The 132,331-nt window shown below is 39.6% G+C and overlaps 6 protein-coding genes across 9 annotated transcripts in view; 1 reads left to right on the forward strand and 5 right to left on the reverse strand.

Moving 5' to 3' along the window:
- Positions 1–8,279: 8,279 nt before the first annotated feature.
- Positions 8,280–16,696, reverse strand: LOC127444654 (zinc finger protein 70-like). The gene is made up of 3 exons (XM_051704163.1): positions 16,237–16,696; positions 15,585–16,167; positions 8,280–11,013 (listed from the first exon to the last, which is right to left on the reverse strand). The coding sequence occupies exons 1-3, from the start codon at positions 16,627–16,629 to the stop codon at positions 10,148–10,150; spliced, it is 1,842 nt and encodes a 613-aa protein (XP_051560123.1). The 5' UTR covers positions 16,630–16,696; the 3' UTR covers positions 8,280–10,147.
- Positions 16,697–23,660: 6,964 nt separating this feature from the next.
- On the reverse strand, positions 23,661–63,771 carry LOC127444820 (gastrula zinc finger protein xFG20-1-like). Its single transcript, XM_051704361.1, has 7 exons — positions 63,721–63,771; positions 61,173–61,604; positions 48,518–48,914; positions 36,607–37,445; positions 31,798–32,220; positions 27,520–27,937; positions 23,661–25,760 (listed from the first exon to the last, which is right to left on the reverse strand). The coding sequence occupies exons 1-7, from the start codon at positions 63,769–63,771 to the stop codon at positions 24,748–24,750; spliced, it is 3,573 nt and encodes a 1,190-aa protein (XP_051560321.1). The 3' UTR covers positions 23,661–24,747.
- On the reverse strand, positions 49,615–60,666 carry LOC127444660 (zinc finger protein 239-like). The gene has a single exon (XM_051704171.1). The coding sequence runs from the start codon at positions 56,085–56,087 to the stop codon at positions 55,029–55,031; it is 1,059 nt and encodes a 352-aa protein (XP_051560131.1). The 5' UTR covers positions 56,088–60,666; the 3' UTR covers positions 49,615–55,028.
- An 11,033-nt stretch (positions 63,772–74,804) lies between the features above and the next one.
- Positions 74,805–85,477, reverse strand: LOC127444661 (neoverrucotoxin subunit alpha-like). Its single transcript, XM_051704172.1, has 5 exons — positions 85,420–85,477; positions 78,429–78,486; positions 75,776–75,947; positions 75,586–75,623; positions 74,805–75,479 (listed from the first exon to the last, which is right to left on the reverse strand). The coding sequence occupies exons 3-5, from the start codon at positions 75,919–75,921 to the stop codon at positions 74,908–74,910; spliced, it is 756 nt and encodes a 251-aa protein (XP_051560132.1). The 5' UTR covers positions 75,922–75,947; positions 78,429–78,486; positions 85,420–85,477; the 3' UTR covers positions 74,805–74,907.
- A 2,477-nt stretch (positions 85,478–87,954) lies between these two features.
- Positions 87,955–121,122, reverse strand: LOC127444642 (breast cancer anti-estrogen resistance protein 3 homolog). 2 transcript variants are annotated; one of them, XM_051704134.1, is made up of 22 exons: positions 120,978–121,122; positions 119,653–119,751; positions 119,435–119,552; positions 118,542–118,749; positions 109,325–109,358; positions 107,947–108,063; positions 107,714–107,857; positions 107,362–107,636; positions 107,178–107,260; positions 106,128–106,402; positions 105,415–105,768; positions 105,226–105,341; positions 104,979–105,150; positions 104,791–104,902; positions 102,625–102,813; positions 100,857–102,531; positions 100,254–100,315; positions 100,037–100,098; positions 96,557–99,723; positions 96,139–96,232; positions 91,954–92,127; positions 87,955–91,034 (listed from the first exon to the last, which is right to left on the reverse strand). In XM_051704134.1, the coding sequence occupies exons 2-16, from the start codon at positions 119,740–119,742 to the stop codon at positions 102,362–102,364; spliced, it is 2,457 nt and encodes an 818-aa protein (XP_051560094.1). In that variant the 5' UTR covers positions 119,743–119,751; positions 120,978–121,122; the 3' UTR covers positions 87,955–91,034; positions 91,954–92,127; positions 96,139–96,232; positions 96,557–99,723; positions 100,037–100,098; positions 100,254–100,315; positions 100,857–102,361. The 2 variants fall into 2 exon arrangements, with proteins under 2 accessions (XP_051560094.1, XP_051560095.1); XM_051704135.1 differs by lacking the exons at positions 118,542–118,749; positions 119,435–119,552; positions 119,653–119,751; positions 120,978–121,122 and adding an exon at positions 111,513–112,005.
- Positions 121,123–127,636: 6,514 nt separating this feature from the next.
- The window catches only part of LOC127444860 (proto-oncogene vav-like), a 25,269-nt gene continuing 20,574 nt past the window's right edge, over positions 127,637–132,331 (forward strand). The window contains exons 1-8 of one of the 3 annotated variants that reach the window (XM_051704445.1): positions 127,637–127,748; positions 128,089–128,215; positions 128,298–128,414; positions 128,888–129,004; positions 129,626–129,684; positions 129,769–129,834; positions 129,922–130,027; positions 130,105–130,200. In XM_051704445.1, the coding sequence (XP_051560405.1) occupies positions 128,129–128,215; positions 128,298–128,414; positions 128,888–129,004; positions 129,626–129,684; positions 129,769–129,834; positions 129,922–130,027; positions 130,105–130,200 (648 nt within the window). In that variant the 5' untranslated portion in view covers positions 127,637–127,748; positions 128,089–128,128. Of the gene's footprint in view, positions 128,216–128,297; positions 128,415–128,887; positions 129,005–129,625; positions 129,685–129,768; positions 129,835–129,921; positions 130,028–130,104; positions 130,201–132,331 lie in introns of all 3 variants that reach the window. The other 2 variants (XM_051704444.1, XM_051704446.1) reach the window with 2 other exon arrangements.

Here is a 132,331-nt window from a genome sequence, read left to right on the forward strand (position 1 = left end):
AGGCTTCGCTCTGTGGCACCCCCTTGAGGGCATGTAAGGGGCACTCTGTAGCACCCCCTTTTTCACCTACAATCACCAAAATTGGTACATATATTGTTCTCTTCAAGCCAGACAGCTTTCATAATTGCAGTCATTAGGTCTGCCCAACAGAAAGTCAGCCATTTTGGATTTTTTGAAAATGTATTATTATTCTTTTCAAGGTTTTGGGTGCTTATGGGATATTTAACATGCTTAAAAACGTAAAAGTTTTGCTCACACATCAGAGTTGTCGGCCATTAGGCTTGGACAGAAGTTATAGGGAGGGCGTGTAGGGGGGCTCTGTAGCATCCCCTTGAACATGGGTGTGTAAGGGGGCTCTGTAGCACCCTCTTTTTCACCTAAAGTCACCAAAATTGGTACATATATAGTTCTCATCAAGCCAGACAACTTTCATAATTACAGTCATTTGCTCCACTCAACAGGAAGTTGGCCATTTTGGATTTTTTGAAAATTGCAGGATCTGAACTTTTAAATACTCCTAGGGGATTCATGTGACAGTCAACAAATTTAGGCAACAAAGACATTGAAGATGCTAAATTGCAAATTAGTTTTTGATATATTGAACAGCGTTGCCATGGCGAGGCAATACACTAATGGGAAACAGGTAATGTCTTATATCTTCTGCTTGCATTGTGTGATTTAGATCAAAAATAAGCTGTATGTTTGGTTATGGGGGCTGATCAGATGGATGTGGCTATTGTGGTTCACGGTCATAGCACCACCACCTGGCAGCAGGAAGTGTGGCAATTACAACATGCTTTTAAATATTCATCTTACATTTGCCCAAATAACTTCAGAATTGTTTAGAATAACGTCAAGATACAGCTGATGTAAAATTGTGAATGGTTACTTGATATCTTAAATCGTGTTGCCATGGCAATGCATTAAATGGTATTATTCTTTTATTTGTATGGTCTAGTGTTTTTGAGGCACTTGTCTTGCTTTCCTTTACTAAATGTATTGTTTTCCGAAAGCCATTGGGTGGAAATGGACCCATGGTGCTTGGGCCCGTCATTGCTGCTTGCAGCTATATTTTGTTTTCCCGTTTTTGTCTTCAAAACGGAATAACCAATAAATCATTCATTTAACTTTCTAGTCTTATTCATTTCAATAGTGGGGTGCAAATGTACACATCCTATGAAGGCCATTTTAGATGGTACGCATCAGTCACAAGTGTCAAGTTCGTTGTCGGGGCACCGAGCCGCACGCTGCTCACCACTTACTGCCTATCCGAGCCCGCTCACTGTTCCAGTGAATTCAAGAAATGATTTACATTTGCTGACATGCAGTGGCATTTTCTTGGTTAATTAAAAAAAATCATTAGATCTACCTGGATTTGAACCTGAAACCTGCCCCTCGCACTCAAAGCATGAATCATCGCAAGTGTAATTAATTTTATTGATCATGTAATATTACACCAAAAGGGTTTCATCCAACCTCTCAGAGAATCACATTTCTGGTTTCAACATATCAAGCCAAAAATCCAAGGCACTCATGTGGGGTAGAAATATTTAAGAGCCCGGATATGAGTCACATAACGCTATATGAGGGTTGATCGCTTGAAGGTGAGCTCCGCTTAAATTTTGCTACAATTATCCTTTTAAGCAATATTAACTGGTGAGAACTGTAATAGTTTTGTTTGCTAAACTGTGCTGGGAGTGCAGAATGTTGAAAAAATCTAAATTGTCAGCCTTTGGGGATATTAAAAACCACTTCTCACACATCGGACACCTTGCAGAATCAAGATGGCAGAGGTCCAGTCAATAATGGCAGAGAGCTTCATCATGCAGGTCGGGATATCTTGAACATTTATTCAGCGCTCGAAAATCTCGACCGACATGGAGGGCTTCACAGAAATACGTTGAGCAATCACATCTATGGAGGCGAAACTCTCCAACCTTATCACAAGTATGGACGATGTTGAAAAACAGGTCAAGTTTCTGGTGTTGTCTGAAAGAGAGCTACAGGATAGCCCGTCTGCTACCAAGGCAGATGTGGTACCAGTGTGGGAAAAACTAGAGGATATGGAAAACCGGAGCAGATGTAATAATGTTCATTTCATTGGAATCCCCAAGGGAAAGGAAGGTCAGGATATGGTGAAGTTTTTGGAAGGACTTATTCCAAATTTGATCAACACAGCAGGCCGCCGGCTCGAGATAGAGCATGCACAGAGCACTTGGTCAGCTTCCTGGGGTGGGTGACAGACTCCGATCCATCCTGGAAAAATTCTTGCGGTCGGCTGACAGAGACTTTGTTCTATGCGTGGAGAGGAATAAAGGCAAGTTATGCTGGGAGGACCACAGTATGTTTTTTCCGGACTTTGCAAAAGCGACTCAAGCGAAGCGAAATGGATTCAAAGACTGTAAAAAAAATTGCTGCACCAACAGAAGGTAAGCGTCGCATTGCTTTATCCGGCTCAGCTGAGAATCAACAGCAAGGATGGGTGCAAGACTTTTACATGCCCATGACAAGCTATGGCCTTCATTAAATCCTTCATTAAATCAATGGTGTGAGTGGGTAATTTTGCCTGCACTCTGTAACAATACAGACTATACATCGTGCATTTTACTGATGCAGCCTGAGAGGGTTTGTTATTCTGTTGGCTGCCACTGACTTTTGCTCTACTCTTTTTTCATTTTTCTCTTTCTCCCTTTATTACCTTATTCCTGACATTTAATCATAGAAATCACAGTATACATTCCCTGTCTTAGGTCAATTAGGATCACTATTTTAAGAATGTGAAATGTCAGAATAATTGTAGAGATTGATTTCAGCTTTTATTTCTTTCATCACATTCCCAGTGGGTCAGAAGTTTACATATTTGGTATTTGTAGCATTGCCTTTTAAATTGTTTAACTTGGGTCAAACATTTTGGGTAGCCTTCCACAAGCTTCTCATAATAAGTTGCTGGAATTTTGGCCCATTCCTCCAGACAGAACTGGTGTAACTCTGTTAGGTTTGTAGGCCTCCTTGCTCACACATGCTTTTTCAGTTCTGCCCACAAATTTTCTATCGGATTGAGGTCAGGGCTTTGTGATGGCCACCTTGTCTTTGTTGTCCTTAAGCCATTTTGCCACAACTTTGTAGGTATGCTTGGGGTCATTGTCCGTTTGGAAGACCCATTTGCGACCGAGCTTTAACTTCCTGGCTGATGTCTTGAGATGTTGCTTCAGTATATCCACATCATTTTCCTTTCTCATGATGCCATCTATTTTGTGAAGTGCACCAGTCCCTCCTGCAGCAAAGCAGCCCACAACATGATGTTGCCACCCCCATGCTTCACGGTCGGGATGGTGTTCTTTGGCTTCACCCTTTTTCCTCCAAACATAACGATGGTCATTATGGCCAAAAAGTTAAATTTTTATTTCAGTAGACCAGAGGACATTTCTCCAAAAAGTAAGATCTTTGTCCCCATGTGTACTTGCAAACTGTAGTCTGGCTTTTGTATGGTGGTTTTGGAGCAGTGGCTTCTTCCTTGCTGAGCAGCCTTTCAGGTTATGTCGATATAGGATTCGTTTTACTGTGGATATAGATACTTGATTCCTCCAGCATCTTCACAAGGTCCTTTGCTGTTGTTCTGGGATTGATTTGCACTTTTGTACCAAACTATGTTCATCTCTAGAAAACAGAATGCATCTCATTCCTGAGCTGTATTATGGCTGCGTGGTCCGATGGTGTTTATACTTGCGTACTATTGTTTGTACAGATGAACGTGGTACCTTCAGGCATTTGGAAGTTGTTCCTAAGGATGAACCAGACTTGTGGAGGTCCACAGTTTTTTCTGAGGTCTTGGCTGATTTCTTTTGATTTTCCCATTATGCCAAGCAAAGAGGCACTGAGTTTGAAGGAAGGCTTTAAAATACATCCACAGGTACACCTCCACTTCAGTACACCTCCTATCAGAAGCTAATTGGCTAATTGTTTAAAGGCTTGACATCATTTTCTGGAATTTTCCAAGCTGCTTAAAGGCACAGTTAACTTAGTGTATGTAAACTTCTGACCCACTGGAACTGTGATATAGTCAATTAAAAGTGAAACAATCTGTCTGTAAACAGTTGTTGGAAAAATTACGTGTGTCATGCACAAAGCAGATATCCTAAAGGACTTGCCAAAACTATAGTTTGCTAATATTAAATCTGTGGTGTGGTTAAAAAATTAGTTTTAATGACTTCAACCTAAGTGTATGTAAACTTCTGACTTCAACTGTATGTAAAAAAAAAAAAAAAATGGGGGAACACTGAACTTGAGCAATCTGGCAGCAATAGTGTTGCAGACAGTCTCGTGAGCATGCATGGACCGCCGGATTTCCAGGGGATGGATGCCAGTTGAGACTGTTGTGCGCGGATTTGAAGCACATTTGTTTTCTGTTCTGTGGATTGTTCAGGATTTGATGGTTACATCAATGTTCGAATTGGTCTATATAATTTGGCCTTGGGTACACAATTTATATTTACATGTCAATATGTCACATTTTAATATAGGTCAAATGTTTCTCTCCACATGGAATGCTAATGGGCTGGGGCACCCAATAAAGAGGAGGACATTTTTATCTTTCCTTAAGCGTAAAATATATGATATAGTGTTCCTTCAAGAAACGCACCTTTCTTCACAAGAAGCTGAAAAACTTGGTAAGGTATGGGGTGTGTATGCATTCTGCAGTGCTGGTTCAAGTAAGAGCAGGGAAGTCATCACATTGATAAGTAAGCATTTACAATTTAAATGTCTAAAATAGATCAAAGATCACTTAGGAAGAGTCATTATTGTTTGGCTCAAATACAGGGGCAAAATCTTATTTTGGCTAATATTTATGCACCCATTGCTGATGATCAGAAATTTTTTATAGATCTTGAGGTAAAGTTACATGCACCTGGGATCCTTCATGAAATGGGTTTGGGTGGAGACTTCAGTCTGTTAATGGATCCTTTAGAGCAACATTGACAGTTCAGAGGATGTGTAAATATCTTGGTCTTACAGACATTTTGAGACTTCTGAATCCATCTGGGAGGGACTACACCTTTTTTCATCAGTACATAAAATTTACTCTAGAATAGACTTTTTTTTTGTATATCTACATCACTCATCCCTTCTGCCACTGATTGCTCAATTGGGAATATTTTAGTTTCAGATCATGCTTTGGTGTGTTTAGAGATGTTGCCGCATATAGAGAAAAGAAAATCATATAGATGGTGCTTTAATACATCCCTTCTACAAGACCCTGAATTTCAACAAATGTTAAAGACAGAAGTCAGTGTTTATGTAGAAACCAACTGGTTCTCAGTGTCCTCTGTGGGCATGGCATGGGAGGCACTTAAGGCGGTCCTTTGGTGGCAGATCGTTCAATATGCCTCACTCATTAAGATCAAAGCACAGGAATTCATAGAATTGAAAAAGAGTATAAAAAGTGCTGAAACAGAGCTATACTGTCACAGAAGGTAGAGTTTTGGTTAATCAGGGCAAGACAGATATACTTTGAGTCGGGGTAAAAGGCAGGGAAACTACTTGCTAGATATATAAAACAGAGAGAGTTTTCTTCTACCATTTCTTCAGTGAAGTCTTCTGGGGGCAAGATATTTACGTCTGCCACAGATATTAATAAGGCATTTAAAGATTTCTTTTTCGATCTTTATTGTTCAACGTCATCATCTACCGATAAGGATATAAGCAATTTCTTAGAGCCATTAGAACTTCCTAAATTGACGATTGATCAAAAAAACTCTCTTGACTCAGATATTACTTTGGATGAGCTTGTTGATTATTGTTACAGAACTGGCTCCACTTATGTTAGAAGTTTACACAGAGTCATTAAAGAAAGGTGAACTACCGCCAACCATGACGCAAGACCTGATCATTCTCATTCTTAAAAAAGATAAATGAATGTAAGTCATCGTCCAATTTCGCTGATCCAGTTAGATGTTAAAATATTGTCTCAAATTTTAGCTAATCATTTAAACAGAGTAATTACATCTCTCCATAGAATTTAATATAATTTATATAATAATAATATAATTTAGTTCTCCAAATATTTATGACAGCATATTGCCCTACCATAGCTTTCCAACCTGGCACCTTTCAATGGCCCAAGGCATTAGGTATTTAGGCATTTTATATCCAGCTATTTTTTTTCTCCCCAATTTGAAATACCCAATTCCCAATGCGCTCTAAGTCCTCGTGGTGGCATAGTGACTCACCTCAATCCAGGTGGTGGAGGATAAATCTCAGTTGCCTCCACATCTGAGACCGTCAATCCGTGCATCTTATCACATGGCTTGTTGTGCGCGTTACTGCAGAGACCTAGCGCACGTGTGGAGGCTTCGTGCTATTGTCCGCGCTCCACCGAGAGCGAGAACCACATTATAGTGACCACGAGGAGGTTAACCCAATGTGACTCTACCCTCCCTAGCAACCGGGCCAATTTGGTTGCTTAGGAGACCAGGCTGGAGTCACTCAGCACACTCTGGATTCGAACTCATGACTCTAGGGGTAGTAGTCAGCATCTTTACTCACTGAGCTACCCAGGCCCCTATTTCCAGCAATTTTGAGAGATTTAGTTAGAGTTAATTTTGACCCCTTATTGAAAAGGTTCTTGTGCGATGTTGATAGGTGGGCTTCACTACATTTGTCTATGGCTGGGATGGTCAATATTATAAAAATTAATTGTATGCCCAAATTCAATTATCTACTGCAGTCTCTCCCGCTAGAAGTTCCTCTTTCTTATTTTAAACAATTTGATAGAATGTCTAAGTCTTTTATTTTGAATGGTAAACAACCCTGGTTGGGTTTCAGTAAGTTACATAGACCAATTGACAAAGGAGGTTTAGGCCTACCCAAAATGTTGTTTTATTACTATGCTTTTAATCTTAGACACTTGGCCCATTGGTCTCTTCCACCCGAGAGAGCCCCTCCCTGGTACAACATTGAACAAGCGGTCCTTGCCCCAATCTCACCACTGCAAAGTCTTTCTATTAAATTGCCTAGAGAAGCAAAAAAATGCATATTATTTCACATTTACATTCAGTATGGACAAAGGTTTCTCTCATGTTCAGTGCTGATACTTACCTAAATGTTTCCTCATGCATATGGCTGAACCCCAAATTATGTATTAACAAGTCCCCTTTTTGCTGGAAAGAATGGATCGAGAGGGGTGTTGCTACACTTGGTGACCTTTATGAAAATATAACGTAGCAATTTGGGATTTCTAGGTCTCAATTTTTCAGGTATTTACAGCTGCGCTATTTACTTTGTACTATTTTTGATGGTAGTACACAGCTCCCTAAGGCTGCTGACACTCTTTGTATGGTGCTCACAGCCTTTTGAGAGGGGCATGATGCGTCAGTGTATTATTACTCCTTGTTGATTCAGATTCTGGGTGATGGAGCCTTAACAGCTCTTAAGAGGTTATGGGAAAGATAGCTGAACTTGGTATTGGAGGATGGTGAGTGGGAAAGAATTAAAAAAAATTTTTTTAGAACTATGTCTAGGGATGCAAGGGTACGCCTTTTGCATAGTTTCTACTGGACTTCCTCTAGATTGTTTAGGCTTGGTTTGAAAGACACACCTACCTGCTGGCAATGTTAGCTGGAGGATGGAGACATAGCCCATGCTCTGTGGTTCTGTGCTAAGATTCAAGAATTCTGGGTAAGAGTCCAGAATTTTATCTGTGAGGCATTAGATACTCAAATTTCATTCAGCCCTAAACTCTGTATATTGGGTGATGGGTCGGTTCTTATAGTAGATGACAAATATATACAAAACTGGGTCCAAACTAGTGTAATGATTGGCAGACAGATTATTATTATTAGAGGATGGAAGTCAAAAGGCGCTCCCTCATTTAAAAAATGTTTCACCGAATTGGGCACGGTTGCTGCATTTTAAAAGATGTCTTATAAGCAGCTTGGCAGACTTGACATGTATGGGAAGATATGGAACAAATACTTGACCCTTCTGGAGGGCTCTCGGTGAGGACCATGTGGAGAGAAAAATGTTTGTGGTTGAAATTGTAAATCTTATCCTTGGAATTTTTCCTTTCTCCTTTTCTCTATTTGTTGATTTTTTTTCCCAATTATTTTTTATTTTGACTACGAGATGTTGTTGAGAATTGGGAGGGGGATATTGAGGTTAAAAGGGGACAATTGTTTGTTCTGTTCATGTATATTGTAATTTATTTTATGTAATATATTAAGAATCAATAAAAACTGTTAATTGCAAAAGAGCCCAGACATTAAAATGGACCTATTGTGGGGTTAGAAAAGCCTTTATTAGGTTGTACTGTCTTTCCTATAGGGAAACAAGTGAGCAAAGAGCACCACACAACAATACTATTTTACTTCATTTCCATTACATTTTAAACACATTTTGCTGTCCATAAAATCCTATTTTATTGTGTATTGGCTGTACGTTGTTACCTAAAGGCTTGGTTGACACATTTATTCCCCCATATTTCACTTTTTTTTTTAAATTATACAGTTAGATCAGTGGCAGTTCTAGGGTCAGTGGATTTTCACCACTTAGCCCAGACCTCTGTGGATACATATGGGGCAATCCTGGTAAAATATAGGACTATAATACACTTTATAATAAAGTCTACTATGTACATGTAGTGATCTAAAAAAAGATCAGATTTACAAACATTCTAAATCATCAATGTCTCAAAGCATGATTCAGATTGTTTGTATGATTTTTATCAGATGTTCATTAAAATGCGATGTGATAATTAGACAATTAGATAATTAGTATGTAGATTTTCATACATACCCAAATCTCTGTTGTACATTTATGTCTACCACGTTTATATCACTGGTTACATTTAGGTTAAACTTCTCTATTCTAATACATGTATATGATCTTTTATTCTACATTTACATTTATTCATTTGGCAGACACTTTTATCCAAAGCGACTTACAAAGAGGAAAACATAAGCGAATCATCTTAAGGAGACAGTGGTATGAAAAGTGCCATATTACAAAGTTTCACTAGCATCAGAATAGTGGTATTTAAAACAGATTAAAGTGCAACAATAATTTTTTATTTTGTTTTGTGACTGGTTAAGTGCTCATGGAAAAGATGTGTTTTTAGCTGTTTTTTAAAGAAAGAAAGTGAGTCAACTTCACGGATGGAGTTGGGAAGGTCATTCCACCAATGTGGTACGATGAAGCATAAAGTCCGGGAAAGTGTTTTGGTGCCTCTTTGTGTTGGTGCAACAACGCAACATTCCTTAGCCGACCGCAGGCTTCTCTACAGGTAGCTCTACAGAAATTATTTTAGATATGCTGGAGCAGACCCAGTGACTGTTCTGTATGCCAGCATCAGAGCCTTGAATCTGATACGTGCATCAACCGGCATCCAGTGAAGAGAGAAAAGGAGTGGTGTAACATGCGCTCTCTTTGGTTCATTAAAGATCAGACGTGCTGCTGCATTCTGGATCATTTGGAGGGGTCTGCAAACAGCTGCATGTTGAAGCCTTATCAAACGTACAGTAGTTATTTCTATTTCAAGGTTACATGACTACAAGTTCAGCATTGTTCTCAAAATGTATACATTGCCGCCATCTTATGGACATTCAAAGGAACTACATCATAAGTATTTTAAACAAGGGTCACTTAAGCCCAAAGCATACTTACGTCGGATGTGAACAATACACTTCTGCGTACAGGATGCGTGACACAAATTTCGTCATCATCAGAGTGCTCGAGCACTGAACACGGGCAGCCCGATTTTTCTAACTGCGCGTACTCTGAACGCGCAGTATGTGCCAACCTCCTGTGTATGTGCGCACAGATAAATAGAATAATTTGAAATGCTGAACGTTCGACTGTACACAGACACTAGATTTAAAAGTACACTTTGGGCTTTTTAAGGCATAAATGATCAAATATCATGGGGTAAAATATAATCAACTTATAAGGTAACATATGAGTAAAACAAACATAGTATGCAAGTATTATGCATGATTATTATTAATTATAATTAAGATTGATTATTATAATGAATCATTCATGGTAAATATGTAGCATACTTATAAAAGCAAATAAATAATAAAACAGAGTTCTTGCTTTTATCTGATTAGCCAATCAATATGAAAATGTAGTTCAAAATTTACATGTAAAGATGCTACGATGATTTCAGGGCAGCCTGTTCTTTAGCATGTATCTTCTGATGAATATTAAAACTTTTTAAATGAGAAAATTCCTTCCTGCAGATAGAGCAGCTGTAAGGTTTCTCTCCTGTATGCACTCTCTGATGGGTTTTCAGGACATCTGATCGAGCAAACGTTCTGTCACACTGAGTGCATTTGTAAGGTCTTTCTCCAGTATGTGTCCTCTGGTGCTTTGATAAGTGAGCATATTGACTGAAGCTCTTCCCACAAACTCTACAGTTATAAGGCTTTACTCCCGTGTGAACTCTCACGTGAACTCTGAATTGACGTCGATCAGAAAATCTCTTTCCACAGTAAGAACAGAGGTAAGGTTTCTCTCCAGAGTGTGTTCTCTCATGGACTACCAGGTAAGAATTTTTAGGAAATTGTTTATCGCAGTGTGAGCATTGATAGGTTTTTTTCTCAGAGTGTATTTTCTGATGTGACTTCAGAGAATCTAGTTGTACAAAGGTTTTCCCACATTCGGTGCACTGATACAGTCTCTCTTTTTTGTGCAAACGGACACAGTGTTCCTTCAGATGGGATCCGTGTCTGAATCTCTTCTCACAGTGAGGACACTTGAACGGTTTCTCTCCTGTGTGTATTCTCCCATGAATAACAAGATTTCTTTTCGTTCTGAAACACTTGTTACATTCACTGCATTGAAAAGGCTTTTCATCATTGTGTCTCTTTATGTGAGTCTTTAGAAGAGAAGGTACAAAGAAAACCTTCCCGCACTGATCACAGTGAAACTCCTCCTTTCCTGTGTGCACTCTTCTCTCATGTCTTGCTTTTGAGGTAGAAGCCGCTTCTCCATCAGAAGATGAAACACTGTTCGCATCTACATAGAATTAAATAACATCATTGGCTAAGTTCACACCACAGCAGAATACAGTTATCAGTCCTGTTTGGATGTTTGGTTTATCAAGTTTGGTTTAAAAAACAAAACAATAAAACTCTTCTCAAAGTAACTACCTGCAGTTTTCAGTGAGTTTGGTTGATCTGTGTTGTATGGACTTAACCACAGTCAACAATAAGGCTGAGAAATATAAAAATGGAATATTTATGGAATTTAAGATAAAAATGCACTTTCAAGTGCAAAAACGTTTCAAAGTCTCTGATTAGTGTCCTAATAAACACCCTAAAAAATCTGGTGATCAATGATCTCTTGTAGCTTTTGTCCCTAACAGAAAGTCTTTAAAATAAGGATTTAATATACACGCATTCTGAAAGTATTCAAACCCCTTCATTTAATTCACATTTTGTTATGTTGCAGCCTGATGCTAAAATGCATTAAATTATTTTATTTTCCAAATCAATATGCACTCCATACCCCATAATGACAAAGCAAAAACCAGATTTTTTAAAACTTTGCAAATGTATTAAAAAGTAAAAACTGAAAATTCACACTGACATAAGTATTCAGACCCGTTGCTGTGACACTTGAGATTTATCTCAGGTGCATCCCATTTCTCTTGATCATCTTTGAGATGTTTCTACACTTTGATTGGAGTCCACTTGTGGCCAATTCAATTGATTGGACATGATTTGGAAAGGCACACACCTGTCTATATAAGGTCTCAGAGCCGAAAATGCATATCAGAGCAAAAACCAAGCCATGAGGTCAAAGGAACTGCCTGCAGAGCTCAGAGACAGGATTGTGTTGAGGCACAGATCTGGGGAAGACTACAAAAAGTTTTCAGCTGCATTGAAGGTTTCCAAGAGCACAGTACACATAATTCTTAAATGGAAGAAGTTTGGAACAATCAGGACTCTTCCTAGAGCTGGCCGCCCTGCCAAACTGAGCAATCAGGGAGCCTTGGTAAAAGTGGTGATCAAACACCCAATGGTCACTCTGGTTGAGCTCCAGAGATCATGTGTGGAGATGGGAGAAACTTGCAGAAGGACAACCATCACTGCAACACTCCACCGATCTGGGCTTTATGGCAGAGTGGCCAGACGGAAGCCTCTCCTCCAGTGCAAGAAACATGAAAGCCCGCTTGGAATTTGCACAAAAAAAACAAAAAGCACCCAAAGGACTCTCAAACTGTGGGAAACAAGATTCTCTGGAAACCAGTCACCGCTCATCACTTGCGCAATACCATCCCAACGGTGAAGCATGGTGAAGACAGCATCATGCTCTGGGGGTGTTTTTCAGCGGCAGGGACTGGGGGACTAGTCAGGGTTGAAGGAAAGCTAAATGAGCAAAATACAGAGATATCCTTAATGAAAACCTGGTCCAGAGCGCTCAGGACCTCAGACTGGGCTGAGGTTTCACCTTCCAACAGGACAATGACCCTAAGCACACAGCCAAGACAACGCAAGAGTGGCTTAGGGACAACTCTGAATGACTGTGAATGTCCTTGAGTGGCCCAGCCAGAGCCCGGACTTGAACACAATCGAACATCTCTGGAGAGACCTGAAAATGGCTCTCCACTCGTCCCATCCAACCTGACAGAGCTTGAGACGATCTGCAGAGAAGAATGGCAGAAAATCCCCAAATCCAGGTGTGCAAAGCTTGTCTCATCATACCCAAAAATACTTAAGGCTGTAATCACTGCCAAAGCTGCTTTAAGTACTGAGTTAAGGGTCTGAATACTTATTTCAATGTGATATTTCAGTTTTTCTTTTTAATAAATTTTCAGTTATCAAAAATCTGTTTTTTGCTTTGTCATTATGGGGTTTGGAGTGTAGATTGATGTGAAAAATAAATAATTTTAACATTTTAGCATAAGGCTGCAACATAACAAAATGTGAAAAAATGAAGGGGTCTGAATAACTTGAGAGCACTCTAATTAAAATTTTGGTAATATTAAAGTGAAAAATTAAAATATACTTTCTCAGCCCTGTTGACAGCCCCAGAGAACAACATGCAAATAAGACACATGAAGAACTCCTGTCAGATAGTAATGTAAATATTATGTAACTTTTAAAACATGGCAGAAATGGTGTGAATAGTGGCATTGAGCCTCATTCATGAAACTCAGGCTGCTGGCTTTCTCTCAGATTTCCACCACGAGATACTTCGGTCTTGGAAGCAGCTGTATATGGCCAGCAATACAAGACTACCCTTCGGTCCCACCCAAGAGCAATGGTGACCCAACTCTCCCCATCTATGGTGGCCACGTGGAAGTCGAGGCCTGTGCTCCCCTCAAAGCCCTGCAGTGACATCAGCTATGCTCAAAGCATACATGGCTTTGTGCCAAGTTATGTCACTGCTACACATTCTAGCAGTCTTGCAAGCCTACCAGGTGGATTTTATGACGGAGTTGGCTGGACATAGAGGCTGTAAATGAATTATGTCAAGCCTCAATTTGTTGCTGAGTGAGACCAAACACACAGCTCAGTCTGTAGGTTGTAACATGGTGGTCATCGTGGCAGCAGAGCGCCATTTGTGGCTCAACCTCACAGACATCCATGACAGCGACAGTGCTTTCAAACTGAATGCTCCTGTGTCGCAGGCAGGACTTTTTGGTGATGCTGTACAGTCAATGGTGGTTCCAAGTAAGTTCCAAGGTACTAAAAAGCAATCAGCCACACTACAGTAGATTCTTCCATGATGGGCTAGGGAGTCCATTACAGTATCTGTGCGATCTCGCTCTACATCCTCATAGTGCTCAAACAGCCTCAATATAGAGTAATGTATACAAACTCTGCACCCAGTCGTTAAGACTGGGGTCCGCAAACCCTCAATACTTCCACCGTTCAGAGGACCATGCTGGATGCACTAGCCGAAACGCACCTGATGTACCCAACAGGGTGAGCCCCCATTCAGTGGAAACTGCCGAACCGTAAAAATGCATCCATCTTTCCCGTTTCCCATTTGTCCTGTCGAGACAACTTTGCTGCTTATTGTGCCTCAAATGATCAACTATTGCCCCCAAACTCCAGCTCAGTTTCCTCTTGAGATTACACAGGGGAGCGAGCAATGACACGTCAACACACAGTCTGCCTCTGCTTCCTCGCCAAGGTGCCAAAAGCAGGCGAGAAAATGAGCAATGTTCACAAGTACATTGTCACAAGCACTACACATAACATATAGGGACAGTTGGGCAGAACCAAAGTATTTTAAAATCCCCAGTTACCAAATAAAGTCTCTCCCTGTTTAAACCAGAGATAAACATGCTACCCGCTACAAAAATATTTTTAAAACATCTTCAATTAGCCGCAGTGGCGAGAGCACAGATATCTCTTACCTTCGTCCCAGTGCGTGTAGTGCAGCTGCCAAAAATAAGCCAACAGTGCCATCATTTGGTTATTTCTTGTCATTGCAGGGAAAATCAAATTTTCTCTTCAATACAGCCAATGTCAGCCCATTGTCTGCTTGGCAGCATTTGCCAATGGTTTCGATCTGTGCTTTGTACGATAAAGCACGGATATGTCATTCAATTCAGGTGCAGACCCTGTATTCAGTGGAGTTCTTTCTTATTGCTTATTTTCACATTCAGATCACGCTTTCTGAGATTCACTTTTTTTCGGAAGGGGCATTCCCAATGCGTCAGCTCCTGATGCAGAGTCTCATTCCCTACTTAGGGAACCAGGGTTACATGCCTAAACCATTTTACCAATGATGCTGGTGATGTGCTCAACAGAACCAGGGAAGGTTAATGGTGGTGGACATCTACTGTACCTACCAGTGTAAACTGATTTTTTTTACACTAAAGCTTCATGTCAAACCATTTTTATTGACCTCAACCTGATGACAGCAAGTTCCTCACTTTCTTTGAAAAGCTATTGTGTTTGCTAAATCTAAATTTTACGATGTAAATGCACTTCATTCATAGAAACGATTTCATTACTGTTTCGCATAAAAGTTAAAAGCATTTACTAGAGTCTGGTGCCTTCCTGATATAGCGTTTTCATGGGTGTGGATTATGATAAATGTTGAATGATCGTGCACATGCCCCCTATTTACAAATGTTTGGATTTCACAAGGGGTGTACACAGTGTTTGTGAATCCGGAGGACAGTATTTGGGAAGGTCCATTTTACATCTAAATTACTCCCAAATTATTCATATATTTACAAAGGTTTGATGAATGAGGCCCGTTGTGTGTTCTGAGAGGAAGATAAAACTCATGTCAAGTCTTTGGGTGCAGGAGGAGACAATTATGATGGAAAATTGAACTGATCAAAAATGGAAGAAGAGTTTCTGACAACAAATCTGGATGAAATCAGCAAGACACAAATTAATGCTACAGTCCATTTTAATGAGCAAAAATAGAGAAAATAATGAATTTATTGCTGCATTCATGTTGCTTACCAAGGCACATTTAAGAGCCATTCTTGTAAATTCTACCTAATGGTGAAGATATCACAACAACCAGTGAATAATTAGTTTGCAATGGCAACCACTGTTGGTCATATTTAGAGTTAGAGGTTTTTAAAAACAGCATTAAAGAAAGAAACATACCTGAAGAGATAAAATCGTCGTCATCATCGTAACTGTCATGTTGAATAACATCATCATCATCTTCATCATGATCATGTTGAATAAGATCATCATCGTTATCATCATGTTGAATAACATCATCATCTTCATCATCTTCATCGTGATCATCGTGTTGAATAACATCATCATCATCATCATCATCATCTTCATCGTGATCATCATGTTGAATATCATCATCATCATCTTCATCATGATCATCATGTTGTTCCTCTGCTGTGGTTTCTCCTCTCATCTCCATCAGGTTCCTGCAGTCCAGCAGCTTCACTGAACACATCTTCAATGGTATCTGCAGCATCTGTTGTTCTCCAGCGTTACAGACAGAAGCCAGAGACTCTGTGGAGGTTTGATCACCCTGATTACTGTCACACACACTCTCCTGAGTGTCAGTATAACAGAGTAAAGTGAGGCTGAGCTCTGAGTCCTGTGTGTCTCTGGATCTCTGTTCAGATCTCTGATCTCTGACGCTCCACACTGAATCCTGACATTCTGTGGAGGTCCCATCAGTCACACACACTGAAGATTGACAGGAAACCTTCTCCAGCTCCTGACAAACACAACACAATCACTGTACTGACTCATCTGGACTCTTGATATATTTAACAGCTGTACAAACCTCTCCGTTCAGTGGATCTCCTCTTTCCCTCAGCTTTGCCTCCAGTAACGCCACCTCTTTCTTCAGCTGAGAGATTTCTGTCATCAAATCATCAATATCCAGCATGGACAGATCAGTTCCTACTGATTTACAGCACATCAAATCCACCTGCAAACTCATCTTCAACATCTCAACACAAAAACTCAATAAGACTCCTGAAACAGGATATTTAAAGCTCTTGTCAAAACAAAGAGAAAACGTTTGGTTTGCTGTCATGAAAGAGAGGAAATCATCAAGAATAGAAACAGATAAGTGACATAAATGTATGAAAGACGCAGCAGCTGAACATCTAAACAAACTGTGAGTTCTTCTTTCTTTGTTTAGTGAGTTTACCGGCGGACTAAAGAGCTTCATACCGACTCCTGCTGGACTGGAGACACAACACAATCAACACTAGATTCAGCAGGAGGATCTCAGAAACATCTTGTAAAGATCATTGTTGAATCTTGTGAATATTAACATTAGCCTACCTTTATTATTTGACCTGCTCTTTCTCTGAGATTGAAGATGCTGGACATTTTTTGGTAACACTATAAAAAAAGGTTGCATTTATGATTTATTAATTTCAATTCAATTATTTTATTGGCATAATTGTGATTACATACAATATTGCCAAAGCCTTAATACAAGAGTAATAACAAGAAAAAAGGGAGGATAATAACAATCAAGCAAAAACAAATAACAATAAAAACAGAATTAAAATAACATTAAATAACTACATTAGTTACCATGGACTAACAATGAACAATACTTTTACAGCAACTATCCTTTTAAAATGCTTTACAATCATGAATATGTATAAAATCATGACCACTCACATGAGATGAGGACTCTAGTCATATCAGCAACCTTATAAAAGCTGTTTTATACTACATGGGGCAGGGGTGCTCTCATGGGGGCTGCCATTTTAGAATCACATGACCAGCTGAATACTACTCGCTTAATCTCAGTAACCATCTTGTTACTGGACACTTTCACTCTTGGATTAAATGAATCATGGCTGACTGTGAATAGTCATAGTCAATTTCTTCAATGGCATCTCTAACTATTGATTTTGAATGATGCTGCATCCAACATGACAAACAAAATGTTACTAAGTGCACCTTTAATTCATAGAGAACTAACATGCATTAACACATTCTTAAACTATTAAAGATTAATAAATGCTGTAACATAATATAGTTTGTTGTTAGCTCATGATCCCGAATTTTCCAGTGTTAACAAATGCAGTCTTATTGTAAAGTGTTACCTACGTTTAATTGAGAATTATGCTGATAAAATAATTGAGAATAATAAAACCGGGCATTGTACTGGGTAATGAGAATGCAGTAGTTGACCTTTACTGTAATTCTCAAGACAAAGACAGTTTCAGTCCTGTCAAATATATACACTTGTCATCTAACTAAATGAGAGACTTCAGAAGACATGACGTCAAGGGAACACAGTGAACGATGCTTTGTGATTTTTACGGTGCATTCTGCACCGCTATGCATCACTTTACACATTATTAAAACCTGACTTGTATTACACATAGCTTACTGATATTGCCATTACCGTTTGTTCATGCTGAAGAGCCAGAGAACAATGGCTCCCCCAGCTTAGCCTGGTTTCTCCCAAGGTTATTTTTTCCTTCACTAATTAACATCTTATAAAGTTTAGGGTTCCTTGCTACAGTTACTTTTGGCTTGGTCTCTGGGCTTAAAGGCAAAGACATTAAAGCATGACTTTCTATACAGCTGTTCACTGGACTTAACTTCTGGGAATTGTTTTGAAGTGAATGTTTCAGTGCACTGGAATGATTTTGCGATTGGGACACCCCTAGAAATGGCTGACTCCCTGGTAAGTGCCCTGACTACTAAACTAGGGAGCTAATTGAGACACACCCAATGTCTTCACACTGGTTCAATTGATGTAAAATAGCAAACACATTTTTAGCAAGTTTAACAAATGTAATCAAAGTTATTACCTTAACACAAAATAAATTTTACTTCGGTTACAAGTTGTAGATAAGTAAGGAATAATTGAGAATGGACCATTGAATTATTGAAAAATAATGCACACCAGAGGGTGTATTGCGGTCACAACTCGGGTGTGCATTATTTTTCAATAATTCAATGGGATGGAGTCAATTATCCCACTTATACCATGGTTACCACACCTTCAGGGTTCAGGGTTTTATCTCAAGACATTTTCTGGTTTTCGTCCCTAAAATGCACTTGTGAGTGGAACTTTCTTCCGCCACGGATTCAGCGTCTTGCTCTGATACAGCTCAAGCCTTCGTTGCTAGTTCAAAAAAATCACTTTAGAACTAGCAACTGAGGATAGAGAGGCTTGCGCTGCTTTACTGGAGTACTTACTGGAGTAACAGGTTAGTATGTTGGTATCGAAAGTGAGAAGCTCAGAAACAGAGAGATCACCTGTGGGATTACCTTTATTTGTTGCAGCTCTCGTCAGATGTAACATCGCTTCAAAATTGGCAAGATGCAAGTTTAAGCTCTTCTCAACAGCAGCGAGTGTCACCATATTTCTGTTGTAAACCTTAACAACTGTTTTCAATCCTACTGAATGAGATGAAGGTGTGCGCTGACATGACGGCTCTATTTTTCACTCTCTCGAGTAAGTGTGTGCGTAATGTATAAATGTATGTGTGTCAACGTGTGTAGGAGTGTGTGTGTGAGAGGGGGAATACGAGGGTGGTTCCCACAGATATTTCAGATAATATAGAAACTGTTGTAATGATCAAGTTTATCTAGATTTGATACAGCTTAATCCTTTGTTGTTAGTTCGAAAACGTCACTTTAGAACTAGCAACAGAGGATGCGCCACTTTCCGGCATTGGAGTAACAAGGTAGTGCGTGTGTGTGTGTGTGTGTGTGTGAGTGAGAGAGGGGGAGGGGTAGTGCGGTGCTTTCCATTATAGCTGTGTGAGGCTGATTAATGCAAAATACATTGAAACATAAAAAGTTTCACACATTAAATGTAATTTCAGATAATAGAAACTTGTATTGATCAAGTCGCAAGGGTACAGCTCTATTTGTTGGTCATGGCACGAGTCTCAGTGTGTGTGTGTGTGTGTATGCACGTGCATATGTACGTGTGTGAGCGTGTGTAAGTGCGGGGAGACGAGGGAGCTTTTCAAACAAAATTGAAATAAATTTAGGATATTATAGACATTGTTTGTCATTCTTATCCAATGTACTTAACCAATGTCTTTGTTTTAATTGGTTATTTTGTTGTGGTCGCCTGTAGGGCTCTTTGAAATAACTGAAATAATTTGGTAAAGTGATATGGGACCGTTATGCGGTCAAGACGTGGAACTACTTCATGGCTGTGCATTTACTTGAAAAATAATTGCACACCTTAGAACGTCTGTCAACCAAGAATCAAGCATTCAACAGACCCATAGTATAAGTTGTTTTAATTTCAATGCATTTAACATTTATAACTTAAATAAGGTAAATTCTATACTCTTACAATATTCAGCTTTTTACAACACTGAGTAATATTTGCATACACCTAATTCAATTCAACATATTCTAGTAGACATCCATCATCATAATGGCAGAGAGAAGTCTGATGATGTGTAGGTGGGACTGGGACTAGACTTCGGTCCAGGTTGGTACAGGTTAAAGGCCAACATCTCTTATGTATTCTATGTCCTTACAAAATGGGGCTCACAGTAGTCCTGCAATAAAGCCAATGCAATACAAACATCAGTAACAATTCATATACAGTAAATATAATGTGAAGCTTTAAAATTTGCAATGCTGATTTTGGTCGCTGTGTTGAACAATTGTGCCAACAAATGCTAAGGAGTTGCATCCTTGTGAGTATCATGGATCATGTGCAATTGGCATTTACCATTTTAAACATTACTAGTTGATCATGTTGAAGAAGCCAATTTAAAATAAAAAAAATAAACTATATTAATGAACCTTAGAATTTACCTCAGGCCCCCTCATGGTAAACTGGTTGTGTGCAAATTAACCAAACTAGGCATTTAAATGCAAAGTTATGAAGGGGAAAGTGTTGAAAACAAAGCATTTAACGTTAGTTGGGCAAGCCACTATATAAAACAACAAATAAATATAGATTTATAGTGCTTACATTTTGCATGCTTCCACTGGAAGTCAGCTGTTACAGATACAAGTGAGTGTTAGAGATGACTCTATAGCTGACCCTAGATTTCCATAAGGAACAAGGACAGTAGGGTTTCAGAGTAGCTTAAGAGGATGGAAAAGATGGTTTAGACTTGGGAGGTGTAACTCAAAAGACACTGGAGATAGGGTAGTATCTATTTACAGAGGATTTATTGGAAAGAGCAGACACAAATACACAGTCAAAGGCAGACTAAGGTCAAAAACACAGAAGGCAGGGCATAAATAACAAGCAACAGATTGTGCACAAGTATAGTGAATCATGATTTATTTTGGGAAGATAAGGACCTCTGGTGGTGAGATGGTGTGGAGGTGACAGGAGGTGCATTCTCAGCCCAGAAGAATTGTGGTGCTCTTATTGGATGGTTTACAGTCTCTGATTCTCTCTCCTGTTTGTGCTGCAGGCCCCCTGCCATGGCTGACTGTAAACCTTGAAGAGTCCTGCAACTGGATTTTATACTCCAGCCGTTCTGAGAGATCCAGAAAAGTGGGGATGGGCACCCTGTGAGGATGTGCAAACTGCCAAAAACCTGATTTCAGGTTGTGTGGCAGCTCCCAAGCAGTCCAGAGACAAGAGAACCACACTGCAACTCAAAAGTGCCCTCCCTGCTTAATTGCTCCAGCATGTCAACCAGGGAACAGAACCTCTGTATCTCAGTTCTCGTTCAAGAGGAGCAGATGGACTTTGCCACTGATGTGGCATTTGGTGGCACCTCACAGAGTTATAAGAGTCCCAAAATTGAGAGTTGGTGCAACGCACCTATGGTGTATGGTGATAGGAGGAGCTCGGTCTTGTTCTGGGGATCGCTACAGGAGCTGGGCAGTGCTGAGGACTTGGAATTATTTAATGAATTTCACACTTATATAGCACTTTTCTGACACTACACTCAAAGTGCTTTACACAGGGAACAGGGGACCACCATCTATAAATATGCTTCTCCTCTAGGCGGAGGTTTATAAAGTGATCCACAGAAATGAACCCCTGCCATACAAATAGTCTCATTGCATGTGAGAGGGCATGCTATCAGTGGGAACAGATATGTTGATGAATGAGGCATTCTAGCAGACATAGCAATCTTTTCCAGGCGACTGTCATTTTGCAGTGAAATTTGCGTATTACCAAAACAAATTATGTTCATAATTGTGTTTCAGTAGGTAAGTAGGCACCTCCCTCTTGATCGTACTGCTGTTACCTAAATAAATTACTCCTGAGAGGAGCAGTAGGAATGCAAAACTCTTCATTTGACCTTTAATTAGGCACAGAGTTATTGAGAATGTCAGCTAGAAACCAAATCTTAGCAAATGTTTTGTGTCTCTTATATCTAGTAGTTTGTTTATCCTGAATCAGCCAGATGTCTCCTGATTCTGTGTCAAAGCAAGGTCGGACAGTTACATCAAAACAACACAATTCTATCTTAGTGTAGTGAAGGACTTTTGGGCCAATCTGGAACACAACAGGTCTAAAAACCCCTTCAGCAACAATTGCGAAACCAGTGTTGAAACCCCTTCAGCAACAACTGCAAACCAGTGTTGAATATCAGGATGGACGGGACGGACCAAAATCCATTAGACATGTCAATTACTGAAAATATTTCCGCATTCTGTGGGACCGCTAAGAATATAGTACTGGGGTCAGCAACTAATGGGGTCATTTTGTATACACATTTATTTAGCTCCCGGTAATCTAATGTGAGGTGCCAGGAACCGTCCGGTTTTCTGACTGGCCAGACAGGGGAATTACAGGGAGAGGTGGTTTCTTTTAGATTACCTTGTTTAGTAAGGTCATTTACCACCTGAATAATCTGATCTTCTGTCTGTTTGTCAATTGGATATTGTCGCGTGCAGGGCGGTTATATGCCTGTGAATGTAACAGGTGGCATGCTGAGATGACCACAGTAATTTTTTTCTGCCAAAATAGGGTGATCTTTCATCTCAGTAGCTAATTCGCCCAGACTCCCCGTCGAGCTCAGCCTCAATGGCCATTGCCACCACATGTGATCACCTGACAGCAATAGTTCTCCATGCAATTCACATAACACATCTATACCTAACAGCGGTTGTAATACATCCCCTACCCACACATTGGTATGTATTTCATGCGGACCCAGCACCATATTTTCAAGCCCTGTAATGTTATACTTCCATCTGTAGCTCCACCTGCATTCAACACCTAACTAGTTAGTGGCAAATCTGGTACTAATTTTCGAGGTATTGCTGTCAATTGTGCTCTTGTGTCTACCAAAAATTCAATATCATATGCATCATTCACCCTTGCTTTTATGTAAAAGTCATCAGCTCTACGTTCAGTCTCTCCAGGGTATGGAGGACCAGCAGCTCTAATTTGACTCTGTGAGTGACAGCAGCTAACACCATCCTCTTTTGTTCTTCTGATAGCTCAGATTCTTCTGATGCAAATTGTTGGTTATAGTCATCACTGTGTCTAGCTGCATTGCGCATAATATTTGGATTGTCTACTACTTTACTGGGGTTCCCTTTACCTTGATCTATCACAGTAATCTTTGACCAATCAACTTTCCTCTTTCTCAAATCCCTAAAATACTTACTCAGAGCATTCCATCCGTCCTTCTCATTTTCTGAGGTGGTATGATCTGCTAAAAGTTTGGCCATAGCCGTTTTTAGTTTACATCGTTATACATTTATTATCATTATACCCTATGCTCATCATTTGTTTTAGCTCGGACACAGGATATAAAGGCTTACGTGGTTGCTTAAACTGAGTTTTCTTATTAAAAACCCCTTTTGGACTCTTCTTGTATGTTTGTTTAATTTCTGGACCTTTTGCCTACATTTTTATAAGATGTTATATCAACCAACATTTTTTGCTCAACTTTTAAACTCATGGCTTTTTGTATTGGCTCTACACAATGTTTGTATCTCCTCTAAGGAGAGATTAGGTCCCTTCATCCCCGGGTCTGATGCCTCTGGCGTCTCTGTCCCCTTTTTACTCATTTCGATAGAGATGAAACTAGGTAATACTGTCATCAACTCACACACGTTATGCGTCGTAGGCCGTAGACCATTCAGCGAATCCAGCTCCTCAGCACCCTAAGGATTTAGGGCTTCCAGAAAATTACGCAGTCTTTCAGTGAGAGTTCTGCCCAGATTCTCTCAGTTCACCATCTTCTATCCTGTTTGTGACGCCAAAAATGTTAGATCAGAGTGATGTTTCTCTCTTAAGCCAAAAGGAAGACAACAGGAGGCAGAGGATGAAGGGCTTAAAAAGAGTTGCTTTTATTAAAGTTCAAGCAGGCCCCAAATCTTCATACAAAAATGAAGATGAGAAGAGAACTGATCTGCAAAACAACAGCTGTGTCTTCTACTTCCCTAACTAGGGCATGACCAAGGACACACAAAACTTGTGAGATGTGCCTGCTAATCTTCAAGCACACACACACACACACATACAGAAACAGTCAAGACAAGGTCAGTACATGAAAATCACATGAAGAAGCTAAAATCTCTCATACAATTAATAATGATTGAATTAAAATGGACTGAATTAAAACAGAATCAAATGGTTATAGAATAGTTGATTAATGATGTAATAAATATAACAGAAATAAATGCAGTACAATATAAATGAATATTCTCTTGGAGCCAGGCCAAATGAATGGTCACTGCAAATTGCATTATAAATCAGACCCTCGGATTACACACGTTACTTGCACCTTATAGTAAAAAGAAAAATAGAAAATTGATTAATAAGATCTATCCCAGTCTAGAGCTACAGGGTGATATGGCTGCTGGCCTATGGAAGGTTGTCCTCATGCTGAGGCTCCCCATAATACCTGAAGCATGGAGCTGGTACAGGCCTGGATCTTCTTTTTTTCAGACCGTGTATGTGGCTGGCTGTGCTGTGCAGGAATAGACTTGTTGGTACATTGGTACTGTCTTGGATGGATGACAGGTGGAGGGGACTGAGATTAGGGATATTGTTGCTCCAGCTGAAACTGCAGCTGTTCAATTTGCTGTTTGAGCTGTGAAAGCTATTGGTAGCCCTTTACCACCTAGCAAAGGTGTTGATTTAGGGTGGTTTAGAAAGACAGAAAAAAATTCCAGTTACAATCCATTTGCCCAGTAGCTTTATTAGGAACTGCTGCATAATACATGGTTTAATTCACATTATACGAATGGTAGTTTGATGCTTGCATTTTCTTGAATGTATCAAATGACATCCAAATGGTCTACTTACTGTTACATTTACTGTTCATATAAAAAGGTGTTGTTCAAAACCATCCATCTGCAACAGACTTTTTTGAAATAAATTTTATTTCAATTTTATACAAAAATGACACTATGATGATTCCAGGACAGTTTGTTCTTTAGCATGTTTCTTTTGATGAGTATTAAAACTTCCTAAATAAGCGAATCTCTCCCCGCAGATAGAGCAGCTGTAAGGTTTCTCTCCTGTATGCACTCTCTGATGGGTTTTTAGGACATCTGGTCGAGCAAACGTTTTGTCACACTGAGTGCATTTGTATGGTCTTTCTCCAGTATGTGTCCTCTGGTGCTTTACAAAGTTATAGTGTTGGCAGAAATTCATCCCACAAACGGTGCAATGATAAGGCTTTTCTCCTGTGTGTACTCTCTGATGAATGCTCAAATGACCCTGAGCATAAAAGCTCTTTCCACAGTGAGAGCAGAGGTAAGGTTTCTCTCCAGAGTGCATTCTCTCATGGACTATCAGATTAGCTTTCTCATGGAAACGTTTATCACAGTGTGAGCATTGATAGAGTTTCTGATCAGAGTGTATTTTTTGGTGTGACTTAAGAGTACCTGACTCTGCAAAGGTTTTCCCACATTCACTGCACTGATACGGCCTCTCTTTGGTGTGCACACGGATATGTTTTTTCAGATGGGGCTTGTGGTTGAATCTCTTCTCACAGTGAGGACACTTGTACGGTTTTTCTCCAGTGTGTATTCTCTCATGAGCAATAAGATTTCCTTTCGTTCTGAAACACTTGTCACACTCGCTGCATTGAAAAGGCTTTTCAGCACTGTGTGTCTTCATGTGAGCATTCATATTAGAAAGGGTAAAGAAAACCTTCCCACACTGCTCACAGTGTAACTGCTTCTTTCCTCTGTGCATTTTTACATGAAGGTTCTTCTCTTTGAAGGTAGAAAAGCTGCTTCCACATGTCCTGCATTTGAAGAATTTCTGCTGTGTGTGTTTTCTCTCATGTCTTGTTAAGCGTCCCTTTGAGCTGAATTTCTTCTCACAGGTGATGCATGAAAGACTCTGTGCTTTCAGACACTCTTTTGATGTAGAAGCCATTTCTCCATCTGAACATGAACCACTGTTTGCATCTGAAAGGAACGTGAAAGTAATCATACCAACTGTTACCATAAAAACTTTTTATTGGCTAATGTGGTAGAAATCAGAGTGTTGGGGTGTGGTTGGAGAGGAAGACAAAACTCTTGGGAAAGAAGAGGGAATCTAAGAAAGATTGAACAGAGCTTTTGACCACAAAAAAGTATTTGGACACTTAAATGTCTGAATGTTGTTGCATTAAATACAAATAGCAAACTAAGTCACATCAGCAAACAAATGATGCTAGAGCTTTTCTCAGAACTGACATGACATTTATTCAATGACTTTTAATCAACTGGTGTCTTAGTGATTTTTAGTGGAAGTATGAAGTCAATTCCCCTCAAGTTCACAAATAGACCTTTTCCAATGACATGGTTCGGGGCAGGTTCCTGAGCCAGTGCGAATTCTCGAACTGTTCTGCATGTGTCCACCACAGAAAAGGCCATTCTGGGCCGAAAAATCTGGTTTTGTGCCACCACCAAAAGCTTACTTGTCTTTACGCAGGAACAGATTACTTTGAGGCAGAAGGCGGGATAAAGTTTCTTCACCAGGTAAAGATTTCCAAACAACAGTAGCTACCATCTGCAGCAAGGAGTACTACTTCACTTTACAACAACAAAACCCCACAAAATAGTCAAACATCAAAAGTGTTCAGGAAACACGGACGAATTGAGCACTACTTGCAATATGGTCTTTACAGAGAACAGAGTTGAACTACAGAGATTGCAAAGGAACAACCCGTCTACGAGAAGATACAGCACAAAATGATGCACGCCGGCTTCAATTGGACAACTGACCAAATTGGAAACAAACTGAAAAACACTTAAGGGAGTACAAGGACCGTAAGAAGGACCCAAACAAAAAGGGCAGTGGATGGAGCAACAATGTCTTGGAGTTGGACACCAAACAGCAAGCTAACTAACCGGGTCATTGAATTAAGCCAGTGACGCTTGAGATAAACACAGAATTGCCAGTGTCCTCTGTGGCTGACTTGGTAAGTTATTACATTTGCCAACTTTGTTAGCTTTCCTGACACTGTTGACATCTTATTTTGTGCATAGTTTTAAGTGGATTTTGACCAGCTACTCACTAAGTTAAGAAGATCACTGCTATCTGTTAAGTAAACTGGTGGGATTCTCAATCAAGACATAAACATACTAATATATGCTCATATATGTATACACTATGGCATTATATGGCAAAAATCCAAATATACTACTACACAAATGTTAATAATGATTCTACTGTTACAGTTTACAGAACTTAGCAAGTTAAACCATTGCAAAATAATGTAATTACCTGTTGTCTTTAGCGCAGATGTCATCTCTGGCAATCTTGTTGAGCAATGTAATAATGTTAGATTGCATTACTCCATATGTTTTAATATGTCCTCAAAAACAAGAGTAAAAGCTGTAAACAAACACCCTGACGCACCATGTTTGTGTGTGGAAAGGTGAGGTAGTCAAATGAAACTACCATGTAGCCCGTAACATCATGGTTCGGTTCTCATGTCAGTGGAAAAGCATGGCCGGTTTACGATTTGCTCCAGATTGCCCCGGCCATGAACCAGTTGAGCACAGGCTCGGCACGAGAACCATCACCATTTCAGTGGAAAAGGGCTAACAGGTGTCCCAGCAGAGGAACCAAAGGTGGAGTTCAGCACATTCACTATCAACATGTTCCACTAACATTTGACAACGAGAAAGTGCCAAAATACTTATTGAGGGATGTAAAATTAAACTGACATAAACATACCTGAAGGAATGAAATCCTCATCATCATGACTGTCATGTTGAATAACATCATCATCATCTTCATCGTGATCATCATGTTGTTCCTCTGCTGTGGTTTCTCCTCTCATCTCCATCAGGTTCCTGCAGTCCAGCAGCTTCACTGAACACATCTTCAATGGTATCTGCAGCATCTGCTGCTCTCCAGCGTTACAGACAGAAGCCAGAGACTCTGTGGAGGTTTGATCACCCTGATTACTGTCACACACACTCTCCTGAGTGTCAGTATAACAGAGTAAAGTGAAACTGAGCGCTGAGTCCTGTGTGTCTCTGGATCTCTGTTCAGATCTCTGATCTCTGACGCTCCACACTGAATCCTGACATTCTGTGGAGGTCCCATCAGTCACACACACTGAAGATTGACAGGAAACCTTCTCCAGCTCCTGACAAACACAACACAATAATGTGAGTGCTTCTTTTCTGTGGAAACTGTTCTAAGTTACACTGACGTCCACAGTACGGGGGCAGCAGGGGCGCAAGTCTAAAGGTGCCCATGAAATACCATGGTTTCACTATGACACATGTCATAAACATGGGGTTATCACAGGCCATGTCTGAAAATAAATAAATAAACGAGTCTAATACCATGGTGCGTTTTGTGAGAAATATAACAGAATAGGCTTCTATTGTGATAGTTGTGATAAAGGAAGAATTATGTACAGTATATACAGGGCCTTGCAAATGTATTCAGACCCCTGACTAATTATGCCATATAACTAAATTACAAATGGTGCAATGAAATTTCATTGTTTGATATTTTAAAACACTGGAACTCAAAATCAGTTATTGTAAGGTGACATTGTTTTTTTGTTGGGAAATATTTGTATTAAAAAAAAAACTGAAATATCTTGCTCGCAAGTTAAGTATTCAACCCCCACACATTAATATTTGGTCACGCCACCTTTTGCAGCAATAACTGCTTTAAGTCTTTTGGGGTACATATGTACCAGCTTTGCACACTGTGACGAAGTGATTTTGGCCCATTCTTCTCTGCAGGTTTGCTCCAGGTTGTTCAGGTTGGTTGGGTGATGCTTGTGGACTGCAATTTTCAAATAGTGCCACAGATTCTCAATAGTATTGATCAGGACTTTGACTGGGCCACTGTAGGACCATCCATTCTTCCTTCAATTCTAACAAGATGCCCAGTCCCTGCTGATGAGAAGCATCCCCACATCATGATGCCACCACCATACTTCACTGTAGGGATGTCTTGAGGCATAGTGTTAGGTTTGCACCACACATAGCGCTTTGAGTTTTGGCCAAAAAGCTCTATCTCGGTCTCATCTGACCACAAAACCTTCTCCCACATCGCAGCTGGGTCACTCACATGCTTTCTGGCAAACTCCAGACATGCTTTCAGATGGTACTTTTTGAGTAACAGCTTCTTTCTTGCCACCCTCCCATACAGGCCAGGTCTTGATATGGTTGACTGGTCCATCATTATTCCACTCCCAGCCACTGAACTCTGTAGCTCCTTCAAAGGTGATTGTTGGCCTCTCTGTGGCTTCTCTCACAAGTCTCCTTTTGTTAGAGAGCTGAGTTTTGAGGGATGGCCTTTTCTTGGCAGTGCCTGGGTGGTGTGGTTCAGCTTCCACTTTCTGATTATTGATCCAACTATGCTCACTGGGAAATCCAAACATTTGGATATTATTGTGTACCCTTTCCCTAATCTATGCATTTTTATTACTTCATCTCTAACTTCTGTGGAATGCTCTTTGGTCTTCATTTTCCTTCAGATTCACAACCTGACCAATGATCCTTCAACAATGGGTTTTTATCCAGAAAATGTGATTGCAACTTTAATGATTCAAAGGTGGCTTCCAATGGTAAAGTAATTGTGTCTTCGTAAGGGCAATTTCTTTAATCGGTGTAACCTGGCAGCTTCCACGGCACAGGGGTTGAATACTTATGCAAGCAGGTTTTTCAGTTTTTTATTTTTAAATATTTCCCAACATAAAACCAATGTCACCTAACAATATTTGATTTTGAGTTCCAGTGTTTTAAAATAAAATATCAATCAGATTGAAACTTCAGTGTACCATTTGTAATTCAGTAATATGAGATATTTGGTCAGGGGTCTGAATATTTTGCAAGGCACTGTATATACAAGAAAATGGTTATATACTCAAAAAGCAAAGAAATTAGTTAAGTATTTATAATTACTACTCATTCAAAAATAATAATAAAAAAAAAATCAGTGCCCATTTTCATCCTTCCGCCCCTGTCCCTGCTAAGGTCTGTGCACGTCACTGCTGAGTCACATGCTTTATAATATAATTTTGGTTCATACTAGCTTCATTTTTCAATAGTTGTTCAGAGAGGACAGGGATCTGATGCACGAGCTACACTATATTGCCAAAAGTATTCGCTCATCTGCCTTTAGACGCATATGAACTTAAGTGACATCCCATTCTTAATCCATAGGGTTTAATATGACGTCGGCCCACCCTTTGCAGCTATAACAGCTTCAACTCTTCTGGGAAGGCTTTCCACAAGGTTTAGGAGTGTGTTTATGGGAATTTTTGACCATTCTTCCAGAAGCGCATTTGTGAGGTCAGACACTGATGTTGGACGAGAAGGCCTGGCTCGCAGTCTTCGCTCTAATTCATCCCAAAGGTGCTCTATCGGGTTGAGGTCAGGACTCTGTGCAGGCCAGTCAAGTTCTTCCACACCAAACTCACTCATCCATGTCTTTATGGACCTTGCTTTGTGCACTGGTGCGCAGTCATGTTGGAACAGGAAGGGGCCATCCCCAAACTGTTCCCACAAAGTTGGGAGCATGGAATTGTCCAAAATCTCTTGGTATGCTGAAGCATTCAGAGTTCCTTTCACTGGAACTAAGGGGCCAAGCCCAGCTCCTGAAAAACAGCCCCACACCATAATCCCCCCTCCACCAAACTTCACAGTTGGCACAATGCAGTCAGACAAGTACCATTCTCCTGGCAACCGCCAAACCCAGACTCGTCCATCAGATTGCCAGATGGAGAAGCGTGATTCGTCACTCCAGAGAACGCGTCTCCTCTGCTCTAGAGTCCAGTGGCGGCGTGCTTTACACCACTGCATCCGACGCTTTGCATTGCACTTGGTGATGTATGGCTTGGATGCAGCTGCTCGGCCATGGAAACTCATTCCATGAAGCTCTCTACACACTGTTCTTGAGCTAATCTGAAGGCCACATGAACTTTGGAGGTCTGTAGCCATTGACTCTGCAGAAAGTTGGCGACCTCTGTGCACTATGCGCCTCAGCATCCGCTGACCCCGCTCTGTCATTTTACGTGGCCTACCACTTCGTGGCTGAGTTGCTGTCATTCCCAATCACTTCCACTTTGTTATAATACCACTGACAGTTGACTGTGGAATATTTAGTAGCGAGGAAATTTCACGACTGGACTTGTTGCACAGGTGGCATCCTATCACAGTACCACGCTGGAATTCACTGAGCTCCTGAGAGCGGCCCATTCTTTCACAAATGTTTGTAGAAGCAGTCTGCATGCCTAGGTGCTTCATTTTATACACCTGTGGCCATGGAAGTGATTGGAACACCTGAATTCAATTATTTGGATGGGTGAGCGAATACTTTTGGCAATATAGTGCATCTAGTGGCAAGAATCCACATACGATCAGAAGATGAACATTTCACTTTATGGTAAGCTTAAATACTTTTTCTAGCTTTTACTCTAAATTAGAATTTTTGTATTGTTTTCCTGTCAAAATTTCTAACCTAATAAATCCTTAATTTATTTATTTGAGAAGCTACACTACATGAGATATTTAGGCTTTTTCAGAAAATGATTTAATATGAAAAACAAAAATCATATTGTGTTTTTTGCTTTGTTACCGTACTAGCAGATTTTGTTTTGTACACATATTTCACTTCTTTATAATATTAATATTAATAATGAAAAAAAAGTGCAAAACCTGCCAGTGCTGAAGAAGTAATCCAAAGTATTTAGATTACATGACTGCAAGTAAACTATCAGAATATGTTACAAATTACATTTTGCAGCATGTAATCTGTAGTGGAATACACACACACATTTCCCTAAAACCTTTGAGCATCAAAAATCATTTGTTGACGTCACTGGTTATTTATATCTGCATTTAAATGTCTAGTACTGAAGTACAGTGCGCAAGTCTTATAAGTATTAATATAGTCCTCTATTAAGTGTGAATGTTCCGGGAATGTTTAGGAAATTAAAAATGTTTAATTTGACAGAGATTTAGGTAAAGAACCTGTACAAACCTCTCCGTTCAGTGGATCTCCTCTTTCCCTCAGCTTTGCCTCCAGTAACGCCACCTCTTTCTTCAGCTGAGAGATTTCTGTCATCAAATCATCAATATCCAGCATGGACAGATCAGTTCCTACTGATTTACAGCACATCAAATCCACCTGCAAACTCATCTTCAACATCTCAACACAAAAACTCAATAAGACTCCTGAAACAGGATATTTAAAGCTCTTGTCAAAACAAAGAGAAAACCTTTGGTTTGCTGTCATGAAAGAGAGGAAATCATCAAGAATAGAAACAGATAAGTGACATAAATGTATGAAAGACGCAGCAGCTGAACATCTAAACAAACTGTGAGTTCTTCTTTCTTTGTTTAGTGAGTTTACCGGCGGACTAAAGAGCTTCATACCGACTCCTGCTGGACTGGAGACACAACACAATCAACACTAGATTCAGCAGGAGGATCTCAGAAACATCTTGTGATTAAGAATAATTCATATATTTCGAGGTTGCAGCATGGTTGTAGAAGGGATATGGAAATTAAGAGGTAAAGGAAACGTTAGGGGAACCATCATGCACAACCTAACAAACATTCTGTTTCCATAAAGAACACCTTAATGCTCTTTCCTGTGAAACAAAACCTAACACTTCCAGAACATTAAGGGAACCAACTTTTTTTGTTTGTTTTGTTTTTGCTGGGAAGGTGGTTTTTAAAACATTCAACTACACTTATAAAATGTAATGATTTATATACTAATGATGTGCGCATATTAAAATGTATTTTGGTCATTGGAACCTGTTCGCCACATCGCCGTGACAAATATAGGACTCTCAAAGTCACTTCTATTGTCCAGTCGGGTTACATCGCTGTGATGAAAGCGTGTATAATGCATAACATCATCAAAATAAAACATCCGCTGGCTATGAAAAAAATACATTAAAAAATATTGTAAATGTTGTCCAATTCTCAAACAAATAACTAAGAAATAGGAGCCGTTTCTTTTCGCTCCAAATGACTCTCCATCTCACAGTTTATATCAGTTGGAGCAGTGTTACGGGACAGTCTACAACAATCACCTGTGTTTCCCTTTTCCCTCAGAAGACCACCTCCCAGATAGCACACATACATCTCCAAGATGTCTGTTTTACATCTTTTCATCTGGAAACCATTACAATCTGCTAAACATCTTAAAACGATCAGATTAACACACATTCATAAACGTCTCAAAGACATCTGCTGAATGTCTTATTAACATCCGAGAGGAAACGTCTTATAGATGTATCACAGATGAACAAACAACGTTCCAGATGTAAACACACATCAAATAGACGTTTAGGTCAGGGGCGTAGCAGTCATTTTAAAAGTGGGGGGGACACAGCTCGCACAGACTCGGCACTTACAGTGCAGTATTTATATACTACAGTATATATTACTATACAAGTATTATATATTTTTAAAGTATTTTAAAGATTCAAGTATTGCAAATTAAGTTAAAGGGCATCTTGTGGAGCACTTGCATCTGTTTCACACATGACAATAAAAGACTGAGCACAAGCTGGTCCTGAATAAATTATTTAATCAATTACAATAATGACATTATTTTTTACTCCGTGCTTGTGCATTGTGGGATTTAAATGTATCCAAGAGGCTCGAGTGTTTTGACTAATTTCACCAAAGTTCATTCAGATCCATTTAATGATTCAGTGACCATTTGGTGGCAAATAAGTGTCATGTGTGAAATGAGTCAAAAGAAAATGTTATTCCTTTAAAATGTGTATGTCTACAGTCCTAAAAAGAGATTTTAGTAGCGGTTTCAAGCATTATAAGAACAAAGCAAATCTATAATTTCCCTACAGTTTGTGAGCTGCTGAACATTACTTTCATCAAAAGATAACAATAATAGTCTTATAATAATTATGAGTTTCAATAATGTCCATACATTTTCATGTATAAAAAAAGCATCTACATATCTGTTCACTTCAGTAAAATGCATGTGTTCTAGGAACACAGCAGATCTATCTTTTTTCCTACAATCTGTCAACTACACACCAACATAGTAAAAACAGGAGCTATTAAAATATGCTTTACATATTTAACACTATACAAACTAAATCTGAAATATATAAACTCCACTTACAATGTGTGCTTAAAAGGATTGTCCTTTTTTCCTGCAGTGCATTTCACGTAATGCTGCCAATCATGAACGATGTGCCGATAAATAACTCTTGTTTGTGTGTTCCTCATCTCTAGATTATTAATTTAGATCAACATCAATGCTGATAAAAAAACATGGATAAATGAGCATTGTTGAAAGCAACTTTGTAGAAATGAACAGAGCCGCACTGATTAGACTGTCTGACTGACGGCCTATTACGTAAGGGTTGTTTTGGCTCATGAAACTCACCTGCGATTTGGCCAAAGTAACAAAACACAAAGAATACTGCATACAAATCCACCATTTGGACTCGGTATGGGTTTAGCTTGGAAAAGTGAGGGGGCCCGAATAACCTTTTTCAAAGAGTGCACGGGACGTGTTCCCCACGTCCCCCCTGGCTACTACGCCCTTGGTCTAGGTGATGTACGTGTGCTATCAGGGCTGTGTCCCGGACTCTGGGCAGGCGGTGGGGTGGACAGGAACTGATAGGAGCTTCTGGAACAAAAACTGTGTGCTGAAGCCCCACAGCTGTCTTCGAATGAATAATGTTCTTGTTCTTCTGTCTGTTTCCCTCAATATACAAAGTCTACTGTTATTCTAAGCACACACACTGATGAGCCAAAATATTATGACCACTCACAGTTGAAGCGAATAACGTTGATCATCTCCTAACAATGCCACATGTCAAGGTCTGGGTAGATTAGATGGTAAGCGAACAATCAGTTCTCATAGTCAACGTGTTGAATGCAGGAGAAATGGGCAGGAATAAAGACCTGAGTGACTTTGACAAGAACCAAATTGTTATGGTCAGATGACTGGGTCAGAGCATCTCTGAAACGTGCTCCCAGTCAGCAGTGGTGAGTACCTACCGACAGTGGTCCAAGGAGGGACAAACCGGAACAGGGTGTTGGGCACCCAAGGCTCATCGATGCGTGAGGGCAACGAAGGCTATCCCGTCTGGTCCTAACCGACAGAAGGTCTACTGTGGCACAAGTTACAGAAAATTGTAATGATGGTTACGGGAGGAATGTGTCACAACACACAGTACATCGCACCCTGCTGCATATGGGGCTGCGTAGCCGTGTAACCCTGGCCTGGATTTCTTTTACATTATGTGGACGGCCGTGTACGTCATTTACCTGGGGAAGTGGTGGGCACCAGGATGCACTGTGGGAAGACGACAAGCCGGTGGAGGAAGTGTGATGCTCTGGGCAATGTTCTGCTGGGAAAACCTGGGTCCAGACATTCATGTGGACGTCAATTTGACACGTGCCACCGACCTAAACATGGTTGCAGACCAGGTACACCCCTTCATGGCAATGGTATTCCCTGATGGCAGTGGCCTCTTTCAGCAGGATAATGCGCTCTACCACACTGCACACATTGTTCAGGAATGGTTTGAGGAACATGATGAAGAGTTCAAGGTGTTGCCCTGGCCTCCAAATTCCCCAGATCTCAATCCAATTGAGCATCCGTGGGATGTGCTGGACCAACAAGTCCGATCCACGGCGGCTCCACCTCACAACTTACAGGACTTAAAGGATCTGCAGCTAATGTCTTGGTGCCAGATACCACAGGACACCTTCAGGGGTCTTGTAGAGTCCATGCCTTGGCAGGTCAGTGCTGTTTTGGTGGCACGTGGAGGACCCACATCATATTAGGCAGTTAGTCAATGTTTTGGCTCATCGGTGTATGTGGGATGTCTGTGTATAAGGAGTCTCATGGAATGTTCTGCGATTAGATTGTTGTAAAATGAAACTAATCTCTAAGGGATTTGCTTCTCTTCTTCAGGTGTCTCATGGGTCTATAGCTTGCGTCCACAGTTATTGGAGTTGTCTCTTGATTAGACCCGGCTATGCTGTATGCATTTCCGTGAACCTCAGTAAAAGCTCACACTATAGAGCTCAAAAAATAATGTATTTGCTCTGAAATGGCATGAAAGTGTTTTGAAAATTTTCTTATCAGAGAAGCCATCATTTCAACAAAGTAGATTAAGTAAGGGATAATGTACAGTACAGTTAGCAGGTTGTTATCGCAAAATAAACCCGACAGGGTGATCAGGACCCCGACGAAGACTTTACTCGGACATTATTTGGCTTAACAGTAACATTTATCTTAAATTTAGCCTATTTTAACTAAAACGTTTCTGTGAATGAACAGGGTGTCCAAAAACTACTTTTTTGGAACCCCATTGAATATTATTATAATACAAAAATTATGATTGTGAGATCCAGTCAATTTTATTATTAAATTCAGTTTAATGCTCGTTTTTTTTTCTAATTGTACAGCCCTGAAGGATCGTGAAATTAGTCTAATGACACACTCTTTAAGAAAAGGACCCACAGTGGGAAAATAAAAAGCGCATTAAAATCATTGCGGTATTCAGGATATTGCGGTTTTTTTTTTGGTTTTTTTTATGAAAATGTAATGAATATTCAATTTATTGTCCAGCACTAGTCTGAACAAAGCTTTTTCACACTTTGAGCCATGAAATGATGCTACGATGATTGCAGGGCAGTTTGATCTGTAGAATGTTTCTTCTTGTGAGTCTGAAAACTTCCTAAAGCAAATCTCTCCCCGCAGATGGAGCAGCTGCAAGGTTTCTCTCCTGTATGCACTCCCTCGTGGGTTTTCAGGACATCTGGTTGGGCAAACGATTTGTCACACTGTGCATTTGTAAGGTCTTTCTCCAGTATGTGTTCTCTGGTGCATCAGTAAGTTACCTTGTTGATTAAAACTCTTTCCACAATCGCTACAGTTATAAGGCTTTTCTCCCGTGTGCACTCTCTGATGAATGCTCAACTTACCTGAAGTATAAAACCTCATTCCACAGTGAGAGCAGAGGTAAGGTTTCTCTCCAGTGTGCATTCTCTCATGGATTATTAGCTGAGATTTATGATGGAAACTTTTATCACAGTGCGAGCATTGATAGTGTTTCTCCTCAGAGTGTATTTTCTGATGTGACTTTAGATGATCTAGTCGTGTAAATGTTTTCCCACATTCACTGCACTGATACGGTCTCTCATTGGTGTGCACACGGACATGCTTTGTCAGATGGGGCTTGTGGTTGAATCTCTTCTCACAGTGAGGACACTTGTACGGTTTCTCCCCCGTGTGTGTCCTCTCATGAATAACAAGATTTCCTTTAATTCTGAAACACTTGTCACACTCGCTGCATTGAAAAGGCTTTTCATCACTGTGTGTCTTCCTGTGAGCATTTCGTATATAACCAGCTGAGAAAACCTTCCCGCACTGCTCACAGTGGTACTCCTTCTTTGGTCTGTGCATTTCTGAGTGACGTTTCCTTTCTTTTATGGTAGAAAAGCTGCTCCCACATGTCTTACATTTGTAGATTTTCTGTTCTGTGTGTTTTCTCTCATGTCTCGCTAAATGTCCCTTTGAGCTGAATGTCTTCTCACAGGTGATGCAGGAAAGACTCTGTGCTGACAGACACTCTTTTGATGTAGAAGTCGTTTCTCCATCTGAACATGAACCAATGTTTGCATCTACAAAGAATATGACAGTAAGTAATAAGTTAGTCATCATAATACAACCCAGTCCCATAAAAATTGGGACAGAATGGCAATTAAAAAAGGAGTGATTTGTAAATGTACTTTAACTTGTATTCAAACAAAACAGTATACAATGTAACATGGAACTTCATGATTTTCCTAATCAACAGTATTGCTTTTTGAATACAAAAAGCATACATTTTTTTTTCTCTGAAACTGATGCCTGCAATACACTATATTGCCAAAAGTATTCGCTCACCCATCCAAATAATTGAATTCAGGTGTTCCAATCACTTCCATGGCCACAGGTGTATAAAATGAAGCACCTAGGCATGCAGACTGCTTCTACAAACATTTGTGAAAGAATGGGCCGCTCTCAGGAGCTCAGTGAATTCCAGCGTGGTACTGTGATAGGATGCCACCTGTGCAACAAGTCCAGTCGTGAAATTTCCTCGCTACTAAATATTCCACAGTCAACTGTCAGTGGTATTATAACAAAGTGGAAGCGATTGGGAATGACAGCAACTCAGCCACGAAGTGGTAGGCCACGTAAAATGACAGAGCGGGGTCAGCGGATGCTGAGGCGCATAGTGCGTAGAGGTCGCCAACTTTCTGCAGAGTCAATCGCTACAGACCTCCAAAATTCATGTGGCCTTCAGATTAGCTCAAGAACAGTGCGTAGAGAGCTTCATGGAATGGGTTTCCATGGCCGAGCAGCTGCATCCAAGCCATACATCACCAAGTGCAATGCAACACGTCGGATGCAGTGGTGTAAAGCACGCCGCCACTGGACTCTAGAGCAGTGGAGACGCGTTCTCTGGAGTGACGAATCACGCTTCTCCATCTGGCAATCTGATGGACGAGTCTGGGTTTGGCGGTTGCCAGGAGAACGGTACTTGTCTGACTGTATTGTGCCAACTGTGAAGTTTGGTGGAGGGGGATTATGGTGTGGGGTTGTTTTTCAGGAGCTGGGCTTGGCCCCTTAGTTCCAGTGAAAGGAACTCTGAATGCTTCAGCATACCAAGAGATTTTGGACAATTCCATGCTCCCAACTTTGTGGGAACAGTTTGGGGATGGCCCCTTCCTGTTCCAACATGACTGCACACCAGTGCACAAAGCAAGGTCCATAAAGACATGGATGAGCGAGTTTGGTGTGGAAGAACTTGACTGGCCTGCACAGAGTCCTGACCTCAACCCGATAGAGCACCTTTGGGATGAATTAGAGCGAAGACTTCTACAAAGACAAATTGGAAAGACTGTGTGCATTTCACACTCTACAGTGCACAATATAGTTAAAAGATTCAAGGAATCTGGTCAAATCTCAGTGTATAAAGGGTAAGACAAAAACCACTTCTGAATGCACGTGATCTCTGATCCCTCAGATGTCGCTGTCTTAAAAACATCATTCATCTGTAATGGATATCATGACATGCACTTGGGATTACTTTAGTAAACCTTTGTTAGTCAACATCACTCACCGCTACTTCCACAGATGTAAGTTAAGACTTTACTATGTAAAGGAAAAGCCATACATCAACACTGTCCAGAAGCGCTGCCAACTTCTCTGGGCTCGGTCTCGTCTGAGATTAAAGTATAACAGTGGAATCATGTTTTGTGGTCCGACGAGTCAATATTTCAAGTAGTAAAAAAAAAATAAAAAAAAATAAAAAAAAGTCGTCGTGTTCTCTGTTCCAAAGAGTAAAAGGACCATCCAAGCTGTTATTGGTGTCAGGTCCAAAAGCCAGTGTCTGTCATGGTATGGGGGTGTGACAGTGCCCATGGCATGGGTAACTTGCACATCTGCGAGGGCACCATGAATGCAGACAGATATGTAAAAATTTTGGAGCAACGCATACTGTCATCCAGCACCGTCTTTTCCAGGGATGTCCCTGCATTTTCCAGCAGGACAACTTCAAACATCATACTGCCCGGATTACAAGTGCATGGCTGTGTAAGCAAAGAGTGCGGGTACTAGACTGGCCTGCCAGCAGTCCTGACCATCTCCAATTGAGAATGTGTGGCGCATTATGAAGCGCAAAATATGGCAATGAAGACCCAGCTGAAAACCTGCATAATGGATGAATGGGGGGAAATTTTGCTTGCTAAATTTAACAAACTTGTGTCTTCAGTGCCCAAATGCTTAAGTTTCTTCTTAGAAGAAATGGTGATGTTTCACAGTGATAAACACTCGACTGTCCCAACTTTTTTGGAGTGTGTTGCAATCATCTGATTTGAAATGAGTGTATATTTAAAAAAACAATTAAATTAACAAGATAAAACAAACAATGTGTAGTTGTAGGGTTTTCAATATAGCACAGGGAGAATAGAATTTACAAATCACTCTTTTTGTTTTCATTATTATTTTCCATATTGTCCAGACTTTTTTGGAATAAGGGCCTGAATTTCGGTGCGGGACTGTGGGTATTGCACACAACTTTAATAATTCCTGAATGATTAAATTAAATTCCTGCACTATTTTATTCACTTTACAGTGCAGCTGCCAATAAGCAAACCAATAGATACAGATGAACAAATCAAATCAATAATCTTGTTTTTGTATCAAACCGTAATTCCAGAAGCTGTGCGAGTAAATCCGCTCCATATCTCTCTCACGTGCAGCTGTCAGCAGCGTGTTGAGCGCTTGTTGAGTTTACTGTAAGCACGTGCAATGAGGGAGCACTTTGTCGCTTAGTTACTGAACTTAAAATGTTACAAATGTATAAACCTTTCTATACCTGTTCTTTTGACATGCAAATGTGTTATACTGCGTCTCCGTTAGAATGCCACACGATAAAACAAAATCGTTCCCGTTAACATTGCAAGCGCGAGACGTTGGCGCGATTTACAGTTTTGCCGCCTTTTAATATCTTGGCACTCCCTCATTAGTCATAATACAGCATATTTGTAAGAAAGGCAGAAATATCAAAAATGCTTTGAGTGCCAGCTGCATGAACACTTAAACACCTGTTACATCTCTCATCTCTCTAGTGTGCCATCCAGGGTCGGAAATGAACGGAGGCTCTGGGCGACAAAAATTCCCGTGCAATCTGATATAATTCCAAATACATACATTGCGATCTTTATTTGAATTTTCACTGAACATTATTTGTTTCATGCCGTCCGTTGTCAGTGGCGGATTCTCGAGGCATAAACACGTACAGATGGGCACTCCGCTCCTCACACTCCGCATGAGTTCAGTGTTGTGTTCCAGCTCTAAAATGGCCAAATGCTACAATGTAGTTAATAATAATATTAACAAAAATAATGTCTGGATGTGTTGAATAGCCTTGATGTAAAATAAAACATTATTAATGACACAATAGTTATTTTACAGAACATTAATGACTAATTTAGTGTATGAATCATATCTCTGACTAATTGTTAAATGTTTATTTTTGCATTGTATTATTCAGTTGGCACGAAGGAACTGCTAAGTTTTTTTTTAAGCTCCTCATTCCAAATCAGGAGATATGCTGTCATCTCCTCTTTAGTTTTGTACGCAATGTTAATTTAATAGCCAAAATAAATGGAAATATGTGAATGAAAAATAGATGCAATTTTGTAATTATTGAAACATGCCATTTTAAAATCGAACTGTTTAAAATATTTGACATAAAAGGATGACAGAGTCATTTTATAAGGCTAGAAAGAAACATTCCCTTTGTAAAAGGTAAAAATGGGAATTCTACCCCCATATTCAGAAATGAATTTCAGGCCCTGTAGGGGTTGTACAAACTATAATGTGGCTAAAAATAGGGGTGTGGGGGTGTGGTCAGTGAGCAAGACAAAATTAATTGAACAAGAACAGAACCAGAGAGCTTCTGACGACATACAGTGGCCCCAAAAATTATCTGGACACTTAAAAATGAATGTTGTTGCATTAGATACAAAATATCAAACCAAGTCGCATCAGCACACAAATGATGCTAGAGCTTCTTGAAGAACTAATGTAACATTTATTTCAGTGGTTTATATAAACTGGTGATTTTAGTGAATGTATGAAGACTCCACTGGTGAAGTTCAACACATTCACTATCAACATGTTCCACTAACGTTTGACAAAGTGTCCAAATACTTTTTGAGGAATGTAAAATTAAACTGACGTGAGCAAACATACCTGAAAGAATGAAATCCTCCTCATCATCATCATCATCTTCATCGTGATCATCATGTTGTTCCTCTGCTGTGGTTTCTCCTCTCATCTCCATCAGGTTCCTGCAGTCCAGCAGCTTCACTGAACACATCTTCAATGGTATCTGCAGCATCTGCTGTTCTCCAGCGTTACAGACAGAAGCCAGAGACTCTGTGGAGGTTTGATCACCCTGATTACTGTCACACACACTCTCCTGAGTGTCAGTATAACAGAGTAAAGTGAGGCTGAGCTCTGAGTCCTGTGTGTCTCTGGATCTCTGATCTCTGACGCTCATCTTCAGCAGCTCAACACAAACTCAATAAGACTCCTGAAACAGGATATTTAAAGCTCTTGTCAAAACAAAGAGAAAACGTTTGGTTTGCTGTCATGAAAGAGAGGAAATCATCAAGAATAGAAACAGATAAGTGACATAAATGTATGAAAGACGCAGCAGCTGAACATCTAAACAAACTGTGAGTTCTTCTTTCTTTGTTTAGTGAGTTTACCGGCGGACTAAAGAGCTTCATACCGACTCCTGCTGGACTGGAGACACAACACAATCAACACTAGATTCAGCAGGAGGATCTCATTAAATAAATGCATATGCTGCATCCTTCAGAGTGAAATTGTGGCACTGTTGTATTTTCTCCCAGCACATGGGGGCTTGTGAGTGTTTCCAGCTGGTGCACTTCACAATCATTAGGCCATATCAGAAATTGATGACAAGCGATTACTAATGATCATCTGTTGATGATGATGAAATATGACAATGTTTATTATTAATTGTTCATTTTGTTATACGTTGTAGATTATTGTAAGTGTGTACATAATATTTCAATCAGGCCAAAAACACACTGACAAAGGAGATTAGAGTGGCTAAGATAAACTACCCTGAGAAGCTGAAAAACACGTTTTCAGCTAACGACCCTGCATCAGTGAGTGCGTTAACATGGACACCAGAAAGAATCGTATTGCGAGAACACGGCTTATTGAGAGAAAACTGCGTTACTGTTTACATGTACTGTATAAGTGCTGTACTCTTAACTCGTGTATACATGCGGCTTGGTGAGAAAGTAGCGTTCTCCATAGCAACATAATATCCCTGCAACGCTTGTGTAAATAACAAACACGGCATCTGAGACTTTGCTATTTTACTCTGTTTGCTTCACTTTATTTACATATATTCCACAGTTTATTTACATATATTCCTATTGCTGTGTTTGTTTCCTTAACTTTCCGTGGCGACCTGCAGCAGAATTGCGCTGCAATAGTGGGGTTTTCTCTTTTACGTAAAACACCAGAATAACCCCAATGTACAAGCACATATACGCAGAGGAAAGGGACAGTCGATAATATACACTGCCATTTATAAATGGGCATAGTTTACTGTGTATGTGCTTTCCCTACTGTACTCCCGGAAATGATGGTCTTTCTTCTTTGTTTACTTCATGTTCAGCTCCATCCGATGACGTGTGTCACCCATGTCTGCTCACACACGACTTACACCCCACATCCGCTCTGACCTTCACTTCACACAAACATTTACACCTCCTACAACCACCCTCCTCCCCTCTCCTGCTACTCAACCTGCACTTAGGATCTTTGAAGAGGATGTGTGCCAGGTCTTCCGGAAACAGAAGACAAAGAAAGCGTAAGGCCCCGATGGCATTTCACCCATCTGTTTAAAAGCCTGTGCTGACCAACTGGCCCCCATCTTCACATAGATCTTCAACAGATCAGTGGAGCAGTGTGAAGTTCCCTGCTGCTTCAAACGCTCCATCATCCCCGTCCCAAAGAAACCCAAGATCAAAGGACTTAATGATTACAGACCCGTCGCTTTGATGTTTGTAGTCATGAAGTCATTTGAGAGACTGGTGTTGGCCCATCTGAAGGACATCACTGGACCCTTTCTTGATCCCCTTCAATTTGCTTATCAAGCAAACAGGTCTGTGGATGATGCAGTCAACATTGGATTGTATCATATCCTGCAACATCTGGACAGACCAGAGACATATGCAAGGATCTTTTTTGTGGACTTCAGTTTGGCTTTCAACACCATTATCCCAGCTATTCTCCGGACAAAATTACACCAACTCTGTTCCCACGTCTGTCTGTCAGAGGATCACCAGCTTTCTGACGGATGGGCAGCAGTTAGTGAGAATGGGGAAACTCACTTCCAGCACCTGTACGATCCGCACTGGTGCCCCCCAGGGATGTGTGCTCTCCCCACTACTCTTTTCCCTCTACACCAATGACTGCATCGCCAAGGACCCCTCTGTCAAGCTCCTGAAGTTTGCAGACGACACCACTGTCATCGGCCTCATCCAAGATGCTGATGAGTTTGCATACCAAAGGGAGGTTGAACAGCTGCCTGGTGCAGTCATAACAACCTTGAGCTCAACATACTCAAAACGGTGGAGATGATTGTGGACTTTAGGAGGAACACCCCAACGCTGACCCCCCTCACCATTCTAAACAGCACTGTGGCAGCAGTGGAGTCATTCAGGTTCCTGGGCACTACCATCTCACAGGACCTGAAATGGGACACCCACATTGACTCCATTGTGAAAAAGGCCCATCAGAGGTTGTACTTCCTTCGCCAGCTCAGGAAATTCAACCTGCCACAGGCGCTGCTGATACAGTTCTACTCAGCAGTCATTGAGTCTGTCCTCTGCACGTCAATATCTGTCTGGTTTGGTTCAGCTATGAAATCAGACATCAGAAGACTACAAAGGGCAGTTCAGACTGCCAAGCGGATTATTGGTTCTCCCCTTCCCCACCTTCAAGAACTATACACTTCCAGAGTGAGGAAAAGGGCTGGAAAAATCACTCTGGACCCCACTCACCCTGCCCATTACCTTTTTGATATGTTGCCTTCTGGCTGGCGCTACAGAGCAGTAAGCACCAGAACCGTCAGGCACAGGAACAGGTTTTTCCCTCAGGCTATCCATCTCATGGGGCAGTGGTGGTTAAGTGGTTAAGGCTCTGGGTTATTGATCAGAAGGTCAGGGGTTCAAGCCCCAGCACCACCAAGATGCCACTGTTGGGCCCTTGACCCTATCTGCTCCAGGGGTGCCATATCATGGCTGACCCTGCACTCTGACCCCAGCTTGGCTGGGATATGTGAAAAAAAAAGAATTTCACTGTATATGTGTAAATGTATAACATGTGATAAATAAATATAATTATAATTAATTAAATTATCATGAACAGTTAAATCTGCCCCATTGAGCAATAATGAATGTGCAATATACAGCTTAGTCTATTTATATATACTTAACATATCCTACCTCTTCTACACATTACCTTGCACTCTGTATAAGTATATTTTTGTCTTATTGTGTATTTTTATTTAAACTTTATATTCTATTCACTTAATTTGTATTCTTTATTCTATTTTTTATGATTTCTGTATTGTTGTTGTATTGTTTGTGCACTGGAAGCTTCTGTCACCAAGTCAAATTCTCTGTATGTTTAAGCATACTTGGCAATAAAGCTCATTCTGATTCTGATCCGTTTAAATAGCTTGCGCAAACATTTCAAAATAAGAGTCCCTGGTGTATTTCAGCCTTTAAAGTTAAAAGTTCCACGCTGTGAATATTTCCCCCTGGTTAAAAACTGCATCTGGAATTTAATTCAATTTGGACTCTTGTAGCCTCTGTCTGACCCTCCCCTTCACAGGAAGACTAAGAACACTTAATATAGGCTACCAATTTTAAAAGCTATTGGCAGATTAATTTCCTTTCAACACATTATCATATCACCAAAATCCAATATTGGTCGACCTCTAATTTGTATTTATTTATATAATGGTGATATGTAATGTTTAGGCCATGCTGAATGTGTGCCCCTGCCTGTTTAAGTAAGAGTCTGTGATACAGGATTTATTTTCAGATTGTGTGGGTTTGTTTTGGTATGGGGATACAGTAATAATTTTATTTGTTCAGGTCTTGAAAAAGGTCATAAAAAGTCTTAAATTATATTGTAAAAACTCTGCAGCAACCCTGGATTAATTTAACAGATAAGGTCCTGAGATTTAGTATGAGTTATCAGTGATTATTTAAAACTGTAGGCTAACATGTTTGAATATTCAGATTACAGTAGATATACATTCAGCTCAACGATATAGCAATACAGCTTTAGAATTTATAAATTTATATTTGCCAATCATTAGAATGAGAACTTGAAATTTTACAATAAGCGTACTAACTGTATCATGTACAGCTCTTATGTGCTTTACCTGACATGAGAATAATCCTTTTAACAGATGAGTGATTTATCAAAAAGAAACATCAGCGTTTACATGAACATCACCCTCTAGTGGCGACGATCATCATCACATGAAGGCAAACTTTCCAGTCCTCATCACAAGAATCGATATTATTCATACATTGGCTGGAATGAAGAGTGACATTTGCAAAGCATTTTTATCTGATGTTTTTTTTAATAAAAATTGTTACACACTTTTGAGATTGAAAACAATGGCAACTGTGAATCAGAATCGAGGCCGATCACCTGAAAAGAGAAAAGTGTGATTTGATAGCAATTAAGAGCAGAATTGTGTAATTAAAAGCAGAATTAGGTAGGAAATACTTAAAGGGATAGTTCACCCAAAAATGAAAATTCATAATTTACTTACCTTTATGCCATCCTAGATGTGAATGACTTTCTTCTGCAGAACACCAAAGAAGAGTTTTAGAAGATTGCAGCTCTGTAGGTCCATACAATGCAAGTCAAGGGGTGCCAACATTTTGAAGCTCTGAAATCCACATAAGGACAACATAAAGGTACTCCAGACGACTTTGGTGGTTTAATCATTGTCTTCAGAAGGCATATGATAGGTGTGGGTGAGAAACAGTCCAATGTTTGTCTTTTTTTTTTTTTTTTTTTACTATCTCCACTTCATTTTCACTTTCTCCTTCTTCTGTTTTTGGTGATTCACATTTCTTCATGCATATCGCCCCCTACTGAGCAGGGAGGAGAATTTATGATTAAAAAAATGACTTCAAAATAAATGTTTCTCACCCACACCTATCATTTCACTTCAGAACACATGGATTATAACACTGGAGTTGTATGGATTACTTTTATGCTGCCTTTGTGATTTTTGTAGCTTCAATTTTGTCACCCATTCACTTGCATTGTATGGATCTACAGAGCTGAGATATTCTTCTAAAAATCTTCATCTGTGTTCTGCCGAAGAAAGTCATACACATCTGGGATGGCATGAGGGTGAGTAAATGATGAGAGAATCTTTCAGGTGAATTATCTTAATGATTTTTACCATGTTTCTTCTGATGAGTATTAAAACATCCTAAATAAGTGAATCTCTCCCCGCAGATAGAGCAGCTGTAAGGTTTCTCTCCTGTATGCACTCTCTGATGGGTTTTCAGAACATCTTGGTAGGCAAATGTTTTGTCACACTGAGTGCATTTGTAAGGTCTTTCTCCAGTATGTGTCCTCTGGTGCTTTTTTAAGTTATAATGTTTACTGAAACTCTTCCCACAAACGCTACAGTTATAAGGCTTTTCTCCCGTGTGCACTCTCAGATGAAACTGGAGATGACCTGGACCAGAAAATGTCTTTCCACAGTGAGAGCAGAGGTAAGGTTTCTCTCCAGTGTGCATTCTCTCATGGATTATTAGCTGAGATTTATGATGGAAACTTTTATCACAGTGTGAGCATTGATAGTGTTTCTCCTCAGAGTGTATTTTCTGATGTGACTTTAGATAATCTATTCGTGTAAATGTTTTCCCACATTCACTGCACTGATACGGTCTCTCATTGGTGTGCACACGGATATGTTTTTTCAGATGGGGTTTTCGGCTAAATCTCTTCTCACAGTGAGGACACTTGTACGGTTTCTCCCCCGTATGTATTCTCTTATGAGCAACAAGATTTCCTTTAGTTCTGAAACACTTGTCACACTCACTGCAGTGGAACTCCTTTTTATCACTGTGTGTCTTTATGTGAGCATTCATATTAGAACGAGTAGTAAAGAAAACCTTCCCACACTGCTCACAGTGGAACTGCTTCTTTACTCTGTGCACTTCTGAATGACGGTTCCTCTCTTTTAAGGTAGAAAAGCTGCTTCCACATGTCCTGCAGGTGTAGAGTTTCTGCTCTGTGCGTTTTCTCTCATGTCTCGCTAAATGTCCCTTTGATGTTCTTTTGTCAGATGCTGTTAGACGCTCTTGTGATGTAGAAACCGTTTCTTCATCTGAACATGAACCACTGTTTGCATCTGAAAAGATCATGAAATTAAGTATTCATACAAACTATGTACAATGTGGCAGAAAATAAGGGTGTTGGGGTGTGGTTGGAGAGCAAGAAGAAACTCTTGGGATGGGGAAGGGAATGGGGTGGGCTATATACCGGTAGACACAATAAACCAGAAGAAATTTGACATCCGTTATACATTTTGGACTACCGTCTCTATCAGGGTTACACAATACAGAAACGTGCACGTCATTCTATTCACGTAACACGTACGCAGGTACACATTCTGTCAGAGATATGGAGGAAAAGCGGAGTGGCTTCACGTGAGACTGAGAGAATCAAAGAAAAAAGCTTCCAAAGCAAATTCAATAACATTCATATCACGTTCTAAATATGCTTCTCATCTGACACGCAGCTGTGTTTCATGTGACTGTAGTGCACATTTCTCTGGAGCTAAAACAATACAATTCTGTTTGCATGATGTTAGATATATCAAACCAAGTCGCATCAGCACACAAATGATGCTAGAGCTTCTTGAAGAACTAATGTAACATTTATTTCAGTGGTTTATATAAACTGGTGATTTTAGTGAATGTATGAAGACTCCACTGGTGAAGTTCAACACATTCACTATCAACATGTTCCACTAACGTTTGACAAAGTGTCCAAATACTTTTTGAGGAATGTAAAATTAAACTGACGTGAGCAAACATACCTGAAGGAATGAAATCCTCCTCATCATCATCATCATCTTCATCGTGATCATCATGTTGTTCCTCTGCTGTGGTTTCTCCTCTCATCTCCATCAGGTTCCTGCAGTCCAGCAGCTTCACTGAACACATCTTCAATGGTATCTGCAGCATCTGCTGTTCTCCAGCGTTACAGACAGAAGCCAGAGACTCTGTGGAGGTTTGATCACCCTGATTACTGTCACACACACTCTCCTGAGTGTCAGTATAACAGAGTAAAGTGAGGCTGAGCTCTGAGTCCTGTGTGTCTCTGGATCTCTGTTCAGATCTCTGATCTCTGACGCTCCACACTGAATCCTGACATTCTGTGGAGGTCCCATCAGTCACACACACTGAAGATTGACAGGAAACCTTCTCCAGCTCCTGACAAACACAACACAATCACTGTACTGACTCATCTGGACTCTTGATATATTTAACAGCTGTACAAACCTCTCCGTTCAGTGGATCTCCTCTTTCCCTCAGCTTTGCCTCCAGTAACGCCACCTCTTTCTTCAGCTGAGAGATTTCTGTCATCAAATCATCAATATCCAGCATGGACAGATCAGTTCCTACTGATTTACAGCACATCAAATCCACCTGCAAACTCATCTTCAACATCTCAACACAAAAACTCAATAAGACTCCTGAAACAGGATATTTAAAGCTCTTGTCAAAACAAAGAGAAAACGTTTGGTTTGCTGTCATGAAAGAGAGGAAATCATCAAGAATAGAAACAGATAGTGACATAAATGTATGAAAGACGCAGCAGCTGAACATCTAAACAAACTGTGAGTTCTTCTTTCTTTGTTTAGTGAGTTTACCGGCGGACTAAAGAGCTTCATACCGACTCCTGCTGGACTGGAGACACAACACAATTATTATGTCTTGATGTTTTGTTATGGTCATATGGTCACCCAGTTCAAGTCATATTTAGACAAGCTAAAAATTCCTAAAGATTTATGGTGACTTTTTCAACAAGAAAACTACTAATGTACTACTTAATTCAAAGGTTTGTATTTGGAAAAAAAAAAAAAAAAACGTGAATTACTTAAATAATACAGACATGTTACATTTCCAAACCCCCCCCCCCCCCCCACAATATCAAGTAACCAACTGTTATTAATACCAGTGAATCTTATTTAGCTACAAATAGAAATTAAAGTCAAAAGACAAAATCAGTCATCTGAAAAAAAATAAATCATTAAAAAAACAAAAATTTTTTTGTAGAATATCAAGATCATTATCCTCCTGAGAATCAGCAATTAATTTTCCACTTTTGTTGTTTAAGTTTTTCTTTGCCCGTGCATGCTACAGTAGTCTTCAGGGACACCAAATGTTTGGGATTTTGGCAATGAACATCCTCTTTTTGGTCTACAGTAATATATGACTGTAACAATGTTCACAGTTAGGGAAAAGGAGGAAGCGGGAGATGGCAAATGTAACTTAAACGGTACATTTTTATTTCTTTTAAACTCAATATTTCCGCTTTTCAGCGGTCGCACTCAGAACTTTTCAGCGGACATAAAACAATAGATTCTTTCTCCAGCTCATGTCTCATCACTCTGTCGGGACTAGCATCTGGCTTGCTCTTAAAGCCCATCTCCACTCTCACTGCAATGACAAACAGCTGTTAGAGACAATCATTGCCAGGTGATGATCCTTACCATTCTCATCACCTGATCTTGCTCTCCATTCACAAACCAGTGCTTAACTACAGCCCCACCACCATATACCCTCATCGCCCGACTCAGGCCGGGGAGCCATCTGGCCTACCCAGTACTCCACCCCCCCCGTTTCTGGAGAGAAAGTCCGCAACAGCCATCTGTGCCCCTGGTCTGTGGACCACCTCGAACTTAAAAGACTGAAGAGCCAGATACCAATGGGTGATCCACGCATTGGTATCCTTAATGCGATGGAGCCACTGGAGTGGGGTGTGGTCCGAACAGAGGGTGAAAGCCCATCCCAGGAGGTAGTACTGAAGGGTGAGGACTGCCCACTTGATGGCCAGACACTCCTTCTCAAAGGTGCTGTACCTTACCTCTCTCGCCGAAAGCTTCCAGCTGATGTACAGCACCAGGCGCTCCTCCCCCTCCACCTCCTGGGACAACACGGCTCCCAACCCCCTGTCCGACGCGTCAGTCTGTACAATAAAAGAAAGAAAAATCAAGAGCATGTAACAACAGCCCACCACAAAGCGCAGCTCTCACTTGCATAAAAGCCTGTTGGCATGGCTCCGACCACTGGACCAGGTCTGGGCTCCCTTTTTAGTGAGATCGGTCAGCGGGCTGGTGACATCCGAATAATTAGGCACAAACCTCCTATAATAGCCAGCCAGCCCCAGGAACTGTCTCACCTCCTTTTTGGTCTTGGGTCTCGGGCAGGCCGCAACCACTGTGGTCTTATCAATTTGGGAGTGCACCTGCCCGTGACCCAAGTGGAACCCCAGATACCATACCTCCACCCATCCAATTGTGCACTTCTCGGGGTTTGCCGTGAGTCCCGCCTATCGCAGCAACCTCAGAACCGCCCTCAGTTACTGCATATTCCGCTGCCAATCATTACTGTATATAATGATGCAGCGGCACACGCAGAGTGCGGTCTGAGGACTCAGTCCATAAGGCGCTGAAACGTAGCCGGGGCCCCAAACAAACCAAACGGAAGGGTCACGAATTGGTGTAAGCCAAACGGTGTGAAGAAGGCCATTTTCTCACGGGACATTGGAGTTAAGGGGATCTGCCAATAACCCTTCGTTAAATCTAGTGTCAAAATAAAAGCGAGCCACACCCAACTGATCGAGAAGTTTGTCAATATGAGGCACTGGGTACATGTCAAATTTAGACACCACACTGACCTTTCTATAATCCACACAGAATTGCACGGAGCTGATGCTCTTCGGAACCAGCATCACCAGGCTGGCCCAGTCACTGTGGGATTCTTCTATTACCCCCATATCTAGCATGGCATTTAATTCTTCTCGAACCACTTTCATTGTGATCGGGTAATCGGTAGGGACGACTGTGTACCACTACCCCTGGGGTTGTTTCGATATGGTGTTTTATGAGGTTCGTACGACCAGGAAGGGGCGAGAACACGTCCGAGAATTCTCTTTGCAACCGGGCCACGTCTGTGATTTACGATGGTGAGAGTTGGTCTCCGCAAGTGACCGGGGTGCCGCAATTGGCTTTTAAGTTCACCTCTGGCCCGAGCTCCTCCCTCTTCGGTACCACCATCGGCAAAGCCACAGGGACCACCTCCCTCCACGGTTTTAAGAGGTTGAGGTGGTAAATCTAAAGTGCTCCACACCATCTGTGCATTTAACCTCATAATCGACTTCCCTGACTCACCATGTGACATTTGCGAGCAATTTAGAGCTTGATATGGGTAGTAATACAAGGACTTTATCTCCCTGTGTAAATTCCCATAGCCGAGATCCCATTATACAGCCAGGTCTGACGTTCTTGAGCCTGTAGCAAATTCTCCTGTGATAGTTGCCCCAAAGTGTGGAGTTTTGCTCTCAGGTCAAGAACGTATTGAATATCGTTTTTGCTGTTTGAAGGTCCCTCCTCCCAATTTTACCTCACGACATCTAAGATACCGTGAGGCTTATGCCCATACAATAATTCAAATGAGGAGAACCCCGTGGAGGCTTGTGGGACCTCCCGCACTGCGAATAACAGGGGTTCAAGCCACTTTTCCCAATTCCGAGCATCTTCATGCACAAACTTACGAATCATGTTTATCAGGGTTTTATTAAACCGTTTGACCAAGCCGTCCATTTGCGGGTGGTATATGCTTATCCGAATCGATTTAATGCCCAATAATTTGTGCAGCTCGCATAGTGTACGTGACATAAAAGTAGTGCCTTGACCAGTGAGGATTTCTTTTGGAATCCCCACTCGGGAGATAATTTTGAAGAGTGCCTCTGCAACACTATGTGCTGAGATGTTGCGCAAAGGCACTGCTTCCAGATATCGCGTTGCGTAGTCCACCAGAACCAACACAAAGTGATGCCCGCATGCCGTCCGCTCTGATGGCCCAACGAGGTCCATGCCAATTCTATCAAAGGGGACCTCGATCAAAGGAAGCAGGCACAAAGGCCCTCTTGGGGTGGCCGTCGGATTCAACAGCTGACATTCACGGCATGCCGCACACCATCTGCGAATATCCCAACAAATTCTTTTTCGGTATCAATAACTGGGTCGCATCTTCCTTTGTCTGAGCATCCTGTGTCACTCCATACAATTGGTCATTTATAATAGAAAAATACGGATAGGCAAATGAAATGTCTGGCTGAAGATGGTGACCATCAAACACTCTCACTTGTTTCAAGGCGTGCCTAAGAGTCTCGACTCACATCTGTTCCAGTGGGAAATCCCCTGCGGGAAATACTCTAAGGGCTGGAGAAGCCAAGACTTCCCCCTCTCTTACGTCATCCTGACATGGAACTGACGTAGATGGCCCCAGCTCAGCCTCCCCAGCCAGCGCTTCACAAATCCCACATCGAAACACTGTTACAGGACCCATCCATGCAAATAACATGGAAAACGCTGGCCAATTCGTGCCCAAAATTAGCGGATGGGTGAGGCGCGAACTAATCGGGGCCCATCTTGATTAGCAGAACCTGGGGCGAGGTGGTCATGGGGTCCGGGGTTGCGGCGGCAGCATCCTTCTGGTGCAGTAAGCTTCGGAACATCTGCTGGTCCTCCGCTTGGGCCTGGAGGATCACAATGAAACGCTGCTCCTATTCAGTGCGCAGCTCGAAGAGGGCCTGATGCTGTATCTGTTGGATGCTGGCGAGGGTCTTGACCACGTCCTCCAGAGGTGAGGAATCCATGGCGGCGTTCTTCCTCCCTTAATCCCGGGTTTCGGCAACAGTGTAACAATGTTCACAGTTAAAGAAAAGGAGGAAGTGGGAGACGGCAAAGTGGGAAGACGACGAATCCAACTCAAACGGTACGTTTTTATTTCTTTTAAACTTAATATTTCTGCTTTTCAGCGGTCGCACTCAGAACTCCGGTTTTCAGACATAAAACATTTGAGTCTTTCTCCAGCTCGTGTCTCATCACTCTCTGTCGGGACTGCCGTCTGGCTCACTCTTAAAGCCCATCTCCACTCACTGCAATAACAAACAGCTGTTAGAGACAATCATTGCCAGGTGATGATCCTTACCGTTCTCATCTCCTGATCTCGCTCTCCATTCACAAACTGGCACTTAACCACGCCCCCCCACCAACACAATGACATTACAATTTAGCACATCAAATCAAATATGAATAAAATGTTTGTTTGTTTGTTCATGTGCTTTTTATGCACCAAACACTATACTGACATTGACAAGTTATAATAAGATGACATCATATTAGCTTGTCATGTAAAACAATATATTTCAAAATGACATAGCAGAAAACTATATCATTTATAAAAACACATAAATATCAGTTCCCACTTTAAATGTATCTTACATAAATTGTCAGTGTTTTCAAACTGTTTTTTTTATTGTGAATATGAATGAAATGCAATGTAATTGAGAGATGTGCCTCAAAAGACTGTCGTATCATATTTGATACACGCATTTCTACGTAAATTTCCACGTCAATTCAGCAATCTTTTTTAAACAAACCTCAGATGTTTTTTTCCAGGCAAAACTGGTAAAGTGGGACAAATATGTGAAACACTATTTCTATTTACTTTTTTCATTTTAGTTGTATTTATTTTGTTTGCAGCATAGGCTTACACAAGGATTGACAGATCCATGTGTTAAATTTAATTAAATATTAAAATTCAAGTAGTTATTTCTCCTTTAAATATCCATTCAGATTAAACATTGTAATTTTTTTAAACATACTAAAGACAGGAAAAATTCCCACTGAAAAACAGATAAAGTTCAATACCTGAATAAATTATAATTTTGTTTGGAACAATAAATAGGCTTGAAGACAATTATAAAACTTCAAAGCGTGCACATCCAGAATACAAAGGTGCAGGTGCTAAACTAAAACAAATCATCAAAAAAATGGGAAACAAACTACATTAATTTGTTTCATATTTGTGCAACATAAATATTTGAATAAAGAATTTAATTTTCCTTCATTGCGTGCAAATACATTGCATTATTCATTGCACTGCCTTTAAACCATTATTATTGCTACTGTATGAAAGTTAATAATAAACTCATAACTCTTTTTTAAATGTCTTGATATACGATCCCAATTTGATACCTACAAATTATTTGGAATTACTTTCTACATTTTCTGATACACTTTCACATCATAAATAACATTTCCAAACATTAACTAATAACTTTGTTAAATAATTGTGCATGCCTGAAGGATTGTGAAATTAGTCTAATGACACGGCAAATAAAAAGTGCATTAAAATCATGGTGATACCCACGATATTGCTTAATTTGATTAAGAATATTCATCTATATTCAATATAATGACAAGCACTACATTGAACTGAAAACTTTTTCAGACCTTGAGCCATGAAAAGATGCTATGATGATTCCAGGACAGTTTGTTCTTTAGCATGTTTCTTCTTGTGAGTGTGAAAACTTCCTAAATAAGTGAATCTCTCCTCGCAGATGGAGCAGCTGTAAGGTTTCTCTCCTGTATGCACTCTCTGATGATTTTTCAAGCTAGCTGGATGAGCAAACGTTTTGTCACACTGAGTGCATTTGTAAGGTTTTTCTCCAGTATGTGTCCTCTGGTGCATCACTAAATTAGAGTGATGACTGAAACTCTTCCCACAAACGCTACAGTTATAAGGTTTTTCTCCCGTGTGCACTCTCACATGATAACTCAACTGACCTCGAGTAAAAAAGCTCTTTCCACACTGAGAGCAGAGGTAAGGTTTCTCTCCAGAGTGCCTTCTCTCATGACGCATCAGATTAGTTTTTTGATGGAAACGTTTATCACAGTGTGAGCATTGATAGAGTTTCTCCTCAGAGTGTAATTCTTTGTGTGACTTTAGAGAATCTATTCGTGCAAATGTTTTCCCACATTCACTGCACTGATACGGCCTCTCATTGGTGTGCACACGGACATGTTTCTTCAGATGGGGATTGTGGTTGAATCTCTTCTCACAGTGAGGACACTTGTACGGTTTCTCCCCTGTGTGTATTCTCTTATGGGCAACAAGACTTTTTTTAGTTTTGAAACGTTTGCCACACTCACTGCATTGAAAAGGCTTTTCATCACTGTGTGTCTTCATGTGAGCTTTTAGTACATAACCAACAAAGAACACCTTCCCGCACTGGTCACAGGGGAACTCCTTCTGTGGTCTGTGCACTTTTGAATGACGGTTCCTTTCTTTTGAGGTAGAAAAGCTGCTTCCACATGTCCTGCAGGTGTAGAGTTTCTGCTCTGTGTGTTTTCCCTGATATCTCGTTAAATGTTCCTGTAAACTGAATGTCTTCTCACAGGGGATGCAGGAGAGACTCTGTGCTGTCAGACACTCTTTTGATGTAGAAGCCGATTCTTCATCGGAGCATGAACCTCTATTTGCATCTAAATGGAACATGATAATAAGTAATAGTAAGACAGTAATTATCATACAAACTATTTATAACATGGCTGAAAATGGTGGTTTTGGGGTGTGGTCAGAGAGCAAGACAAAATCAACTGACCAACAAAGGAACCTGAGAGCTTTTTACTATGTGCATACAGTACAGTGGCCCAAAAAAGTATTTGTTAGCGATGTACTGATGTTAGGCCACTGATATTTATTGGCCAATTATTAACCGAATTAAAAGCATCGGCATAGCAGTCATGGTTGATTTATAATTAGTTATCAACACACTTAGTAAAAACTCAAAAAATTCAAATGCACAATCCAGAAATAACAGTAGCCACAGAATGTAGAAGGGTTAACACTCCTAAGAACATGTAATATTTATCTTTTCTTTCCCACTGTCACATTAACGTGCACATAACGGTTGTGAAAGTGGCACTTACCTTTACATCCAAAACGCTGTCAAACCTGCAGACATTGACTTCTAAAACATTAGTACGATATCCATTAGGGCTGTACGATTGATTAGATTGAAATCGCAATATGGCAATATATGTGCTGCGTGAGCGGGCGGCGGACTGATGACCGGATGTAATCCTTTAGGATTTTCTAGTAGAGAGCAGCATTCGCGTTTCCCTCAATTATTGCAAGTCACCCCGAAGCAGTAAAGCATCCCCACACCATCACACTACCACCACCATGCTTGACCATAGGTATGATGTTCTTTTTGTGGATGTGGTGTTGGGGGGCGTGGTTAAGTGCCGGTTTGTGAATGGAGAGCAAGCTCAGGAGATGAGAACGGTAAGGATCATCACCTGGCAATGATTTCCTCTAACAGCTGTTTGTCATTGCAGTGAGAGTGGAGACGGGCTTTTAAGAGCGAGCCAGACGCCAGTGAGAGACGCACGCAGCAGTGTTTTGAGTGTGTGCTTTTAAGTCTTCGTCAGTGTTTATTAAAGTCTTTTTGATTGTTAACTTGGTTCCTTGTCAGTGCGCAGCTCGAGGAGGTCCTGATGTTGCGTCTGGTGGATTCTCGCGAGGGTCTTGACCACGCCCTCCAGAGGTGAGGGATCCATGGCGGCATTCTTCCTCCTTTAATTCCTGGGTTTGGGTACCAGTGTAACAACGTTCTTCATTTTCGTGACAAGGAGGAAGCGAGAGACGGCGAGATCCAACTCAAAGGGCTTTATTTCCCACCATTTTCACAGTCTATATATCCTACTTTTCAGTAGACACACTCAAATAAGGCTTTTCAGCACAACACGCATGTTGCACTCTGGAACACTCTGCTCCGTGCAGCTATCTCTATCTCTCACTGGCATCTGGTTCGCTCTTAAAAGCCAGTCTCCACTCTCACTGCAATGACAAACAGCTGTGTGGCGAGCAGGGCGGGGCCGAAAGGCGTCTGGGCAGAGCGAGGCGAGGAAGATAAATGATGAATGAGGTCCACCTGTGTGCCACACCGGTCTCGCATTCCAGTGAGGGGCGGCGGGAGTATTTAAGGAGACAGCAGCAGACGGGAGAGAGAGACACACAAAGCTGTCTGTATGTGTGTCTGCACGTCAGTGTGGTGGATGCTGAAAAGCAAACATTTTGTGTACTGCTGAAAAGCGGTGTCTTATTGTGTGTGACTGAAAAGTGCAACAATAAATGTCTACGTGTTTTGTGAAGCCGGCCCCAGCTTCCTCCTTTCCTTAACTGTTACAAGCTTTTAGAGGAAATCATTGCCAGGTGATGATCCTTACCATTCTCATCTCCTGATCTCGCTCTCCATTCACAAACCAGCGCTTAACCACACCCCCACCACCACAGTGGAATTCTGTGTTTGATTTACCCCAGATGTAATGGGACGCCGGTCTTCCAAACAGTTCTACTTTTGACTCAACAGTCCACAGAAATTTCTCCCAAAAGGTTTGAAGATCAACAAGGTGTGTTTTGGCAAAATTCAGACGAGCTTTAATGTTCTTCTGGGTTAGCAGTGGTTTCCGCCTCGCCACTCTTCCATGGATGGCATTTTTGGCCAGTGTCTTTCTGATAGTGGAGTCATGAACAGTGACCTTTATTCATGTGAGAGAGGCCTGCAGTTCCTCGGATGGCTTTTTTGTGACTTCCTGGATGAGTCGTCGCTGTGCTCTTGGAGGAATTTTGGAAGGGCAGCCACTTCTGGGTAGGTTCACTACTGTGCCGAGTTTTCATCATTTGGAGATAATGGCTCTCACTGTGGTTCTTTGGAGTCCTAGAGCCTTTGAAATAGCTTTGTAACCCTTCCCAGACTGATGTATTTCAGTCACCTTTTTCCTCATCATTTCTGGAATTTCTTTCGACCTTGGCATAGTGTGCTACTGGGTGAGACCTTTTAGCCAACTTCATGCTGCTGAAAAAGTTCTATTAAATAGTAATCAGGTCTGGGTGTGTCTAGTCCAGCTGAACCCCATTAGGAATGCAGTTTTATATTTGGGGATTTGGTAACTAAGGGCAAATACTTTTTCACACAAGCCAAGATGGTATTGGATAACATTTTTGCTTCAGTATATAATGTTATCATTTAAAAACTGTATTTGGGGTTTACTCAGATTGCCTTTGTTTAATGTTAGCTTTTGTTAGAATTATTGAAACAATTTAGTATGAGATACACACAAAAACAGAACAAATCGTGATGATCAAATATCTCACAGCAATGAACATACAAATGGTTTTAGTGGTCAATTGATATGGGTTTTGTAATGGCCGATGCCGATATCCAGAGAGCAGGGTGGCCGATAGGCCGATACAATGCCGATATATAACACAAATATAGTAAATAACAAACATAAAATTGCAAAAAATAAATAATAATAAACTCTTTAGCACTATATTTACTCAATTTCACTCAAAACTAAAAAAATAATATTGTATTTTAAATGGCAGATAGCAGTTTCCTCAGATTTCTTTTTAATCATCAATTTTTTTTTAATTTATTTGCACATGAAGAAATTGTTCATATATTAGGAAGAAGGAAATAACAGAACACACAGTAGTCCAGCAACCATGGATGGCATGTGCACATTAGCAATCACATTTACTCAAAAAATACAGATTCAAACCAACTGTACATACAGTACACAGTGAATAAGACATTTACTTATAGCACACGTGACGCGCATTTACCTTGGGCTGCAACCGAAATCATAGGCAGCTGACTTGCTACCTTGCTGCCTAATCATTTAATGGCTTAATTGACATCTGCTTTGAATGAATGGAACTCTTATGGAAACTGATCTCCGAACAGTTTGAAAAGCAGCTTATTTTCATCGTACCTCCGTATAAAGCCTCCGGAGGCAGCATTTTCCTGGTTTCAGACGCAGCTTTGAAGTTGCACTCACGCGCTCGTGCGGAACCAGCGCAAACCTCAATCTCCTGACGGTTTAAAAGGCCCGGATCGCCTGCTTGGATTTCACGGACTGACCGTCATGATGTGTGAATCAGAGGAACTTTTGATCCTGAAGTTTTTGATTCTGACTGATAGAAAACGCACTTCAGAGGAAGATATTAGATGAGTGCTCGATGGGAAGAAAATGCTGGATTTTCGTGAGGCTCGTGAATTAATGTTTAAATTAGATATGTACATATTTGCATATGGTACATGATATTAATTTTATTGATATTTGCCTTTTATCATTAGAAAAGTTACAGGAAACTGTTAAGGGGAGACTGTTAGAATACGTCCTTTACAGGTAAATAAATGAGTGCTCTACAGGATGCTGGATCTGCTGAAGTTGTGTGAGGTTGGTTTATTACATCTTATAAATTAAATATACACATATTGGCAGATGGAATATGATATTAGTTTTATTGATATTTGCCTTTTATCATTAGAAAAGTTACAGGAAACTGTTGAGGAATGAGAGGGGGAATGAAACAGACGAGCACTTTAACATTATGAGCTCAAACACATCTGTCACGGCTCTGATATGTGGACCATTAAAATGAGACTGTGTTGCACACCAGTCTATTATTGTAGTAACACGATGGCACGTAACAACAAAACGAACTGTGACTGGTCGTTTACATGTCTCAGTTGCTTCACATGCAAACAGGCGATTCTCATCACCCTCAAGAAATGAATCGGCCAAACAGGAAAAGTCATCGGTCGACTACTAAATGGTTTGATATTAGAACTGCGAAAACAGAAGTGTCAAAATGTTTTAGAAGTGGAAAATAAACTTTTCACATCAATCGTAACTTTTATGCACTATTTTCTTTCATTGTGCCTCTCTTAAAATTTTGGCTTGTCATGTGTTTAAAAGATCCCATCTACAGTATTTTTACACAAATTATTTGTGGAAAGAACAATAAAAAGCTTGGTATAGGTAAATATCAGTATCGGCCAAAAAAGTTTATCGGTGTGTAACCGGTCCAGCTCCACCTGCTCCGAGCGGGATTTGAACCGGGGTCTCCAGCATGGGAGGCGGCATGCTAAAGAGCAGGCTAAAGGCTAGTTCATGATTTTTTTTTTTTTTTTGTGGAAGTATGAAGTCAGTTCCCCTCAAGTTCACACATATGAACCAGCAGAGGAACCACAGGTGGAGTTCAGCACATTCACTATGAACATTTTGAGGGATGTAAAATTAAACTGACGTGAGCAAACATACCTGAAGGAATGAAATCCTCCTCATCTTCATCGTGATCATCATGTTGAATAACAACATCATCATCTTCATCGTGATCATCATCATGTTGTTCCTCTGCTGTGGTTTCTCCTCTCATCTCCATCAGGTTCCTGCAGTCCAGCAGCTTCACTGAACACATCTTCAATGGTATCTGCAGCATCTGCTGTTCTCCAGCGTTACAGACAGAAGCCAGAGACTCTGTGGAGGTTTGATCACCCTGATTACTGTCACACACACTCTCCTGAGTGTCAGTATAACAGAGTAAAGTGAGGCTGAGCTCTGAGTCCTGTGTGTCTCTGGATCTCTGTTCAGATCTCTGATCTCTGACGCTCCACACTGAATCCTGACATTTTGTGGAGGTCCCATCAGTCACACACACTGAAGATTGACAGGAAACCTTCTCCAGCTCCTGACAAACACAACACAATCACTGTACTGACTCATCTGGACTCTTGATATATTTAACAGCTGTACAAACCTCTCCGTTCAGTGGATCTCCTCTTTCCCTCAGCTTTGCCTCCAGTAACGCCACCTCTTTCTTCAGCTGAGAGATTTCTGTCATCAAATCATCAATATCCAGCATGGACAGATCAGTTCCTACTGATTTACAGCACATCAAATCCACCTGCAAACTCATCTTCAACATCTCAACACAAAAACTCAATAAGACTCCTGAAACAGGATATTTAAAGCTCTTGTCAAAACAAAGAGAAAACGTTTGGTTTGCTGTCATGAAAGAGAGGAAATCATCAAGAATAGAAACAGATAAGTGACATAAATGTATGAAAGACGCAGCAGCTGAACATCTAAACAAACTGTGAGTTCTTCTTTCTTTGTTTAGTGAGTTTACCGGCGGACTAAAGAGCTTCATACCGACTCCTGCTGGACTGGAGTGGTACATCATCTCACACTTAAAGAAAAACACACATTATCAAAAATACACAATTTGTACACAGTCAAACACTTCCCTTAAAATTAAAAACATATTTTCAGCTGTTTTGAGGTTAGTACATCATATTATGGAAGTGTGCAGGTAAAGTAGAAAACTGTAAGGTAATTTTTACAATGTTCAGTATCACACAGTATATTTCTGAAAAGAGATGCTAGCAGCTATGTCAAAAAGAAAATGGTTACTTTACACTCAATAATCATTCCAAAGAACAGAGTAGGATACATATTTCCAAAGAAAATTCTCACCTGTGACCATATTGATTTAAGGCGTGCTCACACTAGGCCATCTGTTTACCGTGCCCAAGCATGTTTGACCCCCAAAGTCCAGTTCATTTGACTAGTGTGATCGCTCCGTACCACGCTTTAAGAGCTGGGCTTGGGCACAGTTCAGCTGGACTCGGGTACGGTCAGGGTTGACAGGGTTACTTTTGAAATGTATTCCACTACAGATTACAGAATACATGCTGTAAAATGTCATTTGTAATGTATTGGTTAGATTACTCAAGGTCAGTAATGTAATCTAAATACTTTGGATTACTTCTTCAGCACTGGTAGATTTTTTCACTTGTTTTGACTATAAAAACTCTACCAGTACAGCAAGACAAAATACACATGTTAAAAATACATTCTCTGAAAAACCTAAATATCTTATGCAGTGTTGTTTCTAAAACAAGATAAATCTAACTGATCTTGTTTTAAGGATTTTTAGATATTTTTACAGGAAAACAATAAATCAATTATTATCAAGAATATGATTTTTGCTCTAATATCAAAGATCTTACTAGAAAAAAAGAAATTATGATCCAACGTGAATTTTCTTGATAATAAAATATGATCGTGTCTGGTAACATGTGCATGTAAAATGGCTAGAAATAGCATTTTAGCTTTTATCCAAAGCGACTTACAGTGCATTTATTACAGGGACAATCCCCCTGGAGCAACATGGAGTAAAGTGCCTTGCTCAAGGACACAATGGTGGTGGCTGTGGGGATCGAACCAGCAAGCTTCTGCTTACCAGTTCTGTGCTTTAGCCCACTATGCCTCCTCCTTTCCCATTTTAATCCCCACGTTACATTGGTGCCGAAACCTGGGAAAGAGGAGAGATGCGCTGTCGTGGAGTCTTCGCCACTGCCGTCTGCCCAAAGGAGCAGCCACGGCCATCCGGGGACAGAGGAGTTGCTGCCGGCCTCCTGGATGCGGAGGAACGGCTTCCGTCCGCGAGGGGAGGAGGAGCTCGCTGCTGGCAACCTGGAGCAGTGGAGCCGCTGCTAGGGGCAGAGGGGCTCGCTACCGGCCGCCAGAATGTGGAGGGGCGTTCCATCCACCAGGGGTCGGAGGACTCGCTGCTGTCCGCCCAGGGAGGAGTGGCTGTCGTCCGGCAGAAGGTGGAGGAATGGTCGAGGACCAGGCGACGGCGTTTTTTTCTCTCTCTCTCTGTCTTTCTCTCACTGTCGCTCTGCCTCGCTCTTTCCCTCTCCCCTTTTCCCTCCCCTTGTCTCCCTCCCAGGTCTCGAGGGAGGTGGGGAAAGCCTGCTGGCAGGCACGGCAAGAAGGGCAACTTCTGCAAATACTTTTAAGATAGCAAGATGCTTTTTTGGGTAACAAATTAAGATAACCACTTCAGAAAAGAGTGCGCCATTTCCTGTTAATTTTAATCACATTTGGCATTTCATAACATCTCAAGTATATAAACAAATTAATCTCCATTGTGATTCGATCAGTCAAGTTGAGACCACATTGATCATTATGTCATGGTTCCGGCTCACACTGTTGTTTGTTTTTCTCTCCCTCATGTCTCACAGGTTGAGCCGGTACACATGATCAGCATTTCCATAGGAACGCTGATCGATCCCGGGGAGACGCTGATCACGGTGATGAATTACATGCCCGCTTCCACCTGCTTAACTCTGATTGCTCTCCCTACTTATTCCTTGTGTTTCCCCTCCTTCTTTGCCAGTTTATTGTTCACTGTCATGTCTAACGTTTCTCTCTTGTGTAGTTGGAGCGTGCTTGTATATCTGTTGGTTGCCTGTCTATAGAGGTGCGGTTACCTGCCTGCTTGCGGTTGCTCTCACCAGTTGGTGCCCAGTACTTGTGGAGGAGGATTCCTCTGTATCTGCCCGCATCTCGGGAGATTCATCTGGGCTTCGCACCACACCAGCTTCAACGGACTCTCTTCGGATTGCTCCAGACTACCACAATGCACACACTCGTCTCAAGAACACACTAATTCTAACCAGAGGCTTATTGGATCAGCCGTCTGTGACTGGCGCTGGAAGCGCCTTTTAGTGATTTTCATCCTTACCATTTCGGCTTGTTGGATCAGCCGTCAGTAGCCAGCACAAGGAGCGCCTTTCAGTGACTTCATATTCTTTGTTTAATAAATACTATTGAACTGTCATCTCTGCTTTTGGGTCCTTTATCCTCCCCCACCCCCCAACCATGACAGAATAAACTGGCCACCATGGACCCAGTGGAGGAGACGACTCTTCGCTCTGCCCTCTCCCAACAAGGAGCTCTGCTTGGACAACATCAAGATCAGATCTCAGCCTCTAACCATGCTTTAGAAGTGATGGCTTTGCAGCTCATGGAACTTACCATGATGGTTCAACAGCTCCGCTCTCCCTCTGATCCCAGTCCAGCGCAAGACACACCCCCTACTCCTCCGGCAGCTCCTCACACTCCATGGTGACCAGAGGCATGTGCCATTCCCCCACCACCATTCTCAGGTGAGGTGTCTGTTAGAGCTTTCTTCTCACGATGTTCACTTTTCTTCTCCTCGCAGCCCTTCACGTATTCCTCAGACACTATGAAGATTGCGTGTATCATCACACTCCTCTCAGGGAGGGCTGGAGCATGGGGAACGGCAATGTGGGATAACCAGCATCTGTGAAGCTCTTCATATGAAGCTTTCTCCTCTGAACTTCACCAAGTGTTTGACTGGGCAGCTCTAGGTCAGGAAGCTGAGAGGATTTTATCAGGACTGTCCCAGGGTATTCGATCAGTAGCCGATCACAAAAATGAAAAAAAAAAAAAAGGAAAGAAAGAAATGCCTCTGCAATCAAATCCATAATTTGGTTAGCTATGATCAGACTATTGGTTAACATCCAGCTAATGACTCTGTTAATTAAAAAGCAAAAATAGGAAATAACAAAATTCTACACAAATACTAAATATGACAATTATAAATGTATGTTAATACATTATATACAGTACATGTATAATACATATTTATGTCAGGGTTACAATATTATATTACATATTAGGCTATATGTTATTGTAATAGTTTATATTACAAGACAAGTATTGAAAAACATATATACAATATACATTACACACTATTTTATAATAGTATTGTTACTAATACAATAGCATTTACACTGGGGTTCAAATATTAGCCTGTGCCACGTATCACTATTTACACTAGTGAAAACAGCATTCACTTTAAATGTGTGTGCTCTGAAAGGAAGATTGTATCGGTTTCCCCCTCATTATCATTTTGTGTCTTTAGGGATTTTATCTGGGTTAACATTACGTTAATGGTTGTGAGTAATTACCATGATTTTAATAGGAAAATAACTTTAGTGTTCCACGGAAGAAAGATAAACATAGAGGTTTGGAATGAGATGAGGAAAATGTATTAGTGTATTGCTGTACATCAATCATTTGTAAAAAAAAAAAAAAACAAACAAACAAAAAAAAAAACATTTTGAATTATGGAATGAGTAACCTAATTTGTTCAGTTATGTTTCCTATCTTAAAATAAAGTTTTCGATAAGAGGCTGGCTATTTCTGATACTGTATCATTTTAAATTCTGTTTGTGGTTTGTCTTCTATGGGAATAAGTTGTACCCTTTCGTACGAGCGAAGTCTTACAATATCTTATGATTTCGGGATCTGGTATGAGCTATCAATGAGCTGTGACCTAGTATTAATATTTTTTTGTCAAGAGTAACAGTTTAAGGCTGGGTTTCCTGAAGCACTAAGTAGAACATTAGCAGCACTTAAGTAGTACTTAATCTCTAAGGTGTGTTTCCTAAAAGCATCATTATCTAAGAAGTTTGTATAAACGTTCGTAAATTAATGAGAGCTTTGAACTGTTCTTAAGTCCATTAAGTGCAACTTAAACATATCTTTCTGGCATCTTTCATAGATTATCAAAGACAATGGGACATTTAATAAAGTCTATTAATGTATTTTGATAATTGGAAATCCATTGTAAACTATTTCAGAGGATAGAAAAGTGTTGAAATCAATAGGCAGTCTCCACAGTCTGTGCATGCGACGTGATAGGTCTAAATTTACAAGACACTTATATTAGCCTTCATTGATAAGCATAATGGTAATGGCAATAGAAAGATGATATGTTCATATTAAACATATTATTTAAGAAGACAATAAATCTTCTATTTTTTATTAAAATAGCCTATTTTTAATATAGCCTAGGATTTATTAAATCCTTAATAAATAGGCTAGTTAAAATATGGTTAACAGAGGATATTAGAGTGAGAGTGTGCAACGAGAGATTCCCTCTCTCTCTCTTCATCCTCCTCCTCTTCTTCTTCCTCCAATGGCTGGTTCAAATCGGCTCACCTATAGTCTTTTTAGAAGACAGTAACAAATTGCAGGATGCATAATTATTAATGATTAATTATTATTAATAGTTATTATTAAAGACTTTGTCATTGTACTGCTGTGCAAAATAACACAATTTTGTTGGTATCCCACGTTCTCAAACATTTACATAAGACAACAGCATCAACAATAAATATAAAAATGCAAACAGATTAATATAGATTAAAAGTAAAAAATAAAATAAAATAAAAAATACATTTAAAATGTGTAGTGCAATTACAAATATAGTTTATAGATGGAGATCAGTCAGAAAGTGTTCAAAAGTTGTACAGCTCTAGCAAAAAAGCTATTTTTCAGTCTTGTGGTACGAGAGTAGATTGTCCTGTATCTCCTACCCGAAGGGAGGAGATCAAAGAGATAGTGTGCCGGGTGAGTGGGATCCCTAATAATTTCGGAGGTTCTGCTCCGACATCTAGAAAAATAAATGTCCTCAACTGATGGTAACTGTGTGCCGATGATATTTTGTGCCATTTTGGTAACTCATTGCATAGCTCTCTCTTGTACAACTGCTGAACCAAGATGTGATACAGTATGTCAGTACAGTCTCCACTGCACATCGATAAAAGTTCACAAGAAGTTTGAGGCAATCTTGCTTTCTTTAATCTTCTCAGAAAATAAAGATGTTGTTGTGCCTTTCCAGTGACAGTGGAGGTGTGTGTAGTCCAAGAAAAGTCCTCTGTAATGTTCAACCCCAAGACTTTAAATCAGGTGACTCTCTTAACAGCCACTCCATTTATGAACACAGGACTCAGATCAGTTTCCTTGTCTTCCTAAATTCCACCACGATCTCTTTTGTCTTCTTGGTGTTAAGGATGAGATTATTGTTGGAACACCATGCTGTCAGATTTTGTAGTTCGTCCCTGTATGCATACTCAGTGTTCGTAATCAAACCAATGATTGTTATATCATCTGCAAATTTTACAATGGTGTTTGTTACATGAGCAGGTAGGCAGTCATGAGTGAAGAGTGCAAATCACAGGGGACTCAGCACACATCCCTGTGGAACACCAGTATTCAGGTTAAGACTTGAAGTATACTTTCCTAGTCTGACATTCTGAGAGCGGTTGGTTAAAAACTCCAAAATCCAGCTGCAGATGGCTGCACTTATTCCCAAGCTGTAGGGTTTGGACACAAGTGCTTTGGGGATGACCGTGTTAAAGGCCGAGCTAAAATCAACAAACATCATTCTGACATATGTGTTCGACTTATCCAGGTGACCCAAGGGGGTATGCAAAGCAATGTTGATAGCATCCTCTGTTGATCTATTCTCCCAGTAGGCAAACTGATGCTGATCTAGAGTGGCTGGAATTGCACTTTTAATGTGTGCCAGAATCAACTTCTCAAAGCACTTTGATATTAAAGGCGTAAGTGCAATTGGCCGATAATTATTCAAGCAACATTTGTTGTAGTTTTAAGACACTTAGGAATGACAGTACAGGTCAAGGAGAGGTTAAAGATGCTGGTAAACACCTCTGATAGCTGGTCGGTGCATTTCTGAAGTACACGCCCAGTAATACCATCAGGACCAGCCGCTTTCCTCACATTTACACTGTGCAAAACTCTTCTGACGTCATCTGTATCAAATATTAACGATTCTTGTTGGTCAAGTGACAGTGCAGGCTGTGCTACTCCATTACTGATGTTCTTTGTGTCAAAACGGGTAAAGAACATGTTAAGTTCCTCTGCCAAACAAAGATTGCCATTTATGGATGGATTGTCATTCCTTTTATAATCTGTGACAGCTTGTATGCCTTGCCACATATGTCGGGAATTACCATCATTAAAACTGTTCTCAATCCTGAGTTTATAATTAAATTTTGCTGTCTTAATACCTTGTTTTAGATTAGCTCTGGCCAAACTATAGGCTACCATATCACCTTCCCTGTAAGCAGCATCTCTTTGTTTTAATAGATTTTTAACTTCTTTGGTCATCCATGGTTCCTGGTTAGAGAAGACATGTATTTCCTTGAATGTGGTAACATTGTCTATGCAGAAATGAATATAGGAGAGGACAGATGAGGTGTAATGCTCTAAGTCTATAGAAGAGTTATTTCTAGTAAATATACTCCAATTTGTACACTCAAAACAGTCCTGCAATTGTAACATTGCTCCCTCTCTAACCACTTTACTAGTGGCTTGTAAGCTGGCACCATTTATAGGGAAAGATGGTCAGACTGTCTAAGATGGGGACATGGCAGGACTTTATATGCATTATCATCATTTGTATATACATGATCTAAAATGTTCTTGCCCCTGGTTGGGCATTTAACATTCTGATAAAATTTTGGATATACTGACTTAATGTTCACCTGATTAAAATCCCCTGCCACAATGAAAACTCCTTCAGGATGTGACTTCTGCTGTTTACTAATGGCAGTGTATAATAGCTTAAGAGCCAATTTTACGTTGGCATTTGGAGGTATATAGACAGCAGTCACAAGAAGCACAGAGAATTCCCTTGGGAGATAAAAGAGCCTGCACCTCACCACAGTATACTCCAAATCAGGTGTACAAAGTTTGTCCATGATGACTGCGTTTGTGCACCAGGCATTATTCACATATATGCAAAGTCCACCTCCTACTTTCTTGCCAGCATTAGATGTTCTGTCTGCACAGAACAATGTACAACCTGTTAGTTCCACTGCAGAGTCTGGAATATTGTCATTTAGCCATGTCTCCTTCATAATCAGAATACAATAGTTCTTAGTACCTTGTTGCGATGTCATCCTAAATCATTTTCGTCCATCTTATTTGAAAGGGATTGAACATTTGCAAGAAATATTGTTGGTAGTGGAAGTTTATAAGGTGTAGCCTTTAGCTTGACTTGTATTCCTGCTTTCTTTCCTCACTTCTGCTTTCATTCTCTCCGCCGCCGTCCGCGTCTTTCCACTGGAGTGGTGAGCCAAACTGAACCCAGTGATGTGAAAATCTCCACTGGGATTTGTTTACAGTTAAAACTGAAGTGGTTGACAAGTATCTATATCCACAGTAAAACGAGTCCTATATCAACATAACCTGAAAGACTGCTCAGCAAGGAAGAAGCCACTGCTCCAAAACCGGCAATAAAAAAGCCAGACTACAGTTTGCAAGTGCACATGGGGCAAAGATCTTACTTTTTGGAGAAATGTCCTCTGGTCTGATGAAACAAAAATTGAACTGTTTGGCCATAATGACCATCGTTATGTTTGGAGGAAAAAGGGTGAGGCTTGCAAGCTGAAGAACACCATCCCAACCGTGAAGCATGGGGGTGGCAGCATCATGTTGTGGGGGTGCTTTGCTGCAGGAGGGACTGGTGCACTTCACAAAATAGATGGCATCATGAGGAAGGAAAATTATGTGGATATATTGAAGCAACATCTCAAGACAGCAGCCAGTTAAAGCTCGGTCGCAAATGGGTCTTCCAAATGGACAATGACCCCAAGCATACCTCCAAAGTTGTTGCAAAATGTCTTAAGGACAACAAAGTCAAGGTATTGGAGTGGCCATCACAAAGCCCTGACCTCAATTTGATAGAAAATGTATGGGCAGAACTGAAAAAGCATGTGCGAACAAGGAGGCCTACAAACCTGACTCAGTTACACCAGTTCTGTTTGGAGGAATGGGAAAAAATTCCAGCAACTAATTGTGAGAAGCTTGTGGAAGGATACCCAAAATATTTGACCCAAGTTAAACAATTTAAAGGCAATGCTACCAAATACTAACAAAGTGTATGTAAACTTCTGACCCACCGTGAATGTGATGAAAGAAATAAAAGCTGAAATAAATAATTCTCTCTACTATTATTCTGACATTTCACATTCTTAAAATCAAGTAGTGATCCTAACTGACCTAAGACAGGGAATGTTTTCTACGATTAAATGTCAGGAATTGTGAAAAACTGAGTTTAAATATATTTGGCTAAAGTGAATATAAATTTATGACTTCAACTGTAAGAAGTGCATGTACTGCAAAATAACAGCAAAAACAACATTCTATAGCATTGTGTTCACTGGTTGACAAAAACAAACACACAGTGTGACTAGTTTAGTCCAATTCAGTACCAAATGACTGAGTGAAGCGGATGAACCAGATCTTATAATGAATCACTCCAAATTACTCACTAACTCATGAATGTTGAATCATTCTGACAAATCCTGCACTGGACAAACTTACCGAATCAGTCAGAGTGGTTATTAATCAACCTTTGACTCACTGAACCACAAGTATTTTTAGTTGTTTGAATCAAAATGAGGCAAGAACTGTTTTGTGTACATAATGGTTCACAAATCTTAAAATAGTACACTTGTTCATGCAGCGTGTAGTTACAGGCACACATTTGTGACACAATTTTTGTTATTAATGATTTTATGATTTATTTATGAACTAAGTTCAGCCATGAAACTCTGCTGGACGCAAGCTGACAGGTTCTCCGAATGATAATCTGTTTAGCCATTTGGCTCGCTCACATGTGAAATGTTAAGACAATCAGTTGCATGGTGTGAGCCGATTGGTCCTTCAAAATGTATTCAGGTAGCCAATCAGCTCACGTTTCTCTCGTGTACCATTTAAATTGCTCAGTCATGCAGTTACAATTCACTGCAGCTCATTGCAAGAGTTTTTCTCTGAAAATGCTAATTGTTCTGGTGGATCTGCTTGTATGGTAAGGTCATCTTTGGCCATGTCATACAGAAGTGCATAAGCCTTAGCCAAATCTGGCTGGCACACATCACTATCCTAGGTTATTATTAGACTAAATTAATCCACACCTAGATAGTCTAAGTCACTAGTTAACTGTGCTTTCCCGGTTCAGGTAAACATTATGAGTTAAGTAACTAGCTGTTTAAGCTAATCGACTAGGCCGAGGCACACATAGAAATTTAGTTCATTAGTGTTATGCCATTGGCCAGCAGCCAGTGCTCACCTAGTTAGCATACGCACATGGCTAATTGGGGCGCAGATGTACATAAGTCTGGGCAATTAGATCTGCTTGATTGGGGGTTGTGTTTCATGTTTACAGCACATGTTATGATCCCAAGCAGCTTCCCTGCTTGTTGGGGGGACTGTTTATAGTGTCTGACTGAGCAGCAGCGTGTCTCACATGCTCAATGCAGCATGTCTTGCGTTTTGTGCAGCAGCAGCATGTCCACATGCTAACTCTGTATATGTATTTCCTAAGAGTTGCAAGTCTCCATACTTGCTCTGTAGCAGGAGCAGCAGCATAGCAGATCTAGTCCCCCCAAGACCAATATCCAATCAACATGCCAAACTTTTCTGAGAGTTGTCATAGCGGAAAAACTTTATTTTTATTACAAAAGTGAAACATTAAAATATACAACGTAAAATATATAAAGGAATGGGGAGCTCCCCCTACTGCAAAAGTAGAATTGTTTAAGAAACATTGAATTTGCAACGTGTGCAATGTGTGACAAAGTAGTGTCCCGAGATCTCACTCTGGGTGAGAATAGTTGGACATTAATTCCATATTTAATTAAATCCAGTTTTTAATTTATGGTGATGTGTGGAACCAGTGAGCTGTTTCTAAGCATTGATTATCAATGTGGTGTGTGTGAGAGTGAGAGAGCGAGCGCGATCAGGTAGTGTGATTACCTGTGTGTGTGGCCTCTCAGGAGAGGTCAATGGTGAAGCTGTTTCTTTAACTCTATTTCTCAGCTGTAGGGTTGTAGTAATTTGCTCCAAGTGATCCTGGAATGAGAGACAATGCCTATGTTTTGACTTTTATAAAACCCACTAATTACAAAAGACATTTTGTGCAGAATTTTAATCACCCAGCATGCAAAACTGATTCTACCTTGACCAAAGAATAATAAAAGAAACAGGCATAATAATAGACAAAATGCTGTTTGTTTTTATCTGGAAAAGCAGAACACGTTACACAAAGAAATTCTGATGTTTTGCCTTCTTGTGAGAACACGGCTGTTATTGTTTCTGTATCGCTGCCAGCATCCCGGTCTTATGTCACACCCCGCCTCCTTGTTTGCTGATAGATTCATTAGTAACACCTGCCCTATATTAACCTACTTAATTTCTCTCCCTATTTTAGTCTCCTTGTGTGTGCTGTCCAGTGCTAGTTCATCTAGTTGGTCCTGTTTGTGTCTCCCAGTGTTCTTGTTGGTCCTGATCACCTTCCTAGTTCCATTTGGTCCTGTTCCCCATTTCACATCTGCCCCAGCCTGGATTCCTTTTTCCCTTATGGGATAGTTGTTGTTTTCCCCCTTGTGGGAGTTTGAGTTTGTAAATAAAGTATTTTGGTTTTTAACTCTGCGTTTGGGTCACTGCAGCAACTGTGATGCCTTGAGTTAAAGAAAGGCTTTATATAAATAAAGCATATTATAATTATTAATTTATATAGTTCAGTACTTTATGATGTAATCTTTATTTTACCTTACCTTGAAAACATTTAGATTTTTTTTTTTTTTTTTTTAGTAGATCTTCTGAACTGAAGTCTTATTCATCAGAAGTTCTGAAACTCTTTCCACTTCTGCTTTTCTGTAAAGCCTGAGGCAGAGTTTTTTTCTATAAACCTTTAGTCAGACCAAAACAAATGAAACTGGTTTTTCAAGACTCAAAACATGTAGTGAAAGACATCCACACACACACCACTTCTTTTTAACAGGGAAACAAAGACAATACGTTTACTGTGAACTAAAGCTTTTATCAACCAATTAACAAAGCACATGACACCGTGCACTTCCGCAGTTAATTCAGGATGGACTTTCAAAGGCCTTAATAATTACTCTTAAGTTCAATCAATATCTTTTAGTCTTCAAGGAATATTCTGGGTTCAATGCAAGTTAATCTCAATCGACAAAGAGGGACAGGTCGAAACATTTTTGTGGTAATCAATATTATGCCACAAATGCTGTCGATTGAGATTAACTTGGAACATTCCTTTAAACATTGCCCATCAAAAATCTACTCAGTTTACTCGAATAATACATGACTTATGTTACTCTTAGCTAACTGATATTGGCATTATATTCATGCACTATAAAAATACAAATGTCTTGACCTAAAATGAGGAGTGACTTACTGTATTAGCATTTTTCACTAGGGTTGCCAACTTCATTTAAGGAAAGTAAGGGACACTAAAAGGGACATTCTTCATTTGAAATTCAGTATATGTCATTAGTGATTTCTGTAAACCATTGGTGGCAGTTGAAAAATGACCACATTGTTAACTAAAATAAAACACTGTGCACTTGCATTGTATGCAGCTATGTATGTGTATAAAAGGATAGCCAATGCTTGACTGAATTAAGTGTTAAAATGCAATTGAAATACAATCGCTTTGATTTGGGCGCACAAACTTCGTTGCATTTCAAACGCATTACATATCAGTTTCACTTCCAACTCGACAAATTATAACACTAATAAACTGTAACTAAAAAATATGAATGAAATTAACAGACTCACAGTTTGACTTGTAAGTGCTTTATTTTTAAGACATTTAAGTAACATAGTATTAAATCAATAGAAGGCAACATGTCAGCGGTCATTTGCAGTTCCAAATAACACATATCTTAATCAAGTCGGATGAAATGTAACTAAATGTTCACAAAAGGCTGGCGTTAGATTCATATCACCCATGCTGGACTGCACTTTTATATGACTTTAGATTGTTCTTCATGAAGCAAAGTTTCAGTGTTTGATAAACGGTAAGCCAATTTTCTTTTTTTACTTCTGTTGTGGTGTGCTGTGGGGCCGCCATGCCACGTTAAAACTGTGTATGTTTACTGTTACTATTCTGTTATGAAAGTTGCGTACGATGCTTACATAAATTACAGCTTACAAAATGTACTTGCTTGGAGAAGAAATTATAAAGAGAATAAGTGATTTCTGGTTTGAGTTGGGTTTGGACTTAAAATCTGACATAACTGGGTTTGTGCTTCACTTTAAAAAGTAGATTGAAAATTCTGTCATCATTTACTCACCCTCATGCCATCCCAGATGTGTATGACTTTCTTTCTTCTGCAGAACGCAAATGAAGATTTTCAGAAGAATATTTCAGCTCTGTTGGTCCATACAATGCAAGTGAATGGTGACCAGAACTCTGAAGCTCCAAAAATCACAAAGGCAACATAAAAGTAATCCATAAAACTCCAGTGGTTTAATCCATGTCTTCTGAAGTGAACCAGATGCTTTTCGGTGAGAAAAGACTAAAATGTAACTCCTTTTCCACTGTACATCTTATCGGCACTCTCCTTGGCAATCATGATTTCAAGCTTGATTACACTTACTATAGCACCATCTAACACTCTGTGTATGCGTCAAGCACTAGGAAGTGTAATCGAGCTTTAAATCATGATAAGTAGATTGATGTCAAGATTTGTAGTGAAAAGGGAGTTATATTTTGGTCTGTTCTCAACCAAAACCAACTGGATCACTTCAGAAGACATGGATTTAACCACTGGAGTCTTATGGATTACTTTTATGCTGCCTTTATGTGCTTTTTGGACCTTCTGATGTCTGGTCACCATTCACTTGCATTGTATGGACCAACAGAGCAGAAATATTCTTCTTTAAATCTTCATTTGTGTTCTGCAGAAGAAAGAAAGTCATACACATCTGGGATGGCATGAGGGTGAGTAAATGATGAGAGAATTTCCATTTTTGGGTGAACTGTCCCTTTAAGGCCCATGCAGACCTCTACTGTGTCTATCAATTTGACACAGAGAGATTGAGGAGTCAGAAGAACCAAAATAATCAAACCCAAATCCTGCATAGAGTGGTTCAGTGAATGTGGTGTTGAATGTGTGTAAGTGTGTGAGTGTGTGTGTGTCAGAGACGCTGTAGAAGGACAGAGTGCCGGCCGACCAGTCCAGATACACTCCAGCTCTCTTAGACGTGGGTGAAGTGACCGATATAAACGTTTTCTCATTATGACAAACAATCAATCTGTGATCTAAACGGATTAGACTCCATGACTTTTCATTGAGTCCAAACCTACAATGAACACTGTCTCCTTTCCTTCTGATTCCTTTATATGACACCACTATATCACCCCACCCGCTCCATTCAGCCTCCCAGTAACAGCGTCCAGTCAGACTCTCTCTACACAGAACCTGAGGATGGTAATCAAATCTGTCTGGATGATCAGGATATGACTGCTCCTTTATCACATATGTGACCTTCCTGTTCTCCTCAGACAAAGAGAGATAATTGTTTGCTGTGTTTGGATCCAGTGTGAGATCACAGGCATCTGAACACAAGGAGAGAAAAAACAACATTTATAACACAACAAAACAACAACTAAATGTGTGTGTGTGTGTGTGTGTGTGTGCGCGCGTGCATGTGTGTAGACCTACATTTGTGTAGTCCTGCTGTAAACTGTCCCCCATCATCACTATAAAACATAAAAAACATAAAAATGATGCCAAATTCTGTTCATTTCGTACAAAAATAAATGCATTTGTTTTAAACCACAGTCTCTTTCTCACACACATACACACACACACACACACTCTTCCCCCTGTGATCACCCCGCTCCAACCTCACCTTGAGTTTTCCATTCCCCGCTTCCCACCTGCTCTGCGTTCACTCCATATCAAATTTGCATGCCCGATTTTTCTAACCACGCGTCTTTGAACGTGCAGAATGCGCATGGGATTATTTGCCAGAATTTGTGGTCCACAAGGTGGCATTGGCAACACTCACAACTGAGCCATTGCTGTCACAAAGAAGCACTAAAAGATGTAATCATCACAGTATCGTACCACCCAAATAGTTTAGTATCTCTCTTTTTGATCTCCTTTCTTCTACACTTCTCTACTACTATCATAATGAAGTTGTTTACAAAATATTTGGTTAAGGAAAAGAAGAAAACAACATAACCCAGAACATAAATCATTTATAACCTAAACCAATGATCCAGTTACCAGTCACTACACACCCGATGACAAATTTAAGGCTGAGGCTCAACCCATGCACTATTATTTGCAATCTGTGTGTGTTTTACTCTAATCATCGTATATATGTTGTATATTGTGCATGTCTCCTGTTATGTATGTTTGGCACTGTATCATACTGTCTGTTCTTATGTTTCCCCCTGCTGATCCCACTTATGCATGTGCTTTTTTTTTCTCATGTATCTCTTTTAACTGAATGAACTACACTATATTGCCAAAAGTATTCGCTCATCTGCCTTTAGACGCATATGAACTTAAGTGACATCCCATTCTTAATCCATAGGGTTTAATATGACGTCGGCCCACCCTTTGCAGCTATAACAGCTTCAACTCTTCTGGGAAGCCTTTCCACAAGGTTTAGGAGTGTGTTTATGGAAATTATTGACCATTCTTCCAGAAACGCATTTGTGAGGTCAGACACTGATGTTGGATGAGAAGGCCTGGCTCACAGTCTTCGCTCTAATTCATCCCAAAGGTGCTCTATCGGGTTGAGGTCAGGACTCTGTGCAGGCCAGTCAAGTTCTTCCACACCAAACTCGCTCATCCATGTCTTTATGGACCTTGCTTTGTGCACTGGTGCGCAGTCATGTTGGAACAGGAAGGGGTCATCCCCAAACTGTTCCCACAAAGTTGGGAGCATGGAATTGTCCAAAATCTCTTGGTATGCTGAAGCATTCAGAGTTTCTTTCACTGGAACTAAGGGGCCAAGCCCAGCTCCTGAAAAACAACCCCACACCATAATCCCTCCTCCACCAAACTTCACAGTTGGCACAATGCAGTCAGACAAGTACCGTTCTCCTGGCAACCGCCAAACCCAGACTCGTCCATCAGATTGCCAGATGGAGAAGCGTGATTCGTGACTCCAGAGAACGCGTCTCCACTGCTCTAGAGTCCAGTGGCGGCGTGCTTTACACCACTGCATCCGACGCTTTGCATTGCACTTGGTGTTGTATGGCTTGGATGCAGCTGCTCGGCCATGGAAACCCATTCCATGAAGCTCTCTACGCACTGTTCTTGAGCTAATCTGAAGGCCACATGAACTTTGGAGGTCTGTAGCGATTGACTCTGCAGAAAGTTGGCGACCTCTGCGCACTATGCGCCTCAGCATCCGCTGACCCCGCTCTGTCATTTTACGTGGCCTACCACTTCGTGGCTGAGTTGCTGTCATTCCCAATCACTTCCACTTTGTTATAATACCACTGACAGTTGACTGTGGAATATTTAGTAGTGAGGAAATTTCACGACTGGACTTGTTGCACAGGTGGCATCCTATCACAGTACCACGCTGGAATTCACTGAGCTCCTGAGAGCGGCCCATTCTTTCACAAATGTTTGTAGAAGCAGTCTGCATGCCTAGGTGCTTCATTTTATACACCTGTGGCCATGGAAGTGATTGGAACACCTGAATTCAATTATTTGGATGGGTGAGCAAATACTTTTGGCAATATAGTGTATCTGTAGCAATAATATATATATATATATATATGATAAAACATAACGTATATATCTTAAACTTTCATTTATGTTTTCAACTTATTTATTTTTTGCATAATTTGTTGCATAATTATAACTTGTAAACAAATAATGATTATAATAATAAATTATCATTATTATTATTATTATTATCATTATTGACTTTTAGAATTTTAAATGCAACAGTAATATATTTTAACATTCTGAACTCTCCAGGACGTCCTGTATGTGTCTGTTTGTGGGCTATTCACAGTAGTGTAATTCACTTTTTATTCAAATTCTGGTAAAATGCTCCTCCGGTGCCGTTCTAAATGCATATTATAAGTGAACCGAACTATTGAGCATCTACATCTGAGATGTTGTTCATGAGTAACATAAATCGTGAGTTGAATAAAATGCATGAATCATATGAACTGCTTTAATGGTGTTTTGTTGTTCTTTTATGCCATTTTTGGAGCTTGACTTTAACGAACATGACTAACACACAGTATCAGATTTGGATAAGGCTTGTCAGACCGATACCCGATCAAAACGTCAGTATCGGAGCTGATAATGATCCGTATGTTTGTCTACAGATTCTTTTGAGTTTTAAGAACAATTATGATTCAGGCTTTATCTTCTTCTTCTCCTTCTAGAACAATATGACTTGTTCAATACGACAATGACAATAAACTACATGAAAAAAGATCTGATAAACATATCACACGATGCATTAACATTAAAAACACGATATGCCTCAGTTTATGGAAGAATCAGTTTGAGACACAAACCTCAGTGTGTTCAGTTGATACGGTGGACTCTTCTGTACATCAGAGAGAACATTCACTCCTGAACAGAACAGTTGAAAAAGAACATTTACTCACCCTCATGTCATGCCAAACAGAAAGAATAACTGTGTAAACATATTTTCATTTCTTAATGTTATAAATGAACACATTAACTTTGACATTGCTAATTATGACCAAGGTCCACAAAAATAAACATTGCAAGTTAAAAGGCATTTATAATCATTATTACTCGATTGACAGCTCTTATTTAAAGGATATTTAGCTCCAACTTTCACCAAATACACCTGAACCAGTTAATACGGTCTTCAGGATAACTTTTTAATTCCAGGCATTTGTTTTGGAGCAGGGTTGGAGCTGAACTCTGCATAAAGATGGATCAATCCCAGCAGCAGGGTTGGCTAGCCCTGTCTAATAGTAATAGGTCTAATATTACTAAAAAGCTTTTAAAAGTAAGATAGATATAATAGAGTACCGTCTATTTCCATTGTTTATTCTTCATTTGCCTGTTTGCTTCTTTTCATAAATAAAACTTTACTTTCTATTTCAACTAAATTTTTATTGGATTTTCAGATTATGACAAAACAAAACATGGACAGTAAGAGACTGGATTAATTAAATCAAATAATAGTAAATAAATACAGTTCTATACCTGTATATGTACGTATACATGAATGTGATTATACACATACGCACGTAACAACAGTACATGCAAAATAAGTTTACACATGTTCAGTCAGACTTTCTATCCCATTCGCTTATAAGATTCTATGATGTGTGCACAACCATGTTTTCCCATAATTACAAGCAGATTACGATTTGTTCAAATTCAAAGATCTTCATGCATGTCATCCTGTTAAAAAAAAAAAAAAACATATATATATATATATATATATATATATATATATATATATATATATATATATATAATTATATATTATTATTATTATTATTATTATTATTATTTTTTTTTTTTTTTTGTCTTTGCTGTAGATTTGTATTTGCATAAGTGTACTGTTCAAAATGGTCATTTGGTGTGTGTATCCTGGATGCTTCAACCTTCAGAAACCCTAAAGAAAATTCACGCCGGGAAAAATAGAAACTTTTCATCGATTGCCTACACATGATCGTGAGCGATTGAAGCTCTGGCTTATTGCGCTGAACGTGGATATCAGTACACCCCTACATTCTCTCAAATATTGGAGGGTGTGCAGTGAACATTTCACCCCTGAGGATTTCAGACCATCGAAAGAAACAAAGGGTCGATATCTGAATTCATCGGCTGTGCCCGTGCTGTTTTTCCAGCGAACTCAGGTATGTGTAAAAACATTGTCATTGTCACGCCTCCCTCGGGCACTGCACGTCCCTCAGTGCTCCGCTCCTCATCACCCGATTTCTAATTCACTGCACCTGCACTCAATTCATTCACTCATCACTGCCTGCATAAATATCTCACCTCCACGCCACTTCACTGTCAACTCTCACACAAAGGACACTTGGTTTCACTAACTACAACTTGTGTGGCTTGAATTCCTGACAGTCATACGGCCTACATATTTCTGCTAAAGAAAACGCACAAGTAGATAACACAACGGCGTTGCTCCTAAATTAAGGATGGTTATTTACTGCAGTAATGTTTTTATTATTATTTGGAAATAATAATATATATATATTTGTTTTGAAATTGTTTTGGACTGTTTTGGTTTGTGAACAGCACAAGTTTCTCATGTAAACTATGACACGCTTCCTGACTCCTCCACGTGACACGTGACCTTACCAACGAGCTTACGTCAACCCTCACATGAGCGCACTTCACAGAGATGTACGGAAGCGAACATTTGTAGTTAAAGTATATAATATTGTTTTGTTTCTAAAAAATAATCAATCGTTTGGGTTCGGAAGAACTTTATTTGTCGACTGGAGTCATGTGGATTATTTTGATGCACCCTAAATATGCATTTTGGACTGTCAAAAAATGGAGTACGTTCCCTTGTATTGTTTAGAGGAGGAGGCCTGAAATGAAATCCTAAAAATCTTAAATTCTGTTTTGATGGGGTCACATGACCCCATGCAAGAAGCAGACGTGTGAGTGACGAGCTCTGCGCACTTTGCTAAATTTTTAATTATTTTCATGTTATAATCTGGTGAAATTTGATACACCCAGTTACACATTTGCTCTTTGAGGCAAAACATGGCAAAGAAGTCAAAATCTTCAGGCTCTGAAGACATTAAAAGACACTTATGTGTTCAGGATGAAAGCCCCTACAGGCCTACAGACCGGGGACTCGACTGGGGAGAGGAGATCCAGCGTCAGTTGTCCAACATATCGGTGATGCTGACGAAGGTTCTTGCTGACTTAGAGGATCTCGCTGTAATACGTCGATCGATTACAGCGATGGAAATAAAATTCTCTGAGTTAGGTACAAGAGTGTCTGATGTTGAGAGACGAATCGATTGTCTGGAGTCTTCAGAGAGGGAATTAACCGCTAATCCGCCCATGACCAAAGTTGATTTGGAACATCTCCTTGAAAGCTTGAAGATCTTGAGAATAGAAGACGCAGGAATAACGTTCGAATTGTTGGAATTCCTGAGCATGAGGAGGGCAGAGATATGGTGAAATTCCTAGACGTGCTTTTCCTGAGTCTGCTCAACATAACAGACCACAAGCTGGAAATCGAGCAAGCTCACAGAGTACCGGCTCACAGATCTGCTGAGGGAGATAGGCCCCGATCGATTCTGGCCAGATTTCTGAGATTCAAAGATCTTGTGTTGCGCCAGGCGAAGAGCAAAGGGAAGCTTTCTTGGAAGAACCATAGTATTTTCTTGTTCCCGGACTTTGTGAGTTCGACAAGAGAGAAACGTGATCGGTTCAAAGAATGTAAGAAACTCTTACATCAGTGAAAGATCACTTTTGCTCTGATGTTTCCGGCCAAACTGAGAATAGAAACAAAGGTCGGTCGCAAAGTGTTTATATGTCCCAATCAGGCAATGTCTTTAATAGAATCAATGGGTGAGTAAACCATTGGATGTTTCTCATGTGAGTGGGTCGACTCGCTGAACTTACTCTTGCTTTTGAGGAAGCTGGGCGTCATTTTTTTTCTTTCTTTTTTTTTGCGTTGGCTCCACCGAGCGGCTGGAGCTTGTTTTGTGAATAACACTTTTCCTTAAAGGAACTTTTGCATTGATGAAAGATTACTTTTGCATTGAAGTTCCCGGCCAGATTGAGAGTGGACACTTTGGATGACCGCAAAATATCTACATGCTCACACAAAGGATATCTTTTATAAAGTTGACGGATTGTGTAAGTCATGGTATATACTTTTATGCGGCCTCCGAGTGAATTGACTCGATCATCCGAGGAACCGGGATGCCGGTTTTGTTTCTTTTTGTATTGGTTCCGCCTAGTGGCTGGAGCTTGTTCTATTGAATATCACTCCTTTGGAACAGCTGTGGATTAATCTGTTCGTTCTTCATGCTTATTCCTCCTGCTGGCTGTAGTTTGTTTTGTTGAGTATTTTTACAGGACATTGGAATGATTACGTCATCCGTTGAACTCATAACAGCCGGCTCGCTGAACATTCGTTTGTCTCTCTGAGGAATCTGAAATCTGTTTTATATCAGCTGGAATTTGTTTTGTGGAAGATCACACCTTTGAGACAGTTCTGTGAATGAATCTACACATTCTTTGTGTTCATTCTTCCTATTGGCTGGGGTTTATTTTACAAAGTATTTTCTGTTATGTAAATTTGCCTCACAAGTCACAAATTTGTGAGGCAAAATTGAGCAATCCGATGGCAAAGTTGTCGTGGGTGTTCATGGACCTTTTGAGTATAAAGGGATTGTCGCCGGTTGGCGCTGTCGTGCGCGGGGTTAATGCGCACATTTTTCTTTTTTCTGTTTGTTTTGTTCGGGGGGAAGTTCGGGGTTTGATTGTTGCAGTAAGGCATTCACATAGGGAAAACAAAAAAAGGTGGGTTAAAGTATGTCTTTCTCCGCTTTTAGATTAGTAACCTATAGACCACGCAAAATTTCTAAAATTGATGTAGGCTAATAATTTATTGCACTTGGAAATTCCTTATGGATAATGCACAAACATGACATAGATTTCTATAATTGTATCCAATTGTATCTGCTGATTTGGACTAAAACGTCCCGTAAATATATATATATTTTTTTAATGAAATTAAAGTGGTGTCAATCTTAACTAAAAGTTTACAGATGCTTAAAGGTGCAGTATGTAACCATTTTCATGTAATATTTGCCTTTTCTTTTTGCCAATGTGTGAACGGCTTGTAACGCAACTTAAAAAATGAGTCCTTCCTGGACTTCCGAGGTTGCCTATTAAAGCCTGTAGACTGATTTCCATGCGAAGGGAGCGGCAATCAGGTAGCTGGCTGCAGTTCACTTAATGGCCACAGGTGTCACTAATAACAAGGGTTTCTGAATCTTACAAACTGCACCTTTAAAGTTTTTGCTGGGAAAAGCCAAAGGATTTTTAGGACGTTTATGCACGCTCCCGAGAGCCTTGACTCAGTGCTTCTCTTCCGCTATTCAACAGCGACACCAAACTGCAACACTAGGTAACGGGGATTCAGTAGATAAATGTTTTTTTGTTTTGTTTTTTTTGGCTTACTCTGAGTTTGTGTAAGAGTCGGTGTTGTGCTGGGAGCCGAATATTTGCTGGATTCCATCTCTAAGATAATTATGCTACCTCATCTGTCAGCATGATGCCGGTGGATCACGTTCAGTCTCTTTTTACGTTACGTCATAGTTTGACTGATGTTGGCGTCTCTATGGAGCGTGTGCATGAGCACAAGCAGCAGGCAGCTGCTGCAGTTCACTTAACGGCCACAGGTGTCACTAATAACAAGGGTTTCTGAATCTTACATACTGCACCTTTAAAGTAAATGTATTAAAAGTAAAATAGTCATTAAAGTTGTAAAGAAAATGCATGATAAATATAAAGAAATTTTTTTTTAAAGAAAATGCAATCATTTATTTATTTTCATTTTGTAAGCTCTGTATTTAACACTTCTCCAAGTATTTTCTGCTTATTTATTTATTAAAATTTTTTATATAAAATTATAAGAAAAAACACTGAAAGAGCAGTGCCATGCATCACAAAAAAGTTGAACATATTGCGGATTCCAGGACTGGTTTTAGTTTGACAAAACTCTCCAAATCTGAATGTGATGAATATATTAAAATAGATAATATCTCGATGTGAAAGTAACTTTATATACTGTAGGTCCACAACAAGAACATTCAGGCTTGTAATTTTTAAAAGTTTAATATCTTGATTTGAAAATAAAAACATCGAAATGAAAAGCTTTACTATTAATTTAAATTACTAACTTAATATAATTTAACATGAATACACTATCGAATATTAAAAATGTGAGCATTTGGAAAATGAGTAGATAGTATGCACTAATAAAGACTTATTTATTCATTCTTTCTAGCAGCATAAGACACAATAAACACATATCTGGTGTGCTAGAGGGCTTGTATTGATGTGAAATACTGTATGTTCATGGCATCTCTGCCAGCACATCTTAATAAGAAGGGGTTTGGGTGACATTCACACTTCTCTGATATATCTACAGTATATTGTGGAGTGATTTAAGTTCTTATATTTTAAAGTCATTCAATCATTATTGATATTGTATTAATACCTTACTTGAAATTATATAATTATTTTAGGTTTATTTATTCACACATATTTTATTGCCAGTGTGGGAAAATTATTGGGAAAAAAATGTAAGTGTCTTTAAACAAATGCAAGACAGCCAAAAATCGATTTCTTGCATTAAATAATGATCATAAATAGCTTTTTTTGTAAATGTATACAATTGTCTCGTTGATGTGCACTTTACTGTCACTTTGCTCACAGCTGATTGGTCCAGATTCGGGATGAGATCTCTGATCGGGAACATAACCTGTCCCGGAGCAGGTTAGCCGATTAGCGTATGTTATTAGCGTGTGTGAAAGCCTATCCACTTTACTGGTACCGCAAATTCAGAGTTTGCTTAAGCTAAATGTAAACGTATCTAGCTAGCTGCTTAATCCTGCTTTGTGACATAGGCCACTTGAGTAGAGTGATAACGGCACACAAATGTTGCTATGGTGCAGACGCGGAGCGGGTTTCTTTCCGAGGAGCTCAGTGGGGTTTCTCTGAAAACAGTGAATTGGGGTGCGAGAGAGGAACGGACCATCTCATCTGGCCATAGTAATAGCAGTCGCACTACACAGCAGCGATGCTAAATCTCTGACACTGCCAGAACTTTGGGGGCTAAAGATCATCGCAAAGACTATTAATCGGCCATCGGTGAGCATGTCACACTAGATGTTGTAAGATTACCGATTTTGCCCTACGACGACAGAAATCATTTAGGATTCCCAAAATTTGTCTCAGACGGCAGAATCGTGGCCAAAACCGCACAGTGTGCACCGGGCTTTAGTGAGATCTTGAAAACTGTGTGGACTTTGTCCTTCCAGATGCAATAAGTACCAGATATATAAAAATATATCCCTGAAAACAAAAGGTAATATGCTGTTGTGCAGGAGGAATTTGCAAACGAGCCAGGACACAATGCCATGAACCTCGCAAATTTGAGCAAATACGGCAACGTTTTTTTCCTCATTAGCACCTATTTACAGCCTGCTTATTTCTAAGTGAACTTTAAAACACCCAACAAACCATGACATTTATACACAGTGTGCTTAGAACAATGGAAAAATGAAAGGGACAAAAAGAGTGTGTTTTAATTACATTCAAATAATCTAGTGCTGAAAGCATGCAACTTTAAGCAAATCTGAGGCCAAGACAAAAGCAAGAGTTTCAGTGATATTTAATTATTTACTGTATAAATGACACCCCATAGATGTATCATTTAAACTTTGATTATAAATCGTATTAACTCAGACATCAGTGTTAGCAGTGTGTCTCAAGCACAATTATAATGATACAAGTTACCATTTCCTGCATCATCACTGACTCCAGTGTGAACAGGACTGCTGATCTGAACTGGAGCATTTAGCACTAAAACAGAGACAGAAAGATGTTTTTACATTTCTTACAGAGATTTCATGTTTAACATTAGAGATATTCGTCCTGTAATACCTTCCTTGTGTTTGTTCTCTAACTGTTCAGCTTGATGGTTCTGTTTCAACTTCCTCAGGATGTCCACCGTGATGTTCACAGCTTTTTCTGGACCATAACGTCTCAGCATCTTATCCACTGTGTCCATTACATTTGCACTCTCCAGTTTCGAAATTGGAATGTGTCCATAAAGCTTTAAATACCACTGAAACCTATCCAGTTCATCTTTTATCAGCTCATCCAGAGCGTTTACAAGCAGCTCTGCAACATACTCCATCATCCGTCACTGACTTACTCCTGCTGAAGAGAAAGATTTGAAATAGTTTCACACTTCACATGTTGGTGTAAATGCTCAAATAAACACTAATATGATAAACTTGTCATCAGTTTAACACCGCAGTGTGAACGCTAAGAAAAGTTTGAGAAAACTGCATGAATAAATTCTGAGGCAGCTTGTAGAAGAACTAGTTTGTTCACATTTTTCACATCTCTCAATCTAAAGCACCTGACTGTCAGCAAGATACACAAGAGTCACACATTTATGATGACAAAAACACACAAAAGGGAATATTGCACTGAGTAGTTGGCTAATAGTACTTAAAAATGATAAAATGTTAAGCTATAAAACATTTTGTATAGTCAAAATGATAACATTAGCGCTATATTAGATATCCCAGTTATACAGTATACTCACAGCTATTATAGTATTTGATTGAATTTGTGAAGGTTCTCTTTAAAATGTCCAACAGAGTGTCTAGAAATGTTTAAGACAGCTTCTGTCATTTCATCTGTTTATCTTGAAATGCATTATGCATTATGACCTTTTCTCAGAAACAGTTAGTAATCTGTAAAGTCGAAACCAGATGCAGAATTATTAAAGCAGAAATACCAAAAACTAACAGAAGATTTATGAAGCAACACTTCAAAATAAAAGATTGGTGTAGCGCCCCTTATCTCGGGTAGAGACTTTTATAGGTGACGCCCTGAGTTCTTAATAAAAGATCTAAATAATTATAAAGTTGGAGGGTGTTCAGTTAAAGTATTTGAAATAAATCATCCAGTCACATTCATATAAACAATCAAATGTATTAAATGCCAATCATATCAATGCACTTGAATAGTATCATTAAATTACAGATGGTAACCAATGAAGTAAATAGATAATGTGCTTAAAGTTCAACAATTTGTCTCTCACTGAATATGTTTGACTCACAAACAAACCCTTATATCAGTCAAATAATTCACGTAACAAGCAATTAATGCAGTATCACAATATACCATTATCTATACGATAATCTATGTGATCATCTATAATCATCATTCAATTAATTCTAATCACAGGGAAGTATTCAAATACCGCGATGAACAGTCTCTCTGAATTATACCCTCTGGAATCCAGTTGCGGATTTAGGCATGGGCGACATGTGCAGTTGCCCAGGGCTGCATCTTGCGGTGGGGGGGGGGCGGCATGAGGCACCCACACAAACCCCCCCCCCACCCACACACACACACACACACACACACACACTTGGGTTTCACCCAAGGCACCATACAAGCTAGAACCGCCACTGCTGGAATCCTTCATAGTGATTGGTTATTATTCATCAAACATAAGGAAAATAACAAACAATATTTAAATAAGTAAAGAAATTACTTTTCAGCTGCAGGCCCGTGTCGTCGCTTGGGATCGGTGTGGCCACAAACAACAGACCACTTCACTCAAAGGAGCAAAAATAAACTCGGTACCTTAATTTAATGAATGAAGTCATTGTGTAGATGGAAGACAGGCTGAAAATCAAGCAGTCATTTCAGGTTTCAGGCAGGTAACAGTTCCACACCAACATATCAACCTGGTCTTTATCCAAGCCCTTACATAACATGAAACAAACCACCATATCAAACAAAAGGATTCGGTTCTAATTTATACATTTTTTTTTTTTGGAGCATAAAAACTATTGTGATCAGCAATGTTTCCATATTCACTATTACACAATGTCTGAAATCAATGTGATTTGAGAAATGACACATTTAAAACAACCTTAAGATGCATTCTTATTACTATTGTATTATTACTGTTATTTTAAATCTATATAATTCAATATTCTACGATCTAGTATTTAATTCAACTTACCTATAGATGTTTGTAGATCTTTCTCATCAGAGTTCACGTTTAATCGAACAAAAGCTTGGAAATCCCATCCACTTCTGCATTTTTGTTAAGACCGTGGCAGAGCTTTTCTTTAAAGCTTTAGTCAGACTTAAAGTAAACCAGTTTTTCACGACTCAAAACACGAGGAAGTTAAAGCTGTGTGGAGAGATCATGGAGACACACTTGATATAGACAGGTTATAGAGACAGACAGATCGTTAGACAGCACTGAGGCATTCAGATATATAGACATTGTACTGATTCAGACGCTGATGCTTGAGTTTATTTTTAAAAAAAATAAAAAAAAGAGCAATACAAATTCAGAGGTAATCTAAAAACAAAGTTATAAAACAGGCAATGGGTAAAAGTCCCATAAGTTATTGAACAAGAAGCCTGTCTCACAAAGCAGCCTGGAGTTGCTAACATGTTGCTAAACAAGTACTATAACTATTTCTTTATTTATGTCATTTATCTGTTATAATAACACTATGTTTGAATATCTTCAATGAAAATGAATGATAGTCTCATTTATACAGTGGTGGAGCTGAATAATAACAGCTGTGCTTGAATGCTCGAGCTTGTTAATGTGTCGCAGGTGATTGAGTCATAAGTGCCCCGATATTTAGTGGATGAACACCCTTACCAGTGCCCGAATCTGTGTTTACTACATAGGGAGCTAGGGAGCTGATTGAGACACCCTATGGCGATCTCAATGTTAAACAAATAAATCATACTAAATAAAACATGATATATTGAACATAAAATGATTTATACTAAATACAACAAATGAAACACTTTTTAGTGAGTTAAAACATAGTGATAAACAGCTTCAAAAAGGAAGACGTGGTAACTTCTATGCATTTGCTCAAGTGAATTGGTGAATCGTTTATTTGAACCGATTAATTTCAATGAACCATCCACATCCGCCAACAAACTGATTCACTAAAATTAAACTCCCGCACAGCTACAAGTACTGTAAGTGTATTGGTGAATCATTTGTTTTAAATGAACTAATATACATACAGTTAATGTTTTGGACTTCCGATGAGTGACTGTAAGGACAGTTTAGGTACAGTAAGCACGTTTGATCACTGTCTCGGTTTGCTCGGCTGCTGCATGCACAATATAATGTGACAAAAACAATGTACAGTTTTGTTATTTTACACTACTACTTGTTGGAAAAAGTAGCAAACTAAAGTTACACTAAAGCATGACTGCCTCTATCGCCTACGCCAAGATCTGCCAGTGGACAAGCACCCCCCAAAATGCATTTGTCTAATTGTACAGTATGTAAACAGCAGAATACATAAGGGTCTAAAGAATTAAAATATACAGTAGTGTTAGGGCTTCACAACTACTCGAAATAAAACCGATATTGCAGTAATGGTCTTTTTAAACTGAAAAGGCTCTTTTTGCAGTAGAGCTTGGTCAAAAGGAATCACTTGTTTTTGTTTTGGTTCAACTTAGAGCTGCTCTTTAAATGTAATGTTATGCCTTTGTGTTCAAGCAGTTGCAACATGGGATTTAACTGGTAATTTTACGCCTCACAATTAAAATCACAAATTGTTACACTGGGCCAAAAACCAAAACCAAAGACAGAGAGGTGCGCACGTCTCAACGCGACTTTGCAGCTGTCAATATAATAACCATCATCAGCCTGTGTTAACATTCAATTATTTAAACCACAATCATATCACACAAACGTTGCTTTTTCTCCATGCCAATGTTTCTGTTGTCAGATTTTAAAGTTCCGTTCTTGAATGCTGATTAGTCAATAGTTGTGTTTTATTCTTGAAAAGGCCCAGCTGTGACTTCTTCACCAAGCTTATATTAGTAAAACTGTGCAGCATCCATAGCTGACAGTTATTCTTAATGCATAGCAATATTCTGTTACTGTTTACTGTCAGAGACTATATCTTCTAATGAAAGAAAAGCATTTAAAGACTTTCCCTAAAAAACTTTCACATTTTTAATAATAATTTGTACCTAAAATGTAATGGTATGGTATGGTAACTTTCCATATTGTGAATATAGTCATGACTGAAGGAGTTACTCTGCTTCACGTCATGCCTAACAATGTCCTTCAGCTGTGACTATATTCACAAGTGCCTTATTGCTTAAAAATATAGCTTGAACTTTAGTTGTTGTACTGTTAGTTACTTTGGATAAAAATACTAAATGAACTAGATATGTAAAATTATTTAAGATACATTTTAAAGTTGGCTTGATCAAACCTGGATGGAAAGTTTAAAAAAAGTTTATAAAGCTTTGAAGTTAGACAGACAGACAAAATGACATACAGAGGTCTTTTTTACACCTGGTGTTAACATGTGTTTTGGGCAATTTGATCACAAGAGGACAAGCAAGGCACATCACCATTTACACCTGCTCGTAACATGCATCTTTTGACCACATTTGTTGGGATTTCGAGGGTAGGGTCTCTGATTTCATTATGACATAAATCATTCATTGTGTACATGTGTTAATGCATGATAATAAAGTGCAAAAAAGAAAGAAGGAAAAGCGCTAAAAACAAGCGCACCATTTCTCTTAATTATACTTGCATTTAACCATAAGCGAAAATGTGATGTTTAGAGCAGAACTCTCAATTATTTTAGTGGAATACCTGTATTAACTGAGTAGCAGATGATTAACAGGTGAGTAGGCAGAGCTTTGCTGCTGTTTGAACACATTTGAACGGATGAGCATTTATACTATGAGCCCAATGTGGTTGCATGCATTTTTGACCACTTTCAACCACCTCGAAGTGGAAAATCTCAAAATGTTTTGTACCCGTTTACAACTGTCTTAAGCGTTTGACTGTGTCAAACAGATTGCCTAAAAAGTGTATGAGAAAGCTCTTTTGGCTCATTTGAACATTCCGTCAATGTAAGTCTGTGGGATTCTGGTCTTTCTGAAGGTCTGATAGAAAGTGTGTGAGTGTGTGTGTGTTTCAGAGACGCTGTAGAAGGATAGAGTGCTAGCCGACCAGTCCAGATACACTCCGACTCTGTTAGAGCGACGTGAAGGGGTGGGTATTTTAATGTTCTTATTATTGTGCCATGTGGTGAATTGGTTATCAGAGCAAATAAGTCTCCAGGACATTTCATTGCATCCAAACTCCTTTATACTTCATGGATACATCAGCATCTCCACTCCAGCCTCCCAGTATCAGCGTCCAGACAGACTCTCTTTACACAGAACCTGATATAAATCATCAAATCTGTCTGGATGATCAGGATAAAACTGCTGCTCTCTCACATATGTCACCTTTCTGTTCCCCTCAGACAGAGAGAAGAAATAGTTTGCAGTATTGGGATCCAGTGTGAGATCACAGAAATCTGAACACAAGAAGAGAGAAAAAAATAAAAACCTTTACACCACAACAAAACAACAATGACTGTGGGTAGTATGACCAAAATCTTATATCATAATATAAGTAAATTTATAACACTCTAACTGTAAATGTAAGGGTTGCAAATTCGTGGTAATACCAGTGCTGAATAAATAAATAATCTAATTAATTAAATACTCACTTGAGCAATGCAAAATTGGTGTTTTTTTATAGCTTAGAAGCTGGACAATGAAAATATCAAGTAAAACATGGTATGTGTGTGAAATGAGAGCAGAGTTAGACATGTTATACAAAGACAAGTTATATAAAGATGTGGCATTATGACACGGCAGATGTTGTTAAACTTTGTATGACAAATTACTTGCTATGTGCCTCATTTGTTAGTCACTTTGGATAAAAGTATATGCTAAATGACTAAATGTAAATAATACAAAAAACAGCACATGCTACTGACTAAAACAAGTCCAACTATAAAACGATACGATTTTGATTTTGATAAAATCTTGGCTCCAAGAGTTGGCTCCAATATGGCCCTAATACAGTATATATTTCCCAACACATTATATCTTCCCCATTTCAGTTGTTTGTTTAATTACTATTCTCAGTTGATTAAATTATTAATGGCATATATCTGAGACTGATTCATTGTTAACAACCCTGGTATAGGGCACCATATGGTTATATGGAAATTTGTACAGTTAGGTTAATAAATTAACTTTTTGTGATTCTTATTCTTAATAACTTTATTTATGAAGGATACATATGCACAAAGTATCTTCTAGCATTGCCTAATATAAATAATCCATCTTCCTTGATAATGATTTGGGTCGAACTATGTGAGTGAGGAAATAGAAATAGACACACACAAACACACAGGACATTATTATTCTTATGGTGCAACATACTTGAGTTTGTCCAGTTTGCAGTTTGTATCATTGAGTCTCTCATAGAGCAGTTTGACTCCTGATTCTCCAGGATGATTGTAGCTCAGATCCAGCTCTATCAGGTGTGAAGGGTTCGATCTCAGAACTGAAGCCAGATAACTACAGCCAACCTCTGTCACCATACAGCCTGATAACCTACAAACACACATCAACACAGATAATCTACAAACACACACAACAACAGTCAGATAATCTACAAACACACATCAACAGTCAAATAATCTACAAACACACATACCAACAGTCAGATAATCTAAAAAACACAACAACAGTCAGATAATCTACAAACACACACATCAACAGTCAGATAATCTACAAACACACATAGCAACAGTCAGATAAACAACTAACACACATAACAACAGTCAGAATTTATTTACTGAATTAAACTTAATAAAAAGAAAAAATATTTGGCAGCATTATTTTGGGAACACAAGGGAATTTATTAGGCTTTATTATTGTGATTATTACTATAATCTTTACTTTCATAATTGTCTTTAGTTCTTAATCTGTCGGCTATTAGTAATTTTCCACCTGTTGTTGCTGGCTGATACTTGTGTGATGGCAAATGGGGCCGTAGTAAATGTTTGGATTTGTGGAGGTGGTTAAATAAATTTTTTTTGATCACTTCATTATTTTAATTGCTTTTTTTTTTTGTTTAGTTTAAAGTGCAATTTGAATTTAGAAATGTCTTTTGTTTATGTTTTTCGTGTTTAAAAAAATGAATTACATTTTTAAAGCAAAATCAACAAAGCAAAAATAGTCACCGACCCTCGGCCAGGGGGTTGGCAAAATAATCGTATATCGTGATATTTAAGGCGATAATCGATCAAATATTTTTTACATATCGCCCAGCCCTAGTACAAACACACACAACAACAGTCAGATGATCTACAAACACACATCAACAGTCAGATAAACTAGACACACAGACAAACAGTAAGATCATCTACAAACACACATCAACAGTCAGATCATCTACAAACATAAACATCAACAGTCAGATCATCTACAAACACACACAACAACAGTCAGATTATCTACAAACATAAACATCAACAGTCAGATCATCTACAAACATAAACATCAACAGTCAGATCATCTACAAACACACACAACAACAGTCAGATGATCTACAAACACACATCAACAGTCAGATAAACTAGACACACACACAAACAGTAAGATTATCTACAAACACACATATCAACAGTCAGATAATCTACAAACATAAACATCAACAGTCAGATCATCTACAAACACATTGTGTGTGGTCGTGAAGCTGATTTTGAATATCAGGTTCTCTTTTGAATAGGGCTGGGCAATATGTCTTAAAAAAATTATATCTCTATATTTTTCAGCCTATTGATGACATTCAATATATATCTCGATAATTATGTATTTGCTCTAAAATGGCTCAAAAGTGTTTTTTTTTTTTTTGTTTTTGTTTTTTCAGAGGAACCATCATTTCATCCAAACAGCCATTGTAGCCAAGTAGATTCAATATTTTAAAGACATTAAATTAAAATATAATAATTAGTTTTTAATTAAATAAACACAAGGGAGAATGAAATTAAATCATTTTCATTTATATGCTTTTTATATTTATATTTCATATACAGTGATACATAGCAGCTTAATAAAAAGCATTATTTACCTTCAAATGTTTTTACTAATACATTTTTGTGAATGAACAAGGTGTGCAAAGCTACTTCACTGACTTATTTTTGAAACCCCAGTTGAACATTGCATAATACTAAATTATTACTGTGGGACACGTCAGGTTTATAATTAAAAAGTAATGCTGAATTATCATTATTATTCTGATTATTTGTCACGACGTGTAGCAGAGATGAGGACCCAAACGCAGCATTCAAAACCAAAATACTTTGTTTGTTTAATAAACACAAAATCCTACGAGGGGGAAACAACAAAAACTATCACATAGGGGAAAACAGAAATCCAAACTGTGGCAGAGGGAACACGGGGAACAGGACCAACTGGACCACACTGAACAAGACTGACAGGAACATGAGAGAGCAAACAGGAGCAACAAGATAACAAATCAAGACAACAAAGTCGACAGGATAACAAGACGAACTGGCACTCGACAGCAAACACAAGGAGACTAAAATAGGGAGAGAAATCAAGAGAGTTAATGCAGGGCAGGTGTTACTACTGAAAAAATAATGAGCAAACAAGGAGGCGGGGTGTGGCATAAGGCAGAGAAGCACACAGTGATCTAGAAACAACAACAAAGCCGCGTGCTCTCACAAGCAGGCAAAACATCCGATTGGCATGAGCACACATCGCCAAGACAATGAGGTGATATACACTCATGCCAATCGACAAACAAGATGAGAGCAGACACTTGTGTGAGAGTTCGGCCACACACACACACCCAACACCTTACCGAAGTGACCGAACCTCAGCACAAACTTGAAGATAGCTCGCGATCTGGGTGCGTGGCAAAAAGCGAGCGCAATGCGCACCCATGGACACAAGAGACAGACATGAAGACTGACATAGATTATTGATGTGCAGTGCATGCAGCCAAGATGACACCATTGTGATGCACCCACATCAATAACAGACAGACAAGGAGCATGAATGTCCTAGTCCCGACACAGACCAGAACGGAACTTGACAGGAAGTCAGGACCCAGACACCATACCCCAAATATGAAACACAACAGACAGAAGAGCGTGTGGCTGGGGAATAAAACAGGGTCCGCATGCTCACACAAGGACAGACATGGGTGGATAATTCCAAGGCCCCGTCAGACCAAAACCCAGAGTGAAAGAGTGACGGGACCATGACAGTAAAGTAAAGCAAAGCTTTGGAAGGCTCAGGGAGCAAAGCCGTGGAAGGCTCAGGGAGAGAAAGCCATGGAAGGCTTGGGCACTGGCCACGACAGTGGAACAATCTTAGTGGCTGTGAGCACAGGCAGTGGCAGGGTAATAGTCTTCTTGGTCGTGAGCACTGGCAGCGACAGGGGAGTAGTCTCGGTGTCCGTGAGCTCAGACACTAACAGGGGAACAACCTCCATGGTCATGGGCACTGGCAGTTACGGGGGAACAGTCTCAGTGGCTGTGAACTCAAACAGTGATGGGGAAACAACCTCCATGGTCGTGGACACTGGCAGCGACTGGGGAGCTGCCTCCGTGTCCAGGAGCGCTGGTAGCGACTGGGGAACAGGAGCGCTTCTCCTCCTCCTCTTTCGGATGGCCAGGAACGCTGCTGTGGGAGCGGCCATCATGACCAAGGACACAGACACCGGGACGACCAAGGCTTCAAGCATTGGCTCTAGGACGGACGAGGCTTCAGATGCTGGCTCTGGGGCGGACGAGGCTTCAGGAACAAGCTCGTTGACCATGGCAGACGTAGGCGCTGGCTCGTTAGCCATGGCAGGCGTGGGCGCTGGCTCGTTGGCTGTGGCACGTGTGGGCACTGGCTCGTTGGATGTGGCAGGCATGTTTACTTCACCTTCACATGGAACTTTTATTTTGACACAGAAAAGGCATTTGTGTATTTGAGAGTTTACAATGTTCCGCATTTGCTGAAACGCTGTAATCTAGTCCTTTTCTGTTATATGTGCCGTGTTTGTAGATTTGTATATCTTGTAGTGGTTACTAATGTTTGGAATTGTGCGAGTGCTTGAACCTGCATTATTTTTGATCTCATAATGCACATGAACTGATCTGAGAGTGCTGCCATGTGTGTACACACAGATCAGCGCGTCACCGATTTGTTCTGAATCACACACAGACTATGTTTATCTGTCTTTAAATCACAGCCTTTTGTGGATTAATAATCACATATGATCAACTCACCATTTTGATGTTGTTTTGATTAAGTGTGCAGCCCTGAAGGATCATGAAATTAGTCTACTGATGCACTTTTATGAAACTTAATGGCCAAATTAAAGCACATTAAAATCATCACGATATACACGATATTAGTAAATTTTATATTGTTAGCAAAATGATCTCGATTATATTGTTAATATTCGATATTTCGCCCAGCCCTACTTTTGATGCAACTGGATATGCAAAAGTCAACTGTGCATTTGTATTTGTATTTTTAACAAACACACATGTACACACACACACACACACACATTACAGTATATACGCCTTTAAATACCTCAATATTTCCAGTTTACAGTTTATATTCTTCAGTGCATCAGAAAGCAGCTTCACTCCTGAATCCTGCAGGTCACTGTTACTCAGGTCCAGATCTATCAGGACAGAGTATGATGATAGCAGAACTAAAGCCAAACTTTCACAACAACGCTTACCAGTGAGGTCAGAGATTGACAATCTGAACAGAAAAAAACAATATGCCTAATTAATGTGCCTATTAAAGTTTAAGCCAGTCAGGTAACTCAAGTATAAATTAAAGAATAGAATATATGTTTGTTCCACAACCATTAACACACTCTCTAAACTCTACAATAGTTTAATGTTCGGAGAGCTACAAAAAAATGTAGTCTAGCGTAGCAAGACTTTAGACTGCGGCGAACAAAACTCTGAATACCTCTAAAAGATTTGATGTCACTAACCTGGCAAAATTTTGCAAATCCAGTGATAATTTTGTCCTCAACATTTTTTATAGGGAAGTTTCTCTTGTGATTCCTCATATTGATCTGAATAAGCAGGATATGAGATCCAACAGAAGACTGGTATGTGGCACATGATGTGGAGGCTTCTTGCTTTTCTAATGTGTGAGATGATTCTGCTGGCTTGATGTTCATCTCTGATTCTCTTCCTGAAATATTCCTCCTTCTGAGGGTCATTGAATCCCTGAATTTCTGTCACACGCTTGATGTATTTGGAGGGGATCTGATTGGCTGCTGCTGGTCTGGAGGTGATCCAGATGAGAGCAGAGGGAAGCAGATCTCCTTTGATGAGGTTTGTCATCAACACTCCCACTGATGAAGTCTCAGTCACATCAGAAACTTTCTCACTGTCTGAAAACATCAGTGGAATTCTGCTTTCATCCAGACCATCAAAAATGAACACAAGTTTACACTCTTCATAAATCTTTGAGTCCATATCATGAAGTTCAGGATGAAAGTCCAGCAGAAGTTTGTGAAGACTGTACTGCTCATCTTTAATCAAGTTCAGCTCTCGAAATGGAAGCACAAACATGAAATCTACATCCTGATTTGCTTTTCCCTCGGCCCAGTCCAGAATGAACTTCTGCACAGAGACTGTTTTTCCAATTCCAGCGATGCCTTTAGTGAGAACAGTCTTTATTTGGTCTTTTATCTTCTTCTCACATCCTGGTTCAGGTAAGGTTTTAAAGATATCATTGCAGTAGATTGGAGTGTCTTGTAAGTGTTGAGTTCTGGCTGTTTTCTCCATGTGTAAAACCTCATGTTCTTCATTCACCCCTTCGCTCTCTCCCTCTATGATGTAGAGCTGTGTGTAAATCCTGTTCAGGAGGGTTTGATACTTTTGTAGTTTGATTCCCTCAAATAAGCTCTCATACTTGTTCTTCATGCTGGTTTTGTGTTGGTCTTTGTCTCTGCTGAAGAACATCATCTACTGGTTGGTGAGAATCCTGCTGCAGGTCAGATCATCACTATCAACACTGCAGAAACAATAAAGAGAAAAGAGAGAGAGACACACGTTATGACAGGAGTGTCAGTTTAAAATACTAATCTCAGGTCAACATGTCTCTACCTGCTGCCATAATTATCTTACAGCTAGATTTATCTAAGTATCTGTTTAGAGACTGGTGGTGGATAATGGATTTTCTAACATTACAAATGGAGTTCTTCCGAGTTTTGCAGCTGGCTGCAAGAAACACCTTAGTGACAATACTATAACAACTATAACTATGGGTTTTCTTAATGGGGTTTCTTGCAGCTGGGCCCTTTTCTACAACTGATATTGTTTCCTACATTTTGCTGATTAATTTGCTGATAATATTCTGCAAAAGTAAAAGCAATTAAACATTAGGAGACATTTCTGTCAATCTTTACATTTTATTCCTTGTGTAGTATTTGTTATTGACACAGATGTTATAAGCAGATCCAGGAAATTGTTGTAAAAGCACAATGTCATTGTTCTGCACTGCTGCCAACAACAAGAGCTTGAATCTCAACAGATCTACAGATGATGTCACTGCCAACGTTTTACACAAACATGAAGTCTCTCAGAGTAAACAAATTCTTTCAGAGTCAGAGTCAGACTCATCAGAGACTCATGATAACGTTTACATCAACAACATGTTTATACTCACACAGGGTCAGAGGTCACTGCTCTATGTGCTTTTTGGAGCTTAAAACATTTGGCACCCATTTATTTACATTGTATGGGCCTACAAAGCTGAGATATACTTCTAAAAATCTTTGTTTGAGTTCAGCAGCAGAAAGAAATTTATTCACATCTGCGATGGCATGAGGGTGAGTAAATGATGAGAGAATTTCTTTTGGGTGAAGTATTCCTTTAAGATGAAATTTTCTAAGTCTTATCTTCTTTAGTTGCTGTAATTCAGTCTTTTGTCCCAAATACTAGATAATAGCCCCTTTTACACATGCAACCTGGTAAACAAAAATGGTTGGATTGCATTTACTGGTAAATGTAATAATAATAGTAACAAGTTTAATTTATATAGCGCCTTTCCAGAACTCAAGGACACTTTACAATCTCAGGAATAAACAGGAAAACATTAATCAATGTAAGACAAGACAAATAGACCAAAACAGACATCAACAAATGGAGCAAAATAGACCTCAACAATTTCAATTTCATGAGCAGTAAGCAATCAGAGATCAACAGTTTTCAGGAACGGGGCAGAAATACGAGAACAGATGTGTTTTAAGATGCGATCGTAAAGCTTATTAGAAAGTAGGTGGGGCTGTATTTGTGTGGCAACTACTCTTTCCATAAGTTTAGCTACAAAAGGAAGATTTGATATGGGCCTGTAGTTGTTGAGTTCAGAAGGATCTAAACCACATTTTATAAGAATCGGTATGACAGCAGCAGTTTTTAAATCTACAGGAACAGTGGCAGAAATAAAAGACTGATTTATCAAGTGTGATATGGGAGCAGATATATCAGATATACAAATCTTGAGCAGAGAGAAAGTGCAGGGTCAAGCAGACAGGATGATGAGTTAGATTCTTGTATTTGTCAGGCCAAACAGCAGGCACACTTGCGCACACACATCACATATGAGTGTAAGAATGAATACACTTCACAACTCCAGAGGTACAACAAGGAGAAAAATAGTTGTATCACTCCGAGATATAAATATTCACCCCTGGTGTCTGACTAAATGAAATCTTAACACTCTGTCTGTTTCTGAAGGAAACTGTGGCTCTTATAGAGCAGTATAAAACAGGCTTGAAGTCCCCTGCTGACGTGGAGTTTGAAGATTACAGTCAAGGAGTCAAAACCGCCACCAATGAGAACGCACCTCACCTACCCAAAATCCGCATCAAACAGTTGTTCCACAAGAAAAACTTACCAGTTCAGTGCTTTAGTCCACTACACCACCACCACCACCTTCTATAGTCCACTACACCACCACCTCCACCTTCTATAGTCCACTACACCATCACCACCTTCTATAGTCCACTACACCACCACCACCTTCTATAGTCCACTACACCACCACCACCACCACCTTCTATAGTCCACTACACCACCACCACCTTCTATAGTCCACTACACCACCACCACCACCACCTTCTATAGTCCACTACACCACCACCACCTTCTATAGCCCACTACACCACCACCACCTTCTATAGTCTACTACACCACCACCACCACCACCTTCTATAGTCTACTACACCACCACCACCACCTTCTATAGCCCACTACACCACCACCACCACCACCTTCTATAGCCCACTACACCACCACCACCTTCTATAGTCTACTACACCACCACCACCACCACCTTCTATAGTCTACTACACCACCACCACCACCTTCTATAGCCCACTACACCACCACCACCACCACCTTCTATAGCCCACTACACCACCACCACCTTCTATAGTCTACTACACCACCACCACCACCACCTTCTATAGTCTACTACACCACCACCACCACCTTCTATAGTCCACTACACCACCACCACCTTCTATAGTCCACTACACCACCACCACCTTCTATAGTCTACTACACCACCACCACCACCTTCTATAGTCTACTACACCACCACCACCACCACCTTCTATAGTCCACTACACCACCACCACTTTCTATAGTCTACTACACCACCACCACCACCACCTTCTATAGTCCACTACACCACCACCACCACCACCTTCTATAGTCCACTACACCACCACCACCTTCTATAGTCTACTACACCACCACCACCACCTTCTATAGTCTACTACACCACCACCACCACCACCTTCTATAGTCCACTACACCACCACCACCTTCTATAGTCCACTACACCACCACCACCACCTTCTATAGTCCACTACACCACCACCACCTTCTATAGTCCACTACACCACCACCACCTTTTATAGTCCACTACACCACCACCACCACCACCTTCTATAGTCTACTACACCACCACCACCTTCTATAGTCCACTACACCACCACCACCACCACCACCTTCTATAGTCTACTACACCACCACCACCTTCTATAGTCCACTACACCACCACCACCACCACCACCTTCTATAGTCTACTACACCACCACCACCTTCTATAGTCCACTCACCACCACCACCACCACCACCACCTTCTATAGTCTACTACACCACCACCACCACCACCACCACCTTCTATAGTCCACTACACCACCACCACCTTCTATAGTCCACTACACCACCACCACCACCATCTTCTATAGTCCACTACACCACCACCACCTTCTATAGTCCACTACACCACCACCACCATCTTGCTATATCAAATATAGCAGTCTATTAATAAATCTATGTCAGTTTATTAATTAATGAGATGTTAAATGTGAAGTCTCCAGCCTTTTATCTGGTACTTTCGTGTGTAAAACATGCCATCATTTGTTTCCATTGATCATGGTATAAATATTGGGGGGTGGGGGGTTGTACTTGCTTGTTTTGATTGTCCCCCTTACAGAGGGATGAGTCGAAATTGTTTTCTGTGGTAATCAACAGATAGAGCTTTATTTGTACTTGAGACATTCCTTACATGATTAGTTTGTGTGTAAATGAATCTATCACAGTTTGATATATTAAATTCCACTTTAATTAATTGCCATATAAACAGTCACAAAAACTCAACATGCATAGAAAAACACTCAAGACAAATCGCAACACCACATCCAGTCCAGTTGGTGGCAGTAATGCACCTTCAGATATAAAATAGATCAAAAATCATACAAATTCACAAGTCGAATACACAATATGTGAACTAGTTTTACAAGTCTGGAAGCCTTATATTTTTAATGTTTTCTCATTTCCCAGCATTTCCTGCTTTTCTCTATTTTAATTGAAAATACATGACAGGAATATCAATCTTAGGCATCATCATAGATTTCATAAGCCAATGCGCCCTTTTCTCGAGATAGCCAATCAGAATTGCGTATAGAATGGCTTAGTTCCTGTTTCCACCAGCAGATGGCGTTGATGAGAAGAGGATTAGTTCACCCAAATATTCTTTTTATTTTTACTCAAGCACATGTCGATCCTGTATGACTTTCTATGAACCTTTGAAGAATAAACTGGCCACTCTTTTCTGTATAATATTTTTTAATACAGACTGGTGCTGTCAAGCTCCACAATGACAAAAAAAAAAGCACCATAAATGTGGTCCATACAACTTGTGCACCACATTACATTCTGTAATAGCAAAATTTTAAGTAGTTATTCACTGAAAATATCCTTTGTGTATTCATGAAAGAAGTAGCGATCCTATTCATGAATCAACTGTTCTTTTGAGTAAGATCTTTTACATTTAATCCATTTATCTAGATGGAAAAACCAGTCTGAATGATTTGTTAACGAATCGGACTGAATCGGTTCTCAAGTTCAGCTCACTGACCCAATCTAGTTACAGCGGTTAACAGCTTATTGGAGTGGAATATTTTCTGTAAATATCGACTTACATTTGGGTTTGTTTCTCACACAGAAAGATAGCATATGGCTTGAGAAGACTCTGAATATAGCACATGAGTTGTATTGAGTACTTTTATGATACATGAATGATGCTTTTTTTTTTTGTCATTGTGAATTTTGACAGCACCAATCTCCAATTACTTTAATTTAATGGTACAGAGTGGCGTGGATATATTTAATAATTTCTTCTCTTGTGCTCCACAGAAGAAAGAATGGCATGAGGGTAACAGTGTTTTCATTTTTGTGTGAACTATCCCTTTAAGATCAGGATGTCAAACTTAAGAGGTTTCGTCTGGTTCCAGTTTGTGGGAGAGGACAGTAAGGATCCTGTCGAATTTGGTGTAGCGCTCCTTCCGTTCGGCCTTTGCACCTGTTTGGCCCCAGAAGAGACGAAGAGCAAACTCTGTCTGAAACGCCTCCAGCAGCTCTGGGATTGGCTCCCAACCGGCTGACCGAAGAGAGTGACAGGTCAGTTTTCCAGTCACGTCATCATAATGACTCTTAATTTTGTGTATGTTTGTATGTGTGTGTGTGTGTGAACCTGAGAGCATGCTGTGAGCATGCAGTGTGCAGTCGTTGGCGTGTAGTGCAGCGTTGCGTGCTGACTGCAGCAGGTTGTAGAGCAGCTGGCAGCCTCTGTCTGTCGATTCCACAATGTCCTGCTCTCCCTCCATCAAACTCAACAACGGCACCATGTGAGGCAGAGACAACGGCCCTGACACAACAGAGTCTAACAGACACACAACATAGTAAACTACACACAACACCTGAAACTACACAATATTCACTGTAAAATATACTCAACAGTTTAACCAACACATAAAACTCACTGTACACTACATACAACATCCACTGTGAACGACACATAACATTCACTGTAAACTGCTTGTGATGTTTGGTGCTACTAAGTTTGCAGGTAAACCTTCTCAGTGATGAAATGAAATATAAAAGTAGATCTTGGCATCATTGACACGTGGAGGAGTAATCACTGACACGCAAGCAAAAGCAAGCGAGAGACGAATATGTAAATGTATTTTTTATTTATGCAATTTATAAATGTTGAAGAAGAGAAGTCCCCTCGCACCTGTGTTCATCTAACTCTTGCAGTAATCATTTATCATCATCATGCAGCCTGTTTTATTCAGTTGTGTGCTGAATAGAAAGTCAAACCATTGACGAGACCCACATCATGACCCTTTTAGCCCGTAAACTGGTAATGTTTTAGAATAAAATGAGTAAACATTAAACATTCTATAATTTGTTTTTATTAAAACAGACCCCTGATGTAGAGAGTGTTAAACTGAATAATAAATTAACAGGGAAGTAGAGATAGTAAAATAAATAATTTATAATAAGCTCAGCCTTTATTCAGTTTTTTTAATGCCTGACAGAAAAGTATCTACCTTTGTAGAGCAATACAATACTTTAGGCAATTGCAGAATAGTCCCATTAGTCACATATACACTTCAGAAAATTGAGTACACAACTATTTCTGGGCTTAAAAGATACAAAAACCAAATCAATGCGGAACATTGTATCTCAAAAGGAATACAATGTGGCCCCCTATGCACTACTTAAAGCCCAATGTGGCCCCTTTACCAAAATAGTTGCCCACCCCTGCAGTAAAAAATAAACAACACTCACTATAAACTACACATTACACTCACTGTAAACTACACATAACACTCACTGTAAACTACACAAAATACACTGTAAACTACACATAACACTCACTGTAAACTACACAAAATACTCACTGTAAACTACACACAACACACTGTAAACTACACATTACACTCACTGTAAACTACACAAAATACACTGTAAACTACACATAACACTCACTGTAAACTACACAAAATACTCACTGTAAACTACACACAACACACTGTAAACTACACATAACACTCACTGTAAACTACACAACACACTGTAAACTACACATAATACTCACTGTAAACTACACACAACACATTGTAAACTACACATAACACTCACTGTAAACTACACACAACACACTGTAAACTACACAACACTCACTGTAAACTACACACAATACACTGTAAACTACACAACTCACTGTAAACTACACACAATACACCGTAAAGTACACATAACACTCACTGTAAACTACACACAATACACTGTAAACTACACACAACACACTGTAAACTATACATAACACTCACTGTAAACTACACACAACACACTGTAAACTACATATAACACTCACTGTAAACTACACACAACACACTGTAAACTACACACAACACACTGTAAACTACACACAGCACTCACTGTAAACTACACACAATACACTGTAAACTACACACAGCACTCACTGTAAACTACACACAACACACTGTAAACTACACACAGCACTCACTGTAAACTACACACAATACATTGTAAACTACACATAACACTCACTGTAAACTACACACAATACACTGTAAACTACACACAACACACTGTAAACTACACATAACACTAGCTTTAAACTACACACAGGCACAACACTTGCTGCAAACTACACACAACAAACTATAAACTACCATAACACTCAATACATACACACAACAGTCTAATAGACACACATAATTTACACCATTAAATGCTGAAACAAAAACATTTAAAACTTCTTTAAACTAAGAAAAAACATAGACAAACACACACACACACACACACACACACAAAACACACTCACCATCTCCTTCATTGAGTGATTTCATGAAGGGTTTGAGGCTCTTTTCAAATGTCACAGCACTGTCTGTGTGATTCTGCCTTAACGCTCTCCATGTCATCTCCAGCCTCACCACCTACACACACACACATCAGATCAGTGTCATATACAGCCTCACCACCTACAGTACACACACACACACACACACACACCTGCGGCATCTCCAGGGCTTTCATGACAGCAGAGAAGGCATACAGGTCGTGTGTGGTGAACCGCAGCTCTTGTGCCAACTGAATGATCTTGTGCAGCACGGTTGCCCTCTGACACACCGTCCCTGTACAGCCCAGAAGATCCACTGCGATGCCCAGAGCCATCACATGATGCCTGACGGGAACATCAAATGACATCATCACACATCATTACGTGCCATATCATCATCATCATCACTATAACACACACCTCTCCAGCAGGTCTTGTCTCAGCTGGCCTCCGTGTGGTAGTGTGATGAGCTCTAAACCTGTTTCGACTCCCATAATCCTCTTCTGCTCCACCGTCACACCTGTGACTCGAGCCACCTGACAGAGAGAGAGAAAACATGAGGATGTTTCCATTTCATCAGAGTTCTGGTGGAAATGTTGAGTGCCATACCTGACAGTTGACACTGAGCATGTGTAACGCAGTGGTCCTGGCATCGGTGCGTGTCAGCAGATCTTTGACTTTGAGCAGTGCGCTCTGATCCAGTGGACGATTGTTCTCCGGCAGCAGAAGCGAGCGGAAATCCTCCAGACGAAAACATGAGGTGGTCTCGGTCTGTGGACGCTCAAAATGCCAGTCCGTGTCTTCCACGGTCCCCGTCTCTGTCTCTCTCGACCGCCGCTCCTCCTCCAGTTTCTGCGCCTCCAGGAACCCAAAGCTGGTTTCAGTGAGGCGCGCTCGACTGGTCCATTTCTCCTGAGCGCGGAGGCGTGCCGCGTGACCTTTGGGCAACATGGTGACCGGAACCTACATGACGTCAGAGGATAGTGATTTACTATCTATCATCTCAGAATTAATTGTATTTACAAATCTGAGGCTTTAAAACGTTACTCAACATGAAACGGCATTCTTAACACATCATGTGATTAATTACTGAGTCAAACACTAATGCCTGACAAAAAAATACATTTTATCCTTCAAGAATTGAGCGCAACAGTGCCTGTCCACTTTTTCAGCCTCTTGGTTTCAAAAGCAAACCAATCATCTCCGAGGTGAATCACAAAATTACTAAGATGAATTGTTCACAATAAATCAGGAACGTGTATTAAGAAACAGTAAATACAGTAGTATGATTTCATATTTACTTTAAGGTGGTATACTCTCACCTGTGGCACCAGCTCGCCATATAGACCACCAGGGTCCGCCTCCGAAACAGTCGGAGTTGGGGGGAACAGGATGGAGATTCGCAATGGTTTGGGTGGCGCTTGAGAATGCAACTGTCCATCAGAGCCACGGAGAGGCGAGCCGCCGAGACCTGATTGGCTGAGCCTAGTGGTGCAGGAAGTGGCTGCGTGGCTGAGCAGAGGTTCACTTCCTGTGCGGAACACTGGCGAGATGAGGGCGGGGCTTGACTCCTGTGATGAACTTGTCTGTGGTACACCTGCACAGGAGTTAAAAAACTAAATTTTTTTGAAGCATCTTACTGTGCTTGTGTGGCATTTCTAACCATAAATGTTGCATTTTCAAGAAGGTTATGTGACATTAAATGTAGTTCGAAACTTAAAAAAAAAACATCTTGAGACCCTCCACTCTTCTGCATCCAGCCAATCTTTGATCCGCTGTCAGTTTGTTAACTGTACAGCTGGAGCTGCGCTTACTGCCTTCTGCTGACTGAGACTCGCAACAACATGGAGGTGGTACTTCATGCTTGTGTAACGGGAGCCAGCTGGTACATGACAGCTGTGCGGTATGTGTAAAACCTCACTCCTTTGGCCTAAAGAGATGCACTAGCAACTGATGCTATATGCTGTAGCCTTTAGCCTCCTAGTTAACGTGCCCACCTCCCATGACAGAGACCCCGGTTCAAATCCTGCTCAGAGCGAGTAGAGCAGGACTGGTTACACTTGAATTGCTCCGCTGTTGGAAAAACTCCTTATGGAATTGACTTGCAGTCAGGGGACAGGATTAACTGTGTTTAATAGCATTGATCTTTTTTTAACATGTTATTATTGCATAACTAATCCCACTGAATTAACAAGTTAAATGAATCGCTTAATTTTTACATGCTCTAAAGAAATGTGAGTGACCACAATGCTAGGGTGTTTTCGAGTAGTTGCCAGAGAGTCACTATACTTTAGATAAGATGTTCTGAGTGGCTTGTAATGCGTTGTTATGTGGTTTCTAGGGTGTTTTGGATGGTTGCTAGTGTGTAGTACCTGTGCGGAGGTTGCTGTCAGATTGTGCAGACTGTAGACATGGTCTTCCCACTGTCTCCAAGTTAGCAGGCTGACTGCCACTCCTACACACACATTACAGTGTTACCACAGCAACAACACACACACTCTACAGTTTCTATAGTCAAAACATACACACACTAGCTCTTACTCTTGTATTGTTTACCTGAGCAGGATGTTGTTGACCAGTAGTGCGTCTTTCTGAGAGGAGCTCAAGCTCCGCCTCTTGCTCTGACCTCTCGACCAATTAGATGAGCTTGATGATTTTTCAGCCTGGCGCTCACTGATGATGCGTAGAGGCAGGGTGCGCGTGATTGGATGAAAGATAACCGCTCCAGAGGAAGTTGAGATGGGACGCCGTCCGCCAACATGGAATCGAATTAACGCAGGAATGTTGTCGAACTGATCGTGCTCAAACTGGAACAACTCGCGGGAGTAACCCTACACACACACAAACACACAAATACTCAATATCAGATTGTTTATTCACAAGAGAAATGCCGGGCCACGTACAGTACCTGTTTGGGTCGCAGTACGACTTTTATGATCTTGAAATGCACTTGTTGATTGTTCCACATGCAGCTCAGAACATAATCACTTGCGCTTGAGCTGGAGTCACGCACCAGAAAATCACCATCCCGACACAATAACTGCTCCGCACCCTACACAAACACACACCAAATATACATCTTACAATCCAAATACAGTATACATCTTATAAATGATACCATGGGACCGCACACAGACACACCTCGCGCGACAGCTGTCCATGATACCAGGCGTGACTCCTCAGATCTTCAGGGTTGAGTTTAAGTTCCTCCTCCAGTTCCTTCTTCACAGAGTCCATGTCCTTCAGCCCTGAGAACACCTTAACAAACATTGAAATATTAAAGATTCAGATCAGTCTGATGAACAACTTTAAGATCCACAAAAAACCTAACTTGATACTGTAGATCTTAGTTCAAGATCCCAGACAATGTTGGGTAAGTTACTCAAAAAGTAATCCACTACAAATGACTAATTACTTTTCTAAAATTATTTTCAGATTACTTTACCAATCGCTTCAATGAAAACGTAATCACATTACTAAATACTGTACATTTACACACTTAAAAATAAAGGTTCCAAAAGGGGTTTTTGTAGCATTTCCATAGAATAACCATTTTGGTTCCCCAAAGAACCTTTCAGGGAAAAGTTCTTATAAGAACCATTTTAATAGTCTAAAGAACCTTTTTTCCACAACAAAGAACCTTTTGTGCAATGAGGAGGTAAAGAACCTTTATTTTTAAGAGTGTAAATTACTATCTATAATATTGTACAGAAACATTTTTACATTTAAAATGTAATGTGTTACACTGCTTCTTTGACTTAAAAAGTAATTAAATTACAGTAACTAAATACTTTGCAACCAGACTACGCCCAATACCGATCCTAGAACCTATAATGAAAGTTTTAGAACCATCTTAATCTCCAAAAGAACCATATAGCAACCCAAGAACCATTGAAGAACCTTTATATTTAAGCATACTGTGTCCTTAAACCCTAGTTAAGGCCATTTTCAAATGTCATTATTACTTTAAAAAATATATTTGAGTCTATTTTTAAGATGTACACATTTAAATTTCATAACAAAATCCCATCAAATTGTTTTGTGTAATGTTTAACAAAATTCAATTAATACAGTTATTTATTAATAATAAATCATATTTAGGGTTTTCCTTATTTCATTTTATTTTATTAAAGATACTCATTTCAATTTGATGGGATTTTATTATGAAATTGAAATTTGTCATTCTTAAAATAATAATAATAATAATAATTTGAGTGTACATCCTGGTACAAACACACTGGAAGAATCTTAAAATAAACAAGACAAGGAAAGTTTGCCAGGACAAACTATAAATGTTGGTCTGACAAAGCCTTGCCTGAAATTTTAGAAACGTTTTAAAAAGCCTGGAAGTATGACGATTGTAGCATTAAGTACAGTATACTGTATATACAGCTTTAACTACAGGAAACAAGTCAGAACAGTCCAAATATTTGAGGTCTTTCCACTTTAAGGAGTCTAAATGAAATGAATACTCAATGAAATGCCACAGAACGCAGTGTGACCAGAGTAACCCACTCACCTGACTGATGAAAGCTGTCACACTCTTCCTCCTGCTGCAAAACAGAGCAGATTATTTCCTTTTGATCAGTCATGACTGAAACCTGAACTGTTTTCCAGAGGAACATTAGCAGCTCATTTAGGGCTGTTTTACATTTCGGTTGATTATTGTTGACCATTGATGCAAGATTATATGGTCTTTATGAAAGTGCAGGGGTTTTCAACCTCCACAGACTCTGATTTTCTCTATAACACTTTACAGTAAGGTTCCATTTGTTCACATTAGTTAACAACATTAACATGAACTAACAATGAACAATACTTATACAGCATTTATTAATCTTGGTTAATGTTAATTTCAACATACACTAATACATTTTTAAAATTAAAATTTGTATTTGTTAATATCAGTTAATGCACTATGAACTAACATGAATTTTACTGACTAATATTAACAAAGATTAATAAATACTGTCAAAACATAGCCTATTGTTCATTGTTTGTTCACGACACCTATTTCATTAAATAATGTTAACGAATGGAACCTTATTATAAAGTGCTACCCACTGCTATTTAACTACTTCAAGTAGAGGGAACATAACTGAATCATGTAAACCCAACAAAATGTAACATATCATAATGAAAATCTTTTAGTGATATGCTAGCTAATGACAGGTAATGTTAGCATGCTAAACACATGCTGATGGGAACCTAGTCACTATGCTATGATTAGCAGAGCAATTGCTCAAAAGATAAAACAATATGTAGAATACTGTAAATCTATATTTGTAATGTATTCCATGTATTAGACTCGAACTCCACTCTTGACTATGATGGTAACCCCCAAACATCAACATAACAAAATCTTAAACACTAACAAGTCTCTCCCTTTAATATTCATCTTGCATTAAGACACATAAAATAACACTTAATTTGAACATTTAATCTCGCTGTCGAGTCTCATGCAAAACATACTGCAAATAAGAAATCTTCTGGTTCAGTTAACCAAACAAAAGATTTTCATGTTGTCCCAACACATATGGATTAAATAAAGCTGACAAGACACTTTTAATTGAATCAACTCAGTTAATTTAAGTTCCCTTGGTTACATAATTTTTTTGAGTAATATGAACATGGAAGAAATGAGTAAAACTAGCGAAAGTTCATATTTTGAGTGAAAGTTCCCACATTTAGAAAGAAGTGTATAGACAGAGATTCAATATTTATGTATGTTTAAAGTAATAATAAAGTAAAAATAAGGTTTGTATTTTATATATATACTTTTTTATGTGTAAACAAGTGCCTAGCATTAACAATACCAATCCTCAGTTTGAGTTGTATCTGTCTGCCACACTCTCCTGCAACACTGTGTACATCCCAAAAGTGTCATTACTTCACCATTAAATCTTAAATTACTTCACATGTGCATCACTGGTGTGTTGTGATTGTTACGGGTGCTGCTGCAGCGTTTTAATAACATTTCCTTCCCGTCCCACAGTCAAATCTCCTGCATTGTGATCTCTGGACATCAGGAAGTGTCCTGGGACTGGTTGTCATGGAATCCGTTGTTATGGGTTCTTCCTGACATGCTGGACTCAAGGCCGGTGCTGCTGACACTCAAACCTGATGACTTTTTATATGCATTTTTGTACTTGGCATTAGCCACTTAAAAATAACAACATGGTACAATTATAATAACATGGTTTTTGAGACATAGTATATATACTGTATGTACCATAGTAATAGCATGTTTTTGGACATGACTTTGAAGTACCTTAAAGTACCATGTAAATCCCATGTAACAGCATTCAGTGGTAGCCAATATTGAAGAACCAAAGTGCCATGGCATATGATACCATATATAAAACACAAGTGACAACCTGCCCCGACATTAATGAAAAATAATTCTTGACCTGAGAACACAGTTCAAACTTTAAGTTAACATCTACCCTCATTATTTAGTTGATTCTTCCCTGAATCAATGCCAGAATGTATATTCATTTGTTTACCCAACAACTATTACAAATAAATAGTTTGAGGATTCACAAACAATCTTCTAATTTTTAAATAGTTTCTGCAGGTTAAATATATCATATATACAGTCACACATTAGCTACATATCAAAGGTCTTTCCGTACCAGGATACACCGGGATAATCATTAACACAGCTGGAATCTGTCCTGGAATATTAACAGCCGCCAGGATCTTACCTCCAAAACGACAAATAAATCTCTCCAGAAGTTCGTCAATGAACGCTCATGATCCCAGACAGTCTTCTCGCAGTGTGTTTAACAGGACAAACACTGAAGTTTTCTCCACATCTGACGAGTTCACACACGCCGCTGAAGGTTTGAGCTCCGCTATCTCTCCGGCGCATTCCTCACATTCCGCGCTCACTCACCTGTCTGTCGCTCCCGGGGCCCCGCAGACCCGCGACCTGCCCGACAGAGAAACCTGTGGCAGCTTGATCATGTCGACGCCCCGTTTGTGCGTTGCGCAACAGAGACGCTGTCAGCTGCGCGTTCACACTGATGCGCGTTCAGATGAACCGATATGTTTAAATCAAGACAAATCTGAATATAAAGAATGTGAGCGTGACAGCGTGCAACTGTTTCAATATGACAGAGAAACAAAATAAAACCTTTTACTTTGAGGAATGTTAACAGTCTAAAAGTTGGACACACTATTCATTCTTTAATTTCCATTAGAATAATAGTTAACATCAAAACTGTGAAGTGTTAAATAATTAAAAATAAAGAATGGGTATTATTTAGTGACCAAAAATGTTCAACAAATTAAAATGATTTTATATTTGAGTTCAAAGTCTTGGGGGCACCTGTCAAGGTAATAATAATAATAATAATAATAATAATAATTACATTTTTTAGCAGCTTTTAGCGATTTGGCACAAAGTGCTTTATGGAATTTTGATTCATTGCACTGATCGGAATCTTTTAAATTCGCGTTCACCTGATTCGTTCATTGACGCGCCATTAGGTGGAGCCAAATGTGTGTAATGCAGTCGTTCTCAATCTTTTTAGTCACGCCCACTTTTGAAACTAGGAAAACATTTGCCCTGCCAAATCACCACCCTATAAAATGATAGAAAAATATATTTCAGCGTCAAGTCATGGAAGATGTTTTATTTAAAAAATAAAATAAAAACTGAATGCATTCTTCAATTTTTTACTGAATAATATCTTGGAATATATTAATCTGATTATAATCTGATTTTTTTTTGTCACTAAACCTGCAGTGTTTTTTATACAGTTATTTTCTGTATACTTTCTGTGTTACATAAATAAATAAAATATTGTTAATAGGTTTATATACTTATAGAACATCCAAAATTAGAATAAGTACAACGGGGCTAAAGGTCACAAAATGTATCAAGGTCAAAGAAAATTGATTTATTTTTATTGAAAATTGATGGAGCAACATAATTTGTGTGAAAAGAAATAATAACAAAAGTTTGTTTCAAATAAAATTCAGTTTGGAAAAAAAAAGGTGTTGAGGGAACCTTTTACCCCACACTTGGGGTAACAGGCCCCTACAGGGGGTTTAAAGTGATATTGTGTAGATACTAGGGTGTGGTGATGGGGGCGTGGCCGAGCGACGTCTGTGGAGAGCGAGACCAAGAGAGTGAGTGTGGTAAGGGTTGGCACCTGTGGGAAATCACCTCTAACAGCTGTTTTGTGTTTGCAGTGAGAGCAGAGAGTGATTTAAAGGGTGATCCAGACCGCCGGAGGAGAGAGAGAGCTGAGCCTGCACTTATGTGTGTGTGTGGGGGGTCATCATTTGCATGTACAAAAAAACATTAGAGTGAGCAAAAATAAAGATATCTTTCAAGTTTGTTTCACCGTCTCCCACTCCCTCCTTGAGAGAGTGAAAGAACCTTGTCACAGTGGTGCCGAAACCCAGGAAGGAGGAAGGATACGCTGCCATGATGTCCTCACCACTGGAAGAAGTCTTCAAGTCCCTCGCCAGCATCCACCAAGCACAACACCAGGCCCTCATGGAGCTGCGGATGAAGCAGGAGAAGCGCTTCGAGGTGCTCCTCCAGGTCCAAGCGGAGGACCGGCGGGTGTTGCAGAGCTTGTTGCCCCAGGATGACGTAAGGGAGAGGGAAGTGCTGGCTTCTCCAGCCCTTAGAGGATTCCCTGCAGGGGATTTCCCTCTGGAGCAGATGCGAGATGAGACTCCTTTGATAAAGTGAAAGTGATTGATATTCAGGGTCTCCAGCCAGACATTGCACTTGCATATCCGTATTTTTTAATTATCAAGAATCAGTTGTATCGAGTGACACAGGATGCTCAGACAAAGGAAAATACAACCCAATTGTTAGTACTGAAGAGCCATCGGGAAATGTTATTCCAGACGGCTCATTTTAATCCGATGGTGGGTAAATTAGGGCAGGAAAAAACACTGAACCATCTAATGGCCCATTTCTATTGGCAGGACATTCACGGGGATGTTTGCATACGGTGTGCAGCATGCCGTGAATGTCAGCTGGTGAATCCACCGGTCACCTCAAGAGCACCATTGCACCCACTTCTCTTGATTGAGGTTCCCTTTGAAATAATTGGCTTTGGACCTCGTTGAGGTCCCTGAGTGGGGATTCCTAAAGAAATCCTCACTGATCAGGGCACAATGTTTATGTCATGTACACTACGCAAACTATACGAATTATTGGGGAATAAATCGATTCAGACCAGCGTTTACCACCCCCATACAGACGGCTTGGTCAAACAATTTAATCAGACACTAAATAATATGATTCATAAGTTTGTGCACAAAGACACTTGAAATTGGGACAAGTGGCTCGAGCCCCTAGTATTTGCTGTACGAGAGGTCCCACAAGCCTCCACGGTGTTCTCCCTATTTGGATTATATTATGGGCGTCAACCGCATGGCATGCTCAATGTCCTACGGGAAAATTGGAAGGAGGGACCTTCAAACAGCAAAAATGAAATTCAATACATTCTTGACCTGAATGGGGCAATTAACACAGGAGAATTTTCTCCAGGCTCAAGAACGTCAAAGCCGGCTGTATAATAGGGGTACTTGGCTACGGGAATTTGCAGCGGGAGATAAAGTCTATGTATTACTCCCCACATCCAGCTCTAAATTACTCACCAAGTGGCAAGGACCCTTTGAGGTCACACGGCGGGTTAGGAAATCGATTATGAGGTGAACGGATAGAGTCAGAGCATGTTAGATTTACCACCTCAATCTCCTAAAACCATAGAGAGAGGCAGTCTCCATGACTTAGCGATGGTGGTTCCGTAGAGGGAGGAGCTTGGACTGGAGGTGAACTTAAAAGCCACCAATCGAGTCACCCTGTCACTTGCGGAGACCACCTCTCACCATTACAAGTCACGGAGGTTGCCAGATTGCAAGGAGAATTCTCTGACGTGTTCTCGCCTCTTCCTGGTCATACGAATCTCAGAGAGCACCATATCAAAACGACCCCAGGGGTAGTGGTACGCAGTCATCCCTACCGATTACCCGAACACACCAAAAACTGATTCGGGGAGAATTAAAGGCCATGCTAGATATGGTGGTAATAGAAGAATCCCACAGTGACTGGGCCAGCCCGGTGGTGTTGGTTCCAAAGAGTGATGGCTCATTCCAGTTCTGTGTGGATTATAGAAAAGTTAATGTGGTGTCTAAATTTGATGCGTATCCAATGCCTTGTATTGATGAACTGCTCGATTGGTTAGGCATGACTCACTTTTATTCAACACTGGATTTGACAAAGGGATATTGGCAGATCCCCTTAACATGTTCCCGTGTTCTGTGAAAAAAAACTGCATTTTCCACACCGTTCGGCTTACACCAATTTGTCATCCTTCCTTTCAGTTTGTTCGGGGCCCCGGCTATGTTTCAGCAGCTCATGGACAGAATCCTCAGACTGCATGCTGCTTACACTGCTGCCTTTCTGGATGATATCATAATTTACAGTAATGATTGGCAGCGGCACCTGCAGCATCTGAGGGCTGTCCTGAAGTCATTGAGATGGGTGGGACTCAAGGTGAACCCTAAGAAGTGTGCAATTGGACAGGTCGAAGTATGGTATCTGAAATTCCACTTGGGTTATGGACAGGTGCAGCCGCAAATTGATAAGATCGCAGCAATTGCAGGCTGCCCAAGACCTAAGACCAAAAAGGAGGTGAGACAGTTCCTGGGGCTGGCTGGCTATTATCGTAGTTTTGTGCCTATTTATTCGACCGTCACAAGCCCACTGACTGATCTTACTAAAAAGGGGGCACCAGATCCGGTCCAGTGGATGGAGCCATGTCAGAAGGCGTTCACACAAGTAAAAGCTGCACTCTGTGGCGGGCCATTATTGCACTCTCCTGACTTCTCTCTCCCTTTTATCTTGCAGATGGACACATCAGACAGGGGGTTGGGAGCGGTACTGTCTCAGATGGTGGAGAGGGAGGAGCGACCTGTGCTGTACATCAGTCGCAAGCTCTCGATGAGAGAGAATAAGTACAGCACAATCAAGGAGTGTTTGGCTCACCCTCCGGTACTATCTGTTGGGGCGTGCTTTCACCCTCTGTTCGGACCATGCCCCGCTCCAGTGGCTCCATCGCATGAAGCATACCAACGCGTGGATAACCTGATGGTATCTAGCTCTCCAGCCTTTTAAGTTTTAGGTGGTCCACAGGCTGGGGGCGCAGATGGCTGTTGCGGATTTCCTCTCCAGAAATGGGGGGTAAATGACAGGCCAGATGCTCCCTGGCCTGAGTCAGGCAATGGGGGTATGTGGTGATGGGGGCTTGGCCGAGCGATGTCTGTGGAGAGCGAGGTCAAGAGAGTGAGTGTGGTAAGGGTTGGCACCTGTGGGAAATCACCTCTAACAGCTGTTTTGTGTTTGCAGTGAGAGCAGAGAGTGATTTAAAGGGTGATCCAGACCACCGGAGGAGAGAGAGAGCTGAGCCTGCACTTGTGTGTGTGTATGTGGGCACCATTTGCATGTAAAAAAAAAAAACATTAGAGTGAGCGAAAATAAAGATACCTTTTGAGTTTGATTCGCTGTCTCCCACTTCCTTCTTGAGAGAGTGAAAGAACCTTCTCACAAGAGGCAATAGTTATAGGGCACAATTTGTCAACTAATGCAAATACTTTTGAGATAGCAAGATGCTTTTTTTGAGTAACAAATTAAGATCATGCTTACTCAAAATAACCACTTCAGAAAAAGTCAACCATTTCCTGTTCATTTCTTGTTCATTTTACATTTTATTACATCTCATGTATTCTATAAACAAAGTAATCTCTATTACGAATGGATGAGTCAATGTGAGCCCACTTTGAATGTTCTTCATAATAAATCTATTCGCCCCACTGAAGAAAAACAATGTGTTTAATAGGGGCCTTTAGCCCTTTTTACCCCAAATACTATCCTTTCACTTATTGGACAGTTATTGAAAATGTTTTGATTTATTGATCTTAAGCAAAACTGAAAATGATAAATAAGTATTTTGTCTTAAAATAAATGTGTTAATTTCAGGGATTTTCATTAACTACATAAATTTGCAACGTAAAAAAAAATAAATAAAAAAAGATCTAATTGCCTCAAAATCAACCTCTACACATAAAATACAAGCTGTCATCATTTACTCACCCTCCTCGTTCCAAAACAGTATAACCTTTTAATCCTTGAAACACACACTCAAAAAAATTATTTTAAGATTTATTTGAATTCATAACAAAACTCCATCAAATTTAATTAAGTAATCTTTAAAAAAAAAAAAAAGAAAAAAGATTACGTTTCATTAATTTAGTTCAACTTTGCACAATTAAATTTGATGGAATTTGTTTATGAAATTCAAATGCGTACATCTTAAAAATAGGCTAAATATTTTTTTCAGTGCAAGATTGATGGTTGAGAAGATCGTGATTGTGACGGTCGTGCTCCAAAAGCACTTAAAAGCACCATAAAAGTCATCCATATCACTCGTGCGCTACGTTTCAATCTACTGAAGGCATTCAATTACACTGTGTGAAAAACAGACCAAAATGTAAGTGTTAATTCACTGAAATCTTCTATCTCACCCATTAACATCTGGCGCACACAGGAAAACATTATGGTTTACGTAAGCGCAGATCAGATTTCCTTTTAATTTGACAAGGATTCAGTTCTCTTGCCACTAAAATTTATTATTCTGGAGGGGAAAGTGTTTTATATAAACTGCAGCAGTGCTTGATGCATCATATTATTAACACAATTAATGATCTATCAATGTATGAATCAAACTCGCTCAGAATGCCAAGCATCATTTATTTTTATTATATCCATGTATGTGATCACACATAAATTATATAGTTGAAATTAATAACAGCATTCCGATATAAATATGGATGTAAATCTGCTCTTTTTAAGATGTCTATCAAATGTTTGTGCACAAAAATTAGAATGTGATGCTTTCCGGGTGACACGCTCTTAAACAGACTTCCTAGTGTGCTATGTGTGGAAGAAGTCACAAGGTTTACAGCCTAATTAAACATCAGACGTCATAGATCACATGGTTTTGGCAAAAGGAATCAAGCTCCGATACAGTGCTTCGATGTAAAATATGTTGTTTGATACAAGCTTCAATGTTAAACGTTGCATCACTTTGAACGAAACACTAGCCGTGCATATGACTCGAGTGACGCGAAAAGTCAAAGTAGACAAACTAAAACTGAACAGTGACCAACCAAACCATAGTGTAAAGCCACGTTTTCTATACGCGCATCAAAACAAGTACCGCTCATGTTTATGATTGACAGTTCCACCTTATGCCGGTCTACTCTGTTTTTTGAGCAAGATAGATACAGTTAAGCTCACTCTGACTGTCTGTGACTGCTGTATTTGTATTTATATATTATTTTACTTGTCTCTTAGAGTTGATTCTTACATTGCAATTTAAACCATGCATGAATTTGGCTAGCAATTAGTGTATTTACTTTTAAGCCGTATTCCCAAGTATGTATACTGTAGCTGCAGGCCGGAGTTCTCCAAATGGGTGCGGAATCTCGAAAAGAGGGAGGGGTTACTCCAAAAGGGGGTTTTGCCAACTTCAAAAGGGGGCGACACCTCCACACATGTTAGGATTAGGTAAGGGGCTCCCTATATCTTTGCTGGCAGTTTGGAGCTCTGTCTGCAGCTATACCCTTCTCCATATTTCAGATCCAAAAGAAAAAGAGTAACTTTGTCGTTTGCATTAAATATTGTGTGGTGATGAAGGAACCTGTGTTTGCTGGAGGAGGCGTGGTCTTCCTCATTGGTTTGGGCCGGGAGCTGGAGGCAGGAGGCGGAGACTCTGTGGTTGTCACGGCGACGCAGTCGCGGCACGATGCTTTGACGGAAGAGGTCGGTTTTGGGTTTGACCAAGTCGAGTGATGATGCCAAAGAATACTTCCGGGTCACTCTGCCTGTGGTTCCTGTTGAGCAACTCTCTGAGGAGAAAGCACAGCAGCCATGAAATCGCTCCCTATACCCTACATAGTACACATAGTGTGACGTCAACCATTGTGTAGTGTAACTTCAGCAAGACTAAAGAAAGAATGAATCAATAAGTGATTTCTGCAGCCTGACCTAATTTTAAAAATTTACATTACTGTGTAACTGTGCAATTACATGATTACTAACACGTATCGCGGCAGTTCAGAGGTGAAATGTCCACTGTGTGGAGCTAAAATCGAGTTAAATTATGCTCTGTCGAGTTTTAAATCTACAAATCCGACCTCCCTACCCTCAACCTTAAACCTAAACCTAACCGATAGTGCCATTAAAGCTAATGTGAGATGAAAAACACAATCACGTCATTTTGTGTTGCTTCTGTGACACTCTGGGTTTACGTGTGGACTTGCGTGCTCTTCAAGACTCGTAACCCCGCTCCTTTACATCACAAGTGCAACGCTCTATCAGTCGAGCTACCGCACAATTTGATCGCACTCAAACAAGCTTGTAAATGTAGTTGATTATGCAATGCAAACGTTAAAATGAGTCATGCGCTACAGTAAAATTGTAATATACCTTATTCAGAATAGCGCTGCTTTTATTTTCGACGGGAGTGAAAACGAGGCATTCAGGGATAGACTTATCATTTATGTCTTATCATTATCAATAGCCTTTGTGTACCTTTGTTTGGTTGTATTCTCTGTTGTTGTTTCTTCAGTTGGATTATAATGGTTGCTCTGTGTTCTGGGTCTTCAACTCCCATCAGTCTAAGATCCTCTTCTGTTACATCGAGAAGACCCTACACACACACACACACACACACACACACAATTATGATGCAAGTAAACAGAGCTAAATCACACAAGAGACAGAACATGATAGATTAGTGTGATCTGTACCTCAAGGCCATAACACTGTTTTTCCAGTACTCTGGTGTACTGCGGCAGTCCGATCTGTCTCAACCAGTGCGATATAGAGCGATTATTCATGACTCAAATCTGTGGTGAGAATAAAGATATACTGAAACTCCAGCCTACACGTCACATCACATGCTTTATAGGGGTCATTTAAAGATGAAGCATGTAACTTTGTCAGTGTTAAAATACTTTCTCCAGTCCCAGCTTAATATGCAGAGTCAACTATAAGTAAGTCTTGTTGGTTGAATTCCTCGAAACTATAAACCGAAACTGTTTGTTTTGAGCGACCCGTCCAACCTGACACAACTACATTGACTCAACCAATGACATGTGTTGGGGCAGGACTATCTGTTTGACCAATGACAGATGGGGGCATATGTGGGAAAAGGTTTATTTTGCACTTCTAAAACATGTTTGGTCCTCTGTTTTTGCAGTTCTAAACAATAGAAATCACATTTTACATATTTGGATACAACATGACAGAAACATTTATATTATGCATATTTCGACATGCTTTACTTCTTTGGATTTTATTTATTTTAGTTGGTCATTCACACAGAAAAACGTATTACAAGCTTTATACAATGTGATAAATTAATGTTATTATAAATGAACCATTGGTTTTTCATATCTGCGTTTTCATGCTTCTGACCCGTATGCTGATGGTTTCACTTTGGTCAATAATTGGCTGATAAATATTGGAGCATCCCGACTAAGAATGAATCAGAATTATTGGGAAGAGACACAAACAGCACAGCTGTCACACTCTTTTTCACGTTTTGCTGTGTGTAGCACCTACTGCTCTGCAGATCCTTCTGAAGAATCTCGACGTTAGAAACAAGCAGCTTAAGCTTATTTTGAACGAGATCCCTGATCATTTCAGTCCCATCTGAACAGTTTGAACAGACATATTTCAGCACAAAAATCTAGCATAAACAGACTGTTACTGAAGGATGCAGCAGTTAAAAACTATATTTTCGACAGCAAACTTCAGCTCGTGTGTGAGTGCAGCACAAAACTGTGACTCATTTCACATGTGAAGAGGACAGCCAATCAGAACAGAGGAAATTTGCATAGAAGTCTTTGAGGTACAGCATCAAATAACAGCCTGTTTAATTGTAACAGTCAAACATCAGATCAACAGTTCACACAAAACACATTTCAATCAGTGTTAACTATGTTAATACAGAAGTGATAGAGATTTATAAAGTAGCTGTAACTCTCATAAGACATAGTATACTTTCATTTATACCTGTTTCTCTTTCACACACACACACACACACACTGATTTCCTATGTAATTCCTACCTGTGCTGCGTAACTCTTCTTCTGTACTTCCCACTTTTCCTTCCCTTTTTTATTTATTTTTTTTTGTGTGTGTGTTTTTTCCTTTCTATATCTCATATTCCAACAATGCTATTCATCCTGCTTTAACACTTCTAAAAGTCTAAATCTCTCTCTCGCTCTCTTTCTAACTGTGTTTGATTTCCAGCGGTCACAGATAGAGGAACCTGAGGCGCTGTGTTCTGATTGGCTGATTCACTGGCTGTCCTCTCTGAGCCAATCACAGTGCAGGAATGTGTGTGGTGAAACGGCCTCAGCTGGCAGGTTGAAGCACGTTCAGTGATTCTCAGAAGAACATCAGATTAGTGTGTGTGTGTGTGTGTGTGTGTGTGTGTGTGTGTGTGTGTGTGTGTGTGTGTGTGGCTCGAACATAGTCCTTGCAACAGGAAAGTCATGGGTTTCATTCCCAGAGAACACACATCTGATAAAATGTAAAGCCTGTATGGGGCCAGTGTTTTGGAGCATTTAAATGCAGAAATGTGGCACTTGAGTTTTTGTTAAAGCACTTAAATAACTTCTTCTAATAAAAAAAAAAAGGGTTTATTATTTGAGCTGTGAAGTATCTAAATTGTTCTTTTTGAGGTGGACTAACTTCCAGTTAAGTGTTACTGATGTTCCTGTGAATGTGAGTTCTCATGTGCTCTATGTAAACAGTCTGTTTCTGGTACCCTTGTGTGTATCGTGTGAATGTTGCTGGTTTTACTGGTGTTACATGGTCAAGTTATTGTAGATTGGAGGTTATTTGGAGGATGAATGGCTTCTGGAAGATCATGGACATGGTGACACAGATACGTAGGCATGAATAAACTTTAACATAAAACAATGAAAAAATGACAGACAAGACAAGAACTGAGACGTGTTGAGCTCCGTTCATTTCAGTTGAGTTGCATTAAGTTAAATAGTTGATCTGAGTTCTGTTCAGTTTAGTAAAGTTAAGGGGAGTTGCATTGAGTTGAGTTGAATTGAGTTGAGTTGTTGATTTGAGTTCAGTTCATTTCAATTAAGTTGCGTTGAGTTGTTGGTTTGAGTTCAGTTCATTTCAATTAAGTTGTGTTGAGTTGAGTTGTTGATATGAGTTCAGTTCATTTCAATTAAGTTGCGTTGAGTTGAGTTGTTGATTTGAGTTCAGTTCATTTCAATTAAGTTGCGTTGAGTTGTTGGTTTGAGTTCAGTTCATTTCAATTAAGTTGTGTTGAGTTGAGTTGTTGATATGAGTTCAGTTCATTTCAATTAAGTTGCGTTGAGTTGAGTTGTTGATTTGAGTTCAGTTCATTTCAATTAAGTTGCGTTGAGTTGAGTTGTTGATTTGAGTTCAGTTCATTTCAATTAAGTTGTGTTGAGTTGAGTTGTTGATTTGAGTTCAGTTCATTTCAATTAAGTTGCGTTGAGTTGTTGATTTGAGTTCAGTTCATTTCAATTAAGTTGTGTTGAGTTGAGTTGTTGATTTGAGTTCAGTTCATTTCAATTAAGTTGCGTTGAGTTGAGTTGTTGATTTGAGTTCAGTTCATTTCAATTAAGTTGTGTTGAGTTGAGTTGTTGATTTGAGTTCAGTTCATTTCAATTAAGTTGCGTTGAGTTGTTGATTTGAGTTCAGTTCATTTCAATTAAGTTGTGTTGAGTTGAGTTGTTGATTTGAGTTCAGTTCATTTCAATTAAGTTGCGTTGAGTTGAGTTGTTGATTTGAGTTCAGTTCATTTCAATTAAGTTGTGTTGAGTTGAGTTGTTGATTTGAGTTCAGTTCATTTCAATTAAGTTGCGTTGAGTTGTTGATTTGAGTTCAGTTCATTTCAATTAAGTTGCGTTGAGCTGAGTTGTTGATTTGAGTTCAGTTCATTTCAATTAAGTTGTGTTGAGTTGAGTTGTTGATTTGAGTTCAGTTCATTTAAATTAAGTTGCGTTGAGTTGTTGATTTGAGTTCAGTTCATTTCAATTAAGTTGCATTGAGTTGAGTTGTTGATTTGAGTTCAGTTCATTTCAATTAAGTTGCGTTGAGTTGAGTTGTTGATTTGAGTTCAGTTCATTTCAATTAAGTTGTGTTGAGTTGAGTTGTTGATTTGAGTTCAGTTCATTTCAATTAAGTTGCGTTGAGTTGAGTTGTTGATTTGAGTTCAGTTCATTTAAATTAAGTTGCGTTGAGTTGTTGATTTGAGTTCAGTTCATTTCAATTAAGTTGCGTTGAGTTGTTGATTTGAGTTCAGTTCATTTCAATTAAGTTGCGTTGAGTTGTTGATTTGAGTTCAGTTCATTTCAACTAAGTTGCGTTGAGTTGAGTTGTTGATTTGAGTTCAGTTCATTTCAATTAAGTTGCGTTGAGTTGAGTTGTTGATTTGAGTTCAGTTCATTTCAATTAAGTTGTGTTGAGTTGAGTTGTTGATTTGAGTTCAGTTCATTTCAATTAATTTGCGTTGAGTTGTTGATTTGAGTTCAGTTCATTTCAATTAAGTTGCGTTGAGTTGAGTTGTTGATTTGAGTTCAGTTCATTTCAATTAAGTTGTGTTGAGTTGAGTTGTTGATTTGAGTTCAGTTCATTTCAATTAAGTTGCGTTGAGTTGTTGATTTGAGTTCAGTTCATTTCAATTAAGTTGTGTTGAGTTGAGTTGTTGATTTGAGTTCAGTTCATTTCAATTAAGTTGCGTTGAGTTGAGTTGTTGATTTGAGTTCAGTTCATTTCAATTAAGTTGTGTTGAGTTGAGTTGTTGATTTGAGTTCAGTTCATTTCAATTAAGTTGCGTTGAGTTGTTGATTTGAGTTCAGTTCATTTCAATTAAGTTGCGTTGAGTTGAGTTGTTGATTTGAGTTCAGTTCATTTCAATTAAGTTGTGTTGAGTTGAGTTGTTGATTTGAGTTCAGTTCATTTAAATTAAGTTGCGTTGAGTTGTTGATTTGAGTTCAGTTCATTTCAATTAAGTTGCGTTGAGTTGAGTTGTTGATTTGAGTTCAGTTCATTTCAATTAAGTTGCGTTGAGTTGAGTTGTTGATTTGAGTTCAGTTCATTTCAATTAAGTTGTGTTGAGTTGAGTTGTTGATTTGAGTTCAGTTCATTTCAATTAAGTTGCGTTGAGTTGTTGATTTGAGTTCAGTTCATTTCAATTAAGTTGTGTTGAGTTGAGTTGTTGATTTGAGTTCAGTTCATTTCAATTAAGTTGCGATGAGTTGAGTTGTTGATTTGAGTTCAGTTCATTTAAATTAAGTTGCGTTGAGTTGAGTTGTTGATTTGAGTTCAGTTCATTTAAATTAAGTTGCGTTGAGTTGTTGATTTGAGTTCAGTTCATTTCAATTAAGTTGCGTTGAGTTGTTGATTTGAGTTCAGTTCATTTCAATTAAGTTGCGTTGAGTTGTTGATTTGAGTTCAGTTCATTTCAATTAAGTTGCGTTGAGTTGTTGATTTGAGTTCAGTTCATTTCAATTAAGTTGCGTTGAGTTGAGTTGTTGATTTGAGTTCAGTTCATTTCAATTAAGTTGCGTTGAGTTGAGTTGTTGATTTGAGTTCAGTTCATTTCAATTAAGTTGCGTTGAGTTGAGTTGTTGATTTGAGTTCAGTTCATTTCAATTAAGTTGCGTTGAGTTGAGTTGTTGATTTGAGTTCAGTTCATTTCAATTAAGTTGTGTTGAGTTGAGTTGTTGATTTGAGTTCAGTTCATTTCAATTAAGTTGTGTTGAGTTGAGTTGTTGATTTGAGTTCAGTTCATTTCAATTAAGTTGTGTTGAGTTGAGTTGTTGATTTGAGTTTAGTTCATTTCAATTAAGTTGCGTTGAGTTGAGTTGTTGATTTGAGTTCAGTTCATTTCAATTAAGTTGTGTTGAGTTGAGTTGTTGATTTGAGTTCAGTTCATTTCAATTAAGTTGCGTTGAGTTGAGTTGTTGATTTGAGTTCAGTTCATTTCAATTAAGTTGCGTTGAGTTGTTGATTTGAGTTCAGTTCATTTCAATTAAGTTGCATTGAGTTGTTGATTTGAGTTCAGTTCATTTCAATTAAGTTGCGTTGAGTTGAGTTGTTGATTTGAGTTCAGTTCATTTCAATTAATTTTCGTTGAGTTGTTGATTTGAGTTCAGTTCATTTCAATTAGTTGAGTTGTTGATTTGAGTTCAGTTCATTTCAATTAGTTGAGTTGTTGATTTGAGTTCAGTTCATTTCAATTCATTTGCGTTGAGTTGTTGATTTGAGTTCAGTTCATTTCAATTAGTTGAGTTGTTGATTTGAGTTCAGTTCATTTCAATTAGCTGAGTTGTTGATTTGAGTTCAGTTCATTTCAATTAAGTTTTGTTGAGTTGTTGATTTGAGTTCAGTTCATTTCAATTAAGTTGCGTTGAGTTGAGTTGTTGATTTGAGTTCAGTTCATTTCAATTAAGTTGCGTTGAGTTGTTGATTTGAGTTCAGTTCATTTCAATTAAGTTGCGTTGAGTTGTTGATTTGAGTTCAGTTCATTTCAATTAAGTTGCGTTGAGTTGTTGATTTGAGTTCAGTTCATTTCAATTAAGTTGCGTTGAGTTGTTGATTTGAGTTCAGTTCATTTCAATTAATTTGCGTTGAGTTGTTGATTTGAGTTCAGTTCATTTCAATTAAGTTGCGTTGAGTTGAGTTGTTGATTTGAGTTCAGTTCATTTCAATTAAGTTGCGTTGAGTTGAGTTGTTGATTTGAGTTCAGTTCATTTCAATTAAGTTGCGTTGAGTTGAGTTGTTGATTTGAGTTCAGTTCATTTCAATTAAGTTGTGTTGAGTTGAGTTGTTGATTTGAGTTCAGTTCATTTCAATTAAGTTGTGTTGAGTTGAGTTGTTGATTTGAGTTCAGTTCATTTCAATTAATTTGCGTTGAGTTGTTGATTTGAGTTCAGTTCATTTCAATTAAGTTGCGTTGAGTTGAGTTGTTGATTTGAGTTCAGTTCATTTCAATTAAGTTGCGTTGAGTTGTTGATTTGAGTTCAGTTCATTTCAATTAAGTTGCGTTGAGTTGTTGATTTGAGTTCAGTTCATTTCAATTAAGTTGCGTTGAGTTGAGTTGTTGATTTGAGTTCAGTTCATTTCAATTAAGTTGTGTTGAGTTGAGTTGTTGATTTGAGTTCAGTTCATTTCAATTAAGTTGCGTTGAGTTGTTGATTTGAGTTCAGTTCATTTCAATTAAGTTGCGTTGAGTTGTTGATTTGAGTTCAGTTCATTTCAATTAAGTTGCGTTGAGTTGAGTTGTTGATTTGAGTTCAGTTCATTTCAATTAAGTTGTGTTGAGTTGAGTTGTTGATTTGAGTTCAGTTCATTTCAATTAATTTGCGTTGAGTTGTTGATTTGAGTTCAGTTCATTTCAATTCATTTGTGTTGAGTTGTTGATTTGAGTTCAGTTCATTTCAATTAGTTGAGTTGTTGATTTGAGTTCAGTTCATTTCAATTAGCTGAGTTGTTGATTTGAGTTCAGTTTATTTCAATTAAGTTTTGTTGAGTTGTTGATTTGAGTTCAGTTCATTTCAATTAAGTTTTGTTGAGTTGTTGATTTCAATTAGTTGAGTTGTTGATTTGAGTTCAGTTCATTTCAATTAAGTTTTGTTGAGTTGTTGATTTGAGTTCAGTTCATTTCAATTAGTTGAGTTGTTGATTTGAGTTCAGTTCATTTCAATTAAGTTGTGTTGAGTTGAGTTGTTGATTTGAGTTCAGTTCATTTCAATTAAGTTGTGTTGAGTTGAGTTGTTGATTTGAGTTTAGTTCATTTCAATTAAGTTGCGTTGAGTTGAGTTGTTGATTTGAGTTCAGTTCATTTCAATTAAGTTGCGTTGAGTTGAGTTGTTGATTTGAGTTCAGTTCATTTCAATTAAGTTGCGTTGAGTTGAGTTGTTGATTTGAGTTCAGTTCATTTCAGTTGAGTTGAGTTGCGTTGAGTTGTTTATCTGAGTTCAGTTCAGTTGAGTGTAGTCTAGTTCAATGTTGATTGTTAATTCCTTGATGATTTGAGATTATTTCTAGTTTCTAGTTTTGACAGTTTGTGTTTCATTTGTTGTTTATTAATGTGATCCCTCATACCAGGTCATTCCACTCTCTGATCACACATCATTTTCCAGGTGTGGCCTCCATGATCTGAGTATATCTGATGTACAGCATCTGCATCAGAGCAGAACACAACGAGAGAGAAATTGACAGTGATTCTTGAGAAAGTATCGAGATTAAGAGAGAGATAGAGGAGGCATTCGTGTGAATTTCGGCTCTTGTACTGCTTAAGATACTGTACAACAACTATTGTTGTTGTATGAGTATGAGTTGCTGCCCTTTGACTGCACATGCTTCGGTTAGAAACACATACACATTATACAGCAAACATGCAAACACACACGCACGCAGCGGAGTCTGGCCTGCACACACTTTCCCACTCATATAGAGAAAACCACACAAACACACACATCTGTTTCTTGCAAACTTGACTTGCAAAATTTGGGGTTAGTATTCCTGCATCTAATTGTGCTAGAGAGCTTGTGATAGTGTTTGATAGTGTGTGTGTGTGTGTGTGTGTGTGTGTGTGTGTGAGAGTGTGTGTGTGTGTGTGTGTGTGTGTGTGTGTGTGTGTGTGTGTGTGTGTGTGTATGTGTGTGTGTGACAAAGAGGAAAGAGGAAGTTGTGTGCATTTGAAAGACTTCCTCCCCTTTGCAGTCTTGCAGAGCAGCCGTGTGGAGAGCAGAATGAGACCACGAGAGACAGAGACGACGGAGAAGACGTTCAGTGGACATCCTGAGGAACCAGCAAGAAGAGATTTATCAAAGGTCAAAGGAGAGACACAGACTTCATTAATGAGCTGCTTCAGTCGTGTTAGATGGTTTCACGTCCCGAACAACGTTTAGGTTTAGACCTGGTTTCTAGTTTAGGCTTTCTAGATTCTAGAGTTGAGATGAGTTGAGTTGACTTTCATTTAGTGGCACTGAGTTGAGTTTAATCCAGTGTAGTTGAGTTTCAGAATTAAGTTGAGTTTATTGGGATTTTGTGGACATTGATTCAGTTACTTGGTTGTTGTTGTTTTGTTTTGTTGTTGTTTTTATTGACATTTTGGGATCATGGTTGCGTTAAGGCAATTTTAGGCCATAAACAGTGGTTTGCTCATGCTAGATTTGGACTCCCGTTGATTCAAGTCTCGGTCGGTTTGGAGATGGAGTTGTGGAGACAGTGTGCCGGCTGGTTAATTCAGTGCCGGGTGCTTTCTGAGAACCACCGAGTGACATGGGACAGTGCACAGGTGAGTGTAAGATTGTAGTAAGATGTAGATTTTGCATTTATAGGTTTTCCTGCATTTTCTTAGTTTTCTAGTCTTTTGACAGGTGTGTGATCTGGCTCATGCTCTGAGAGATGGAGTTTTACTCTGTCAACTGCTGAATAACCTCCTACCACAGTCAATCAACCTGCGACAGATTAACCTCCGACCCCAGATGTCTCAGGTACACAAGAGTCATTATCTTTATGATATGAAAATGAATTGAAAATGATCAGTTGCGCTGGTACTGATCTGAATGTTTGTGTATGTGTGCGTGTGGGAAGCTGAAAATAATCAGTGCCAGTTAAAGTGGGTAAACATAGTGGTCACTATTTATCTCAAACACACACACAGTTCTGGAAAGGTTTATAGTGTGTGTGTGTGTTAATAATGAGTTTGCAGCAGAGGGTTCATGTATAATCGTGCATTACACTTCCTTATTCTCAGCTGAACTTCCTCTCGCACACACACGGGCGGTGACTCAGGAAGTATTTAACATGCATATGTAGACTGCTGTTTCTTGATTTATGACTGTTTCTCTTTCATTATTTCAGTATAAATCATGGCCGGGTCTAAGGGGGGGCTAGAGGGGACATTGGCCCACTAGATTTTCCTTTTATTTGCATTTATTGAATAATTATTTTTTTCTGTGTGTAGTTTTTGTGTCTGAAGAACATCAGGGCATTCTTGTGCACCTGTCAGGAGAAATTCGGCATGAGGAAAAATGAGCTCTTCGAGGCCTTCGACCTCTTTGATGTTCGAGACTTCGCAAAGGTCTGAACACTTGAAAGAGAAACACTAACACTATTTCCATATTAATCCGGATAAATCTAAAAACTGCATTTTCATTTCAAATGCTCTCCGTCCACACTGAAACATCTGAAAACACTCAAATCCCCTAACTGTGTATGCACTGGTGCATCCAATTCGCACCCAAAAACGCCATTCCATGGTCTGAAACGCAATTGTCCTTGTGTCCCGCCACCGGACAGCTATTTCCGAGTAAACTTCCCTTCATCTTTGAAGGAATGCAATGTGATGGTTGTACAAAGTAACATTCATGTTTAACAACGCAATCAATCAAACAATGCTACAACATAAGCCGCCATCACATGACTGCGTCACATGACAACAAATACGTCATTGTTTTGAATATCTCAGTTTTCCCAGGCCAAACTATAACGCATAAACGCCGTTTTCAAGTTTATCCACTTAGGACAGCGTTTTCAAAACGCTCCGTTTTCACTGGACAAAAACGGTGTGAACGAAAGGCCTAAACGTAGAGAAAAATATGCGTTTTCAAATTTATCCGGATTAATGTGGACTACGTCTAAAATATGATGTTTAATTATTACAATCACACTGATGTGACTATAATGCATGTTTGTATGGCAGGTGATTGACACATTGTCCACCCTGTCGCACACATCGCTGGCCATGCAGAGAGGATTCCGGTAACACACACATTTACTACATTTATCGTGACTGTTTGTTCAATATTATTCGACAGTTTTTTTAAATGTGATTTTTCACTGCAGACCTTTTCCAGATGAACTGTGTGTTGGAGATGATGATATCTACACCGGCCTTTCAGACCAGATCGAGTGAGTTAGTGTGTGTGTGTGTGCTTGTGTCTGTGTGTATTTGTATTTGTATGTATGTGTGTTGTTGATTGTGTCTCTGTCTGTCAGTGATACGGTGGATGAAGACGACGATCTCTATGACTGTGTAGAGGAAGATGAGAATGAAGGAGACGACATTTATGAAGATCTGATGAGAGCAGAGGAACCAGAAACAGTGAGACACACACAAATACATTCACACACATTCCCAATATTACCATATTCTCAAAATACTTTGTCTGTCTCTCCCAGCAGCAGAAAGCTGAAGTGGACAAGAGAAGTTGTTGTCTTCAAGAAATCAGGCAGACGGAAGAGAAATACACTGACACACTGGAATCAATACTTCAGGTAAACAAACACTTTCCATTGATTTCCATTGTTTTTATACTGAGCGTAAAACACTTACAGTGTGCCACGTGGAGCAAAGATGTGAAGCGTGTACTGTGTTAAAGCACTTACATTAATTCCTCTATTCATCACGTGTTATTTGAGCTGTAGAGTTGCCCGAATTGTCATTTTTGGTATCATGTGAAAACTGCAGGGATTACCGGCTTTACATGGTCATGACAAGAGTTGCAATATTGGAAATAACTAAGGCATTTTACACAAGCAAGATTAGTAAGTGATTTAATCACACTACTCTTTAACATGTATAATGTTTAAGTGTTTATTGCATTGCCCTATTTACTTCCATTGTTAGTGCTTTTAACTGTGATTTATTTTTTGCTTTTTGAGAAGAAAGAAAAAAAGGAAAATCTCAATGATTTTTTGTAGTAATCATTAGCATGCCACAAATGTTGTTGATAGTACCTTGTATCGAACCCGGAGCATTCCTTTAAGAACACAGTCAGTACCGACGGTGGCGTTAATGCACATCAAATCCTTGTACTCTAGTATGAATGTAATGTCAGTCTCGATGAAATGCTGTTAGACGCAGAAACATTCATACAGGGTTCTGTATCTGTCAGACATATTTGTTGACTGGTTTGAGACTGAAACCTTTGTATTAACCATTATTCTACCACATCTGCCTTTCTAGCTATCACTTCTGCTTTTATTTTAATTTTTAAACCACTGGTGAAACCTGTGAAGAGCAAAAGCTGTCTGGAACTGAAGTCATTGCATTTCATGTGCAGGTGTTTTAACAAATCTGTGGCTACATGATTCTCTCACAGAGTCGATTCTGATCAAGGGAACATGTAAGTCAGCCAAAGACTAAAACTGAAAACGTATTAGTAACCACAAACCAGAGACAGAGACTATTCTCTCACAATAATGTTGAAAAGCAGATTAACAGATTATGTGACATTATGATATTTAAAATGAAAAGAATCTGCATTGTTGAAATACTCAGGCTAACAGATTGTGTAAAGTTTTAAACTCAGATAACAGATACTGAGATGTTTATTATTATTATTATTATTATTATTATTGATTCCCTTCAACAAATTAAATAAATATAACAGAAAATGCAGAATCAAATTATATAAAATCAAACCCTTCTCCCTGACCAAAAAGGCCAAATATCTACCCCACTTCCTATTAAACAAATCTAAGTTTCCCAGCCTTCTACATGTCACCTCCTCGAATGCCGCCACCCCGCCCATCTCTGTGCACCACTTCTGAAAAGAGGGCACTCCAGCCGACTTCCATCCCCTAAGAATAATCCGTCTGCCGATCATAACACTGGCTAGGACCCAACTTTTTATGTATTTATCCCCTATATTAATGACCGCCCCATCACCTAAAATACAGACTCTGGGGCAAAATGAAATTTGAGTGCCCAATATGTCACACATAAAACTCTGAACCTTCAACCAAAATTCTTGAAACTTAGCACATCCCCAAAACACATGGGTTGTGTCTCCATCTTCTGATTGGCATCTCCAGCAGGTGGGTGTGTCTTTAAGACCAAGCCTATACAATCAAGAGGGGGTCCAACAGAATCGATGTAAAGTCTTGAATTGCATAAGGCGCACCCTTGCATCTCTAGATACAGACTTGATGTTTTTTAGAATCCTAGCCCACACTCCCTCCTCCAATACCAAGTTTAAATCTTTCTCCCATAATCTCTTGATAGAAGTTAAAGCTCCATCCCCCAGACTCTGAATTAACAGGGAGTAATACGCTGATGCCTCATGACCTTCTCCAAAAGCAGTAATCACCTCTCCCAGAGTATCTGCCGCTCTAGGGGGGTGTATACTACTCCCAAAAACAGTACAGAGCAGGTGGCACTAGAACTGGTTCTTGAACAGGTGGTTCTGTACACTTCCAGAGTGAGGACTGAGCAGCAGAACCGTCAGGCACAGGAACAGTTTTTTCCCTCAGGCTGTCCATCTCATGAACAGTTAAATCTGCCCCATTGAGCAATAACTATGTGCAATAAACAGTTTAGTCTATTTATATTTATCCAACACACCCAACCTCTTCTGCCATTACATCCCCTTGCACTATCTGTACATAACAGATTTATATTTGT

This window comes from Myxocyprinus asiaticus, chromosome 8 (genome assembly GCF_019703515.2).
Source record: "Myxocyprinus asiaticus isolate MX2 ecotype Aquarium Trade chromosome 8, UBuf_Myxa_2, whole genome shotgun sequence".
NCBI classification, from domain to species: domain Eukaryota; kingdom Metazoa; phylum Chordata; class Actinopteri; order Cypriniformes; family Catostomidae; genus Myxocyprinus; species Myxocyprinus asiaticus.

What these genes read in the sequence shown, in the direction of transcription:
- LOC127444642 (XM_051704134.1), bottom strand. Translation starts at nt 119,742, where the DNA reads ATGAATAATCGCTCTATATCGCACTGGTTGAGACAGATCGGACTGCCG. An exon ending in AAGCCCTGGAGATGCCGCAG is followed by an intron (nt 104,903 to 104,978) that starts GTGTGTGTGTGT and finishes GTGTGTGTGTAG; the next exon opens with GTGGTGAGGCTGGAGATGAC. An exon ending in ATCACTCAATGAAGGAGATG is followed by an intron (nt 102,814 to 104,790) that starts GTGAGTGTGTTT and finishes TGTGTCTGTTAG; the next exon opens with ACTCTGTTGTGTCAGGGCCG.
- LOC127444654 (XM_051704163.1), bottom strand. Translation starts at nt 16,629, where the DNA reads ATGAAGCTCTTTAGTCCGCCGGTAAACTCACTAAACAAAGAAAGAAGA. An exon ending in GAGATCCACTGAACGGAGAG is followed by an intron (nt 16,168 to 16,236) that starts GTTTGTACAGCT and finishes TGTGTTTGTCAG; the next exon opens with GAGCTGGAGAAGGTTTCCTG. An exon ending in CGACGATTTTATCTCTTCAG is followed by an intron (nt 11,014 to 15,584) that starts GTATGTTTCTTT and finishes AATTCTATGTAG; the next exon opens with ATGCGAACAGTGTTTCATCT.
- LOC127444660 (XM_051704171.1), bottom strand. Translation starts at nt 56,087, where the DNA reads ATGATAATTACTGTCTTACTATTACTTATTATCATGTTCCATTTAGAT.
- LOC127444820 (XM_051704361.1), bottom strand. Translation starts at nt 63,771, where the DNA reads ATGCGGGCAGATACAGAGGAATCCTCCTCCACAAGTACTGGGCACCAA. An exon ending in GGAGGATTTCATTCCTTCAG is followed by an intron (nt 37,446 to 48,517) that starts GTATGTTTGCTC and finishes TATTCTTTGTAG; the next exon opens with ATGCAAACATTGGTTCATGT. An exon ending in TGAGGATTTCATTCCTTCAG is followed by an intron (nt 25,761 to 27,519) that starts GTATGTTTATGT and finishes CGTTCCTTTCAG; the next exon opens with ATGCAAACAGTGGTTCATGT.
- LOC127444661 (XM_051704172.1), bottom strand. Translation starts at nt 75,921, where the DNA reads ATGCCACCTTGTGGACCACAAATTCTGGCAAATAATCCCATGCGCATT. An exon ending in CGGGGAATGGAAAACTCAAG is followed by an intron (nt 75,624 to 75,775) that starts GTGAGGTTGGAG and finishes TATGTTTTATAG; the next exon opens with TGATGATGGGGGACAGTTTA. An exon ending in TACAGCAGGACTACACAAAT is followed by an intron (nt 75,480 to 75,585) that starts GTAGGTCTACAC and finishes CCTTGTGTTCAG; the next exon opens with ATGCCTGTGATCTCACACTG.